The sequence below is a fragment of the Arvicola amphibius genome, chromosome 9, assembly GCF_903992535.2.
Source record: "Arvicola amphibius chromosome 9, mArvAmp1.2, whole genome shotgun sequence".
Classification (NCBI taxonomy): Eukaryota; Metazoa; Chordata; class Mammalia; order Rodentia; family Cricetidae; genus Arvicola; species Arvicola amphibius.
In genome coordinates this window covers 92716876-92861054 of record NC_052055.2, presented here as the reverse complement: position 1 = coordinate 92861054, position 144179 = coordinate 92716876, and the positions used below count along the sequence as shown (strand labels likewise).

General features: G+C 45.9%; 3 protein-coding genes across 15 annotated transcripts in view; 1 reads left to right on the top strand and 2 right to left on the bottom strand.

Annotated features, from left to right (window-relative positions):
• Unc50 (unc-50 inner nuclear membrane RNA binding protein) overlaps positions 1-9250 on the bottom strand; it is a 9464-nt gene extending 214 nt beyond the window's left edge. The window contains exons 1-6 of one of the 2 annotated variants that reach the window (XM_038342656.1): positions 9039-9250; positions 7823-8106; positions 6557-6677; positions 2109-2248; positions 1933-2034; positions 1-589 (exon numbers count right to left, since the gene is read on the bottom strand). The exon at positions 1-589 is cut by the window's left edge and continues 214 nt beyond it. In XM_038342656.1, coding sequence (XP_038198584.1) covers positions 453-589; positions 1933-2034; positions 2109-2248; positions 6557-6677; positions 7823-8102 — 780 coding nt within the window. In that variant the 5' untranslated portion in view covers positions 8103-8106; positions 9039-9250 and the 3' untranslated portion in view covers positions 1-452. The remainder of the gene's footprint in view (positions 590-1932; positions 2035-2108; positions 2249-6556; positions 6678-7822; positions 8107-9038) is intronic. The other variant, XM_038342657.1, reaches the window with a different exon arrangement.
• A 124-nt stretch (positions 9251-9374) lies between these two features.
• On the top strand, positions 9375-15737 carry LOC119823949 (cytochrome c oxidase assembly factor 5). Its single transcript, XM_038344089.1, has 3 exons — positions 9375-9547; positions 11070-11153; positions 15361-15737. The coding sequence occupies exons 1-3, from the start codon at positions 9449-9451 to the stop codon at positions 15400-15402; spliced, it is 225 nt and encodes a 74-aa protein (XP_038200017.1). The 5' UTR covers positions 9375-9448; the 3' UTR covers positions 15403-15737.
• Positions 15738-23983: 8246 nt separating this feature from the next.
• Inpp4a (inositol polyphosphate-4-phosphatase type I A) lies at positions 23984-139449 on the bottom strand. 12 transcript variants are annotated; one of them, XM_038344283.1, is made up of 26 exons: positions 139233-139449; positions 79185-79246; positions 77891-78100; positions 77396-77440; positions 69091-69209; positions 66923-67039; positions 66579-66658; positions 66261-66372; positions 65415-65505; positions 64831-64978; positions 63339-63469; positions 61376-61480; positions 60670-60778; positions 58766-58783; positions 55572-55755; positions 54192-54410; positions 53074-53329; positions 49548-49580; positions 45375-45547; positions 44401-44524; positions 42138-42264; positions 41684-41824; positions 39694-39791; positions 37250-37362; positions 35925-36079; positions 23984-26409 (listed from the first exon to the last, which is right to left on the bottom strand). In XM_038344283.1, exons 3-26 carry the CDS (start codon positions 77994-77996, stop codon positions 26277-26279), a joined length of 2937 nt encoding a protein of 978 aa, XP_038200211.1. In that variant the 5' UTR covers positions 77997-78100; positions 79185-79246; positions 139233-139449; the 3' UTR covers positions 23984-26276. The 12 variants fall into 12 exon arrangements, with proteins under 12 accessions (XP_038200211.1, XP_038200217.1, XP_038200212.1 ...); XM_038344289.2 differs by having other exon boundaries at positions 53191-53329; XM_038344284.2 differs by having other exon boundaries at positions 58766-58780.
• Positions 139450-144179: the final 4730 nt, after the last annotated feature.

Below are 144179 nucleotides of genomic sequence, written 5' to 3'. Positions count from 1 at the left end.
CTATGGTGTTTATTTAACCTATTTTTCAACTAGTTGCTGGTTCCTCTTGAATCTTTAAAAGACAAACATGCCATCCTGGTAAGACAGTGGCTGTCATCTATACAGGTATTCACTGCTTACACAGACAGTTCTCAAATGACAGGGGCTCCCGTGTGAGCCACACTGCAGGCAGAGCGAGTCTGTACGTTTTGCCAGCAACAAGATAGTGTGTGACATCTACCCCTTACTTATGCCCTTGGTATTTTTATGTATAGCTTCAGGTTAAATAAACAATTACATCCTTTAGTTTAAAAATATTAGAAATGTACATTTAATTAGTTTTCAGGAATGGTCTGGACAATAGTGTTAGTATCACCTCAAATTTGTAAACTTTACATCTTTAAGCTATCTACAGACTGTACAAGAGATCCCTTCTCCAACAGCGGGCAGTTCAGCTACAATGCTGTCACCTTTCATCTCACTCTGTACTTGTAGAAGGAACACAGCATGTGGGTAAAGTTCCACCCCAGTGCCAGCGACAGTCCATACAGTACAACGAGAGGTGCAAATGGATAGAGCAGGATCACTGTCTTTTTCAAAAACGGCAGTGCTGGAAAAGAAACAGGATAGCAGTGGCAAATGAACATGCTCAAAGAAAAGCTCTTCAACACCCGGGGCCAAAGAAGGAGCACACTGCATAGGACCATGATGCTGCTTGCAGAACTACAGATACATCTGAGCAGAGGGGCCTTCCTAATGCTGCAGCCCTTTTAATACAGTTCCTCATGTTGTGGTGACTCCCAACAATAAAATTATTTCATTGCTACTTTACTAATTTTGCTGTTATGAATCATAAGTATCTGATATGGAGGCTATCTGATGAGACTCCCAAAGGGGTCATAACCCATGAGAACTGCTGATCTAGACAGATGCCCTAGGAGTCCAAGTTAGCATGCAAAGTAATGGCTCTCACTATGTCATTTTCATACACAGACTGATAGCACATGGAACAAAACCACTTTTAGGCATTAGAGTATTTCCACTGCAAAAGCAACACACCTCAGATTGAGGTGATCAATGATTCAACCTTTAGGGAAGAAAAAAGGCACTCTACTGTAAACACTAAAGATTTATCTCCTATATACATACAGTATTCTGCCTGCATGCATGCCAGCACCACATCTGTGGTTGCTGGGAATTCAACTCCGTTCCCACGTACACTGACCCAGGCAGTTCTTAGACACTGTATACTCAACAGCTATAAGAAGGTGCTAAGGGACCCAGTGCTTCAGTGCCATGGATTGCAATGCTTTCGAGATAACTGAAAATTCCCTAGAAAAAACCCTAATACCCAAACAAGGCAAGTGGAAGATTAAGTGATCCCCGGGAAACTGGTAATCGGGTAAGGAACAAAGCCGTTTATATTTATACTAAGGTTCCAGTCATCCGAAGAGCAAAGAAGTGAAACAAACCACACTGTGGGGGGTTCTGAGATCAATCTTAAGATTTCGGGGGTTGAACATAGGACTTTGACATAGTAGGTAGGTTTTCTATTGAGCTACACTCATTCCCAGCCTAAGAGTATTCTTCATTCACATTAGGAAAAGTAATGGAGAAGATTTAGCAGGAAGTTTGCAAATACGGTCTGGGATCAGCAGATCCCAGGATCATCCACAGAACTGAAGGTTTGTAACCATGAGCCCATGGTTAATAACATGGAGCCTGAATCCACACCAGGAAAGAAAATGGTCAGGGACTTCCACCTGTAACTTGGAAATGAGGTGGAAGTTGTAACAAATGTTACATGCCACTCTGCTTGTGGACAGTGGGCAAGCCATAAGGTGAGTATACTTGTGAAATTATGAAGATCATATGGAGTCTGACAGGTCCCTGAAAATCCACTGCTAACCTCTATGCTCTTTCCTGTTACATTCTTAAACCACCAAAACTTACCACTGTATCCCAGGAAGGTCACATAGATATAATAGCCAACAGCAATCAACCATAAAGTATTTCCAACTAAGTATCCAATAAATGTATCTGTGAGGATAACATCTGCCAGAAAAAAAATGCATATAGTGAGTCTCTTCACACAGTAAGAACACTGAGAACATTTGAGAAATACTTACGGTTGATGAAAAAGAGCTGGATAAAATGCAAAATGACTAGGAGTGGATAAAATGCATTCAGATGCACATCAAAGGCGTACCCCCACTCCACATCATAGTCTCTGCTCTGCCGCTTCACTAGGTACTTGTTGGAGATGAACCTGAAGAGCAAAATGAGACCTTCTTACACAATGTACTAGTTCTCAGTATCAACCACCTCTGTGTCCCACGTTAGCAAAGTTCTAGAGATGGAGCAAGGAGACAGGCCAATGTCTCTCTCTAGTGGGAGAAGCCTGACGTGGTGCTATGGAGAATGGCAGAGGTGCAAAGCTCTGATGGTGCAGGCACAGCAGAAGACCTGTGTGTGCCTGTAAGAAGGAAGGACTAGAGCAGGTAGCTAGTCGGGGAAACGCAGCTCTTCAGGAGCCCGGGGATACTTTGTGACTTTTCAATCTTTTACTCATGGTAGAAGCCAGGGCCAAGATACAAGACATGTCAAATGTTTTGATAGGGTCTCCTTGGTGGCCAATTGAGAGCAGACTCCACAGATAAGAGGACAATAGCCTGTCACTTGAGTCACCTAACAGTGAAGGTGATGAGGTGTGCCTGAAAGTCACAACAGTCTTGCCCTGATGAGCAAGTAGGAAGATAGCAGCGCTATCAGCCAAGGACGGTTGGTGATGCCAATAGTAGTTCTGAGAATGAAGGGGAGGGCAAGGTTTGTGATTAGCTCTACCACATGTGCTTAATTACCAACATGAGTTAAGATGTATTTAACGCCAGCAGTTCAAAGGAAAGGTCTAAGGTAGTGTGTAGATGATACTGAAAGCCATAGGCCTAAATGACATCACCAGAATCATGACATCCAAAACAACCAACTCAACAAAAAACCCAAGACTCACATCTGCCTTTACCATTAAAAGTGAGGGAAACAGGAGGAGACGGGAAAGGGGCTGACTAGTGGTACATCCAGAGGACGGTATGGATGCACGCTTCTATAGCTGTTCTACAAATTGGCCTACCAAAAAACTATCATGTTCAGATCCTCAATGAAAAGGACTATTCTACAAACATCTGTGAACATGTCTTTTTTTATGTTAATGGGTTTTAAATATGAGTTTTTAATTATAATGTACATTTATTGTTGGGGAATATTTTCAGGTGTGTTTTGTTTATGCTGAATTTGGTTAACTGTGAAGCTGTGATTCTTTGCTTGTCTAAAATACCTGATGGTACTAATAAAGAGATGAACGTCCAATGGCGAGGCAGAAGCATGGATAGGCAGGGCTAGTCGGCAGAGAGTATAAAAGAAGAACAAGGTGCAAAAGAACAGGAGAGGAGGCCATCAGGGGCCAGCCACAGCAAGCCACTGAGAAAAAAGTAAAGAAACATATAAAGAAAGAGAAAGATAAAAGCCCAGAGGCAAAAGGTAGACAGGTTAATAAGAAAAGCTGGCTAGCAATGAGAGAAGCTAAGGTCGGGCATTCATAACTAATAAGCCTCCTGTGTGATTTACTTGGGAGCTGGGTGGCAGCCCCTGCCAAAAGCCAAAAGAATAAAATGTTACACAACATTTTATGGGTGGGGGGAGGAGGTGCCATAGCATGAAGTCCAAGAACAACTTTCTGGAGTTAGTTCTTAATGTGAATCCTGGGGATTAAACTGGGCAAGCGCCTTTAACTGCTGAGTCTATGTCACTGTATTTTAATTCAATTTAATGTCTTTTTTTTTTAATTTATTTATTTATTACATATACAGTGTTCTGCTTGCATGTATACTTGCATGCCAGAAGAGGGCACCAGATCTCATTACAGATGGTTGTGAGCCACCATGTGGTTGCTGAGAATTGAAGTCAGGACCTCTAGAAGAGCAGTCAGTGCTCTTAACCTCTGAGCCATCTCTCCAGCCCCTCAATTTAATGTCTTAATATTGAATACAGACAACAGGGCTGGGTTGTTCCAGCACGCAGGAAATGAAAGCAGAACAATTTTTAGTTTAAAGCCAGCTTGGGATACATGGTAAGTTCTGAGCTAGCCTATAGTGTAAGACCCTAACTTATACAGCGCAACAAGACAAACACACTGAAGCAAGCATGGCAGAATGTGATAAACAGTCTATACTTAGTTTTATCAAAAAGCCAAAAAAAAAATAGTGCTTCACTTGTGCAAACTGTAACTTACCAAACACTGTTTTAGCCAAGAATATGTGCCGTTCAATTTTACAAAATCCGTGAAACAAGCCCGGAAAGTAAAGATTTAAAAAAGAAAAAAAAAACAAAACACCACCTGACTTCAGAGTGACAGGAAATGGAATCACGGATACCAGATGCTAAGAAAGTAGGGGTGATGCTATCAAAATAGAAGCAAGGAGTTCTGAAGCTCACAGCAGTGGGGCTAGACGTTTTATAAGAGAAGACTTAGTTTCCCAACACCAATAAGATGTAAATGGGATGGAAACTCTTAATTACTTTGATTTGATCATTATTCATATACATACATTGTTATCACACGGAACTTGATAAATTCTAAAATTTAAACATAATTATGAATGCTAAAGGAACTTGGGGTAGTGTGTATGCAGTTCATTCCTCGGTTCTTCTGTGTAATCACTACTCTCCTGCTGCACCTCCGCGCACCCCTTAAACAGGACAGACACCCCTGCAGACTGCCGCCTGTAGGTTCCATCTGCCTGTGTCACCACCACCTTCTCCAGCACAGCCCAGCAGCTCCCTGACCCAGCATGGCCACCAGAACACTCCACCGGCATTTACCTCACAGTCCCAAGCCCTGATTCCCTAGCCACCACATCCCGTTACCACAGGAAGCTCTAAATTCTTCTCTCTCCATCCTACCACCACACTGTTCTGGGGTCCCCTGAGCCCCTGCGATTGTACCCGGCATCCTACTTCTCTACTCCTTCCCTGCCTGCTGAAGACATTTTCGACAATGTGAACTCATTTTCTTCATTCTTAGCCTCCTGGCTCTCCACTTCTCTTCTACCCTCCAACCCACACTTGCAGACGTGAACATAAAAGCCTATTTTTTTTTCTGAGTTTCACAAAGGCTATTTTCCAAGTCTCATTTCTTTATAGCTATTTAGTATCACCTGTCCCCAGACCTCCCACAATACTGCACATAACTGTGGCTGGCCACTTGCACGTCCTGGAACCAGGAATCAGCTGTCTCATAGCTCCCCTAAAAATGGCCTTATGTTGGTTCCTATGGCACTTCTGCGATGGTTTTTTTTCTTTTGCGGGGGGAGGTGGGGTGTGTCATTGTTTCTACTTCCAGCTCCTCACAGGTTTATGATACCTGTATTCTCACAAACAACACAGTGAGTCCTTTTCTACTTGATCAAACTATGGGAGACAGAAACCAAAGGTAATCACCTGCAGGCTGCCTTGGTGTTGTGGCCATCCAGAATCACTGCACTCATAGTAGAACACTTGCAATAAACTCTTCTTAGGAGCTTTATATATTTGCCCCATAAGTTGCTTGACAATGAGTATCTGATTTATAGAAGCAGTATTAATCTTGGGCCAGGGTTTAGAAATTAAGATTAATGATACACAATAGTATTAACTATCCAGGACCCATAAAACCAATAGCTATGAAGGAAAATGAAAGGTTGCTCTCCAGTTACAGCCTTGGCATTTTGTTTAAAATAGTAATAGCTACCATATACTAAACAAATCTAGGTTCCAAGGGCCTATTACCCCACACCCCTAACCACATCTAGTGAAACAATGAACTCCCATTTATAAAGGACACTAAAAACGACTGACAGCAGGTGGACCTCAGTCTGAGAGTGAAATGGCCCTCCAAGTTTTCTCTGCTTCCTCCTCAATCTTCCCCCTCCATCTAGTCCACTTCTTCCACCTACTACCCGCTGCCCAGGAAGCCAACCACACAGGAGCATTCTCTGTGAGAGAAGTGAGAAGCTGAACACCAAACTACTGTTGCTCAATCAACCCCAGAAAGAGCAGACTGAGGGCCTTTGAAGACCTCTGAATGTGCTTTCTTCTCAGCAGGAAGGAGCCACATTAAAAACAAAACCATTTCAAACACAAATGACTTAATGTCAAAGAGTCAAAGGAAAAGTCCAAGGATAAACCTCCAGATGTGAATGGGTCTCAACACTGCCAAAGCACTCACATGGCTGGAAGTGATCGCCACTGACCAATGCAGAACGCAGCTAAGCAGACACAAGCAGAATCATAAATACTATCTTGAAAAATCAGGATGGAACAGGATGCAACCATTCTGGGATTTGCTATAGTGACAATAAGCACCCATTCAAATATTTCCTGATCTAGCACAGACACAGGAGACCAAGTTACAATAATCTTGACAGTCAATCTAGCCACTTCAGCTACTCTATTTGGACTTAATTTCCATTAGCTACTGCAACTCTAAAGTAAACAAGCAGAGGCCCAACAGAATATAACAAAATCAAATTATGGTACTTACCACATCAAAGTTGATATCAGAAGGCCAACACCTACACAATCTATGAATACAACCCACAGGAGCAGCTTTATTGTCTCAAAAAATCCCATGTCCAGCACAAAGCCAAATCCTACGGTGGACACTGAAATAAAAGTTCCAAGAGTCACTGCTAGGCCCTAGGGCACAAGAAATAGTCCCTGCATCCATATGCCCAAATGTAGTTTGTGGAATATGGGCAATGAAATAAACCCTCAAGATTTATTATATGCAACTCATAGAGGAATAAATACCTACCACCTTTGAGAGCAGGTAAGGGACTGGATTAACGGGCTAGTTTAACACGACACACGATGTATTCAGAACAAAGCCTGCTCAGAAGGCACACAACTTTTTTTTTTTTTTTTTTTTTTTGAGACAGGGTTTCTCTGCAGCTTTAGAGCCTGTCCTGGAGCTAGCTCTTGTAGACCAGGCTGGTCTCGAACTCACAGAGAACCACCTGCCTCTGCCTCCCGAGTGCTGGGATTAAAGGCGTGCGCCACCACCGCCCGGCTCACACAACTTATTTTAAAACCCAGTTAAATGTGAAAAGCACCTACATACTTCAGTACCCTAGAGCTGACTTGATGTACAGGAGAACTTGAAGGTGGTTTTTCAAGTTCAAATCAGTACAGTACCCTTATTCGGAACGCTGGGGTGTAGCTCTGTGGAGAGCACTTGCCTGGTATGTTTAAGTCCCCGGTTTCTGTCCCTAGTCCGACCAACACCCTCTTCTCCCCCTTCCAGAAATAAAATAAAACAACCACTACAATCTCCCAGCCTCACAGCTCTGGCCCATCGTGAAACCTAATTTCCCATCCCAACACTCCTTTGCACACAGTTTGATATAGGCTCACAGTAGTTTTTGTTTGTGTTTTTAAAGTCAGTGAGTGTGGTGGCAGCATATTCCTGTAATCCCAGCACTCGTGGCTGAGTTAAGAGGATCCTGAGTTCAATGCCAGCCTGGCCTTTGTATCTAGACCCTGTCTCAAGAAGGAAACAGCAGCGATATGTAGTAAATCCTCTCCCCCACTTCTCAGTGTCCCAACACAGTAGTTAACTCTGGCTTGTGTCACAGCCTCATCAGGAAGAACATTACTTTCTTTCCTGCCAGCTTTTTAAGGTTTCGGAGGGGGGGAAGCTTCAAATACCCCCAAATTCTAACCCACAATACATCATGACAAAAGATACTCCACATAAAATACCCATTTGTTTCTCAACTGCACTGCTTGGAAATTAACACATACTTACCACAGAGCCAGACACTTAAGAGGACCAAGAAAGCAGGGTCATCTCTGGCCCACTGGTCCTTTGTTTGCTTCCGATAATGGAAGTTCCTATAAACCCTCTGTGGGGATGTGAACAGGTAGAGCATCTGCCATGCGGCAAACTCAAAGTCCATCTGCCGAAATCGGAAAAGTCTTCTGAGGTACTTGTAGCGCTTTGCTCCAGCCGTGTGTCTCGCTGCATCCCTGGAATTCAAGACTCCATTCCCCTGCATCGAAGAACTCACTGAAGTACTTGGTAGCATCTTCCTGGATGGAATAAGAACATGTCTCTTAGATGTAACCGTAAGAACCGTCTGTCCGCTAGCACTCCTCTCCAGAGTTGTGGCATTTTCTCCTGCTTCCTTCAGGAAAGGGGCCAGAAGCAATGGAACTGGCTCGGGGGGCTTCTCTAGGGGCTGGCAAGTGTTAAATGCACTCCCATCAAGGGCAGTACCACGCTCTTCTCCATCACCTGAAACCATTTATCTCGAGTCCGTGGGTTTTCACCCTTCACCTCATTCAAGCCTTTGACAGCTGTATTAGCTAATTATGGAAAGTAAAGTGGAGGACGAGGAAAAAGCAGCACAGGGATGTGAAATGACCTCCTTACGGAGACAGGACAAAGACTGGAACTCTGACTCAAAATTCCATGTTCTTATTGGCCAGGATTTAAAACAAAACAGCAACAACAACAAAAACTTCGTTTAAGCTGAAAGCAATGTTATTGAAGAGGAAAAACAACAGCTTATTCGTACAAGTTCGCCAGAGACAGACAGTAAGCTCCTGGTTATTCAGAATGTGACATTAAAAAAAAAAAAAAAAAAAAGCAAATTTCAACCCTTGGTGCTTTTACTCCCACAATAGCTGGGTAGGATGAATAACAGCATGGAGGGTCCTGTCCAACTATTTCGAAGCTAAATGACGCCGGTCACCGCCCCACCCTCGGCCCAGCCTCCGCCGCCACAGGTGCCAGCACACCTCGGTGCCCCGCCCCGCCAGCAGCTCTCCATTACCCCAAGCCTGCAGGTCCGCAGTCAAATTAAAATACAAACCTCCCTGTGACATTCGAGTAAGAACAAGCAATGTAAAAGTTTCAGGGTACGTGTCTCCTGTGCAAAACTCCAGACCAGCTTAGAATAAAATAAAGAGGGTCTATTTTTGCGATTCCAACGTCAAGGGGCGTCTTTGGTGTTACTCACTGCCAGCCGAAGGCCGCCGAGACGCCGCTGTCCGTGGAAACAGCCGTCAGGACGAATGACACCCCGCTCACACAGAGCAGGCCTCACCTGAAGGCCCGTGCCGCCTGGCCCTGGGCCCAGGACTACCGCCACCTTCGCCCGGCAGCCGAGCCCAGCCACCGCCGGGGCTACTTCCCCTATAGCTACGTAGCCCGCTCTTACGGCGCCCCGTATTGACGTCATGGACACTCACTTCCGCTACGCATGCGCACACCTTCAAGACGCGCTGTTTTTATGGCTGGCCCGCCGGAAGTGGTTGTGGACGTCTCTGACCCTCCCGACCCTGTCCGTGGGCGTGGCTCGCGCCCGTCCGGGCGGCTGCCCGTGGGTGAAGACGGTGCTCCGACATTGTAAGGGCGGCGGGCGCAGCCATGCCTCGGTATTACGAGGACAAAGCGGAGGGCGGCGCGTGCGCGGGCGTGAAGGAGGACCTGGGCGCGTGTCTGCTGCAGTCGGCCTGTGTGCTCCAGGTAGCGCGTCCGGGGAAAGAGCTCCGCGACAACTGGCTGCCTGTCGGCCTGCGGAGCGGACTGGCTGCCCGTCGGCCTGCGGGGGCGGTCGGGTCGTGAGTGGAGGTCGCAGCCTTAGCCGCGGATAGATTAGACTTCGGCCAGATCTCTTGAGCTCTCGGCCCCAGTTCTCGCTGGCGTTTAATGGGAGATCACTGACGCACCTCCCTATCTCAAGTTTTTGCAAACATGCAGCCATCTCAGTTCAAGTGGTTCCCGAGTGCTGGCACTCTGCTCGGGTTTGGACACTCGCCACCAGAGATTCCCATTCCACGGGAAGCAGGCCTGTTCCTGCACTGTATGGCTACTTGATCTGTGATGGAGATTTTTGATTCCGTGGCTTCTAGAGTATGGAAGTGATCTATGACGTGCCGTAGTTTCTCCTTGCCGATCTTTAGCCAGTCTTTAAAAACGTACAGTATTGCATTCTGGGAGGAATTCAGCATAAGCCTGTATTTTATGTGCTGCAGTAGGAGACAGTCGAGGAACTGTAGGGGTTCGAAGAAACTCGGAGTAGTAAGTATGAACTCAGGGTATAAGAATGTAAGTTCCAGTGGGGGCTAGTGAGAAGAGGGTGGGGGTGGGAGAGGGTTCAGAACCAACTTTGAGATAGACTTCTTAAGGTTTTATGACTTCTGGGAGGCCAGAGGGGACTCGCGGGGGAGGGGAGGTTCCGTGTGGCTCCATCAACAGAACACTTACTGATCTTCACCTCAGGAGAGCATAGCCCTCTTGCCCAGACTCATCGCTCTAGCCCCTTCACCTGATTATTTGAGATAAGGTGTGTCGCTGAACCTGACTGGCTAGGCTACCAGATCTGCTCGGTCTCCACCACGCAGCTGTGGGATTATAAACGCCTGCCACCACGCCCAGCTTTTTCTGTGTGTGCTGAGCTGGAGACCTCCTACACAGCAAGCACGTCATTCACTTAGCTATTTCTCCAGCCCCTCATTAGCATTTATGCAGTGTTTAGTACCAACCCTAAAAGGGTCTCATTTTAAGGCATCAATTTGTAGTTCTCATCCGCAGGAAGGCTTATATGAACATTAACGAGGTGTTCTAAAAATCTCAGACTCTGGGGGCCGGAGAGACGGATGACTCAGTGGTTAAGAGCACTTGTTGCTCTTGCAGAGGACCTGCGTGGATATGAGGACCCATATCGTGGTGCATAATCACCTATAACTCCAGTTCCATGGGGCTCTGGTACCCTCTTCTGTCCTCCATGGTATCAGGTCTACACGTGGTACCCATTTGTACATACAGGTGAACACTCATACAGATAAAATAAAATTTAAAAACTGACTCAGAGTACTCAGTTATTTAATTATCTTTACATTTGTTTTTCTTCACCAAGAATATTAAAAAAGGAATTAGGAACTTGCTTAAATTAACTTTGCTAAAAAGAGCCTCTTCAGGAAGAATAGTTGTCTTGTGCGTTGTGGGACAAATTTCCCAGGCATTGACGTTGGTCTCTGTGTCACAGGAAGGGAAGTCTCCACGGCAGTGTTTGAAGGAAGGGCACTGCAGAGCCCTGCAGTATTCGTTTTTTGAGTGTAAAAGATCAATGGTAAGTGATTAACCGTTTTGAAAAGCTCCGGTTAACTGTATAGAATTAAATGTGAATGCTTTAATAGTCATAAATTGGTTGTTGTGATATGGTTTGGATAATAGTTTTGGGGCTCCAGTGATAAAAGTGAGATAGCATTCACACCCCCCCCCCCAACTTTGTTAGCCTCCAGGGCTGCTGACCCTCACGGTTTTCTGAAAGTGTGAGGGTGAAGTCTTAGCAAGTAGAAATGGGAGGAGTCAACAGGCAGAGGCATGAATTCTGGTCTTTTGACCATTACACACAGCAAGGAAGGCTAAGGACTGTCTTAGCACTGTGCCTTATGCGGCCAGGAGAAAGTGTCAATGTTTGTGTTTTGGACATGCATCACTAGTCCCTGGGTCTCTACTTGAAAGATCTAGAGAGATCTTTGGGATGGAAACAGGCTTTTCATGGGAAAAGTATGAAGTCAGAAATGTTAGCTTCCTGGAAAGAAGGCACATGGGTGGGCTTGAGCCTGTGTTTGTTCGCTGGCTTTGGGACTATACTGAGAGCTCTTCCGTTCTGTTCATGAAGAAGCAGAGGGCACAGAGGTTCAACATGCAGGAGACCAAAACCCAGGGGAGGGAGATGGCGCCTGGCCATGCACGCCTCTCAAGTAGCAGTGCCTCACCGTTCTGCCGTTTTTGGCGGCCTCCCTGTGTAGTTTTCCTGCCTCCCTCCTTGAGTAGTTTTGTCAGCTGTGTGAAATGCAAGCCTCTAGGCTTGTGTGGAATTTGAAAGTCTGTTTCAGGCATTGGGAAGGCACAGTGATTAGTAAAAGAGATGCTCCTCTGTACCATCGTATCAGACAACAGCAGATCCTGGAGACTCCTCACCTAATCTTCCTTCTTCCTTCCGTTTCTCTCTCTCTCCCCCTCCTCCTCTCTCCCCTTCCCTCCTTTCCTCCCTCTCCCCCTCCCTCCTTTCCTCCCTCTCCCCCTCCCCCTTTCTCCCCCTTCCTCCTTTCCGTCCTCCCTCCCTCTTTCTCCCATATTAAAGTTAGACATGACAATCCAATAGGAGGAAGAGTCTCAAGAGCAAGCAAGAGTCAGAGAACCATAAAAATACTGAGCTAATGGTGATAATACATACACAGAGGACCTGGTATAGACCCATGTAGCCCTGTGCTTCGTGCCTCAGTCTCTGTGAGCGCATATATGCCTTGCCTAGTTGATTCAGAGGACCTTGTTCTTCTGATGTCCTCCATCCCCTCTGACTTTGACAATCTTTCCTCCTCCTCTTCTGCTGGATTCCCTGGGCTCTGAGGGGAGGGGTTTGATGGAGACCTCCAACTTAGACTCTCCATATCATTTCTGGTCTGCATCTGTTCCCATCTGCTGCTGGTGGAGGCCTCTCTGATGATGACTGGATAAGGCACTGATCTATGAATGCATCAGAACACCATTAGGAGCCGTTTATTGTTTGGTTTTACCCTAGGTTTTTGGGCTATCAGTCTCTGGTACTTGGATACCCAAGCAGTGTACTATATGGGCTCGTTTCTGTGGAATGGGCCTTAAGTCAAATCAGACATCTGTTGGCCACTCCTACAAGTTCTGCCATTCTTACCCTAGCATATTTTGCAGGCAGGACAGATTGTAGGTTAAGGTTTTGTGGCTGGGTTGGTGTCCACATTTCTCTTTTGGTAGTGTGTGCAGTACCTTCCTGTACCAAAAAAACTAGAACACAGGGGTGAAGGTTCCGTGTAGGCACCAGTTTTGACTTCTCCATGTTCAATGAGTTGTGTAAATGTCCTTGGCAATTAGGCCCACTGTGGCTGTCCGTTTGTGGAGAGCAACCCTTTCTCTTGGTATCAGCCTAGGCTGTTTGCAGATTTCCATGGAAAATTTTCTTCAATGGATTTGTTGGAAATATTTTCTGGGCCTCTGAGCTGGGTTTCTTCTCTTTCCTCTGTCCTTTTATTCTTAGGTTTGGTCTTTTCATAATGCCCAGATTTCCTGGATGATTTGTGTCAGGAATTTTTTAGATTTAGCATTTTCTTTGACCAATGTATTCATTTCTTGTATTGTAGCTTCAATGCCAGAGATGCTGTCTTCCATCTCTTATATTCTGTTGGTGAAGCTTGCCTCTGTAGTGCCTGTTCAGAGTCCTAATTTTCCATTTCCAGACTTGCCTCAGTTTGTGTTTTCTATTGCTTCTATTTCCATTTTCAGGTCTTGAGCAGTGTTATTCATTGTCTTCAACTCTCTGTATTTTCTTGATTTTCTTTAAGGGATTTATTTATTCCTTTCCTCCAATTGTTTGTTTGTGTCTTCCTGGATTTCTTTAAGGAGTTTATTCATTTTCTCTTTTAAGGACCTCTGTCATCTTCGTATCGTTGTTTTTCCTTGTGCTTCAGCTGTGCTGGAAACTCAGGACCTGCTGAGGTAGGATAGCTGGGCTCTAGTGGAGACATATTGCCCTGACTGTTTTGATTGTGTTCTTCCACTGTTGGGATGATTGTAGGTCTAGGTGCTGATTTCTGGTTTTGTCTTTGTTGGGTGGGGGTTTTGTTTCTTGCATTCTGTTTCCTCTCTGGATGTTTGGAGAATGTGGTGGCTGTGTTGCCTGTTTTACTGCTGTGCCCAGCTGGCGTTCACAGGGAAGGCCTGCTGGTGTTGGAGGCTGAGATGCAGCGACAAGTGAGGAGGGACGGTCTGTGGGATGCACAGGTGTGGGGGGAGGGGGGCTGCACCTGGTGTCTGTTGTAGCACTAGGGATGAGACTGAGGAATTGGGTCTGGGGGAACAGAGAGAGCTGAGAAGGTCTGTGGGCAGCCTACGGGATTTCTGAAAGGCATGGCCTTTCATATCTTTTTGTTTGTTGTTTTTTATTTTGTGAGGCAGGGTTTCTCTGTGTAACAGTCCTGGAACTTGCTTTGTAGACCAGGCTGACCTCGAACTGAGAGATTTGCCTGCCTCTGCTTCCAAGCACTGGGATTAAAGGTGTGCACCATCATGCCTGGCTATAATTTTGAATTTAAAATGTCTGATTTGCTGGATAACAGTAAGAGGTACTGTCCCTGGAGCAGACAGTGATTCTCATACTGTTCCTCCAAGCCTGTGACTGTGTCTTCAAGAACACATCCTGTCACACTTAGCTGTTGAGTGAGAGAAGCCGGAAACATGCATTTAAGAATCTGGCTAATTCTTCCGTTTCGGAGCATGAGTTCCAGGGTCTACAAGATGGGTTGGTTAAACCATCCCAATGTTTTTCCCATGTTTGCTTTTGAAAAATAGGGCTTTCAGTTAGGCCAAGTGGTACTGGACTATGATACCAGCTATTACAAGAGACTGAGGCAGGAGGACAGTAAGTTTAAGGCCTTCTTGGGCTATGGAGTGAGTTCAAGGTCAGCCTGAACAGCTTAGTAAGACCCTGTCTCAAAAAGTATATAAAAAGAGGACTGGAGATGTAGCTCAGTAGTAGAGTGTTGGCCTAGCCTGTGTAAGGCCTTGAGTTTAATGCAGAGTATATAAAAATGTATAATTTCTATATTACAGAAAGGCTCACGGCTGCTTCATGCTGAGCACAAATAAGTGGCTGTCTGTTCTATTATTGGGCTCACTGATAGGGTCTATCTCCAAAATAATTCCTTTCTGTGGAATTTCTGAACAGTTATATTGACTTCAGAGCCTTTTCTCTGCCTGTGACCCTTAGAAAGTGGCTCCATTGAGAGGCTGAAGTCAAAGAAGTTGGGGTCAGCCTAGGAGGAACTCAAGGATTTTAAATAACATGATCCTGTGTCATTAATGTTTCCAGTTGTTATTTAAAATTTTCAAGTACATTTGAATTTACATAGGTAGGCTTGGTAGGACATTCATTGAGTATACTTAAAACAAAAAGGTAAATGTAATTTCAATTTTACAGGAACAAGTCTTTGTCATCCCTTAGGAAGAACTGTGGTTTCTTTTCTTTGTACTGCGCCATTCATTATTTTTTCTTCCTGACTTTGCACTTGCTCTTTTGTTAGTACAGGGTTCATGGGTAGCCCCAGGAAACCTTGTGCTCAGTTTTTCTGTCTTGGCCACTTGAATGCTGGCTATAGGTATTCCGCATGCTCAGTCAAGTTTTTGACTTTTCTGGAAGCTAGTTTGCTTCTTTCTTAAAGTTACTGACATCCCTTACCAGAACTGTGTTTGATTAAATTATTATTCCAGATGTGATTGAATGTATGTATGCTTGTTTTCAGTTGGATACCAGGTCAAGATTCAGAGGACGAAAAGGATATTGATAACATTATGGTAAAAGCAAGAAAATTACCCTGGATTTTCTCTGCTCCTTAACGGAAAAGAGCCAAAAGGAAGCACAGTATCTGCTGCATCTGCTTGACATCTGGACCAGGTTCTCCCTCCAGAGAGCACTAGAGAAAATGGATAAATGCTGCTTCTGAACGATTCTGTCTTGTGAAGTCACTTATAGAAGATACATTTAATTGAACAATTTGGACTAAGAATTTAATGTGTTTTGGGAATTGCCTAATGGAAAGATTATGTTCAAGGATGACGTCAATCAGATTACACGGTGTGTGCATCCAGGAGGCCATAAGACACAATTAGTGACATAGAATCTGTTGTCTTGGTTTCAATTTAATACAGCCCTCTCCTCATAATAGAATACTATCAGCCAATGTCCGCACCCTTAAGATCTGTGTGGACTATAGGTCACACCCCACTGAAGCACTCTGCTCTTTTCTGGGTTATGCTCCTGCTCCAACCTTTATGATCTTGGCTAGATCCCAGCCTCATGTTCTGTGCCTACTCCACTCACAATCTCATTGGATGAGTTATGGGCCTCATCCCTAAACATTGGCAACAACAGATGTTAACTCTAGATAGCAAATATCAAAGGCATGAAGTGATAACAAAGTTTAGAATATTGGCAATTTATTTTGATCACTTAACACAGCAGAAACCCATCAGGAAGCTAAATTTCCAGTTTGATATTTGGCATTAAACAGTGGGAGTTGTAGCTCTTCGTCACTGAAGAGTTCACAGGGGCTAAAGCAGTCAGGGACTGTGTAGTTGACTTGCTGATCTCAAAGTGTGAAGCTGCGAGGATTCCCCAGAAAATCACTGAGCTCCATGGGAGTAGGGAATGATGCGCCCTTTAGTCCTGCTGCCGTGTACCAAACTTGGCGTGTGTCTGCAGTGTGGAGGATCACGCCTTCTGCATGCTAGGCAAGTGCTCCACCACTGAGCTACACTCCCACAAGTGCTTCAACTTTAGTTGAAAGTAATTCTGATTAGAAACTGTAAAATATGTTTGTATAAAAAGCCTCTTTGTTAGAGATAGCTTTATTTGGAGAAATTCTCGACACAAAGATGTACCTCTGATTATTAGTATATTCATAGAGCAAGCAGCAGTCACCTCTCTAACTCCAGAAGTTCCGTCACTTCTCAGCCCTCAGCCGCCAGTAATGTATTGGTTTCTATGGACTGTCTATTCCATATCTGTTAGTGGAATATTTAGTGTGGTCTCTTCTGACTTGTCACCAAATTTAACAGGTTTATTTTTGCAGCATCACTCTGCAAGTCACTGCTGCTAAAATAGCATTCCATAGTAGACATACGCCATGCTTCTTTTTCCATTGATCAGCTAGCGAGCTGAGCTGTTTCTACTGTGAACATCTGTGGAAAGGTTTGACGTGTTTCATTTAATACTTACCTTAGAGTGGGATTCCAGGGTTGTGTGACAGCCTCCATCTATCATTTTTACAGTGGTTTTCCCACCGTTCCTTACTCTCAGCAGAGCTAGGTTCAAGTACCCACATCACTGCTCATGCTGCTGATTGACAGTCTGCTTGGTGTGAAGAGGCGTCTAAAGAGATCTTGATGTGCATTTCTCTAACGTCTAATCGAGCATGTTCTATGTGTTCATTGGCCATCTGTATGCTGCATTTGCAGTCTCCAGTGTGGTTTTCAGTTGGGTTAACTCTTCATTTTCCTGTAAGATTTTTTTTTGGGGGGGGGGGGGGGGATACTAAAGATAACTTGCAATTTTTTCTCTTGATACTCTTTGAAGCATACTTTGTATTTGTATGTATTTCTGAAACTGGGTCCTAGCCCAGGCTGGCCTGGAACCTGGAGCAAGCAGTTTGACTGCTTCACTTCTCAAAATGCTGAGTTTACAGGCATAAGCCACCATGCTTGGCTGAAGAACAGTTTTAATTTGGGTAAATTACATTTTTTTTTTCTTTCAGTGTACTCTAAAAAGCCATCCTAACCCAAACTTACACTTACTTGTGTCTTCATTGAAGAATTGTATACTTTTACCTCTTGCCTATAAGCCCGTGCTTGCTTTCAAAATTAATTTTTTGTTTTTTTTTTTGTTTGTTTGTTTTTTTTGGCAGGGTTTCTCTGTGTAACAACCCTAGCTGTCCTGGAACTAGCTCTTATAGACCAGGTTGGCCTCGAACTCACAAAGATTCACCTTCTGCCTCCCAAGTACTGGGATTAAAGGTATGCACCACCACCGCCTGGCTTTGCTTTCAAAATAATTTTTTTTTGTTTTTGTTTTTCGAGACAGGGTTTCTCTGTAGCTTTTGGAGCCTGTCCTGGAACTAGCTAGCTCTTGTAGACCAGGCTGGCTTCGAACTCAGAGAGATCCGCCTGCCTCTGCTTCCCAAATGCTGGGATTAAAGGCGTGCACCACCACCGACTGGCCTCAAAATAATTTTATACACCTTTATTTGTAGGCATATTTGAAGTTTTTAGTTAAATATGAATAGCAAAGCTTAGCATCTTAAAGTGTATAGGTTAGTAGTGTTGAGCATTCAGGCTGCAGTCGGTCTGCAGAATTCTTCATCCACCTCACAAAATGTCAAGTAGCCCATGAGTTACCTCCCAGGCGCCGTCAAGTCATCCCTACCTCCCTTGGCAAGCTCTCTCTATAGTAATCTCCATTCTATTTCCTGTTTCCGATTTAAGTACCGTAAGTGCCTGGTTAGATACAATCTTAGCATGTAGGTTTTTTTTTTTTTTCTTTCAGGGATGGGATGGGACTGGTTTATTTCATATAGCAAAATACATCAAGGTTCAGCCATGATGTATTTCTTTCCTTTGTAGGCCAAGTAGTATTCTAGTGCATGTGAGTCCTCTATCCTGTTACCTACTTCCTCAGCAGTGGATGCCTCGGTTGTTTCCACTCTTGAGCTCCTGACTATTGCTGTGAACATGTATATACAAACCTCACTAGGACCCCACAGTTTTAGCATATACCTAGCAGTCTGTGTCGTAGAGTAATTGTTTTTATTTCAAGGCACTGCCATACCTTCCGTAGCTGCCGCGTTGTTTCTATTTCTGTCGGCAGTGCACAGGATCACGACCGCTGTCCCAGCGCCGTGTCAGTTATCCCCTCTCTCTGTAGTGGCCCTCTAAGGTTGTGAAGTATCTCTACCAGTGGCTCTGTTTGGCATTTCCCTGGTTAGTGGTGTCACGTGTTTTATATGCTTGTTGGCCTTTATATATATTATGCTTGGAGAAATCTCCTTAGGTCCTTGGCCCATTAATAGTGGCTTGTTGACTCTGGTTGAGCTTTTGGTAGTCCTAGCCACAAAAGTATCGCCCCACCCAGTAGAGCTAATTATAGCTTGCGTTTGGGAATTTTAGTTTTAGCTCTTAGTTTTACTCTTTGATCCTTTTGAGTTGATCTTTGTGTGTGATGTAAGAGTCTGGCTTTCCATCCATCTCATGTAGATCTCTAGCGTTCCTCATTGTCCCTTGCTGGGAAACCATCCCACCATGCAGGGCAGGGCTGTTTCTAAGCCTCAGCCTCTTTTTGTCTTGTGTCTTCATGCCAACGCCACTGTTTTGATTGCTGGAACATTATAATAAAATTTGAAATCAAAAAGTGAGTCCATCTTTGTGCTTTTTTAAGATTATTATTTTGGTTATGTGGAACCCTTTAAGAGTCTGTATTTCAGGATGGATTTTGTTTTCTATCTCTAAGAAGAGCTGCTGACATGTGAATAGGGAATACAGTTAACCTCCTGAGCACCTGGGTGCACTGACATCTGAACATGATTAACGCCTCCAGTCCACAAGGTACTTTTTCATTTTTTGGTGTCTGATTACATGATGAAACACCATGACCAAAAGGCAAGTTGGGAGGAAAGAGTTTATTTCACTTACACTTCTGCATCCTAGTCCATAATTGAAGGACAGAGCAGGAGCTGATGCAGATGTCATGAATGGGTGCTACTTACTACTTGCTCTCCACGGCTTGCTCAGCCTGCTTTCTTACAGAACCCAGAACTACCAGGCAAGGGATGGTACCACCCAAACTGGGTTGGGCCTTCCTCCGCCAATCACTAATTAAGAACATGTCCTACAGCCGGATCTTTTGGGGCCTTTTTCTCACTTGAGGTTCCCTCCTTTCCGATGACTAGCTTGTGTCAAGATGACATAAGACTAGCCACCACAGTATCTGATGAACATGATGGGGTAGGATGATGGGTACATGATGACTTTATAGTCATTTGATGACAAACCTACCTCCGTTCCTCTATACTGGTTATATTTAATAATGAAAATTAAATTATTTAAAGCCTGTCTCTCAATGAAAAACCTGAAAAGGAAATTTAGAAGACTGAACCAAGGAGAGATACTAACTACGACAGGTGCCCTTTCACTGTACCCGAGAGACCGTGCTCCCGCTGCCACGCTGTGCTCCCAGGTTTCACTGTACCTGAGATACTGTGCTCCCGCTGCCACGCTGTTCTCGCAGGTTTCGCTGTACCTGAGATACCGTGCTCCCGCTGCCACGCTGTGCTCCCAGGTTTCACTGTACCCGACATACTGTGCTCCCGCTGCCACGCTGTTCTCCCAGGTTTCACTGTACCCAGGAGAAACTCACTGTGCTCCCGCTGCCACACTGTGCTCCCAGGTTTCACTGTACCCGACATACTGTGCTCCCGCTGCCACGCTGTTCTCCCAGGTTTCACTGTACCCAGGAGAAACTCACTGTGCTCCCGCTGCCACGCTGTGCTCCCAGGTTTCACTGTACCCAGGAGAAACTGTGCTCCCGCTGCCACACTGCTCCCAGGTTTCACTGTACCCAGGAGAAACCGTGCTCCTGCTGCCACGCTGTGCTCCCAGGTTTCACTGTACCCAGGAAAAACTCACTGTGCTCCCGCTGCCACGCTGTGCTCCCAGGTTTCACTGTACCCAGGAGAAACTGCTCCCGCTGCCACACTGCTCCCAGGTTTCACTGTACCCAGGAGAAACCGTGCTCCCACTGCCACGCTGTGCTCCCAGGTTTCACTGTACCCAGGAGAAACTCACTGTGCTCCTGCTGCCACACTGTGCTCCCGGCTTTGACCTCCTCTGACTTGGTAAATGTGGCCTCTTCTGTTGCATCTAGAATAACTGATGGTTACAAGGAAAGAAAGGCAACATAGTGCGGACATAGGAAGAACCTAATTAAACACTACAGATTCACCATTTATTCTTCACTTATCCAGTGTGTATGTTCATAGGTGAGTGCATGTATGCATGCAGAGACCAGAGGGAGCTCTCCTTTTTTTACCATGTGGATTCCAGGGAGCAAACTCAGAATGCCAGGCTGCATGACACGTGCTTTGGCTGGTGAGCCATCTTGCTGGCCCCTCATCCAGAATTACACTTGCCCTTACAGGTGCTGACCACACAACGATAGAGTTTTTAAAAAGAATGTAAATAACCCTTTTATAAAAATGAGTAAAATACATTAACATTTAGTAAATTATTATTATTTTTTTTTACATTTAGTAAATTATAAAAATGAAAACAAATGATCAACTATTAAAAAATTAAATGATGAAAATTCTTAAAGGATTTTTTTTCTGAAGTGAAGTCACCATAGAGGGCTTGAAGGAAAAGAGGTGAGGAGTTTTTCATATCACAGTGACCTGGGTGTGTGTGGGTGGAAAGTCAAGGAATGGGTGGAAGAATAAAGAGCTTCCTGACTTGAGGGGATGATCTGATGGTTGCTCTTAGTGGCCAAGCTCACCTGATTGAGAGGCCCCTTTGGGATTAGCAGAGCAGCACTTCTGAGTGTGTAGGAAGGACACTTGCAGATGAGCGATGTAGGAGAGGAACTACAAAACCAGGCAAGGAGTGTGGGCAGCACCATCCAGTAGGCTGGGGCCCCAGATGGAATGGGAGTAGAGAAAGAAAGCCAGCCAGTGCTTCAGGCCCTAAGCAAGTCTCTGTTCCTGCTGCTGTTGCCTGTGGAGATCAGACTCAAGATACTTCAGTCTTTCAGCATGGACTCAGACCAGCGACGGTCCAAGGAGCTCCCAGGTCTTCAGCCTCAGACTGTATCATTGGTTCTCTTGTTCTGAGGCTTCTGCTACCAGGCTCTCAGCTTCTCCAGTATATAAGCAGCTACAAGTATAAGTCAATTGTATGATGTGGGATTTTCCTCTATATGCTGTGAATACCTTTGGTTAATAAACTGTCTTGGGCCTGCGCAGAGCAGAATAGAGGTTTCTGGGCTGAGCAGCTGGAAACAAACAAGCGGCCTCCTACAACAATTGTAAAGGAATGGACGGACACACACACACACACACACACACTTCTTTCTGTGGTTCATGCAGCTGAAGTTACGGATGGACACACACCCTTCTTTTTGTGGTCCATATAGCTGAAGTTGTGGACTGAGGGACACACACACCCTTCTTTCTGTGGTCCACAGAGCTGAAGTTATGGACTGAGGGACACACACACACACACCTTTCTGTGGTCCATAGAGCTGAAGTTATGGACTGAGAGACACACACACAAACACACACACACACACCCTTCTTTCTGTGGTCCATAGAGCTGAAGTTATGGACTGAGGGACACACACACACACACACACACACACCCTTCTTTCTGTGGTCCATAGAGCTGAAGTTATGGACTGAGGGACACACACACACCCTTCTTTCTGTGGTCCATAGAGCTGAAGTTATGGACTGAGGGACACACACACACACACACACACACACACACACACACACACCCTTCTTTCTGTGGTCCATAGAGCTGAGTTGCCAAAACAAAGTCCAGTCCTCATCAAGCCTTGGCTGACTTGCGATGCGAGTTTTCCTGCTCACAGGGTATCATTTAAAGTGAGGGTATAGGTTGGCAAAGAATGAGACCCTGCAACTTGGTGGAGAGGAGCTGATGAGGCTGGGGATACTGAACTCTCCAACTGTGGTGGATTTTACACAGAAAGTGTCCTCCCTCCCCTCTTCCTGGGGGAGCTAATCTGCATGGTGTGTAGAAACTGTAATGACCTTCCCCGTGAGAAGGACAGTGTGGCCATCCCACCACACACGTGCTGGGGATCTGAACCCAGGGTCCCACGCTCTCATGACAAGAACTGTACTAATTGAGCCATCTCTCAAGAACCAAAATTAGGGTTGGTTGAGAGAAGGGAGTCACTCAAACCTAGTCAGTTCTTCATACAGCATGGACCTTAATTCCAGAGTAACTCTAGATGAGCTGACCTCCATGTCAGAACCAAGTAAAGGAGCAGTGAGATGGCTTAGTGGGTAAGGTGAGCACAGACTGGGGTCGGCCACATGTAATCCCAGCACAGATGAACGTTTGTGGGCAGGGTGGATAATGAAGTCTCATTATCTGGAACTGGCAAGCTCTGGATTCGGCAAGACCCTGCTTCAAAAACTGAAGAATGAGAGAGGAACATCTGACACAAACGCCTGGCCTCACACCCACTCACAGCCACGCGTGGGCACACAGCCATGAGAAACATACACACACACACACACACACACACACACACACAAACGAAATGCTAAAACAGTGCAAATAAGAACAAGAGGACACTGAGCAACAACAACAACAACAACACACCCTGGAGCAGGAGAGCCACGGCAGAAAGCACCAGCAGTGTTGAACAGCACTGTATGCCATGAAGGAGCTACTGCTACCAGAGTCCAGCCTTCCAACACCAAAGGCACAGTCATCCTCGGTGGAAAAGCCAAAACTTGATTTCAGAACACACACCAAATGGAACAAAACCTTTAATTACAAAAAACACTTAAGACTTCTGTAGCCCTAACATAGATGAAGCCAAAACCCAGCTAACCAACAGCCTTAATAGCTTCCACCTATAACAGGTGTTAACAGAATCCTTATTAATTGTTAGAGACGTCACGAAATCACATGCATCAGTAGAGCAGACTTTTGATATCTGCAGAGGCTCAAAGAAACAGAAACTAAGCGAGGCTCCATTCCTGCGTTGCAAGAAGAGTGGGAAAGCACTGGCTATGGCAACAGGAGATTTCCAGACAGCCAAACACAGTCATGTTGTTTGTGATTCATTTCCACGGCCAGCAATCACCAAGGGAAGTTACTGGACACACAGTCCTTGATGGAGATGCGGACTAACGCCATGATGCTGGTGACACCGCAACTCTGAACAGATGCTTCTGCCCAAGTCACACCATGGCGGCGCCCACAGGCGGGGAGAGGCCGAGTTGTTCAGGGAAAGGAGACAACACACATGAATACATAAGACCAAGGTCCTCACAGCCACCTACTGAGGGACCTACTTCTGTTATCGGTCTTGGAGAGATCCAGCAACTTGCCCCAAGTCACTGACCAGTGAGAAACAGAACCTTGATTGGGGTCTGGTGCTGTCTGCCAATGTCCCTGTTCCTAACCACGCACCCTAATTTGAATTAAGTAAAAACATGCTTAAAAAGATCTTAGCCACTTACAAGCTATGAACCCTGGCAGCCAAGCCCAGTGGTAAAATGCACGGGTCCTGGCTGTGGACTTCCTTCCAGTGTAGGAGAAAGAATCGAGGGAGACCAAGTGTGATGTTCTTGTGAGTTTTATTATTTACCATTCTTAAGACAAGCACATTTACAGCATACATGGCTTTAAATGAGCTAAGAATATATAAAACAGTAACTATATGTTCATATATATTAATACTGTCCCAAACAAATAAATAAAAGTATTTAAATGCACTAAGCTTGGCAAGTACAAGTGTGTGGGGATAAAACAGTATTCTACAATATTTGTACATCTTTAAAGGAAAGCAACGGCAGCAGCTGCAGGAGCTGACAGGATCCACACGGCACTCCCAGCTGTCCTGACACCGCACATTCCTTTTTAAGTGGGGGCAGGCAGTGGACAGAACGTCACTTTGTGGAAGCCAGTAAAACCAGTGAACAATTCAGCCCTGGGGCAGCCAGGAGCTGCCTGTGCCCGCGCTGTGCACGGTGCCCCTTCCTAGCAAGCCTGGGACATGAGTGATGTACTGGAAGCCAGTCATGATGCCTTCAGAGAAAACACTGAAGTCACAGTCCTTTCCGTGATTAACCAGTTCTTAGAGTTTTATGGTGACCCATATTATAAAACAAAAACAGAGAAAGTAATCCCCATGCAAAGCCGCTGACAGGGAGTCAGCTGTTGCTCTGTTCCCTTTGTAAGTGTGGACAGAAAGAAAAGCTGGAGAACACAGAAATATTTGATTTTAAAGTCCAAAGAAATATTTTAAAAAGGCAGTGATGTCAAACGAGAAAAAAAATGAAACTAAAAACTTAGAGTAAATGGACCGAGAAAGAGGTCAAAGGCTTAGCCAACCACACTAAGCCCCAGTGGCCTACGATCAGGGACTGAGGCTTCCTGGGAATCTGATACCAGCAGAGCAGGCCCTGTGTGGAGGGCTGGGTAGTGAGAGCTTCTCTGCCACTCACCTTCCACAGTGCCACGCATGCCCTGAGAGTGGGGCACCAGGAGTCGGGGGCTGTCTGCACACTGGTAGAAGGGATGCCTGCACCCTCCCTGACTCTTGTCGAAGGTCTGGTCCTGTCTGTGCCTCAGTGTCCCAGGTTCAAGTTTGTTACATGTTTCTAAAGGAGCCAAAAGAAACTAGCTAGACTTGTATAAGAATTCCCATGGTGTTCACAAATCGTGAGCATCAGCATCATGGATATACTCCATACAGTTCTTTTTACAGCCTTTTAAATAACATGTAAACAGAATTATGATAAACAATTTATAAAACATAAATTCTAAGGAAAAAAAATCTGCTATGTGCAGATAAGACTCATCATCACCTTGTAAAAGATGACCAGACTAAATCGTCTATGAAATCCCTAATTTTCTCGTCTCACAAACCTCTCTTAGGCTCTCAATGTAGGGGCAGTTTTAACTGTTTCCCAATAGTTGTATAACAGAAGGAGAACAGTAACAATTATTGCAAACCAAAAACTAAGATGGTTTTTTAGACATTCGAACATGATTTGTGGTCTTCTAAAAGATTGTTAGAAAGCTCCCAGAAGAACATTTCTTCTGAAAATATTTAAGTATCTACTGTCTCTGTGGCCCTAAATCTCCGATTGGAGAGGTGTCTCTCAGACACCTCAAAAGCCACATCGAAGGTCCTGATTGCCAGAGAATGGGAGATACGTCCTGTGGGTGTGGACCTGATCATGAGCTTATGGAGAGGCAGGGTCTGGGGACCTCGCAGCTGGTGCGGATCTCCAGCAGACCTTCTATTACTGAAGGGGCGGGAAGCAGCGTGGCCCCAGGGGATGGGCTCCTGGTGTGACTGGTCAAGCTTCCCTTTCACTTTGGATCCACAGAGAGGAGTGTGGCCTTTGAGAGTCACTAGAGCCAGCTTCCCTCATAGCATGAAGGTGTGACTTCTTTTCCCCAAGCTGAGCTAAAGCCTATCCTCTACCTGGGACCTGAAGTTTAATGGGGCAGCTACTTTTTGAGAATAGATCTTAAGTCAATGCTCACTTGTGAGTTACTGAATAGAAAAATAAGTTGGGTGAGCAGTGTGTAAGTGGGTATTTGAAAAAGTCTTCTGGAATTTTAGACAAACCAAGCTGGCTTCTTCTAGGAACTATGACATTAACTGTATAGTTGCAGCTGAAAGCTATGGTTAAGGGCAGCCATCACTATCCACGCTACTGAGCCACACATGACCCCTACAGATTCCAACACAAAATCATGCTCCATAGACTCTTTAGTGAAGTAGTTTTAAAAACACAAAAATAAAAACAAATCCTTCTGGTCTTCTTGAAGAATCATATGTGACACTAAAGGGTACCCACATTGATTACGTAACAGCTAATTAGAGGAAACCGTGTGTTCATGTCTCAACTTTTCCGTAAGTCCCTTCTGGAGGCCTGTAATGCTTGGGGAAGGCCTTCAGCTGCAGGGAGTTAAATGCATATTTGCGACTTCCAACATTCTTCATTGTATTTTCTCTTCGACAACCCTCACTGGGGAAAAAACAAGCACAAGAAATGACAGCAATAAAAAAGGAAAAAATAAAAGACTTAAACTAAGATGAAATGAACTTATTATTTTCATAGCATTAAAAAAAAAGATTAACTCAGATGGTGCTAGACTCCTTTACAACAGATGCACACAGATGGTTCTGGACGAAGCAGAGCAAAGCACAGAGATGGGGACATGCTGGATGCGGCTGGCAGGTCCAGAGCGGCGGTGTGTCCAAGCAAACACAATTATTTTAAAAATACATGATTTTGTGTGTATCTTGGGTTTGCTTATCTGGGGTTCTATCATAACTTGTGGTTCGCAGGTTTTTGTACAGCAAACTGGGTAAATGGGGATATTTTATTCTTACCAGGAACACGGTACCTTTTGTATGGTAGCAAACTCTGTGACACATCAAACCCCAAATGCCGATTTTCCTTGCAGAGTTCAACAGGTAGTAAAAAACATCTGGCAGAGGAGGCTGCTCAGCTATCTGTCTCCACCCAGGGGCAGCTGTGCGAGTGCAAAGTGCCCGCCCATGCAGGCTGCACTGCATGTGCTGGCTGCAGAACACATCCTCACGGCTACCAGGCTGGTGGCTGTGAAGGCACCATTTCTCTCCTGGTGGTCACCAACCACCTTCTCTAAGTGGGCTGCTTTCATTGCGGCCACTTCTTGTACAGGCACTACTGAGCCCAGTGTGGGCCCACAGAGCTCTTCCCTTACAGAATTCACTACTAGTTCGAATCCTAGCCACACTGATGGAGGGATGTCCTTGCAACCCAGGGGCAAGACAAACGGTGCCCAGCAAGGGGATAAAGAGTCAGGGAGGCCTCAGAGCGAACCTCAAGGGATTCTCTAGGCAATGCTCTGGAATGGCATAAAATTAACAGCCAAAAATGATTCTTAATATAAATTCCTTTCCATGACACAGTAAAACTTGCATCTTTATAATGCTTAAAGAGTAACAATAAAATCAAGTAGTTGTCAAGTTCAATAAAAAATCCCCTTTCTGAGATGTAAAACTTGCAGTTACCAAGAAAATAGTGATTTTTAAAAAGTCTTTCAAATTCTATGAAGATCACAGGACATACATTTAAAAAATAGCAGCTCAAGCCTTTCAAAATGAAAATGACAGTCCTCTTATTAAGAACATGTCAAGTAGGTTTTGGTGAGACAGTAATGTTTACTCAAAAGAGATAAGCCCAGGCGGTTTGAAGAAGGATCCGCCCACTTGCTGTTGACAGACACTGCCACTTGTGCAACGAGCCTTAGGCTGGGTGTGTCACCTGAGCCAAACCCCTGGGTCACCCAGAGCAAATGACAGACAGCATCTGCTCAACATTCAGTAATCAGATAAAAATAGAAATCTATTTAAAGCAGAAGCTAAGAAGCTATAGGTTCCTGTGCACAGTGAATCTGCTGTGGTCTTTGGAAGCTCCTTTACCAATAGACTACTTCAGGTACAGCTTCTCCATTTACAGAAGGTCCTCAAACCCACCTAGCCTGTAATGCCAAATGAGAACTTAAAAACGTTGACAGTCCCTGTCTTTACCTGTGAAAGGAACTAATACTGGATTTAGCTGACTGCATACATTGATTATGAATTTACAATTTAATCTGGCTTTAAAATCAAACTGTTTCTTCTACATGTTTCTATCCAGGCCGATGTGCCTGGTCAACATGCTGCTACTGTTGGCACGGTCTGCAGGTGTCTGTGAACTGGCTTGAAGGCTGGGGACAAGATCTGCGGAGGGGGTAAGGGTGTCCTGTTGCAGAGTCCAGCATGATGCCCTGAAGCAGAACACTTCACTGACCACAATACACCAGTGTCTGTCTCTAGGAGGCAGCAGCACATGACGAGGTTTGGGCCGATTTTAACAAGAGAGATTTAGTTATTGTGCAGCTTCTGGTTCTTTTTATTATTATTATTTTAAGCTTTGCTTCATATTAAGGATGTCAACTTTGGAAGTTTGGAAACTCTAAAAGGACAATCCTAAGATCTCTTCCACATTATAATTCATCTGAGGGCCCCTGTCTAGGCCATGCCACAGCAGACATGGGGAGTGGCTTTGTGGAAGGACCATGCCCCTGTTCTAGCACCTCTGTCTGAGGAGGACAGGAGGAAGCAGTGGCATCAGCCTAGCTCGTAGAACGTGCACAGTCATTCTGTAAGGCCACTCAGCAAGAATTCCTGAGAATGGTTCTCTCCTTCAAAAGTGGCTGCTGCAGAGGATGCAGACTGAGCAGTCTCTAGCCACAGCTCAGGATTACTCAGAGGGAACCCAGACACTGCTGCCCAACACTGACAGCGGCCTAGCTCAACTTATCTCCTTTCTCTCTTCTCCTCATTTCTTGCTGACAGGATTCTGAATGCACATTTGGCTTGATTTCATGAGCAAAAGGCTTTAAAGACATTCAAATCCAGTATAAAGGATAAGCATACTGAAGGCTGGTCTCCCCACCTCCCCAATACATTATAAGAAAAAAGCAAATGCAAATCTCAGATCCCCCGTGGGGATGAGGATGACTCCCAGAGCCAGCCTCTTGTGCCTGCAGGTGTACTGCAGTCCACTCAGCCCTGGAAGAGAGAAACAAGGAACCTCATGATGGCTTGCCTTCCTGACCCAACCCACAGCCAAGGCTATATGGGACAGGAGGGAGGCTGCACCACACAGGCCGTAATGTTCCACAGTTCTCCTCCCCGCCTGGGTTTGTGTACAATGGTCCTGAGAAGAGTCTGTGCAAAGAGCTAGGGAGCTAGGGGCATCTTGGGCCATAGGAGACAGAGGGTGCTATCTCTGCAGTTACCTCCAGAGATGCCCCCCATCTGTCTATGAGCTCTGAACCCTGGAAACGGTGCATTCCTGAGTCACCCCCTGTTATCAGGAGGTTATCAACCTAGAGCAAGAAATGGAGGCCGTGAGATGGGGATGGAAGGAGACTATGGACTCTATCCCTCTCAAATGGAGCAAACAAAATGAGCTTAAAGGCTTGAAGCACATGCTTTGAAGGGAAAGGGCACCTAGCAAACATTCCTTTCAAAGAGTCACTGACTGGACAGGTCTGTCTGGCGATTAATGTCGGCTGGCAGTGGCTAAAGCGCTAAACTGGGAGATGCCACAAAACTGTCACCACGTTGACACTAGGAGAGCCAAGTAGACCTGTGTATGTGGAAAGAGTGTGGTGAGGCCTGCACTAGGACGCCTACAGAGCTCACTGCTAACCGCTCTGCAGTGCTCACTGCTAACCGCTCTGCAGAGCTCACTGCTAACCGCTCTGCAGAGCTCACTGCTAACCGCTCTGCAGAGCTCACTGTTAATCGCTCTGCAGAGCTCACTGCTAACCGCTCTGCAGAGCTCACTGCTAACCGCTCTGCAGTGCTCACTGCTAACTGCTCTGCAGCTCCTCTACCTCACTCTCTGAGAGGAAGCCAGAGCAGAGACAGTCCTCTAGGGATGGTCAGGAAGTCTCCCGGAGAAAACAGAGAGGCTAGAGCTATGGTGGGTGGGTTTGTGGGTGTGACAATGTCAAGATACTAGACACTCCAGCTTCTCTAAGTCACTCCGGGTTTTCCACCACACTCGTGAAAAGAAATCCCCTTCATCGAACTGGCAATCAAAAGCAGAAATACACCCTAATAGGAACCAGAAGATGAAGAAGACAGTCACTATTTCTTACACAAGGTGAGTGGAACCTTCCCTAGGTTACTTGGTCCACGTAGGAGTGTCAGGGCGACTAGTCATCCTATTTTACGAGCAGTGCCAATGCTAAAATTAGGAGTGACACACGCAAACCCACAGTTATCTCCCATTTTCACAGCTCTCTCACAACGGCCAAAACTTAAGCTTCATTTTTTAAAAACATCTTCTTTGATTTTTTGTTCATTATTAACCTTATTGTATTAGTAAAAGAAAAAAGATATATAGACTTCATCTAGAATAAAATATACAGTTTTTAAATTAAAAAAAATTATTTCAAGAAAAAGTATGTAACTCTTGCTACTGCGCATATTAAGAGCGACCCTGAAGTCACATGCAAGATGTAAAGTTTGTGTGCTGGACTTGGTGGCATGTGCTCCTGTATCCACAGCTGTGTCGTCACCAAGTGGAAATAACTGGAAGCAAGGAAGTATGACTCTACAAACTGTTTGCTATTGCAATTCCAGGACTACGCTTTGAAAGGAAAGTAGGAAGTCCAATCCTACTAAACAGGGGTATCTAGATAAACCGATAAAGCATCTTTTTCTTGATGATTTCTTCAAAAGGCAAGGAAGGTTAGCAATACACTTGAGGAATAGTATCAAATATACAAACTCTTTTCAGACAGCATCCCTTTCTCTTGGAGCAGGGCACACAAGATGTACAGGTAATAAACAGTTATACATCAGAAGGTCGGATATTTGGTACAAGTAATTCCAGGCCAGCTAAATAATGCAGTCACAGGCACCAGAAGAACATGTTACAAGCACTGAAGACACTACAATCAAAATGAACAAGTCCTCTCGATGAAAGAATTTGGCAGGTATTTACAGTTCAGAAGAACAGAACATCAAACTGTAAGGCATGAGATATTTCTTGGCAGAACTCGCTTTGACACCTTCCTTCTGTCCAGTTTGGTACACGGTGGCTGGACATATTCGGGCACTTTTGTCTGTCTTGTGACTAATTGATTTTCATAATAATATTTATTTGCAGCGTAATTTGGTCACCAGGTATGCTATGCTCAGAAAGAGCCACACAATCAGTAAATTGGGGCTCAGAGCTAATAAAGGAATAGAACAAAGGAGGCTGGGGTCTAGCCTTAAGTCTCGGATGGGCACCAGGCCGCTCAAGTTCTTCTGGGTGACTACCTCCCGTGTTCCAATGCTGTGAAAAGGAAAAAGTTGGGAGAAAGGAAAAGAAAAGGGGGCAGGAAAGAAATAAACAAAACAAAACAAAAAGACAGACACATGCGATGGGTTTTACCCAAAAGTATGGGGAGAAAGGAGAACCAAAAGGTAAGATTGAAAAAAAAAATGGAATGAACCACAACAGAAAGAAAAATAAAATGCAGAGAAGGGTGTGAACGAAAGACCAAAATAAAAGCAGCACAGTTACAGGAAAAAAAGGAGAGAAAGAGAAGTGAAAAATAAGAAAGAAATACTGTAGTCTACCAAAATTAACACATGTAGCTGAAAGATGGTTTTCATGTTCACCCTCTCTCATGGCCACGCACAGCTCCATGCCGCCCGTCATGCCCCACATGCTGCGACGGGCATTTCTGAGAAGCAAGCTGAACATGAAGAACCATGGGGTTTGACCTTCTCACAGATGCCTAGGTGACGGGGAGTACAGCGGTGGGTACGAAGCTGATTCTTGATCAACCACACAGACAAAACTCATTTACCTGGGTGTCAATCCAGGGCAGCGTCCTCCCCGACCTGCCTCAAGTCTCAGTTTGAGTGGTGGAGGGGTGTAGCGATCTTGTCTCCACCTCTGTAAGACACTGTTCTAGATGATTCCTCAAAATGGAGTCAACCAAATTCACATTGGAAATTTTGGATTTTTCTTCCCTTATTTTAATCCTAAAGGAAAAGTATTCTGGAGGCTGAGTGTAGTTCAGTGATAACTATGCTAGAGGACACTAGGTCCTGGGATCAAGACCCAGTACCAAGAACGTGAAGGGCACTCTGACGGTATCCAGAACCACATGACTGAGGACCAACATTCTTCCTAGCTAGGAAACAGCCACACTAACCCGGACTCTGGTCTCAGGGCATGGCAGGCACTCTGAAAGAACAGATGGGTAGGCAGGGGCTCAAGACACCTCTTGCAGCTGTGTTCTGCCTGGCTTTCTGCAAGCCCTAAGCTCAGGATTGGCTCTGTTGAAACGGGCTTTTCTGACAGGGGACACTGTGCAAGCTGGCAAGCACTGACGGACGATTACAGTGTCTGCCAGGGTTGCCCGGTGGGTCACTGTGGCTGTCCAGGAGGACTTCAGTTCCTAACATGGGATAGAAGGCCACCTCTACCTGTGCCATTATCCTCAGCCCCAGCCAGACGGGTGCTGGGCTCAGCCCACATGCCTTACAGGAATTGAGTATGTGAATCTAGACCCAACCTCACGTTCCTATACACTGGGGACTTGAAATGGGTCCTGGTACAAGAATTCATCTTGCACCACTACAGATCAATTATTATTGTTATTATTTCCATGCGCATATGTGCCTGTGTGTGTGCGTATGTGCACACACCTCCAAGAGTCAGCACGTCAGCTCTGTTCCCACCTGTACATTCTACTCTCTCATCTGACAAGACATAGTGAGAAAGCAAGAGAGCCAAATGCACCATCTACCCAATGATACTGCTGGGATCCACCGCTGCCTTCGTTAGGGTTCTCGGTGTGCTGCCGTGCTTGTTGCCACTGTAGCCACAGGGCTTGCAGATAACTAACAGAAGTGTCTTCACCACATGTGTGAATCCAGAAACAGAAGTTGGGTGCAACTGTGTCACCAGAGAACAAAGGCCTGAGGCGAGGACCCAGGGCATTCAGGGTCGGCAGAGGGCAGTGGCGAGCACCGTCTCTATGCTGAGGCTAGTGGGACAGGCAGAGGCTTTGTTTTGTATTAATGGCTGTGGAAAATAATCATTCAACTAAAGTATGCCTGCTGTAGAGATTTCAGATCCTAGGAAATGCTGTGGTCACAGAGAGGGAGTGGGTTGAATGAGGCAGAGAAAGAGAGCAGGGAATAAGCCCATTTCCTAGGAAGAAGGTCATTCCTTGCTCACGGTCATGGGGTCCATAAACAGTACATAAAACAACCCTAAGGGCCTCTGAGCAGACAATGGTGACAGGAATGACACTCCAGGACATTGAGCAAGTGCAACTTACTAACCTGTATTCAAACTGCTAGAGATCTACAAAGACGTGGGACTATTAACCTAAGGAATGACGTGTCAAATGTGATGTTACAGTCTAACTATGACGTGTTCCTCCACCAAAGGGTAATGTATTAAAGGAGGCTTGGGTCCCAGTACAAGCAGTGCTCAAAAGATGGTAATCTATGAAGTGGCTGGCAAGGGCTCGGCCTTCATCAGTAAACTAATAGTCTGGGAGGCGGTAACTGTAGAAGATGGGGCCTGGTTGGAGGGTGTAGGACAGTAGAGTATGTGTCTTTAAAATCTTTTAAATTACATTCATTGTGCATGTGCCAGGCGCATGAGGTGGGGGGCACATATGACTGGCAGGAGTTGGTTCTCACCATGTAGGTCCCAGTGATCAACTCAGGTTCTTTACCCACTGAGCCATCTCAACAGCCCTTACGTTTGCTGAGATAGTTTCATACATTTATATAACCCCCTCCCTCTTCCTGAAGGAACCCCTCTCGACAAGTCTCACCCTTCCTTCCATACCTCCTTTGTGTGTGGCTCACTGAGTTTAGTTAGAGCTTCTGACCAAAACATGGATGGGAGCTTGTTTACTGGAGCAAGGGCAAAGATATGTGTCTTTATAAAAGGTACATCTTGTCCCAGTCTCTGTCACTCTAGGTTCTGCTAACTGTCAAGTGAGCAACCGTGTGCTGCCATGCCCTTCTGCTAGGATACTCTGCCTTACCACAGTGCAGAAACAAACTTGCTAAACCTCTCCAACTATGAGCCAAAGCCTCCTCCCTTCTGCTCCTTTCTCAGGTGTGCTGTCACTGCAATGGGACACTGACCAATACATGTTTGTTACTGGAGAAGTGGGGTACTATGACTATACTGGATCATCAGACTCAGAAGCCTTTGGAACTGGCTTGCAGGAGGAACTCAGAAGAGTCTGGAGAAACAGCCTATAAATGCTTAGGATGCTGTAAGCAGAGTTCAATGGGTAAATCAGAGGTTCAAATGTCCATTATGTCAAACAAAATGGAGACAGTAAAGGCTTTGTTCACGAGGTTTCTTTCAGATGGGAACAGACTCAACTGGAAGCCAGACTAGAGGCCATCCATATTACATTCTGGCAAAGAATTTCTCTATATTTTGTCCTTGTCCCGTAGACGGTATAAATAATCTCTCTATATTTTGTCCTTGTCCCGTGGACGGTATAAATAATCTGTCAGAAGGAGTCACAGCAGCCCATTATTCAAGCTGGTGCATGGGTGTTGCTGGCCAGATTAATGGTAAGAACTGGGAACAAAAAGCAGAGCTAAAAGGTTTGAAAACTTTCAGATTTTCCCAGAATGAGGCACAGATAAAGCTGGCTAAAGAACTTGTGGCTGCTAAACAGATTAGAACTCACCTGATGAAGATATGGGTCCCAAAAGTGGGCCCCACTGAGAGGTAACTGGGACCTGAGGACTCTGCTTTTACCAATAGATTAATCTATTGATAGAGACATAGTTTATTGCATTATTATTGGGATATAGTGGGGGGCACAATTGGAGGTAGCCCCTAGGACACTGGTGCCAACCTTTGCTGTCTGGGTCATCCTCAATTCCTCAGTGGTAGACCTCTGTGGTTCTCTAAATCAGCCTTTCCCCCTACCGCACAATGGGGCACAGAATAGCTGTTCCCCTCAGAACCAGGATCACATTTGGTATAGACGCTAAAAGGGTACGGAGATTCTGGATACAGACCCGTCGTGACTCCAAGACTCCATTGCTTTTCCATTGTTGAAGACAGAGGCATGGAGTGCTAGGAACATTTACAGAGGGTTTTAAATGAACCTGGAGACAAAACAGGAACGGAATGATGCCATTTATGCTGCTATCAAGAGGCATGAGCTTGGGCATCACTCTGTGCATTGTGAGAAGGTCAAATGGCAGAAACATATAGAAAGGATAAGAGAATTGAACACTTTAAAGAATTTGGTGAGAGGACAAATGATACAGAACATTCAGTAGAAGTGACTGTTGGAAACGAGACTTTAACAGCATTGGTGACTACATCAAAGGAGACAGGAAAACCAGGTTTCTTATCCTTTCTTTTGGTATGCGAGGTAGGGAGCTTCCCAGCAGTGCTTGAAACAAGGCATCCATCAACAGAGGACAATCTGAACTCTGGGTTTCATTCTGCCAACACATCTGCCATCTCAGAATCAGGACATCATTAGGGGGAGGTGGCCAGGGAACACAAACAGCTGTCGCCATGAAACATTCACTGGACAGTCGGCTCAAGAGAGCAAACTCGTCCACTACTAGAAAGGTAGCAGAGCAAAACAGTGCAACCTGCAGACACGGTTCCTTCACTGGCGTTGGGGGTATACAACACACACATACACTATGTAAAAGCAGCTGCCTGCTGGGCAAGCATGGCTCCCATCCTTATTGAACTGTCTGATCCCCAGCCTGCCCACCACTCTCTGGGGTCAGTGCAGTTCTCTTCAAAGAGTGCTGGCTGTCCTCCTGGCCTTCTAAGAGAATACTACCTGAGTTTGACAGGCTCAGTAGTTGGAGCAGTGGTCAAACTCAGGGTTACGGGCTCATCTGCAGTTTACACAGCAAAGGGAGCGCAGGTGGCTGGGTAGGTGCAGCCTGACGGGAGCCCTCACTCACCTGCGCATGCACTCCAGGGCTTGCGTGAAGACCTGCGGGGCCATGCCGTGCTCATGCTGCAGGATCAGGCACTGCTCCAGCGTCACTGACATGGCTGTGCGGTCCTTGGCACTCTTGCAGCTGGTGAATCGGACCCCATTAAGGCGGCGACAGACCTGCCAACAGGAAATGGATTCTTCTAAGGAGAGAAAAGCCAGCAGAAAGGCAACACCCTCAAGGGGAGGCGGCACCCCACAGGTCTGGCAGGAGCACTAGCAGTAACTTCAGGCCTAGTTCTAGCCTGACTGCCTGGCTCCCCAACTCTGTCCTGCTGAGTTGGTATCAGAACCTAAGTTAGCTCCAAACGAGTTCTTGGAGGGCCCTGCCACCTGGGGAGCCTGACTTTATCTCTGACCATCTTGCACCCCCATCCTCAGGGGAACTGTCCCTTGTATATGCTCTCAAGGGACATTTCTTCTAGAGACTTTTTTGTTTTGCAACTAACCCTTACCAGCTATCCCTTCTAAGTCATGCCTGTGCCTTCTTGGCACATCTGGTCCAAGGAATGAGGACCCAGGATAATCCAACCAGGGGACACATGCCACTCACAGGTCCTCCTCGGGCCAGGCAGTGAGGTAGAATGTCATGGGTATGGCATTAGTCCCGGATCTTGGGATTGGTCAGGACATACTTCCGTGGTATGAGTGGCGGGAGAGTAGGAAACTGTTCGGATACCCCAGCTTTTAGTGGAGACCTAGAGTTCTGTGACTCAAGTTCTGAGGAAATACCGGCTGCGCAGGTGCTTGGGGCAGTGAGGAGGTCTGAGCGGCAGTGCAGAGTAAGAATTCTATAAGGGCCAGGTGGTGGTGGCGCACGCCTTTAATCCTAGCACTTGGGAGGCAGAGGCAGGCGGATCTCTGTGAGTTGGGGCCAGTCTGGTCTATAAAGTAAGTTCCAGGACAGCCAGGGCAGTTACACAGAGAAACCCTGTACCAAAAAACCAAAACCAAAACCGAAAAAAGGAAGAAAAAAAATTCTATTAGGAGCTTTGAGAGGTAGCCACAGACTCCCTATGAACCTCACAAAGTGACTGTTCAGGCTTCTTAAGAGGACAACACATGAGACCCCATGTCTCTTGTGGAAATGCAGGCAGCCGATCAGAATGAACTCCTGGTCAACGATGCTCAATGTCTTCCAGCATCCCTGAACCTATGCAGAGACTGTTCCTTGTGTCCTGTGGTTGGAGGGATCTGCGCTCTCTTCCCTGGCTGGGGTTTTGACCTGCCTGTCTTTGCTAAGGCAGCTGTTGGAAGGGCACCGGAACTCTTCTGCACCATGACAAGTACCTCAGCAGCTTGCCAAAGGATGTCCACATTCTTATTCTTGCGTGCATGGACGTTCTGTCCTAGAAACCGCAGCAGCTCTGGCAGGCAGGTCTGACTCCGAGATCGAGGTAGACCTGGAAGAGAAGAGGAGTCCATGGCAGAGGGAATCCACTCAAAGATACTTTTGCTGAGGAAGTATTTTCCTGCTTCACAGCAGGTATGGGAGGAAGGTGACTACGGATTTGAATGTGGCTAGCAGGATGCTGATCCTTGAATTTCCTCCACGGCTATTAGTGCCACCATCAAAGGGCAGTGACCTTTATCTTTTGTTGGCTTTCCCAAGAGACAGGAGAACGGGATGCCAAAGGAACTATAATTTTCTAAGCCTCTTGCCCCTCTAAGGGGCAAGGTGAGCAAGAGGTGAGGGTGAGCTGCCTGGTTTCCAAACCCACATCAGGAATGCAGGGTCTTGACTAGGGAGTGGACAGAACCCTTGGGAGAGTCAAGTGCAGCCTCCTATGAGGGACCACAACTCACACTTGAAGGAAGAATTTTTGAACGGACCAGGGATCCCTAACCCCACTAATCCTAACAACAACCTTCTTCCACTATGGAAGTTTCCAGGCCTTTGCAGGACCTCTTGAGCCCCCATGTCATGTTGCTTCACCCAAGAAACCTGGGACAAAAAAAAAAAAAAATCAAAGACAAGGCAACCATTTCTGAAGGTATTATGAAGGGTACTGGAGAATTTTATGTCAACCTGACACCGGCTACAGTTGTTTTGGAAGAGAGAACCGCAATTGAGAAAATGCCTCTGCCAGACTGGCCTGTGGCAAGTCCGTGATGCACTGCCTTACTGATAATTGATGTTGATGTGGGAGACCCACACCATGATTTCACCCCGGCCAGTGGTCCTGAATTCTATAAGAAAGCAGGGTGAGCAAGTCATGGGAACAGTCGGCTCCTCCTCCATGGCCTCTGTGTCACTTCCTGTCTCCAGGTTCCTGCCTCGAGGGCCTATCCTAACTTCCTTTGATGGTGGACTATGATGTGGAAGTGTAAGCTGAAACCCCTTTTTCCAAAGCTGTGTTTTGGTCATATTGTTTTACCACAGCAACAGAACCCCTGACTAAGACACTATGAAAGGATCCACATGCTAAGGCCAATATGCTTAAAGTTCTCTAACTGTTGGCTTCAGGGCTTCAGTAAGAACCTTGCAGTGTGCCTCCTCCCCTGACCATGCCATATGGGTAGGAGGTGAGGGTCACAGAGAAAACAATGTTTCAGGGGACACCCTTGCCTTCCTGGGGCTGCCTGAAGCCTGTGTCCCCTCCTCCAGTCTAACCAGCACACTAGGGAGCCCAAGCAGAGGCAGCTTTTTCCTGTTTCCCAAATGAGCACCACCAAATGAATTCCAATGTCTTCTCCTGGGTCCTTCTTAACTGACTACGAATACAGGTTTCAGGCAACCTTTCCTTTCCCTGGACACACAGACTAACGCTGACGTCTTATGGTTCACAGCAGTGCACATGGGACAGCGTGCAGGGCCCTGGCCTGGCGTCTGGCTCATCAGAGCTGCTGATGCTCTCACACTGCTGTCTCTCATCGCTTCTCAAGTCTAGGATCCCTCTCACCTTCTAACAGAATGTGAGGGAAGCCTGCTTACATCCCCAGTCAATACACCGCTCCTTTTCAGACCCATCCCACACACAAGAGAAACCAAACTTATCTCCAGTCAAGGATGGTGTCTGTATGCTCTGTGTGGTACCCAAAGAGGCAGGGCCTGTCTCACTGGGGATAAACATGGCAAAGGCTCAGTGGGTTTACTGGGATGCTGAGCAGCGCCGGACTTCTTCCTGAGTTCTGTGGCTGCCTGAACCCTCTCTGACATGTCCTCACATGGAGAACAGAGAACCATACATGAGTACATCATGGAATTCCACTGCTCTGGGGGACTAGGACAGGGTCATGCTGCCCATAAACACTCATATGAGGTGTCTTTTCTGCTTCTTGCTTTACATGCCAGGGACAGAAACTCACAGACAGCTCATGCAGAACCCCTGGACTGCCTCCAAGAACCCCCGGTGTGTGCTCCAGCAGATGCACACAGTCTTCTACAGCAAGTACCAGTGAGAAGCAGAACATGGTGGCAGAAAATGCTACACCATACACAGCAGAAGAGTATCAACTGCAGAAGGGGGAAGCAGGGGCTGCAGCCTGGGGAAGCTTTCCTGGTGGGACTCAAGCCAGATGAACGGGACACCATGTACATATGTGAGGGTGGAGAAAGAACAGCTCAAATCTATCCATGTAGGCTCTGTGCACACACATGGACGTCACACTGCTGCAGTAGAATGCACTAGGCAGCATCCACATCAGAGAGCAGAGGGCTGGAGCGCAAGCGTCCAAAATGAAGAAGACAGCACAAGCAATGGAGAACATGGTACGAGTGAAGGGATACTCACAGTCCTCCGGCAAAACCTCCTTGAACTGCTCAAAGTAGGAATTTAACCGCACCAAACTCTCTACGTTGATGACTTCTTGTAAGGATGTGTCTCCAAACCTTGGAGAGAACCAGACATCAGCAGAAGGGCCAAGCCATCTTCCTCTAACAAACTGAAAGCTACAAAAAATCTATGAGGATTGATTCTCCCAAGCAGAAAACCTGCAAGTCCAAACCCCAAGTCTCTCTCTCCTTCCTGAGGATGAAGCCATCCCTACAGCACTGGGGACAGATTTCCCAAGCAGAAGCTACTGTAACTCACTACAGGAACGCCTAAGAGTGATGTGCCTAAGAGGACACTGGTGCAGCGTCCGCGCTTGCTGCAGTGTGGTAAGAAGTCTCCCCAAGCAAGTTCACATGTGGAAGGCTTGGGCTCTGGGCGCCAGTGAGAGGGACTGGATCCCCACGACTCACTGCTGAGTTCCCAGGAAATGCTTCATTAGGAGCTGGGGCCTACTTGGAGGAAGCAGACACTGGGCACGTCTTGGAAGGGTCAGCCTTGTCTTCTGACCCTTCCTGTCTCAGGCACACGGGCTGAGCTACTCCACCCACCATATGAGCTCTACTCCATGATCTCCAGTCTTGCCATGCACAGGCTGAGGAGCAATGGAACCAGCAACCACAGCCTGAGGCTTCTGAAATCATAAGCCAAAATAAATCTTTACTTCTTTAGTTTTAAATCTTTTTAATAGGTATTTTGTCACAGCAACAAAAAGCGGCCAAAAGCATGAGGCTCAGAGACTGGAAGGTCCATTGAGTGTCATAGGCTCTCAGCTTACAGTCCTCATGTCTTTCTGCCTCAAAGGCACCCAAGAAAGGGGACAACAGTGGGCGAGCCAGGAATAAGGAGATTATGCTGGATCTGAAGTCACCCTCTGCTGTGTGAATGCTAACTGCCCCTCTGGGCTGGGCTGCGGCCTTTGCTCATTCCTCATCAAATGGGTTTGACCTATGCCCACTACATGTTGTAAGAATAACTATATCAAATACACGAGGTTAGTAATGGATGCTACCTGCAAGGAAGGTGGTGAATAGTTAAAAGGGGGAGGGGGAAGGGCCCTGCAGTTGTGCAATCTGAGACCTGGGCCCTGAGCGCAGTCCACCACCCCCCTGCTCTATGCCATACCAGCATTAGCCTCAGACAGTTCACCCTGGTGTCTAGTAGGCATCTGCCCCTTGGGGAAGGAGGCATCTTTCCATTCTGTTCAGTCTCCCTTCATCTCAGAAGCAAAACAAACTTACAAATGTGCTGCTGGAGCAAGCAAACAAACCAAGCCAAAGCTGCCCCCCTTCTACTCCACCCAACATGCGCATTCCCCTCCTCTACCCGCTCTTCTCACTGCTCCTAGACTTGTCCCAGTCCTCTCCAGAAACTGCCTAACAGCAGCTGCATGCAGGGAACATCATTCTCTCTCCTGGGACATCTTCAGCTGTAGCTCCCACAAAAGGCCCACTCTCCTCAAACTGTATTATTCCAGCTCTTGGCTTGGGAGAGCTCCGTTTCCTATTCTGGTGCTTCAACCTGGGCCCAGGCACCATCTGCTCGAAACACAGCCTTCCCCAGTGTCCTGCTCAGAGGAGGCACCAACCCACTTGTCTAATCTAGAAGGCTAGGGCCTCAGTCTACTGATTCCCCATGCTTCTTACATCATTCTCCAGCTGGTCCCTTCTCAGAACACTACACCTTGCTCTACCTAGTCAGATCCATGGCATTGCCCTGTGGTCCAGTCTCTTCAGCAACAATCTCATGTTTCACTTGACTCCTTTCTACCCATGGACAGCAATATGACCTAATTAGCATGCACATCTGATCATGCCCTGTTCTACTAAAAGTTGTACAACATCTCCCAGAAACCACTGTGTATTTTTTCCCAAGTTGAGGTGAGCCCACACCCACAGCTCCACGGACACTAAACACCCAGCTGCAAAGGCACCAGGAGAATGGCACACACCTCTCAGCCAGTGTCTGTTGCTCATTGATGCCCACGTTGAAGAGGACTGGCTGCACCCGCAGCAGCATGCCACTCTGGATCTCTCGGGGCAGGGAGTCAAAGAGTGGTCCTGGCAGAGGGATTCGCACATTAAAGCCATCACTAGAAAAGAGAGGAAAAGTAGGGGTGAGGTCAGGACACTGAGAGTAGGGTATAGACCCACAGCATACTCCAGAGCCTTGGGAGAGACTCTGGCCAGTGTGGCTCATGTGCCCACTCACACCCTTAAAGAGAAATTACGAAATTGACATGAGCAGGGGGAAGGCTGTATGTCATGTTTTAAAAGAGTAAAATACAATACAATACAATACAATAAAAGCAAAGCACAAGGCAGACTGTGTCCTGTGTCCTGAGACAAACACAAATGAACAACCACACTGCTGCTGACTGTAGTATTTAAAACATGATTGTTTACCGGTTTCCTGTGATGACTGGCAGCATGTCATTTGATGTATTCGAAGTGGCCTGGGTGACTTTAAAGGTCACATTCCTCAAGTCCATGATTCCAAGGCTCATGTCCTCCAACATGGCCAACTCCTCACCTGAGAAGAGTTGAAAAGAGAGAAGGGTGATGCCAAGGCCTGCTACTCTCCCAGGACAGTTGTTGGCAGAGGGTTAAGGGCATGAATGGGAGGCACTCTCTGAGCCCCGTTCCCCTGACACAGTGCTCTGTGAGAGAATCCGCTACTGACCACCTAACAACATTGCAAACATAGCTGGAGGGCTGGGCTCCATCCTTCTCAAACTTTTTGTGCATGGAACCTCAAAAAGCCATGCCAACTCTTCAAGGATGAGGAGAGAAACTAAAACAGCTTTGTTGTGGCCAATTTGTCCACCACCCATGGCTGGATACCCCATCAAAACCCATAATCTGATGAGACTGAATGTATTCAGGGTGGTATGGCTGTAGAAGAAGAAGAATGCAAATAGATCCATATTCATCACTCTGCACAAAACTCAAGTCCAAGTGGATCACAGACCCCAACATAAAACCAGATACACTGAACCTGGTAGAAGAGAAAATGGGGAATAGTCTTGAATGCAGTGTCACAGGAACAAGGAAGGCTCAAGGGAGGGACACATGGATCTCCCTGAGGAGAAACAGAAGAAATGTCTAAGGTGCTCTAGGGGCAGGTAGGGACAAGAAGAGAAGGGATCAGTTAGGGGAGGATGGAGCGAGAGAGTTCTAGGAGAGACAACTGGAATTGGGAATTTTGCAGACAAGGTAGACACCTAGTGCAGTAGAAACTCCCTGGAATCTGTAAGTGTGACCCTAGCTAAGACTCCAAGATATGGGGGATATGGTGTCTGAAGATGGATATGCCCATCTCCTAAGACCAGGAAAGACTTCCAGTGCAGGGACTGGAGCACCAACCCAGCCACAAAATCTTTGACCGACAAATTTGTCTACAAGATGTACTGGGTGGTGCAGAAATTGTGGGAGTGATCAACCAATGACTGGTCCAGCTTGAGACCCATGCCATAGGAGGAAGCCTATATCTGACACTGTCTGGAAGGCCAGGACCCAGAGGCTGGATGACCCAGAGACCTAGGATAGAACCAAACTCAACTGGAAAAAAAAAACAAAAACACTATGACCAACAACAATAAAATGATTCTTTAATAGATTGATGCCGAGCCCAATTGTCATCAGAGAGGCTTCATACAGCAATTGATGGAAACAGATGCAGAGACCCACAGCCAAACATTAGGTGGAGCTCAGGGAATCCCATGGCAAAGGGGGAGGAGCCAGAGGGGTCAAGGATACCACAAGAACACAGATCACAGAATCAACCAAACAGGGCCCATAGGGGCCCACAGAGACTGAACCAACAACCAGGGAGCCTGTATGGGTCTGCCTAGTTCCTCTGCATTTATGCTATGGTTGTGTAGTTTGGTCTTCTTGTAGAACTCCCAACAGTGGGAGCAGAAGCTATCCCTGACTCTTTTGCCTGTTTTTGGAACCCTTTTCCTCCTACTGAGTTGATCCATCCAGACTAAATATGTGGGGGAGTGGCCTACTCTTACTGCAACCTGATTTGTCATATTTGGTTGATATCCCTGGGAGGCCTGCCCTTTTTTGAAGTGAAATGGAGAAGTGAATTGGGAGGAGAGAGAAGGAAGTGGGAAGGAACCATGAGAAAAGGAAGAAGGGCAAATTTCGGGGTTAATATAAGAAAAAAGAAATAGCAATAATAATAAAAACCCCTATAATCCCAAAATGAAAAAAATACTTTTTTCACATAGTCCATTTTCATCTTCTTGGAAGAAATAAATGGAAAGCATGTCTGGGAGAAGGAGTCTCCCTAAAAGGCAATTTGGAATCAGCTTTTAAATTTCTGTCCACCCCTTCCCCTTGACCCAGCGACTCTTCTCAGCTAGAGAAAGGAGCTCATGGAATTACAAATGTCTTCAGTGTACAGGCATCACTGCACCAGAGAGCAGTGATGGGAGCAATTCAGAAGAAACCCAGATTATCATCCATGCTCACTAGAAAGACCCTCAAGATATTTTTAACATCACCTCTGCAATCCAAGAGGTATATAGAACTGCAGGATTATCACCTGGTTCTTTGTTATCTATCCTGGTGACGTTTGGGCTTATTTAACATTTGGAAAGAAGAGGTAGAGGCACAAATGGAACCACCTTTGTGGCCCTGGGCCAAGCTGGGGCCTCACCATAGGTGCTCAGGAGGCTTTCGAACTGGGCCAGAAGTCCGATGGTATAGAGCTGCCGCAGGAAGCCATCGTCGTGCAGGCAGTTCCTCAGCTTGATGATAAAGCCGCAGATGAGGGCTGTCAGCTGTGGGGAGGCATAGGAATGGTGTGTACAACAGGCATTCTTACCCCAAGCAGAAGCTAGCACATGCCCTGGTCCCTTTGTTTCCGTTGCTCCAGGAACATCAGCAGCATCTCTTACCCCTCAGGGAAGGGCTAGAGGCTGGGACCACAGTAATCAAAGGCTATGGAGAGGGTGCTAAACACCATAATCTTGCAGCACCTGTCAAAGGTGGGCTTGGTTTGGGCTCGGCTTCCAACATGACCTACTTGGGGGTGTTCCTGAACTGAAACTTTCTGGAAGCTTAGAATCAATTCCCCATAGGGAAAGGGCTATCTATTCAGACCCACACGAACCCTGGAAAGAAGAGTGAATGTAGCTGCCTAGTTCAAACAGGCTTCCCAGCATCAGTGGGGGAAGTACAGAGCAACAGCCCCCTACCAAGCTACTGACAGCATTAGTTCCATTACTGGCATCTTTGAACTCGGGAGAGTCATCTCACCTCTTCACTGAATGGTAACTGAAACCTTTAGATGGAGCCCTGTGACAAGCCACAGAACTTGAGTGCCTTCCCTTTCAACTGCACTGACGAGCACCCATGTGGCCCTCGGTCACATCCCTTGGAGAGAAAAAGAAGGCGACAAAGAGGCCTTTGCCATTGCCTCTTGGCGCTGGGCTCTCCTGTCAGAGCTAGCTCTTCAGTAAGTTGTCTCCTTCCTGTGCCGCTCTACTACCTGAACATAAAAGCAACAGGTTGGGGAAAACAAGGCCACCTGTGATTTCCACAAGTAAAGGTGGAAGGGCAGGGGGCCTGAGTCTGTTTTCTCTATGGCAGAAGGTGCCCGTGACCTCCCTTATTTCCTCTGGGGCTTACAGTTTGGCAGAAGACGACGTCACGGCGGTACTGCAGGCTCAGGTACGAGGCAATGGTGGGGGCACTGTCCTGCATGAGCAGGAAGACCATGGCCTTCTTGGCTTTGTCGCTCATCATGGCCACACAGTCTGTGAGGGTGGTCAGCAGGGGGTAAAGGGCCTCACTCCACTCACCTGCGCACGAGTGACGGGCGTGTTAGAATTCAAAAGAAAGGCTTCCAGGAGGTCATGTCAAGTAGCAAGCTCCCTACTCCTACCCATCCTCTCTCGCCCCCTCTCTACCTTCTCAGCCTACCTGCCCCACCACTGCTACTCTGGTGTCATCCACATATGCCAGACACCCCTTCCTCAACAGGCAAGACTATGGTAGTTGAGGAAAACAAGAAAAGAAGCTTCCGCAGGTCATGACATGGCCGCAATCAGATTCTGTGTGCAAGAAGAGCCAATCTCCTTCCACAGCATGGGGTTCTTCTATTCCACAAGGAATGCCCACAGACAGGGGCATGGAATGGCCCTTCTCACAGCCAAGTGCCAACTCTGCTCCTGCCACTCCTCTGTACCCCTGTTCTTCAACCCCCACGTCCCTGCTTGACGTCAACTATTTCCAGCTTAGTTTTCTTTCAGAAATGTAAGGGGACTCTGACCCTGCACCAAAACAGCCTTTTATAAATAGAACCTCGGAGGGGAAGAGCAAGGCTAGCGGCAGTTTTGGGGCTGCCTTTGTTTCCTTCCTTTTTGGAAGACATCAAAAAGACGTGTCGCATCCAAAAACAGGCATCAGCACGTCCCTAGTGGGTGAAGCAGCACTCCAAACCAGCGGTAGCCCCAGTCTTTCACACACACTGGAGAAGGGAGACCTGCCCTGTTCATTCACCATCTGGCTAGCACTTTAACTCCAAGAATGTGTGGAGGAACTTGCCCACACCCAGTGACAGGCCAGTGTGGACTAAGTACACAGAATAGTCCAGGGTTGGAAGTAATCTAAATGGATATGCACACTGCATGTGGACAGGGTTATGTCTGTAATGGAAAAAAAAAGCTTAAATTTAGCAGAAAGGTCTTAGCAAATATGACACAGTGACAAAGAACACTGGACTGAGAAGTGGAAAATATGAGTCCCAGGCCTGGCTGCGGAGCAGTGGGAACACAGGCAAGGCCCTGGACCCCTCAGCCATGTGAATACCTTTTTGGGAAATAAGAGAGAAGCACTACATAGACTCCCAGACCTCATTCTCCCTCTGAACTCCTCACACACCAAGTTCCAGTTTCTGGTTTCTCTGAAGAAGTCTGTCAACAGTCTGTCAAAAATGGCCAATGAAAACCAGGGAGTAGAGCAAGACACTTGAGAACAGTAGTCAGTAAAAATCTTCTTCATAAGCCAGGTATGGTAGGGCATGCCTATAATCCCAGGGCCTGGGAGGCTGAGGCAGGAGGATGACAAGTTCAAGGCTAGCCTAGACTATATACTAATATCCAACCTCAAAAAACAAAACAACAATAAACAAGCTCCCTCTGTCCCCCAAATATTGCTCTTCAGCAAGAATTGAAATGCTTAGATCAAATGCAGTTATTTTTACTTTGCTTTTCCAATTCTTATACATAGACAATTCATAAGATAACCATGGTCATTTTAACCTGAAAATAATCAAAGCATTAAGTTGTTTTAACTAAGCCAAGTTTCCCCATATGAATTTTTCACTTTAATCATTTTTTTTTCAGAAATGAAACTCATATAAGAATGACTGATCTGCTAAACTAGAAAAGGTACAGAAGGAATGGCTAAAGGGCAGTACAATACTTGTCTTGGAAAACGGGTGACATTAAACTGCAAGGGGGTGAGTGTGACATCTTGGCAGATGGTATCCGACAAGCTTGGGTGGCTGAGGTCAGTAAGGCCACCAGCCACCATTTCCAGCGTTTCTGATGGCCTTCTCATCATACCCACACAGAGGCTAAGAACCCTTCTAAGAACAGACACCTGTATGGCCGACTCTCAAGCCATTATCTGCAGCAGCCAGCTCGCTTCTGCCAAGGAGACAGCAGGAGCTAGGGGGTAGTAGGTGTTTTGAGTATGAATAGAAACTCACAATTTAAAAAGATCCCAAGCCAAAATGATTTAAATGGCAGCACATGGTATCTACCCAGCCCTGTCAAATAAAAATGGCTGGGATGTTGAAGTTGGTAAAGAGTTTTCAACATGCTACCTCAAAACTAAAGACAATAGTTTACTACTTATTATTATTATTTCTTTAAAATCAGGTCAAGTAAGCAATGTCCCAAGTGCTGCGGATGTTCTGCTTCTGGGGACGGGGTAAACTCCTTAGCTACCTGCTAACCTGTGACGCATGCTTGCTGCCTCGACAGTCCATGTCCCATACCACTTTGGATAACGTCAAGGGCTCTTCCAATCCACAGTCTGCTTTTGTTTTTTGTTTGTAAATTAACTAACTCATCAGTATGAACAGGGAATGAGAGACAGTGTATGTGTGTCTGTATGTTTGTGACTTTATGTAATGTAGTATATGCATGTGTGTGCTCATATGTAGGTGTGAACCCATAGATGCACGTGTGAAGACTAGATGTTGATGTCTAGTGTGCGCGTCTGTCACTCCCATCTTACTTTTTGAGATAGGGCCTCTCAGTGAACCTGATGCTCACCAACCGGCTAACCTCCTGGCCAGCCAGCCAGCTCTGGCTTGCTGTCTCCACCTCCCTCCCCAGTGCTGGGATTACTGGTATGCTCTGCCGCTCCTGGCTTTTCACTTGGGTGCTGGGGACTCTGAAGTCAGATCCTCATGAGTACACAGCAAGCACTTTCCCCACAAAGCCATCTCTTCAGCCTCTGGATTGTGTGTGTTAAGAGAGACTAAATATACAGTACAGGAGTCCTGGCAGGGAGCCATTTTCATCTACTTAACATCAGCTGTGGAAAAGCCACCAGTGCTTCCCAAGTAGCAGAAGAGTTCTATAAGCCAGACAGACACCAGAGTGGGGAGGAGCCGCTGAGCTCCTGCCATAGGCTCACAGGCCACCCCTTCTGGTCCTCACTGCTGGCCATGGTCCCAGACTTGCAGGCACGTACAGTACAAGGTTAGCTGTGCATCTACTAAGGCTCATGAGCCCAAGGGTTTATCTGATACTGGGATCTAAGACCCACTCAAGGCTAGCGGACGTTTGGGGAGAGAGAACTATAAAAGGAACGGAGAGCAAACTGGGAAGGTGTGACGAGCCCAGCTAGATACTACTTCAGTGAGGCTCTGGGACTGCTGCCAGGTGGCCACAGTAAGTGGACTCACGATGCTGTCAGTGGGCGGAACTGGCTCTATAAATCCTGTGCCCATTGTCTGCTGTGCTCTAGACATAAAGCAGGTGTCTTTCCACCTCACATCTACTCAGAAATAGGAAATCACTGGACAGATCATGCAGATAATTTTTTAGAGTAAAAAATGGTTTGGGCACATGTATATCGTGAGAAAACCACAAGCCAAATACAGGGAGCTCATTAGGAACTAGATCAGGGGTTGGCACACCCTACAATAGAGTCTTTATAGACGGGGAGGGCAACAGAGTCTCTGCTGCACTAACTCAAAACATCAGGTGACAGACAATAAACTATTACAAATGCAGGCTGTGGCCAGGATTTAGTTCAAGACTTTAGTTCACCAACCCGCGCTAGAACCAGGGACATTAGGTTCTCCATAAAAAGGTAGCAGAAAGATTTCATTTTTAGCAGTAATCCTAACCAAAGCCTGGACTGATGTCTGGTGAGAGTTCTAAAGCTGCGTCCAGAAGCTGAGCAGAGGATGCTACGCCACCACATCCCCAGACGATACAAACCATCCAACTGTGCCTTCAGAGCTATGTGCAAAAGCTCAGGTGAATGTACAAGAAATACTCACAAACATGTAGCTTTCTAAACCAGATCACCCACCTCAGGACCCAGTGCACTCAGGGGTAAATCACATGAAAAGGCTTTAGGATGCAGAAGGAAAAACACAATGTGTCTAGCAGCCTGTTTCAGTCCCACTGGTCCCTTACCAAGCCTCATAACAAAGGAAGTCCTAAGGTATTTTCCCAACTATGGGAACACAAAACAATCTTAGATAACTGAGCTACAAGCACTACCTGAATATTTAAAGGACACCAGCAGGAGCCTTGAGCGGAAACCACGTACCTGGACTGGACTCTTCAGGAGGGGGGCTGCAATCTGCACAGAAATGGAGGGTAACAGGGATGATTAAGGAGCAGCACACAGTTCAAACATGAGCAACTCAGTCTCAGAGCTGCTGTATCAGCAGCTTGCAGCAAGGTGGTTAAACATGGAGAAGAGGCCTGGGCTCAGGTGCCTCTTACTCAGTTTCCCAAGGGCATGCCTGCCGCTGTGAGCAGCTGAGCCCTCTCAGTGGTGAACAACGGTGATTCACCAGGGTCAACATCCATGTTGCTAACACTTCAACATACAATGTTCTTCAAGGTGAGTGAACCAACACACACAATGCCACAGATGCCACACTGATGACGGTGCAGTGATGGAGCCCATGTTAGCTTACAACATCAAATGAGACAAACTGACCAAGCAAGTCTGCATGTCAACTCTGGAGCCCACTGCCCTGACTCACTGGGGAATCCAGAGTTCAAGATCTACTGCTGCACTCCAAACTAGTAAGGCCCAATGACAAACCAGTATGCCAAAAAGAACATTATGCCAGTCTTTAAAACCCAATTCAACTAAATGTAAACGTTGTGTGGTTGAAGATGGCTCCAATTAGAAAACTCCTCCACTTAGGCCATCCCTGCGGCTGGGCTGCCCTTCCTCTAGACTGTCCCCCTCCAGCTGGGCTGTCCCTCCATCTGAACTGCCCCTCCATCTGAACTGCCCCTCCATCTGAACTGCCCCTCCATCTGAACCGTCCCTCCAGGTTTTCAAAGAATACCAATTTTGATTCTAATTCTAATTTTGTTGAGTCTTACTGGGATGTACTCATTTCAATTTCACATTTCCCTTCAAAATGGTAAAATTCCTAGTTAAATGGATTTGCCATCTGAGAAAAGAAAGTTTGAAAAGGCATCAAAAGAGTAAAACTGGATTTCATTTTGTGTCTGAACTTCGGTTCAAAAGATGTCTGTGGGAAACCGACATGAGAAGGTTTCAGATCCCCAGAACTAGCCAGGATGAGCTTTAGGGGGTGTTAGGACGGACTGAGTATGGGTCCCTCCTCCGTTGTTGAGAGGGAACAAAAATGTAAGACTTTCTGTAAGTTGAAGAGTTCAGCCTCTTTGGCCAGAACTCATACCCTGAGACCAGCCAGCTAACAGACAGGAACACTCAAGGGTGTAAAAATAATGCGGCCAGAGATTTTTAACCTCTATCTGGCTAATGAGAACATTCCCAAGCCTTGAAAAACTATGTGTTTTTATGTTTGTTTAGTTTTACCACGCCATAACCTCTCCTCCAGGACTGAGTCACGAATGAGGGAGAGAGTCTAGGAGTCTGCTTTATGAATGCCAGTGCTCATCTCAGGTGGGACCACTCTGGCATTTAGTTTACTAGGGGACAATTCCATTTGGTAAACATACCTTCCAGCCCCAGGGGAGAAAGGAGGCTCCTAGCTGGTCTTAGGTCATGGAGTCCTTTGAGATTTGATGACCACGAGGGACTTTCTCCCTATTCACTGGCAAACTTCAGCACGTGCTCTCAGGAGTGCAAGAGTGTATACAGTTCCCAGGCTAACAATTCAGCATGTGATCTTAGGGTTACAAAAGGCTGGGGTGTACACAGCTCCCAGGCTAACAATTCCGCATGTGATCTTAGGGTTACAAGAGGCTGGGGTATACACAGCTCCCAGGCTAACAATTCAGTATGTGATCTTAGGGTTACATGAGGCTAGGGTGTACACAGATCCCGGGTTAACGATTCAATATGTGATCTTAGGGTTATAAAAGGCTGGGGTGTACACAAATCCCAGGTTAACAATTCAGGATGTGATCTTAGGGTTACAAGAGGCTGGGATGTACACAGATCCTGGGTTAACAATTCAGCTGTTGAGAAAATATTTCCACCAGACTGGCCTGTCGACAAGCTCATAAGGTATTTTCTTAATTAGGGACTGATGTGGGAGGGCCCAGTCCACTCTGGGTGGTGCCACTCCTGGGTTGTATAAGAAAGCTGGCTGAGTAAGTCAGCAAGGAGTGTTCCTCCATGGTCTCTGCATGAGTTCCTGCCAAGACTTCCCTGGATGACAGACTAGAAGCTCTAAGCTCAAATAAACCTTTTCTTCCCCAAGTTGCTTTTGGTCATGGTCTTTATTACAGCAATAGAAACCTAACTAGGACAAGAACAGACAAGTGAGACACAAAGACAGACAGCCCGATCACACAACACACTAGCTCCTAGATTTTAAACCATCTAACCATTTTTCTTCTGTATCTGCAGAAATTATTTAAAGTTACAAACAAAATCATATACATTTCTTCTTCAGTCCTGAAGTGGCCTCATTCATACACAGTAGCAGGGGATCTACCACATAACTATATCCCCAGTCCTACAGACAAGTTACGATTAAAGAGAAGTAAGTAATGAACTTTGAGGAAAAAAAAAATAAACAGGAAAATGAGAACAAAACAAACACAAACTAGTTTGATGAATCAGTCCCAGGCTTGGAAAGGTGACAGCTGTAATCCCCTAAGATAGAAAAGTAGATGACGTGGACGCTGCGGAGACAGAGCTTCAAGGAGGACAGTGCCCTAGACACAATGCAGACAGGACGGGAGGCAGAGGACACGCAACGCATGAAGGATGTACGGAGAACTCTGGTAAAAGCGCATGATTCTGCCTTCAATGGCCACTGTCAAGTGAGAATTTCAGAGTCCTCATCACACGAACCCTAGCCCTGCACATCTTGGGTGTCCTTACTGCAGTTTAAAGCTCCCCAAGGAGAGGGAAGAGAAGGCTGAAGCTGGTGTGCAGCCAGGGCTCAGATGACTTGACTCAAGATTTCTTCAGCTCTTACAGAAGAAAAGGTGAGAGGCATGAAAGAGGAGGGACAAGGATCCACTTGTTTGTAGACACATCAGTCCTCAGCCTTCAAGCTTGCCTGAGGGCAGTACTCAATATGCTTTGTGTCCCTTTCTCAAGTGTGCTCTACACTCAAGGTCCCCCTCTAAGAGTGCGGTCAAACAGGTCAGTCTAACTTCCCTGCCATCTGACTGAGTTACAAGACCTTCAGCAACATATTTCTGCTGGATAAGGGTATGCCAGCCAATGAGAAGAGCCTGTGAGGCTGCAAGCACCCCTCATCCACCATCGTTCCTACAAAGCTTACTTTTTTAAAAAAAAAAATCAGTCTATCCATTCCCAACACAACAAAAATAACACCACAGAGACATCTGCATCCAGCCCCCATCAGGTTTTCAGGTTGGCTTATAAACCTGAAAAGACTTTACAGCCATGACACTGTGGCCCAGGAGGGCACAATCTGCCCATGGTGGCGATGCAGATTCAGTGGGCTCCAGCTGCATGGAAAGACAACAGGAACCTCCACCTGCCTATCTGCTGGTGGACTCCCCCTGCACCCTGCATAGCCTGACAGCCTTCCGCTGTAGTCTGCTTGGGGGAGGCGGGCATGGAATCAGAGACACGGACACACAGACGTGATGAGCCACAAGTTGAGGCAGCATGGGAAGCGTGGATGCATACGCACGTGTGCTTGGGTGAGGATGGCATGCAGCAGTGGGCATGGAGGAGGGGCATGTCGAGGAGGGGGCGTCACAGAAGGGGTCCTCCGGTCTGATCCAGTAGGCTTGGCTGTCCCGGTTACCTTTCTTGCTGGCACAGGTGCCTGAACAGGGGAAAACGTCCTCACAGCCCTCCTCATGAAGACGCTCCTTCTGCAGCAGTTTGTCCACCCGCTGGATGATGCACTCCAGGCTCTTGTCCACATTCAGCCACACTTTCTCCTGAAAACCAAGAAGACCGTCTGGGTCAATTTGAGCAACAGAAAAACAAGAACAAAACACAGCCTACCCCCATCTCTCCCCTAGCCCCAGCCTGATGATGTCTAAATCACCATTCAAAACAGATTTGTTTTTCAAAGACAATTTGCCGCCTGTGGTCACTGACTTAAAAGCTTGGCAGACATTGGCTGCCAACTCTACGGAAGACAGACAGCCTTCCAGTCTCGGCCAACAGGCCACAGGCACTAAGAGCTCCTATAGGGCCTCCTTCCACTGCAGGCCGCCTATAATCACCACACACTGAGGTCCCTTTCTGATGGACAGGAGTAGAAACAGCTGGTGGCAGGGGTGGGGGCGTTGGGAGGAGGAGAGGGCAGGCTGAAGTGAGCTGCAGAAACCCACACAGACCACAGGATGCCTGGGCTGGAGGAACACTTTGCTGCTGATTAATAATTCAGTGCTTCACAGGATCCCTCTGAGCAGAAGCCCCAACAATGACAAGTTGTAGCATGAGTCCCCTCCTAAATAGACAAGGAGCCAGTCCTCTGGCCACCTCTGGGACAACAAAGTGACATGTCAGGGGCAGTAGGAGCCTGAGCACCTGAGCGCCTACATCTGGACGTGAAGAGCCCTAACGGGCAAAGGGTGAGCAGAGGGCTGAGGAGAGAGAGGCCCGGCTCCCAGCGCAATCGCAGACAATTTACACCCTCTATGGTCTAGAAATAGTCTACGTCTCAGTATCAAGAGGCCTAGAGCCATCAGGGAAGCAGACCTGGAGCTGGCCTTTTAGACACTACGTGAGGGAAGACACAGCAGCAGTTCTAGAGTTTAGCAGCAGGGCCATAGGCAGGGGCAGCAGACTTACCCACTCCTCCTCATGCCAGTCCACCTGCAGGGAAGATCGGCTGCTCCTCCCTGCCCACCTGGCCATGAGGGTGTCCTGGTCATTCCGAAGCATCACCTGTTCCTCCTCAGTGGAGGTAGGGGAGGCCTTAGAAGCGATGTAGTCAGGCCGTGCTGCATTCAAGCCATGGATGGAGTTGGCCAGCAGCTTACAGTCACAGACAGTGACCAACTGCCGGGTCTGTGGGAACACACAAGCCAGGGTTGCTAAGCATGCTTTCTCTTGGAGAAGAAAACAGGCTAAGGCCAAGGTTTCTGCCACCCATCCTGTTCCACAGAGCTTACCAGGATGGCATTCTCTAGGGTACCTGAATACAAAGGCAGCATGTGACCTGGCAGGGGCAATCTCAGCAAGAATTCCCTGGGAGACTAGAGGACACAGGGGTCTATTTAAGATCTGTTTACCACAGAAGTGGTCAAGGAAGAACAGAAGGGGCTGAGGAATCCTAACTGACATTTTCTGGCTATGTTTGCCTTTTACCCCAGCTCACTAGAGCAAAGGGCTCCAGCCTTGACAACATGGTAGAATGTGTCCCAGCCTTCCAGGGACTAATCCCTAGAAGTCACACATGACTCTGGTACAACTATTAAAGCATTTTTTACTGTTCCAGGCTCTGAGCTATTGGACTCTTGGCATTGCACGTCTGGCCTTGGAGACTGCAATAGGAGCTCTGTCGTCCTAGCTTTACTGCTGACAACTACAGCTTCCTTTCTTAGTGGTCTGTCTTCATACTGTGAAAACTCATGTGGAGAACACAACACAAGAACAAGAACAAGAGCTCCTGCCCAGCAAATCAGGAGTGGGTGGAGAGGTGTAATCAGAATCTGTGTGCGAAGGGAAAGAGACAGAGTAATGGGAAAGAGCACCATCTATCAGAAGTTGATGGTATGCAGTATTCAGCATGCAGATTTTTAATCAGGACTGAGTTATGGTTAAACAGACTCTTTAAAATTAATTATGTGTAAGCCAATAAGATTATATTGTTCATTTCTTATGTCTGAATAATTGCTACATAGGTGCTTACTAGGAAGTCACTAAGGAAGCTAATGTGTGCAATGAGTCCCAAGAAAAGAATGTGAAGATTTACTTGCTAGAAGACACATCAATACACTGGCTTCAAGTCACACCTGAGAATCACAGCCTGGGCTCTGACCATGGGCAGATCCCCAAACTTCCCAGTTACTTTGTGGGTAGTGGACATAAAAGAGAAACCTTCAAGGTCATCACAATGCTACTCTCTTGAGGCCCGCTCTAGACATGCCTGGGTAGCCCTAGGTGGTCTAGTAGTTTCCAGACCAAGGGATCTCTCCACCCCACATGCATTTGGGCAGCCCCTCCTACCTTGTCTGCCAAGATGGCGAGCGTCCTCTCAAGGCCAGTGGCAGACCTATCCTTGGCCGCCCTTGAGAGTCGTTCTGCGTAGTAGCTAACTTGGGTTTTCAGGGTGTTGATCTGGGCAATGATCTCCTTGGCTCGGATGATGTCCTGTGGTATGTAGATTATGGACTGGCAGCTAGATGACGTACTAAAAGGAACAACAGGTCCTAAGGGGCTCTCCAAAGTCATCCACCCCACCCACAACTAACCCTAAAATAAAGGGGTATCTTCCTGCCGAAGTTTAGTCTCTGATGGGTAAAGGTCACTCTTGAAAGATCCTTTTTATCTAAGAAGAAGTATGAAATATACAAATAGAAGACAAAGACTTTTATGTGTACTTGTATCTATATATGTCTGCATATTTACCACAAGCATGTACATGTCTATAAATAGATTGGAATATCACTGTAATAATTACCCAATGCTGGGATATTATCTAGAAATTTCATCTATTAACTTATAAGCAATCTTTCAGTAGAGATCTGGGGTCTGCTTACACCAGAAAGGATCAAATTACCACACTGTAATAGATGTTGGACTATATATTAAAACAAAGCAAAAAGACAAAGAACCAAAAACCATACTCTAATGTTTGCTTCTTCATTGGGCCATCAGGGCCTTTAGACTTCCTGTGTGCAAACCCACATCTTTATCTTGTATATTTATTAACCACAGCAAGTTCTCAATACTGGAACTCCTTTCTCCTGTTACAAGACGTCCTTATGTTGACAACAACATTCCATAAGAGAAAGTAGAGACCTTGCCAACAAAGGCAGGTCCAACACCTCAATACCTCTGAAACCCCAGTCCTTGCTCCTTCCTGGCTCCTCGCCACCAAGCAGCATATGTATATGGGAAGAAGACGGCAAAGTGCAAGGCCAGCTGCTGCCTAGCATAATCGGGAGCCTCTGAGGGGCCAATTCATATGCCCTAGCTTCATGGGTGGGGTCAGCATGTGTGGCCATCCAAGATGGCAACAATAAGCTTATTTCTCTTAGCTCAGGTCTCAATCAAACATTATTAATTTTTTGAGACCATCTGAGGATGCCTAAGAAAATAAGGAAGAGACATAAAAGTCCCCAATGCAGAGGTCTCCTAGGAGTTAAGAACACTGAGCTCTGGACAGAATGTTGTCCCTTTCCTTCTGAAATGAAGGGCTGACCTTGAGTTCCAGGAATGAGGGACAATAGTGACCCGCCCTCACCACATCCTACCCAACTTGTTTGGGGAGAGAGAAGCCTGAGACCTTTCCAGAGAGACCCAGGAGCAAGTCAGAAAGAAACCACCACTGCCCTTTCTGGACTACAGGGCAAACATGCAAACACCACAAACCAAACTGCCCCAGAAAGAAACACCATCACCACAAGCCCACACACCACAACGGACAATGATGGATCTGCCAGAAGCCCATGCAGCAGATGGCGATGAGCCTGTGCAGCACGAGAGTCATTCCACAGCACCGCGAGCATGAGCTACTTCCAATCTGCAATCTCTCCCAAATGAATAGCTGCTGCTTGGGACAATCGGGTCCTGCCAATACATTTCCAAAAAGAATTTAAAAACAGAATCTCTTCTTCCTTGTCCTCAACCTTTAGAGTCTACATGCACTATGTGCTGTGTGTGTAGGTCTATGCTGTGTGTGCCCATGGGCTTGCATACGCTGACAGGTGTGCATCACCCCCGCTCACCCTGTGCTCTAAGAAGGCAAGTTATAGTAGGACTGACACACGAAAGGGCGTGGTGAAGGTACGGATGGGCAAGTTCCAAGAACTGCTCTTGGGGACTTCAAGAACACATAAGTGCAGGTATTTAGTCAGTTCCTAAATCAGGAGCCACACCGAGACAATGGGTGGGGTGCAGCAGCTCTACTGCCTTGTAGCACACAGTCCTCCAGCAGAAGGGCATCTCTGTTCGTCATTTTCTGGGCTCCCACCTCTTGTGGCAACAGGCCCAGGACAATGGCCTCAAGTTAAACCCTACCCCAGATCTGCTGCCCCATACCTCCTCACAGTGGAGGCAATGGGCTAAACGCAGAATGCTATGTACGCGTAAGTGGAGTACCTAACACGCACAGCAGCTCTGTCTATGAAGAGTGAGGCTGTCAATGCACAGTTGACAGTCCTGTGGAACTGCCTCCACCCCCAGATTTGGGTGTCCCCTTGCTCCCAGGCGGGAAGGTCCCCACCTGTCTTAGAAAAAATTGGAATCATGGGAGAAGAGTGTAAAAGCACGGTAGTAACCAAGCCCATCCTGAGATATGGAAGGTCTGGTGTCTTCAGTTAAGATGGAACCTGAAGAACTTTCTAGATCACGGTCACATAAAACACCCGGGTTGGAACTTACCAAGGAACAGTGGGGCCCGTGGCTCTCCATGCTTTACTTTCACTGCTAATACCTCAGGCCCTTGGGAATCTGACTCCTCCTCCTATGGAAAAGAGCGAGCCTCCCTGAACTAGGCATGATGCCACATATCTGTAATCCCAGCTACCGAAGGCTGAGGCAGGAGGATTACAAATTTGAGAAAAACCTTGGCTGCAGGGTGAGTTCAAGGTCATCTTGGGTGGATTTAATGAGTTCTGTCTCAAAATTAAAAAAAAAATTTAAACGGTTGGAATGCAGTGAAGTGTTAATCTAATTAATCTTAATAAAATTAATCAATATCTTATCTGGAGTCAGATAGTGGGGTGAAAATCTGGAAGATCAGAGAACTGAGAGTAGTAGCCAGGAATTAACCTTTGCCTACCGTGTGTTGAACCAAAACAAAAGAAAAAAGAAAAAGGTTCTTAATGGCCTGGATCTACAAGGTGGGTCCCTGGGTAAAGGTATACACTGCCAAATGTACCAGTGGGCTGATGTGCTACTCAATCACCCAGGGCCCTGAATGGGCTCGTGTGCATCCTGGGAGGGGCAAACTGGCTCTGTCTCTACTGAATGCAGGAGGAAACTGCTGTCGGCTTTGAAAGGAAGGCTGCAGACTGCAGACTGGCTATTCATTATCAAAGAACATTGCAGTTGGAAGGAGAGCTCTGCCTACAGGACATGAAACCCAGAGCCACGCAGCAAATGGGATGGAGCCACCCCAGATGAAGAACAGCACAGGCTTTCTCTGCACAAGAGCAAGAATCAACATACACTCTCTCTACAGACAGAAAACTCACCAACACTCCTCAAAACTGCTAAAGAAAAAAAACCAAAAATGAAGCATTAGCGATTGTTAGCAAAATCCTACAGGCAAAACAAAATTTAAAGGCTGACTGATTTTCTTTTTCTCAAAATACTTAGTGGCAATTTGCTGAGGCCATGATTCTGGGCATAAATAAACTTATGAGTCAAATTCTTATTCCCTGGAGCAAGTTTTGGCCTACACTCAAGCCCCCAGGGTCGCCCTTCTGGGGCACAGGACATCCACATTTTAAGGAAAGCTCAGAGAGCACACCCTGCCGGAAGGTGGATTTCCGACAGTAGTACGGTTACATAAAATCTGTATCACCCATCTGAGAGACCACAAGAGGCACTGGGAAAGTAAGTTCTGAGGCTAAAAAGTGAAGTCATCTGGCATCAAAACTGCAACCTTTCAGGGACAAGGGAACGCCAGGTGTCCCCTCCTAGTCTGGGATGAATGGACTTTCTCTCTCAGGGAACTGGTCCGCCTCAGCTCATACACCCACTCTTTCCATACGGCTCAGGCGATGGCGAGACACACACCCTTTGGCCGCCTGCACAGAAAGAACTGCGATGGCCACCGGAAGCTCTGCATTTCCTACTCCTTAGGGCACTGAGGACATGAATGGCCAGGCAAGTCTGGCTCCCCAGTTTGTCTGCTCGGTAGGGAGCAATCAAGACGGACCACCTCACTAGAATGCTGAAAAGGCTTTGCTGAGCCCGGCCTTTCCATGCTTCTCCTCCCCATATCTAGGGCTGGTTGACAACACTGGATTGTCCTTTCTTGCCCTGCTCAGTCGTCACCCACACCAGTGGCACTCTGACCTGGCTTCCTGACTCAGACGGTCCCTGACGGGCCGCTGCTCTGACCTGTCCGGCATCCTGATCCAGCTGTGCAGTACCCTCACGCTGGCCACAGCAGCAGACCCGGGCAGGTGTACACCCTACCTGCGCTAGCACCCTCCTCCACCTACCTCCACCACCACATGGGAGCCTCTGGGGCTCCCTGGATCTTTGTTTCCTGTCTCCCAAACCATCCTCCTCTCAACTCAAGATCACGGTCTGCAGGGGCATTCCAGTAACACCCTGTCTTACTCCCTCCCACCTTAAGAGCTCTCTGCTATCCCTCCTGGGATAACCGGACTAGTCCTGCCTCTCTGGTCTCCTCTCTTCCTCACCTTATATTCATGCGTGCTCCACAGTCGCCCAAACACACTCAGACCGTAACAGTCTCCTGAAACTGAGCTCTTTACGCTACCTCCTCCATCTCAGTCTACCCAAGAACTTCACAAGGCCATCACTCATCGCACGCATCTCACGCCCCTTTGCTCCATTTTGCCAGGTGACACATCGAAAGGGACCCAAGGAATGCTTCATCTGAGAGGCCTTTCCACACCCTGCCTGTCTGGCAACGTTCTGCTCAGGACAGAACTGCACAACCCTCTAGGTCCTTTCAGCAGTGGGAATAGGTGCCACCACCATCCTTTAGGAAAGGACACAGACTGCCAGGGGCTCTACGAACCATAGCAATGATCCCTGAAAGTAGAGTCACGTCAGAGGCTTACAAGTCTAGTGCTCCACCAACTAACCAGAGATTCTGAAGGAAGCCGAGGCAGCAGTAACTGCACACAGGCGGCTGCCTGAAGCCACACTCAGGGCCCACTCTGTGTGCTGCTCACATGGAAAGAACTCAACTATTGGTTAGATGCCCTCGCCACTCACTCACTCAGCCACACGCATACACACACACAGTAGCACGGGGTCCCTACAGCAGCTCCTCCAGCCGCGCAGAAGCAGATCAGATGGCTGCATGTTTTTGCGGTTTTGTTTTGATTCTTTACTTTAACTCCACAAACATCAGACACAGCTGGGCAAGGCACAAATACCCTCCTTTACTTACTGTTTCTTGGTCTCTTCAAACTTGTGCAGCTTTTTTCGAAGACCTCCTGACTTAAAACCTTGGCAATGTGCTGCTGGGGCTCCGATAGTGACAACGTCATAGTTCTGATCTGAGTGACAGAAAGCTTTCCTCCGTTACTCTGGGATCAGGCCTGTAGACAGGCCAGCTACAGCAATATGCACAGCACTCTGGGACCCAACAGCCCACATGCAAACAGCCTATGGCTCCCTGATCCAACATCCAGGGGCTGAAAAGGGGCTTGCTGCACCCAACACTGACTATTCAGTAGGAAAGTTGGTGTCTAAAGGTAAAGCCACCTGGGCTGCTAAATGCTCACTTCTACTCCTCCTGGGAAAGGCTCACTGATGGGTAACTTTCTACCATAAAAACAAAAGGAAGTTGAAGATATATACAGAAGAGGTTTGGGCTCTGTAATTGAAATTCTTCAAAGGTCTGTAGGGGGAGTGTCTGTGTATGCGTATGTAAGTGTGTGCACGCGCGCGTACGTCTGTGCTCCCCCTGCAAGGTGTGTGTGTGTGTGTGTGTGTGTGTGTGTGTGTGTGCCTGTGTACATTTGTTTTCTCTTGCTGCCCAGCAATGGAACATATGAGAAAAAATGAGCCAGATATAGGGCAATTCATGGGCCAAGTATACAGAAAGAAAGGAGTGGAACACAACTCAACAACAGGGTAAAAACATTCAGTACCTGAGCCTCCATCATCTTGAACTCTCATCCGTTGTATGTGCAGGTTTGTGGGAACAAATTCTAACTTTTTATCTGCTTTCAAACTGCTTGCTTTAAATGAAGGACCTAAGAAATGGAACACAGAAAACAGAGCCATCAACATGCATCATGCAAGAGCAGGAAAGCAGTAACCCAGAGCTGCTGATGCATAGAAGCAGGTGTATCTCCACAGGGGCCTAGAAAATTCTGAGTGGCCATTCAAGACAATAAGGAACTGGCTCTGAATGCTATCCAGTGAGCAGACCAGGGATAAGGACTTTAGGTTACAGTAGTGATGAGGCCGTCAGCTCACAGACATGACACACAGATGTCATCTTAGGCAGTGTGATGTCAACACGAGGACCATCTCAGAGACAACCTGCCACCTCTACAGACTGCTCTCATCCAAGAGCCTAGAAACCGGTCTTTCTGGAACAGCACAGCTTGATCTGCAGTGATGAAGAGGTTTGCTCCTCACCTTGGGTCCATCAAGATAAACAGGTTACACAGCACTGAAGCCCGCCTACCTTCTCCAGAACATTCTAGTAAAGTTCCCTCACACATGTGTGTTGCTAGAAGCCAGACAATGTAACCAGTTACCACGATCTTATTTCTAGAATCAGAATCCAGAATCCACAACTAAATGAGGATCAGGTATCTACCAGCCAAAGGGATTACGATGAGAATGACAACGGAAGAGGAAGAAATAAAGACTGCGGCCATAAGAAACACCTGTGGCTCTCCAGCAGACGGCAGCTGTGCGCTCTGCCTTCTGGCACAGGAGTCTGGAAGCCACACAGTGACTCTCAGGCCTGTGGTGTGTCTGTCTCGTGACACCGCAAGAAATAAGACCAAGGCCCATGTTTAACTAAGATTCTCAGACTAGCTTTTGACACTTGAGAAGCTCTAGCCAGTAAACTCAGTTTGCACGGATTTCACGCTTGCTCGGGAACATTATCCAGCATTTATTGGGTAGGTGCCTCAACCCTTCAGGTAGATGCTGCCATCTCTCTAAGCAATTCACTCAGACTTGTTCGAGCTTGGACCTGTGGCACACACCATCTTGTCTGACCTCTGAGCTAAGTTTATGCACAAGCTCTTATATTCTGTATGAAAGTCGCATTAAGGGTTTAAGATTTTCCTTAAACTGACAAAGCATCATATAGAAGGAAAGAAACCAGAGATAAATAATACTTGCAAAGAAGAGAGGAAAGGGAAAGAGAAATGCTGTAATTATATAATAATCTCAAAAATAAAATAAAACTCATCTTTATAAAATAAATGTCATAAGAAAAAGAGAGTACTCTGAAAAATGGAAACAAGAAATGAAAAATTCATCCCATTTGGGATAAAAAGAAAACAGATTAAAAAGAATTCTCATAGCTTGAAAATCAGCTATCATTTTAGAATAAACAGTGGCGGGGTGTTTTCCTGGCAGGCAGGGAGCCCTGGGCTTAACCCCCAGCCTCCAGTCGGGAAGGAAAAAAGCAAGTTAGAAAAAAAAGTTGAAGTGTCTGAACTTTACTTTCTCTTTCGAGTCTTAAAATAGAGAGCTGCACTCTGACAATTTACACATTCAGTAAGAATGACAATGAATATTTAAACTAGAAAACTACTTTGCTTCAGACAAACAGATAACATCCTTTATGGTCCTCAGTGGTGTAAGACCCAGAAGAATCCACATGAACCAAGATAACCTGAGACACTGCCCTGCTTCAACCTATTCTACAGCAGCTGTTTTAAGAAATAACCCCATAGAAAGCCTTCTTGCAATTTACCAATTTATCATTTTAATTAAGATCTGAAAAGCTCAGAGTTGAAATAATTCACACCTACATGAGAATCTATTTTTAGAAACCCACTCAAGATAATCAGTAAGCTTCTGAGCTATCTGGCTGGGGACGTGGGATATGCATGCACCTTGGGAGGACAGGACCACACCCACCTTTGTACTGATGGAGGTCAGTCAGATTTTCCTGGTAGGTGAGGATGATTGTCTGATACTGGGTGACAATTTGCCTCCGGAGGCTCTCCCAGCAAGGGGACAGCTCCCCCAACTCTTCCAGCTCACACACTCTGTAAACAAGACACACACATCAGGCCACAGGGCTGACTCACCTCCCCTGCAGTTGCGACGAGAACACAGAGTGTAGGAGAAGCAGCAGTGCTGTCTGTGGGCCCGGCCAGCAGTTATACTGCCAGTCTAAAGGGCAACCAAGCAGCCAGACACAAGATGCTGGGAGAGATCACTGAGTGCAGGGGAAGCACATGGAGAAGCATTACAGGAACGAGGTAAACGCTGAAGGACAACCGCGGGTGTGGGGAGGGAAAGGAGCAGTTAAGGAGTAACTCTGCCGGGTGCCCTGAAGGTACCATGCAGGCACTGGCAGAGTCCTCTGCAGGATGATGCCATTCTAAGAACAGAAGGGACAGGGGATGTGAGAAATCACTCTAACAACTCCCTTTCCAGGTCAAACACACGCGACAGTCTCACACTTCTGGGAGTGGTCCCATCTCCCTTTCTGAGAGTCCTTGCTGCCCACACCGAGTTTCTGCCAACAACTTAACTGGCTCTAAAGCACCTGCACAATGAAGGGGCTCTTTCAAACAAAGCAGGCAACAATAAAAACAAGTCACAGCATGAGCGTGGGGAGACGGCCGTGGATGAAGGTGCTTGCTGCCGGTTAGACCCCAAGAACCACATGGTAGAAAGAGAGAACTGAGTCCTCTGACCTCCACATGACATCGTGGCACATACGCCTCACCAGAGCGGTGAAAATAAAACATGAAAACTGAAGATGCGCAGGGAAACTGATTATAGCTATATAAATATGCATAAATAACAACTGTAAGTTAAAATTATGATAAATATGCACATAAACAGAATAAAACAGCAGAATACCAGTTGGTAAAATTTAGATAAAAGGTATGTGGTACTCCCTGATTCTTGCTATTTTTCTCATATTTCAATTTTCTTTTCAGGGTAAAAATGAAAACATCTGTATTAGGATACTGGAACTCTGATTACATGGTGTTAATCACTAACACAGATTTAGAAAAAGGTGTGGAGGTCACAGTCTTAGACAGACACAAAAAAGCCTCACTCTTACTTGGAACTGAAAAAAGCATATGCCTCAGGATGAGAGCTTTGCTCCATAGCAGGAGAGTGCCCTGAAGGATCATCTTCCAAACAGGACGAACACGAGGAAAAAGAGACAGACAAAGGGAAGATATTAGCCAAGCCTCTGGGACTTCAAGAACACATCCTTGTGAAATTCTTTCCCAGCAATCTGTGAGACAGAGGAGCAAACTAAGACTCTGGAAGGCTAGGGCTGCTAAGCAAGCATGAGGCAGAGCCTGGGTCTGTGCTGTAGCGTGTCTAAGGCATAGGTGTGCACACGACACAGGGTGCTGAATCTTCACCCATATGACCTCACCTGGCTGCATCTTCCTCCAGCAGCAGCTTCACAAACTGCCGAGGCACGTGCAGGGAGAGGACACTCTCTGCCATCTGCTCCAGGATCCGTAGGTGGTTGCCATCAGTGGTTGGGAACCGGTACATGCGGCAGATGGCACCACCGAACACTGAGGTGAGAACACAAGAAGATAGGCTGTGGGAGAAATGGCTGCAGACCTGCTTGCATGGTTCCCCCTACTCAGGCCCTCAGGGATGTCAAGCCCTGTTTTTCCCAAGAAAGCAAACAGCAACAACAAAAAAACAAAAACCACTTAAACCAAGTCCCGCCAAGTGGCTGTACCTGACACTCATCCCTATGTCAGAAGACAGAAGTAACTCTAAAGTGTGAGGAGCTGGAGCGGTCACACGGTCAGTCACTAAAACCAATGTCAAATGAACGTGAAATAAAGGAGCCCTTCCTTACGAGATCACTGGCTCTACATGCTGCAGAAAACGCTGTACTGAAGAACAGCAGCAGACAGGTGGCATTTGGGGCATGTCTGTGACACTCATGGTGGGTGGACAGTCACAAGAGATGCAAGGGCATCAATAGAAGTTGCTTACCTGATTTCAGCAAGGTGTCTTTTCGCAAAGAAGCATACTTGGACCGGATTCCCAATGCCTCGGTCAAGCTCTCATCCACAGGCAGAACCATCTGATAACAGGCACAGAAAATCACAAGAACACTGAGACGGAGGACTCCAGAGTGCCGGCAGAAAAGGGGCCTCGTGCATCACACAAGAGCTGGCAGCTGAACGCGCAGCGTTAATCTACAGTGGACATGCTGATGATGTCCCTCCCCACACTCCACGCATGCCTACTTCTAAGTCATCTCATCGTGGGTTTCAGGGTTCGGGTACCAAGAATATCCTCAGTGCTAGTGTTCTAAGCATACTTCGGGTGTCTTTGTATTTATAATGCTTCCTTGATAGTGATAGGCTCTTAAGCTGGAATTCTAAATTGGTAATAGTGTCTGGGTGAGAGACTGTGTGGGCCACAAGGAGACAGAGGATAGGAAGGGTGGGTCTGGGAGGATGTGGTGTGAAGGAGGTGACTGTCTGGGAAAGGCAGTGACTACCAGAACGCAATGGAAGGCACAGGTCTGCACCACCTCTTCACTCCCACCTCCTGCTCTGCCCCATCCCCTCCAGCCAAGCTGGTCTGCTCTCGATCCTGTGCCACAGAAGTGGTGAGAGTGGCAAAGGGAGCAGCGGCCAGCTCCAGGTCAGCAGGGCTTTAATGTGAGACCAGGAGCCCTCCCTTTCCACATGGCACCATACCCCAGAAAGACCTGGGGTTCCATGGAAGGCAGTATCAAACAGCAGGTCCTGCCTTTACGAGCACAGATGTGCACAAAGATATTCAATCCTCCTTTTCTTTCCGAGGGAGATGAGAAAGGTACCAACTCACCCTCCCATTGACAGTGTCCAAAGACCGGGTCACAGGGGGCCGCTGGTCTGACTTCTCCTCCATTTGCCAGCCGATCACAGTTATGTTACCTACTCGGTCACTCTCTGCAGACCTGCAACAAACATCATGCCTTGATAAACACTAGTTTTAAGGCAAGGCTCAGCCATCCTGGGGCACCAGGGTCCTGGGGGCAGTAAGACACCGTCCTGACAGGTCTTACCTCTCCTCAGCAGACATCACTGCCTCCCCCTAGACAGTCTCTGCGAGGATGGAGGGGCAAACTTCAGACCCTTTCAAAGGAATAAAGCAAACACCAACCTCAGTGTCAGATGCAATCTGTGATGCCTGTCCTGGAGCAGATCTTTGACAACGAATGTTCCAGAGCCCAGTAAATACATCTGAGGGCAACAGGGAGACACAGTATAAGGATAATTGGTGTCTTTCTGATCTGCGTGCCACAGCCCAGGGAAACTGGGCTCCCTCCCACCCTTACCTCACAAACCCATCACAATGCTCAGAAATGAAATCCAGACACAAGCATGCTTTGATGTAGGTTAGCCCATAAGCCAGCAGTGAACTCAATTTTGTGCTCACACTTTGCTCAGACTGTTACATAACTATAGGTGAACGGAGACTGTTCCGCAAACCGCACGTTACTTAACTGTTCCCTGAGATCTGTCTTTGACATCATACACAGACAGCTTGATTTGTGTCATCTGATTGATAAGGGAGTCTTGGAAGAAGGCAATGCTGCTGAGAAAGATAGGATTGTTGGTTCCCTGGAACAGAAGGCAGAGTTGGATTTTATTTTAAGGCATTGCTTTGGAACTGCCCTCACATTTTCAGAATGAGGAAACTAACACTTTCACAGATTTGCTCAACACAAACGCTAATGACAGCACGAACAACCACAGGAACACACAGCCTGGCAAGATCACCACCAACCCAACATGACCCACAGGCCCACAGCAGAGGACTCACTCCTAAAGCTTTCCCACTCAGGAGCGGACTTTCAAACCCTGAAATGAGTTTGGGTGTGACATCCACATGCATTCCTGGCAGTACAGTTTTGGGTGTGCATATATTTAGCCTATTACTCAGGGCTGCTCCTGTCGGCTGTGTGCACAGGCAGATGAAAGAGGAAATGGATGGTTTCAGTAATTATTTCCAGACTCCTGTGTCTGGAATAATTAAAACCGACCTTTTAAGAGCATCCTCTTTTAGGAGCAGGTTCTAGTTTCTGGACCACAGGTGTCTATTTTCTGGCAATTTTGCCTCAGCGCTCCATCACACCCTTCTCATTGATGCTGAGCACCTCAGCCAAGCAGTTACTGGGCCTCTCTGTACCCGAGCGATGCTTAGTCAGCAGCTTAGATTTAGTCTCTCAGTGCCTGCTGGGCAGCCCCTCCTCCCATCTCCCCTCCATGTGCCCCGGGAAAGCAGGCTAAAGACCTGGGACACAACCTTGGTGCTCCTTGTCTACTGAACAGGCTTGACTGGGAGACCACAAACCTTCCTTCAGGGTCTACTCTGGTGCCTCTTCTCACACACCTGTTCTTCCCACTTCTCCCTTCTGCTAAGGTCACCCTGCACCACTCCCCAGACACCTGTCAGGGTCCCTGCTCAAGTCCTGCAGAGTGACTACTGTGCTGTATCACAAGCACCCTGGCTCAGCCTACAAAGCTTGTTTCTTGCACACACCAAGCAAGATACAGTTATTTCTTATTTAGTTATTTCTTATTATTACAGTTATTTCCCATGATGCTCTGCTATCAGCCTGCCTTCACACAACTATGTACAGTTCTAGACTAGAAGTGCAGGCTTAGCTGTGAGATCTGCAGAGCCAGGGCTCCATCTGGACTTGCTGCAGCAGAATTCCCTGACGTTCTACCTAGAAAGCCTGCCGGAAGTGATGCTGCTCCTGTATCCTCTCTCTGCTACCCCAATGCTCCCCATGCACTCCTGTGCATGGAAGTCACCAAGCAAAATTCAGCCCTCCCCCATGAGAACTCTTGATGCCCTTGTGGGTGTGGTACCAACATTAGTACAGAGCTTGGCGTGAGGCCAGTGCTCAACAAGTGCTTAGACCATCTATGGTCTGACCTGGAGATAGGCTTCTGAGAGACTCAGAAGGCCTGGCTTCTAAAATGGAAAACTTGAGATAAAATTACATTATTGTCCTCTTATATAAAAGTATAGAAATAGAAAAAATAAAAATACAGCTTAATTTGATAATTATTCATATTACAAATAAGACTCTATGGAATTCCATATCAGAATTTCATACCATACCATAACTTCACACTTCATATCATAACTCATATACATAGATGATATATATATATATATATATATATATATATATATATAGCTAAACTATCTAAAAATATTTTGTAAACTTCCCTAGGTAAAGCTATATAAATTATTTTTAAAAGTGCACAGAACATAAAAGAAGGCAAAAACAAAAGTTAGTAAAAACACTGGCACGGCCCAGCCTGACAGGAAACACTCTTCCAAGCACTGATTAATGAGCATCATTCTCTATTGACAGCAGCCAATTGACAGGAAGGGTTGGGTCTCGTCTCTTAAACGTCAACCCATCATAGGGTTACTTCTTTAAAATAGCAAACCAAGAGTTTGTCAAAACTCATGATGGATGTGGCAGACTAAGGGCCACCCAGAGGAGCATGACAAAAGTACACATGAACTGAAAATCATGGGGAATAACTCGCAGAAGTGGAACTGAAGCTGCAGATGCCCAAGAATGAGCAGCCCTTCTGCAGGGCCACAGGCAGCTGTAAGCACGAGGAGAGGAACCAGCAGCACCCACCTCGATGATCTCCGTCTGCGCGTGCTTGGTCCAGAACGCCTGCGGAGGGGTGGTGACGCTCACAGCCACAAAACTATTTGGTTTTCGATCTAGTGAAGGAGTGTGCAGTTCGCTGCAAGCTACAGAATCAAGATGTGGAAAAAGAATTCTTTGGACCAAGTTTAATTAGTTCGTTGCTCTAAACAAACCCAAAGAAAGCTTAAAACAATACTCCCAAGGACAACATGTTCACATTGCCAGCTTCTTTCCCCCTTCTCCCTCCTCACATTACAGTAAGGCAGGAGTGGAGAGGAGCCTGTGCTGAGGGTGGCCTTTTAGGTCCACAGAGAGCAGAATTCAGAGCCAACAAATGAGTTCCCAGGCAGCATGTGCCTGAGAACTACGACTGTTGTGGCTAAGTAGGATAACCCATGAATCCCGGCATATAGATGGATGCTATACTAAAATTAAAATTCTATGGCAAAATAAAGCTCTTTTTAAAAAGGAAAAGCCATATTTATATCCTATATCAAATGTAAGATTTCTTAAATGTTTCTTTTTAGAACCAAACAGAACTTGGACCATTTCAATTAATCTGTCATACTCATGACCTCAAAAATAAATCCTAAGACTGAAGCAAATCTATCACAAAATGACCCAGGGAAGGATTAGTATACTACAATGACTCCCACATGCTCATGATATAAAAATACACTATGAAAGGGGAGAAATAGCTCACCCATTGAACTTTAATATGTCATTGCTAATACATTTTCTTACTTGAAAGATACTAAGGGGCTAGAGAGAGACGGCTCAGCTGCTCTTGCAGGGGACCCAGGCTCAACTCTCAGCATCCACATGGTAATTCACAACTGACTGGAACTCCAGTTCCAGGGAATTCTATGACCTCTTTTATGGGGACCAGGTTGTGTGTGTGTGTGTGTGTGTGTGTGTGTGTGTGTGTGCGCGCGCGCGCGCATTTACAGATACACATGAAATGTCTTTAAAAATAAGAAGGGTATTAAAATTCACTAAGTCTTTCGGCGTTTAAGACAGCGGACGTCCTGGGGTGAGAGGGTAGTAACAGCTGTGCGAACGCATCCAATGCCACAATGTGCACTTACGACAGCTGACGTGGCAGCCGTCAAGTTGTCTGTATTTTCACCACTACTAAACACACACTATCACCTCTAATTCAAAACTACATCCTCACAGTCACAACTGGTAAGACACAAGCAAGAACAAGATGGCAGGGAGACAGTAAGGATGAGAAAAAGCAATGGAAAAAAAAGCCTGAAAGAATCAGGAAAACAGAAAGTAAGGGAGATGTGACGAGGGATTCCCCTCTGTACGCTGTGGATACGGGATGTTCGTCTGTAGCTTAGAGAAGAACAATGTCTTGCTGTGTTCTGAGTAGCTGTAGCTGAGGTGGTGAATCCTTCATGACCACTGTCCCCTGAAGTCTGAAGTACCCTCCATCGTCTCAGACATCTGAACATTTGGCTCCTAATTGGTGACACTCTCTGGGGAGGTTTAGGAAACGTGGCCTTACAGAAGGAGGTACGTCACTACGGGTGGGCTTTGAGCGGTTCAGGCCTCTCCTTACTGGTAGTTGCTCTCTCTGCTTTGTGCCTGAAGCTCACAGTGTGCGGAGCCCTCAGCTTCTGCTGCAGGTAACATGCTGCAGGCAGCTGCCATGCCTCCTCCCGCATCACAGACTCTGCCTCTGGAACCCAAATAACCTTTCCTCTGTAAGCTGCCTTGGTCATAGTGCTTATCACAGCAGATGAAAAATAACTAATATATTGTCCACAGCCAAATCACTTTTTTGGCTCTAATTATACAGTACGTGCCATGGATATTACCATACCAGCTATCGTTCCCTACCATACACATGTTCCATTTTAAAGTCACTATTCACTGAGCTAGAAAAAAGTCCTCCTGGGGGCTGGAAAGATGGCTCAGAGGTTAAGAGCACTGACTGCTCTTCCAGAGGTCCCGAGTTCAATTCCCAGCAACCACATGGTGGCTCAAAGCCATCTAAAATGAGAAATGGTGCCCTCTTCTGGCATGCAAGCATACATGGAAGGAATGTTGTATACATAATAAATAAATAAATAAATCTTTAAAAAAAGAAAAAGAAAAAAGTCCTCCTTTCTACTGTGAATTTCTACTGGAATCATCCGCCTGCCCCGGAGTAGCATTCCATAGCACTGCTGAGATTGCAAGGCTAGGGGCTGACACATCCTTTCAGTTTTGAAAGTTTGAAAATACCTTACCGCACCTGAATGATGGAAGGGTATTCTCTCTAGGTAGTTATTTTCTCTAAGACTTTTAAATAGATTGTCTCAGGAGTTTCTATGTTTTCCTGCTATAAAACCACAAGTCAGTCTAATTATTGCTATGATGTGTGTGTGTGTGTGTGTGTGTGTGTGTGTGTGTGTGTGTGTGTGTGTTGGCTGCTCTTAAAATTTCCCTGAGTTTGATCTCCAATCATTCCACTATGAGGCACCTAGAAATTTTCTTTCTTACTTTATTTGTTTGGGAGAAATGCTCAATTTTAAGTCTTTTATTTTTTTTTTTTATACATCTTTTATTACTTTTTTTTTCCCATGGTTAATTTTTTTTAATATTTAACATGCTAGAATACTACTCAGCGGTAAAAAACAATGACATCTTGAATTTTGCAGGCAAATGGATGGAAATAGAAAACACTATTCTGAGTGAGGTAACCCAGACCCATAAAGATGAACATGGGATGTACTCACTCATATTCGGTTTCTAGCCATAATTAAAGGACATCGAGCCTATAAATTTGGGATCCTTGAGAAGATAATAAGAAGGCGAACTCCCAAAAAAAGATATAGTAATCCTCCTGGATATTGGAAGTAGACACGATCGCCACTTTAAGTCTTTTAAACCCTTGTTTTTTGCTTGAGTACAAGTAGATTAAACACTCTCGTAGTTTTGTGAGAATTATTAGCTTTTTTGAGACAGGATCCTTCTATGTGGCTCTGGCTGGCTGGAACTGACTGTAGAAACTAAGAGGACTTCAGACTCACAGAGACCGGCCTGCCTCTGCTTCCCAAGTGCAGGGTTAAAGTGTGCTCATCATGCCCAGTCTGTCTTCTGACATACATTCTCAGAAAAAAAAAATGTTTTCCTATTGGGTAAACTCTGGCTTAAGCCAAATAAAGCCAAGCCCCATAAGTAATTTATTTTCTTTTCCTTCAGAAAATGGTCAAATAATGATAGTTATCATAAGAATGGAACTATATAAGGTCTCTGATTTTGCTGAATATATAATTTTAGGTAGCTGCCTTTTTAAGAACTTGTAATGTTATTTTTCATCTAGAAGCATGTAGGTTTTTCTCTTTTCCTGGGAAGCTGGAAGTTTCCGGAGACACCTGCTAGTGGACACACTGGTCTCTGGTTGGCTTCCTGCTAGGGAAAGACAGTTCTGCAGCTTTGAGCCTGCTGTTCCTCTTTCTGTCTCTCTCAACTCTGATCTCTGATTTCTTAGCCACCAAAAGTTACAATGCCAGATTGTATCTTATCTCTCACTCAGAACTCTATAATCTATACTTCTTGATACTTTTTTGAGCTGGGGTTGTTTCTTCGTTGATTACAAACTCAGTCTTCAGCAGAGTACCTTCTTCGACTTTTCAGGTCTTCATGAAGATAATTCACCACCCTAAAGTTCTCACAGAGCTGTGTAACCATTACAACCATCTACCCTTTTACTAGAGCCACATTTCAAAGGGAAAACAATCTATACTCACCAGCAACCACTTATCATCCCTCTTCTCCAGCCTCCAGAGACCACCAATCCTTTCTGCATAGCTTTGTCTCCTCCGGACACTTGTATACAGCAGGGTGATGCAGGGTGTGCCCTTTTGTGCCTGTCTTCTTCCACTTGGCAGCTTTCTGAGCCTCACTAAAGCTACAGCATGCACCAGTACTTTGCTCCTTTCTATTAATGAGTAACTCCTGAATGAACACACCACATACTATTCAATTGATGGATATTCTGATTGCTTCTACCACTTGGTTACTACAAATAATTCTGTAAACACTTGTGAACTAGTTTTTGTTGAACATATGTCTTCATCTTTTTGAATGTCTGCTCAATATATAATTCTAGTTGGTTGCCTTTTTAAGAATTTGCAATGGTATCCCTCTGCTCCTGTACTTCATCTTCCTTCTTTTCCTCCTCCTCCTCCCACGCCTCTTCCTCCTGCACCCTCCTCCCTCACCCTGCTCCGCCAGTATTCTTAGACAGGGACTAACTCTGTAGCTCACAGTTGGTTGCTGCTTTTTAAATTCTGTCCTTGGTTTTCAAAAGTGTAGTTAGGATAAATCCAGGTGTAGATTTCTTTGGGGTTTATCTCAGCTCTGATTGCAATTTCAGAACACAGGAAATAAAAATGAAGATCTTAAAATCTCCACAGCTGGGACTGGAGCAATGGCTAGGCAGTTAAGTGAGCTTCTTGCATTGAGGCTCTAACTAGCACCCATGTCTGGCTGCTCTCAAATGCCAGGAACTCCAGCTCCAAGGGATTTGGGTACACATGCACCCATATTCATTCTCTCTCTCTCTCTCTCTCTCTCTCTCTCTCTCTCTCTCTCTCTCTCTCTCTCTCTCTCTCTCTCACACACACACACACACACACACGCCACACCACTACTACTAATTTAAAAAAGAACCTCCAGAAAATGAGAAAGCACTTTTAACTGTATTTTCACGTAGAATCTTCTGACCATGCAAACTCAGTGGAACATAATAGCTGAAGGCAGCATGTTTCAGTTCCGCAAAGTCTCAAACAGCTTTCCAAAGAGCTTCTCTTCCCCCTATATCCATTTTCTGGACGAAGAGTGGGCTTGACCCAAAATGGGGTAACTTGAGGGGGAAAATGACATTGTTTCCAAGAAATAGTTTACACTGGGCAGAAGGTAAAGAAATCCCATGTGACTTTTGATAAATAGTGTTTGCTTAAGTGTAAGTATGTAGAATGTGACTTTAACCAAAACTGCAAATAAAGAGACTGAATACAGAAAAAGGATGAAGAGACACCTAAGACATTTCTATAGCCAGCGAATCAGAAGTAGGAACGAAGTCATGTAATGAGACTTGACCATGGAGGACAGCCTAAGAAGGCAAGGAGAGATTTCAGGGAGTAGATTTCATACTCACACCAACCCTCACTACTTTTCGGAGGGACAGAAGCAAGATGACTACATAGGCAAATACTCTGAAAAAAAACAAAGAAACTGAAAATAAAAAAAAAAAAAAAGAACAATAGCTTGTGGTAAAATCTTTCATTCAGAGAAAACCCTGTTAGGGAGCAGTATCTGCTGGACTCTGGTATGTGTCCTTCCAGTGTTTTTGTTTCTTCGTTTACTCAGCAGAGTGCAACCTTCAGAGTTTTAACAGACTAGTGGTAGAAATGGATTTATTTAGAAACACATTAGTTAATATTCCTAACAGGCTTTTTTCATGCACCAAAGTCACTGGCATCCTTTAATTCTAGTAGGTACGGGCCCTGTCTCATTATTTCAGATGCTACAGAGCACACTGTAGGGTCGTGCTGTTTACTCTGACTAGTCTGCTGGCCAGTCTGTGGTCACCTGCAATAATGATGAAAAGCAGTAGCCTAGATGTCACCAGAATGAACAGGATATGATTGGAGACCTTACTTACATAGGCCCATTCTTAAGGTAACTGTCATTATTTGACCATTTCTGGAAGGAAAAAAAAAAACACTTGTAGGGCTTGGTTTTATTTGGCTTAAGCCAGAGTTTACATAGTAGAAACTATTTGTTTGTTTGCTTGTTTTTCTGAGAATCCCCATCAGAAACAATCAGGCTAAAGTTGTAGCTGGGCTGGAGCTCAGTGGTGGAGCACAGCTATATACACATGAAGCCCAATTCCATCCTTACCACGACTATGGCAGTAGCAACCAAAATCAATAGCCATTTCCTTCAATACTGCAGCTGAAGAGGGCAATACTAACCCCTTCTTGGCAAACAAGGAGCTGATCAGAAAAGCTTAACAGATGATGAATCTTTGAAAGAAAAGCTAGGCAGTGACTGACAGGAGCAGGCCCTCTGCAAAGCTCTGACATTCGTGCAAGCCAGCACATGCAGAGGGCTATGCATAGATCGAGGACATCTGCAAGCTCAGGACAGAACAAGGAGACTATGAGTGATCGCCTTAGACTGCCTACCCTCGGAGGAGCATAGGCAGGAAGTGAGCCCTGAAGATGTGGGCCAGTATGCACACAGACACTTAGCAAAACTCATACCAAAGGTCTCTAGTTCTTTGAGCTTTTAGAAATTTTCTGCCTAGCTAGGCATGCGGTCTCTGTGAGCTTCAGACACCTAGGGCTACATAGTGACACCCTGTCTCCAATAGATACATTATATCCATCCAATTTAACTTGACCACTAAGTGTCCTAGCTGTCACTCTAGGATCCACACGTGACAAGAGGCTACTGCTCAGCAGTCAGCAACAGCAATAACAAAAAAGTGGCAGCAAGGACGACAACAACAGAAAAGACCCTGAGAAAGGGGAGAATCTGATTTCCAAAGTTGCTACATCGCGTTGTTTAAAATGTCTAATCGTTAACATGAAACATGAAAAATGAAAAACAAAACACACAAGAGAAATACTGCTCATATCTAGAAGAATTTAAAAACTAAAAAATAGTCAACAGTACCTGTTCCTGAGGGCGACACAGATGTCTGACTTACTAAGAAACTAGGTAAAGTAGGAGAAAAATATCTTGTTAAATAGAGACTGTCAGCAAAGGAACTGAAATCATAAAATTAGTCATGTAGAAGATATTCAAAGTACGATGACAGGAATGAAAACTCATTAAGAGTGGATCAACAGTGGCAGACAAAGAAAGAGTCGGCATACTTTGGAGATGTCAACTGTGATTATTTCTTCTGAAGAACAAAGAAATAAAAAGAAGAAAAACAGTTTCAGAGAGTCCTGGAAGATCACATTTACCAGCATAGGTTTAATCAGAATTCAAGAAGGAGAGGACAAAGGGGCAAAAGAAAGAACATTTGACAAAATGATGGCCAGGCACTTTCCAGACTTGATGGAAAACAAGGTGCCTTAAGAAGTGTTTTTAGGGCTGGAGAGATGGCTCAGCGGTTAAGAGCACTGGCTGCTCTTCCAGAGGTCCTGAGTTCAATTCCCAGCAACCACATGGTGGCTCACAACCATCTGTAACGAGATCTGGAGCCCTCCTCTGGTGTGCGGGCATACATCGAGGCAGAATGTTGTATACAGAATAAATAAATAAATCTTAAAAAAAAAAAAAAAGAAGTGTTTTTAAACTAGACTCGCATTCTTCAGTTTTAAAGGACTCTTGTGTTATTTCTAAACTTCCTCTTTTTGTTCATTTTTCCATTTTCTCTTTTAAATGATGGGCATCCTGGACTGTCAAGCTTTCTCCTGTGTCCTGTACTGCTTGCTGGGACAGTTTCCTGGTTATCCTCCAGGCTTTACTGGATTTGTAACTTTCACCCGGTGTTTTAGACGTCAAGACGGCCCTGTGTTCCTCAGCTGCCTTTCATAAACAGCGCCTTGTTACTGAACACAGAGAGGCACTTCCTCCTTTCTTAAAGGTATAAGTTACAATTTCTTTGTTTTCTTCTACTTCTGCAATAACTGTTTTATCCAAGTTCTGGTTTTGGTTCATGCTGTAGGCCTACCACGTGGGCCTGGTGGTCTTTGACTTTTCTTTTATTTTCCTCTAAATCACTTTTGAGGTATAAATTTTCTTAGAGCACACACCCATTTTAAATGTACAACTCAATGAGTTTTGACCGTATATCCATGCAGCCACTCCCACCATCCCTATAGGTAAAGAGAACCTGAGTCCAAACTCTTGCAGCTTCTTCCATTCTTTGACCTTGCCCTCATCATACAGGGTCACTCAGCTGATCCTTCCCCTACAGAAAGTAACCACCCACTCCCTCCAGAGACAAGCGACTCCGGTGCCACAGGTCAAATAGTGTGCCCAGCCATGCAGTCACTGCACTGGAGCCCACTTAGCTGCTCTGTACACAAACTCAGCACCGCATAGCCTTCCAAATATTTCAGTCTTAAAGCATGAACTTTTACCCCCACAATAAGATTGGCACCCAAGTATTGACTTTCTTCCTAACAGTCTCTACTGGACACAACTCAGACCTCCATCAGCAGGCAGCTTAGTCAGTGATGCTGCATCTCCCCAGAAACATTGTAGCAGTGGTGATGGCACTCAGAGACAGACTAGCAGTAAAAACAACTGAGAGAGAGGCACCTACCTAAGCTGAATTCTAAAATGGGCTCGTCTGGGTCTTGAATATTTCCTGGTAGAAGAGAAATGACAGCAAAGTCACCCAAAATAAACCTTCCCCAGAATTTAGCTTGCATTTGTTTTACACAAAAATAGAAACAAGAAATACTAATTCCTCTAGCCCACTCCAAAATATTACAGTAGATGATTTATATACTTTGAAACAGTTTCCTTTAGAGATTCTGAAGAAATCTCAGACCTCTTTCCATTCTGCCTACTGGAAGGCAAGCCCAGGATGCCCACCAAAGCTAGAAAAGAAATGCTGAGCAATCCACAAGACCAGTTCCCAGGGCTCTAGCTGTCCCTTCTGAGTCCTACTCCAACCAGGATGATATCACGCCAAGACACCCTCTCCTGATGGCTTAGTCACCGGCTGCCCCCTGGCTCTTCCTACACTGTTACAGCATGGATCCTGACCTTCAAGTTCATAACCAGATGTCTAGTATTGGCCTGTGAAGCTCACCTGCCAGAGAGAGGCCCACCATGTCAGCTGCCACGTCGATGGTGGAAGCCCGCTGCATCGCACGGGCCCTGGCACCATGGCGAGGGCTGTGCTCTCTTGCTGTCATGATGTCATTGGTGAGGATATGCTTCTTGTTCCTGGGTCACACCTCAGCTGATTCCCCAAGGAAGAGCTGTCTCCAGGACCTGGATTCCTAAGATGGCAGAAGCCCTGAGACATGGAAGTAAACATAGTCAAGAGTCAGGAGCGTGGTGATGGAGAAACTGTGTTCCTACGGCTAGCGAACAAGACCTAACCCTGGTAAGATGCTGAAACCAGTGTCTTGGGTCAGGCATGGAACTGGGCTAGAAGGTCTGTCACCTCTACTCTCTTCCTCCTCCCCACTCCTCTCACGGTGGACCTACAGGATCCTCTTCGACCAACATGGACCACATTATGTGAAGGCCTGATTGTAACCAGATGATAAGGCTTGTATGATTCTTTCTGCTCTCCAGCACTCCTCTATTGCAAGTCCCACAGAGTCTTTACAACCGTCTATCGACTCCCACAGCACAACTTCTGCGAGGACAAAGACTACGTGAAGATCTCTGCTGCCTAGCGGCTCTGCCTGCCTTTGAGACAGAACAATGGGAAGAAAGGCAAAGCTTGAAGCTCTAGCCTGACTTTCCCTTCCTTCAGCTACCAAGTTCTGGTGTGCCTTGGTCTCAAGACTTTTCCTCGAGCTGGGCGATAGCTCAGCCTGTTAAGCGCAGCACTTGTGCATGCGAGGTCCCGGGTTTGAACCCCGGGTCCGATTCTGTCACAGAGCGGTTCTGTGTCCCGTGTGTGTGTGTGTGTGTGTGTGTGTGTGTGTGTGTGTGTCTATGTCTGTGTGTGTATGAGATTTCCCTCGCCCTCTTGTGGCGTGGGGAAAAAAAGGCTTTTCCTCAGCGTCAAGTGACAATCTACCTTTAACCAAAGGGGAAGGCTGGGGACGGAAGAGGCTGTGACAATGCCACTGCAGCAGAGTCAGAATGAGGCCTCGCTGGCCCAGCACAGAGCTCCCACTATGCTCACAGAAGCAGGTTAAAACAGCAAGAAAGGGAATTTCAGGTTTGCCCAATCCCATGTACTCCAATCGCTGCTGGTTCTAAAAGGAACCAGCCTTCACAAGTTAGGATAACTAACAGAGCCATTAGCCTTGTGAAGAGCACACTTTCAAAGGTGTCCATATGTCCAACACACAATCTCCTGTCCATGTCTACAGACCCAAAGACCTGGGCTACTGCCCCAGTCAATTCAACAAGTGACTTACCAGACATGTTTGCTTTTGGACCACGTGGCATTGCTTCATAGAAGGGTATTCAAATCCATCATCTAGAAATAGAAAAGAAAAACTTGCTGAGCACACCAAAGATTAAGTCCCTGAGATCATGACACCCAGAAATGTAGGAAGGCAACAGTTATTCACTCAAAAGAATGAGAAAGAAAACGCACATTTCCTTCTAAGGATTCTCCATCAGGGGCATGTGGGTGTGCCCTGGGGATTAGAGGGGAAGTGTGGTTTAGAGAAATGAAGAAAGTTGGGTCATGGTTGCCCACTCACAATGCACAGACCCCAAGAGGAGCTGCAGTATAGCTCTGAGGCTCTGCTCTCTGGTGTGTCAGAGAGCTATAGTGAGAGTAAATGCATATTAGTAGGAGAAGGCTCAGTGCAGTCCACTGGGCTCCAACACTGCCCCCAATGCACGGTGAGCAGGTACCTTCCTGCAGAATGGAAGGCTCAGGCCAGGGCCTGCCATGAGCTGTTATAGCAGGCCTCAGGGCCCAGCGCACAGTCTCCTAAGAGTTAGAAGCAGAGGACAATAGGGCAGTGCATTCGAACCTAGGGCTGACTTCCATGTTCTTTTGCAGGCTGGACTCCTAACTTTCCCAATGGGGTACCCAAAGATCTCTGGCCTATGAGCCTCAGCCAACAGGGCTATGGACTGGCTGGAGAGCCACTCTAGAAATTGTTAAAAGGGAGAAGTTACTCACTGGTCTGCGGTCATCAAATGACACATAAATCAAAATATTTGCAAGGCAAATATTGAAACTTAGAAAGCACCGAAACTATCTCAATACTGATCTTAACTTGCACAACCTAGAATCGCCTGGGGAGAGAGTCTCAGTTGAGGAATTATCAGGTTGGCCTGTGAATAACTCTGTGGGAGACTGTCATGAGGGCTAACTGACCCAGCCCACTGTGGGCAGTGCCATCTTCCCCACTTGCCACTGGATGGGCTCTGAGAAGTAGGAGACTGAAGAAAGGAGCCGATAAAGCAATCACTGGCCTTGGGTGTATCTGTTTTTCTCTGCTCTTGCCTGTTGATGTGATGCAGTCAACATATTGTTGAGCTCCTGCTTTGACTATCAACACCACACCCTATAATGCGATGACGTTTGATCTGTAAACCAAATAAAGCCTTTCTTCTCTAAGCTGCTTTTGTCAATGTGTGTGTTATAGCAACAGAAATGAAACCAGAACAACTGCTAAAACTCAACAATAATGCTGGTAGGAATGAATAAAACTCACTGGCGAGACAGCCATCAAGGGGAGAAATTCATAAAAGAGACGTATGTATGGTATGTGTGGTATGTATGGTATGTACGGTATGTATGGTATGTATGGTGTGTATGGTATGTATGGTGTGTATTTGAGAGTAAACTAATGCTAAATCCACCTATCCCACCTAAATTAATTCTCCAAGGGATGCCCATCTGTTCTTCAAAATACATACTGCTGGCAGGCCTCAAACCTTCTATACTATGGATAACATTTTAGAGTGATATTATAATTTCAGAATTTAATAAAATTTTTATACAAAAAAATTCTTGCTAAGCATCTCAAACATGGAAAAGACTCATTCACAAAACTGCTTACTGTGAACAATGAAGACCAGAAGTTATCTAATCACCCAAAAACAGTATGTTCTGGAACATCTTGAGATACTAAAATTATTCTAATAAATCCAGAAGTCACACATAATATAAACTGAAGCCATGAGGCCTAGAACAATCATTTAAATAGCTCAGTGATAGACAGGCACAGTCAAGAGCTGGCAAGGATGTAGGACAATTGGAACTAGTGTCACGGTAAAGTGTAGGAATGATATAACTAATCTTAACAGCTGGCAGTCCCTACCCAAGCTGTACATATGATTACCTGGTGATCCATCCACAACCTGGGATACAATTTAGGGTACAACTGCTAAAAGAGATGCATGTATGGATGTTTATGTATGCACATACACACACACATACACACACGCGCGCGTGCACACACACACACACACACACACACACACACACACACACACACACACACCCCATGGAGAACATTTAGAACGGTGATAGTCATTAACAGTAGGATCCTAGAGACAATAGAAATGTTCTTCGTCTGTAAATGTCCAGAGCAGAACAGATGAATCATGGAGAAAGCCAAGCATACAGAGCCCAACACAGGCAGTCTACTGGTGTGAAGTGCAAGCAGAGGCCATGGAGTCTATGTTGAGAAGTCAAAAGGAGGATGCCGTGAAGGGGTGGGTGTCAACTACAAAGGTATGAGGGACTCCTAAGGATGTTCTGTTTCTTGGCTGGGATGCAGGTTCTGTGTGGGTCTATGAATGACCCATTGAGCAGTATGTGACTAGGTTTTGTGCCTCAATAAGAAGTATATTTAATGATGGTAACAGGGACAGCAGAAAAAATGCTCTCAGTTTTGCACCACCTGCTCTCTAGTTACAACAACTGAAAGAGACAGGACAGAGAGCCTGGGAAAGCTGTATCAAGACGGCCACCAGGCAGGAGTGGTTATGGGGAACTGTATACTGCCGTCTTCACACGTTTAAAAAGCTGCATTAAATCCTGGCTGTGACTTCATCCATGGAATAAGCTGTTGTCTCTTGACTACCGCCTCAATGTAACCTCCTTATTCCATGTCCTGCTTTGCTGTCTTTCTCTCTGCACAACAGTGAAGGTGTCAAGAAGCCCTCCCTTTGGACAGCAGAGATGTGCCACCTGACAAACAGCCCTATCTAAGTCCTGCTGTCTTCTCCACAGCGGATGAAAACCCACCCTCTCTTCCCTGTGTCTTCCTATCCACTCCCTCTGTCCACCTGTCTCTAAGAGACACCTGTAAGTGCACTGTAAGTTCTCTGAAGAGTGAAGTCCTCATAAAGAAGTATTCACACACTAATTTTATACTAGTTCAGAGGTCAGAGGAACTTTTAGGTCAAAGGACTTAAGCAGCTACTTCTCATCCTATTTGGAGGCATTTAATTATAATTTACAATTTAAATCATCAAGGCCCAGAACGCAAGGCAATTTGTACAGCTGAACTTGATTTCCCTTCGTGGTCTCATTAATTTAAGATAATTCACCAAGGATTCCTAAATTCTCAGAGTCCCCAAGTTTGCTCCCAGTTCTATTTTAAGACTGAGTTCATTAGGAGGAGGAAAAACGACACCTTAATCAAGGAGGACTAAGAATGTGGGAGGGGCTTAAGGAGCTGGAGGAAGAAAGAAGCAAGAGCTGATGAGACAGCTCCTGTTCTCCACTCCACAGAGGATGGGAGCCCTTCTGACAGGAGAACAAAGGTCAAAGAGAGATGCTATACCACCAGTGTCCTGACCCCCAGTAGGGGAGGGGCAGTGACAACTAAAGGTGGAGAAGAGAAGCATGGGGATTCTTACAGGGGATGAATGGAACTTGAGAGATGGGGAGGCATCTCAGAAGCTTCTAAAGAGTCTTGGGAAAGGCCTGCCTGCCCTTCTCCTTTCCAGAACTAAGGAGCCTCAAGCTGATAAGAGGCTCAGGGGTCCTTTATATCTTAGTGACCTCCTGGAGGCTAAGGGCTGGAGCTGAAGCTGAAGGAAGGTGAGAGACTAGAAGTGTTCTGGTCCATCTTAAGATTAGCATTTCTCTAAACATAGGCTCATTAAAAGGCTGAACAAAAGGGGACAGACTACTATAGACAGGGTGCATCTTCTCAAAAATCTCATGCACGTGAACAAAATCTAAAGCAAAAAACAAACAAAAAAGCCCAAATAGAAGTGGGACTCTTCTGCCCAGCCCAGCCCTACTACTGACCCTGCTCTGCAAGTGGGCCCCTAGCCTTCCCCATGTCACCTTCTCCACACAAGCAGTGGGGGAGAAAGTGTGAAAGCCATGAGTCAGAATGAGTCAGCAATCCCAGAGGGAGAGCCTACTTTAGAAGGTGGAAAAAGAGGAATTCTCTCTTAAAACCCCAATCCAAGATAACTAAAATCATACATCACTGTGGCAACACCACTCACTGGCACCAAAAATTACTATGATGATAAACAAAGGAGACAATATCCCAATGCCTTGATGGTGACTCTCCTATGAAATTATTCTTCCTGTCAGTTCTCAACTTCTGAATACTACCTTTCCAGGGACAGCAGTCTGGATAAGAGTGCAGCACCAGAGAGACAGTTGCAGGTGTCAGGAAAACCCTTTCCTTAAGAAAGAGGCAAATAACAACTACTCCCATTCTTATAAGGTCCCAACCAAAGTATAAACCTGACAGAGTTCACCCTTTGGGACCAATGAGTTTATTGGGCTTCTTACAGAGCATGGGCGAAGGCTGCTGGTGGGAGTATAGGAGACCTAAAGCAGCTGCACTAGAAAGTCTCAGCCTAGCATGGATGATGGCTTCCCCACAGCAACAGAGACAGAAGAAACCACTCTCAACCTCCTCCAGTCCATAGACTCTATAACCTCCAGGAACTCCTACCCCAATCCTCCCTACTTTTCTATGCAATTAGGACAGAAGTACATTCAAATGTCTAGGAGTGGCTAGAATCTCAGCTGAAAGGCCAATGACCCTCACCAAACGCCTCCTTCTATGCAGTGATGGTGACTCACAGCAGGAATTACTGCTCTCGTGAAAATGGCACCGTGTTGTCTAGAGGACCAATTTCTGTAAATACAAGGTCTAAAGCTCTGACTGAGACCAGAACAGTTCAGCATGGCTAGTGCTTACAGAGCAGAAGAAGAAAGTGCTTTAGAAAACCGAGCACAGAAAGAACAAAGTACTAGCAATGTGCACCTCTTCTCATCCTCAGGCACAGACAACCGCATACACTTGTTCTCATGGAGTCTTTCAATTGTTTGCCTCCTGCTTCCCATTTCCTGTTTTCTGCTAACGACAATAAATAAATAATGATGGTAATGGCTTAACACTATTTAAGGAACAGGCCTCATAAGTGTAATGAATATGATAACTCATAAAATGTAGTGTCTGAACCCAGGTACAAATGTATACCCCAGATCCCTATACAGGAGGTCAGTCACTTATGGATCACCCAAAAATTATGTATTGAAACTCAAAGGTCAATGGAATAAAACTACTAGGTGGCCCTTTAGAAGACAGGTCCCAACGGCTCCAACCTCATAGATGAAACTGGTGCCTTACAAAAAGGCTGAATGTAATTAATCTTTTACCTTCCTGTACTCTGCTGTGTGAGAGCCTAAGAAGGCCCCACCAGATCCCAAGTGCTGACACCCTGATCATAGAATCCAGAACGTAAGAAATGTTGTTTATGGATTACTAGTCTCAGGTATATGGCTATGCTAATCTCTCTACCTGACATGCCTCAAAAAAAGTCTGGATATTCCTTTAAACAACAGGGCAGAGGAGTTCTCACGGAACAGGACTAGTCTCGAATGATTCACTTTGCTTTCTACACTCCAACCCTCAAGTTTTCCCATGTCAGTCAAAGGCTCTCCCTCCTTCCTCTAGGCACAGAATAGCTCTGTGTAAGCCTTCTCTTCTCTCACCCTTGTTCAATTCATCACAACTTCAACCTGCTCAGCTCCCGAGGCCCCAGGACTTGGACTTCTCATAGCACCCGAGTCTGTCCACAAGAGCGAGCGAATTCTGTGCACCCTCTAAAGGCCTCCTTCACGAGCACTTCGCCTGGGAGAGCTTCTGGCTGAGTCACCCTCTCTGGGACTACAGACCTCCATAGGAAGAAACTGCCACCCAGCTCCTTGTGTCATCTTCAAACCATGAACCTTCAGGAGATTTTCCATGGGATGAAGCCTGAAAATAAGAAGCCCTGAGGCCAGTGCTTTAAATCATTTCTGCTGAGCTAGGGTTGTGGCATGTGCCTGGAATCCCAGCTACTCCAGAGGCTAAAGCAGGAAGATGGAGAGTTTGGGACCAGCTGGGTCTACAGAGTGAGTCTGTGGCCAGTTTGGACAATTGGCAAGACCCTATTTTAAAATAAAAAGAAATAAAGGGCTAGGGATATAGTCTGAAGTTAAGAACACTTGATAGCATGTGCAAGGCTCTGAGTTCAAATCCTTGAATGGAAATAACCAAAGGATGGGAGCAACACAGGGGCCAAGCCCCCAGTCTGGGTGATGAGAGGTGTGCTAATACTGACAGGTGGAATGCTGGAGGCGTGCCAGGGGCAATTGTGGTCAGAGCAGAGTCCTCTAGTCAGCCCTGCTATAAGCAGCTCTTCAACCTCACTCTTCAGCCTCCTTTTAAACACCTACATGTTCTTGCTTCTGTATATCATGTTAATTGTTTTCTAAAAACTGGCTGTCACTGCAACAAAGAGTTGAGGGTCCATATGTGACAAGCCTTGGGAATACAGAGATGAACAAAGAGGCTTCATCAGGAGCTATGTCACAAGAGATGTAAAAACCGAACAAAAACAACAAAAAGCCCAACCCCATGAAAGATGAGTATAATCTGAGGCTAGAATGGTGGGGGACAACATCTTCTGGACCTTCCCCTGTATAAAGGTCCAGTCTTCTCCTTTCCAGGCAGAGCGCCACATTCTTTAGGTGCCAGCACCAGGGATTATGGAGGATGCTTCTTTGGGTCAATTGGCACAGTGTTCTTACACATTCTCCATTCCTTCCCACCCACTAAGCTCCATTTATCATTTATGACAACATGCGTTTTCCAGTCCTGGAAGAAAATGAACACACTGTGTAGAACCTAATGTGCACTGTCAGGACTGCCTGGAGACAGTGCCCACCACTGTGAGTACTTTTCTCGCTCCAAAGTGAAAAGTCTCACTTCTTTCACTATTGTTAGCTCAGCCACTTGAAACTCACACAATTAACTGATGGGTTCCCTGTCCTTTGACTGGTAAAAACTTTAATGTCATAGAACTTTCCAGATATGCATACAAAAACACTGTGGAAACCATCCAATATTAAATTTTACGAACTTTCACACGCCAGTTGTGACATGCAGTTTCTAGACAGCTAAGAGCAAAGGGAAAAGGACAATAGCTTGTCTGTGATCCATGATCAACTATCTCTGAGGGGAGCCCACCAGCCAATGAGTCAGGCACTACACACCCATCCAAGCATCTTCTCAAGCTGGAGTCCAGGAGACACTGCTAAAGGACTGTAAAGCATGAACCTACCCTCTGTGGCCACGCAGGGTGCTCTTAACTCCAATAGCCAACCATGTATGCCCATTCTCTGCCACATTTTCCTCTTCCTTTTCTTCTTTCACAAACCTAGAAGCTAGGAAGCCTGTCTTGGTGACTGCTTTGACCTCTTCCCCACCCAGAGCTGGTCACTAAAAGCTGGACCAGGGTAGCCTCTGTCACAAGCTCTACCTCTCTCCTCCTTCCCCTAGGTGAGGCATGGCCACAGCTGCTCCTGCTTCCTAAGCCAACAGTGCGAGAGATGACATCCTCCTGGGAGCGCCTGCCCCCAGCCACAACATCGTCCCTTGCCTTGTCCTGACAGTTTCCCACGCAGCCCACATCACCCACTCTGTAGAGAACCAGCAATGAAGGTGCCATGATGAGAGCGGACACCTAGGACTTTTGGTCTCTCACCACATACACTGGAGCCCTTTATCTACAATTCAGTTGCTGGGGTTTCAGGTACCCACAGCCAGTAATGGTTTGAAAATAATGTTTGAAATCATATGCCATTGTGTAAAGCATGATAAAAATCTCACACTGTCTCACTCATTATAAGAATCATCTCTTTGTCTCATTTCCTGGTCACCCCGATATATAATACTACCTTCCTGTTCGTCCACTAGTAGCTGTCTCAATGGTGAGACTCACTGCGTGGTACGACAGCATTGTGTTCATGCCATTCTTACCTACTTAATATAGTATTTGTTTATTATAACAGAGCAATTGTTCTGTCTTGTTATTGGGTATTGTTGCTTCTTACTTTGCCTGATCTATAAAAGTTAAATTTTATCACAAACATGTGTCAAGGAAAAACTATGGTTTATAAGATTTGGTACTGTTTATAGTTCCAAGAACCCACAGGAGTCTTACATAGTAAGACTATGCTCCTAAGGATAAAAACCTACTAGTTAACAGCCAGAACCCACAGGAGTCTTACATAGTAAGACTATGCTCCTAAGGATAAAAACCTACTAGTTAACAGCCAGAACCCATGGGAGTCTTACATAGTAAGACTATGCTCCTAAGGATAAAAACCTACTAGTTAACAGCCAGAACCCACAGGAGTCTTACATAGTAAGACTATGCTCCTAAGGATAAAAACCTACTAGTTAACAGCCAGAATGCTGCACTGCAGGATGGAGACCCAACTCGGATGAGCTTAAGTGGAAGGACACATCAGTCGTAAAGCTAGGAGGCTGACTGAGAACACTGGAGCAGGAGCAAGGCTAATGTCACCCATGGACTCTAATGCCAGCAGCTCAGATGACTTTCTCAGTTCCCCTCTGCATATTCCAGCCAGCCACTCTCTCTGCAGATGAGCTACCTACATGGCAGGACATAAGGCAACCCCCAACTTTAAACTCTCCAGTACTAGGCCCCAGAGATGCTGGCTGTATGGATTCTCTCCCAGAACTCTCTAGGAAAGGGAAACCCTTAGCTCAGCTGCAACCAGATGACTCCTGGCTGGAAGACTGGGGTCAAATAGTAACCCCTAGAACTCCCACAGTACCTGAGCTTGGGTTGAGACAAGTTTTTAGGCAAGGGTTGGAAGGCAGCTAGAGAGACTCACTTGTATTCACTGTGACTTTTAGCAGCCAAGTAAGAGTTTCCTTACTACGTGACTTTAAATAAATAACTCCAAGATTAACTTTTTTGTTTTATATTGCTCAAAATAGATAGTATAAAACTTAAATATATAATACCAACATAGAATTAAGTATAAGTTCTTTTTGCAGAAAGGTCTTAAACAACTAGCCCCTTTGAAATCATCCGGCAGCAACTTAGACAAGAAGCAGGAACTAGTTCCCCAAATGGCACGCAGCTGAAAGAGCTATGGTTACACCTCCCCCAGCTATGAATCACCAGTCAAAGAATCCAAAACGGCCTGCACCTGAGCGTAATGTTTGTATTTGTTTTCAGTGTTTGGGTACAAATCAATATGGTCGTGGAACAAAACAAAACTGAGTTGCTATATAAAAGCACAGCCCTGAAAATGCTGGTCACCTTCCTCCACGATATTCTATTTCAGAGGAGTGCTAAGCTGTAGCCACTGGAAGAGACAACCTAAGACATTGCCTATGACTCTTTTTGGTGTGAAGAACAGTTATTACTCCTCACTCCCTCCATTTATAGCCTTATGCTGCTCCCTGCCAATGCATGGAAATGACCAAAGGAAAGGGTTACAGAGCTGGAGACCAGTAAGGGCCAGGCCTGTGGTCCCTTCTGGTGATCTTCTAGTCTCCAAAGAGATAAAGCTTCTCTGGAAATCTCTTGGGGTGGAAATCCTCACCAGGAAGGAAGTGCACTCTCATGGCCCTGTTTTCATCTTACACTGTTCACTGCAACAGTATCTTCTTCCTTCCACCCCTTTTAGGACCAATATTTCAGATTCAAAGCATCAAAACAGCACTGGCCTCCTTGTCCCCACCCAATGTCAGCATTTGGGCATCTGTACTGGCCTGCCCTTGAGGTCCTGACAGGCTACATCCTCAGTAGCAGCCACTAAGCGCACCTTCTGTGCACGTTTGCTATGTTCCCTTTCAGAATGCGGGCTTTGCCCACCTCACCTCACCTCTCCCCTCCCCCTCCTTCTTCTTCTTCTTCCTCCTCTCTCTCTCTCTCTCTCTCTCTCTCTCTCTCTCTCTCTCTCTCTCTCTCTCTCTCTCTCTCTCTCTCTTTCTCTGCCTCTCTTCTCTTCTACTGCTCCTGTCTGGAGGCCAGTCTTCTGGCCTTTTTCTTCTTTTTCGTTCCCTTTCCCCTAATAAAAAACCCTCCACATGAACTCTGCTGCAAGGAGTCTTTCTCTCTCACACTGCTGTTTTTTCTAAATTACGACACCCATCATCCTGACAACCTCTGACCAGGTCTCCAGCTTTCACATCAAGGATACAGATATGCTGTGGAGTAGAATATTTGTTTAATTATGTAAGGATGTGTTATGTTTGTTTATGCTGCATTTGTTTAAGTATGTGAAGATGTGTTGCTATTTCACCTTGCTTGTTGGTCTAATAAATAGCTAAATGGCCAATAGCTAGGCAGAGGAGGGATAGGTAGGGCTGGTGGGCAGAGAGAAAACAGGGCCTAGCCCATCAGGGGCCAGACAGACACAAGGAAGTAGGAAACCAGAACTGACAGTACGTAGATGAGGTAAATGAGCATCAGGGCAACAAATAGATTAACAGAAATGGGTTGATTTACGTTTTTAAAAACGAAGCTAGTTAGAAACAAGCCTAAGCTAAGGTCAAGCATTCATAATTAATAATAAGTCTCTTGTCATGATTTGGGGGCTGGCGGTCCAAGAAAGCCTGCTACACAGATATCAGGAGGTAACAGTTTCGAGAAAAAGCTAAAAGAGGGAGGCAGGAGATTGGGGTAAAGCCTCTGCATCACTTGTGCTTGATTTCCTGTCTGAATATGAGTGGTTTACTTTTTTCTTTTTGTTTTGTTTTTTTTTTTTTCTGGGACACTGAGACAGAGTATCCCAATATAGCCCAGGCTGGTCCTAAACATGAGATCCTCCTGCCTCAGTCTTCCAAGAACTGAGAGTATATGTATGCCCTACTATCACACCCAGCTTGCCAATATTTTTGTTAAAAATATTTCAAGGTTCAGAAACTATATATTATTAAAGAAAAAAAATTTCAAGGTATACTTTAAAAAAGAACAAAAGTGAATTAACAGGATAAACAGACACACCTAGTCATCAATGCCAACAAACCAGACCAAAAGGTCCTGGGTTTCTGTGTGGAGACAGCACTGATCTAAATATTCCATGGAAGTGGGGTGTGTCCGGGAGAAGCTTGAGTGAGTGATGCCACTCCCACCCAACCCCAACTCCAGGCTGCACTGCTGTGGGGACAGGCTGGCGCAGAGCCCCTTTCTTCTCTCTCTTCTGGCACTTGCAATCTCCTTCCCTTTGCTGTTTACAATTAGTTTTATTCATGCGCTGGAGAACATCTTGGTCTGGAAAGTGAAAAATGTGCCAAAGCATCTTAAGAGAAGTCACCTTGTTGTGTTTCAGAGAGTGCCACACACGCCAAAGTTCAAGAATAAGGCGTGTGTTCTGCCTCCTTCCAACACCGTCTGCCTATTTCATGCTGATGAAGGGAAGTTCCACAGGCTTATCTCTGGAGCAGTGGCTGGCCACTGGGGGAAAACACTGGCCTTGGTCAAGGTCAGCTCACTTGTGAGACATAACCCCAGTTTGTCAAACATAAAAGCAAAGCACACTCTTGGCAGCGGCAGGATTGGGAGAATCCAGGATCAACGTCATTCCGTATTTTTCTGAATGGGAATCTTTGCAGCTTATACTAGATCTCTGATACCACAATGCCAGGCTTTTTTAGTGCAATAGTTTCATGTCCAGGCAACTTTCAAAACTCCAAACTAATGGAGCTCCAGGAAAACAAATACCTACTTCGGTGGGTTCAAGTTCACTGCAAGTACTAGCATCTGTCCAGTGCCTTATACCAGACAGATGGAGAGCCCAGCCCAACCTGCTCTCTCCTCTACAATATGGCAGGCAGGATAGTGCCTGAGCCTGAAGAGGCATCTGCACATTCACCTGAAATACATTCACTCTTTCTGGGCTACCACAAAAAGAGCAAACTGGTAATTCCAAAGTTTCTTGTCTTTTAGATGCTGCGCTGTGTAGATGTTTACACCAATTTAACACAACCCAGAGTCGTTTGGAAAGAGAGACCCTTAACTGAGAAAATGCCCCCCATCAGACTGACCTGTGGGCAAGTCTGTGGTGCGTTTCCTCAATTGATGATTGATGTGGGAGGGTCCAGCTTACTGTGGGTGCCACTCCTGGGCGGGTGGTCCCAGGGTGCTTTAAGGAAGTAGGCTGAGCAAGCCATGGTGCAATATTCCTCCATGGCCTCAGCATCAACTCCTGCCTTCAGGTTCATGCCCTGCTAGAGTTCTTGCCCAGACTTCCTTCCCTCAGTGATGAACTATTACTCAGAAGTATAAGATGAAATAAGCCCTTTCTTCTAAAGCTGATTTTGGTCAATGGTATACTGTCACAATAATAGAAACCCTAACTAAGACAGGTATACAGATTTGGAAGGACTTTTTCATTTTTAAAATCTTAGAATGTTTTTGACATTTTAGCTGTTTCACCTACATGTACGTATGTGTGCCACATGCATGCAATGTCTGAGGAGGCCCGAAGAGGGTTTCACACTCCCTGTACCTGAAGTTATAGATGGTTGTTAGCCTCTATGTGTGTGCCAAGCCAAATCTGTGTTGTCTGAAAGGGCAGTCAGTGCTTTTAACCACTGAGCCATCTCTTCATCCCAGAATCTTTAAAATTTTTATTACATTTTATTGTGTGTATGTGCACATCAAGGACAGCTTTGAAAATCAGGAGTTGACTCCTTCCTTCTACCACATGGAGACCAGGGATTGAGCTCAGGTCATCAGCAAGTACCTTGATGAGCCATTGTGTTGGCCTCGGGTTTATTTTTATAATCACTAGGAAAACTTATTTTCTAATTCACAAGTGTCAAAGCTGGTTTCATGAGGAAATATGACATTTCCTGAGTAGCAAGAGAATTCCATAAAGGGCTCTAAATGCGAAGCAACAACCACAGATCAATGAAGTGCCAGGAAGACAAAGTTATTTTTGAAACACGGCAACAAGCCAGGAGACCAGGGATGGTCTGCCCAAGGCCTTCATATGGGCAACACCATCCAATTTCCAGATTCCTCTCTAACAAATCGAAATGGTAGAGATATGTGTTGGCCTCCTAAGTAGCTTGGAGACATGGGAGCCACACCACTTGCATGTGTTAATGTATATAGATCTCTAGCAAAGTGGCATGCTGTCTACTTGCTCCTGCTATAACAATGGAACACTGTTTGAGCAACTCACTACTGTAGAGAGCACTTGGCAGGCACTGACAGGACTTCTTTCCATTTTCTCATTATGGGGCAGTGGGGGGGTGAGGAGGAGATGGAGACAGTGGTCTCGGTTTTTATACAGGACGTCTTTGGAGAGTTCATCTAGAACTTCTGCTAATAGGTTGTTAATATTGTTTTGTGTTTGGTGAAATGGGACCTGTGATAATTAGTAATTATCTACAACATGACTGGATTTGGGATCACCAAGATGACACAACTCTGGGCATGTTTTTGTGGGTGTTTCCAGGGAGATTTAACTAAGGTAAGAAGTCTTACCCTCAATGTGGGTGGTAGCATCTCATGGTCTTTCCCTAAACTGCATAAAGGGAGGGGAAGCCACGTGATTACCAATATGGACCTCTCTTTATTTCCTATTCCTCCCAGATGAGATGAGGTGAGGGCCAGCCACATATTCCTGCTGCTATACAATGGACTACATCCACTTGAAACAAGACCCCAAGTAAATTCCCCTTCCCTTAAGCTATTGTTAGTCACATTAATCACAAGAAAAGCGACTAGAGCAAGGCCCTTCCAAGGCAGCCAGACTACCGCTGCTATTGCAAAGCTGCAAGAAATGACGGAAGCCCAAGAAGAAAAGAAACAATTATAAATACAGCTTTGGAGCCATGACGCAGGACAATGGATTTCTTTGAGGAAACTTGCAAAGCTGACCTTCCAAAGCTGCTGCTAACCAGTCTCAACTAGGTGAGGAGAAGCACCTGCTGGCACTTGTCACTCTTGTGCTAACAGTAACATCTTCCCCACAGGTGACAATCCTTTTTACACTATCGAAGGTCATATCAACAAAAGAGGGCCAGAGGCAGAGGACAGACAGTGGTTCTGGGGTGCTCTATGGTGGTCTTTCTGTCTCCCCCAGTCCACCTGGCTCAGCTATCAAGAATGCTCTCTACGTCCACAGAAATACAAAATCAGGAACCACGGCTATGGAGGGCACATGACTGAGTCAATACTGTAAGAAAGGGACAGGTCATTTAAGTGAGTCCAGAGACAGCCAATCCTGTGCTGTGAAGGAGAGGAGGAAGAAAGCTGACCCTGGTGAAAATGCTGCCAGGAAGCAGGGGATAGAGCTGACTTTTACACAGACGGCATATTAGGGAGATGCACTAATGGAAGGAACAGCGAAGTCCAGCATTCGAAGGGATAGAGAAGGCTGGTATGCAAAAAAGGGGTCAACTCAGAGGCAACAAGGACTCTATTAGGATCTTAATCCTTAAAACAAATCTGCAAAGTCCTGGTACTCTTAGACCTCTCTCCCCAGATGTCTTCACATCTGCCCACTGGGTATGCATTTTGCCTCTAAAAGCCTAGTCCTCCCTAAATCCTAGCCATGGGGACAGAAGACAGTGTTAGGGTGGTAGTCAATACCTGAGCTCTTCTAGACTGCCTGAGTTCTCCAGATGAGAGAACATTTCACCCGGTGGAGACCTGCTCATCCGGCTACACTGCCAGTGTTCTACCTGAGAGTCAGGCTCATGTTAGCTGGTGAGAGGGAGGCTTGAAGGGCTTGAAGGATATACCTGCTACTGGTTTCCAAGTTTTCACTTACTTCCAGCTGGATATGGAACATAGTTATTAAAAGTGAATCTTGATGGTTTATTTCCCCCAATCCCTTTATTATCCAATTGCTATCCATTTTTGAAACCTAGAGGCAGACATAGATATTTTAATTTTAATTAGCTTGCACTGCCACTGCTTTTGGTGATGGCAAATTCCTATGACTTTGTGGGAGCTTTATTCTCTTTGCTCTGGCTCCATCTTGGAGTTCAGCTGCAGACTGTGGAGAAAGGGATTATGGTGCAGAACCTGATACTTTTAGAAACAAATGCATAACCAACCTGGAACAGCTGCAGCAAAAGGGAAGGCTGTGGCAGCCACACTGTGGAGGGGCTCCATGGCCAGATGTGGCTCCCTCCTCCCTAGATCTCACCTCCTTTCCCCAGTGTAGTGGAGGTGACCCAAATGAGAGCTACCTCATTTACTAGGTTTTGTCCTGTGTCCACAACAAAGCTTGCCCACAGTGGGGAAATCAGCACTTCCTCCTTCTGTGAGGAATCAACACTCAGAGAAAAGAGGTGTCTTGTCCCAGTCGTTCTGTGCACAACCAGCAAGGCTAAGGCAGAGGGACTCTGGTGTCCCTGCTGTCATCTCACCCAGGTGACATAGATGCAACTGTACTTCCTGATTTGCAGGCACTCAGGGAAATCACTGCCATGACCTTGAAGAACTGTGTTTCTTTAAATTTTTGAGATTATAGTTACATCTTTTTCCTTCCCTTTCCTCTCCCCAAACTCTCCCATGTACCCCTCACCTTGTTCTCTTTCAAATCCATCTCTTTCTCTTTTTTATCTTTTATTATTCTCTCTCTCTCTCTGTCTCTCTCCTCTCTCTCTCTCTCTCTCTCTCTCTCTCTCTCTCTCTCTCTCTCTCTCTCTCTCTCTCTCTCTCTCCTCCCCCCAGGATACATCTGGTCTGCCTGTCCTCAGCAAGAGCCCTTTCAGGTCTGTTTAGTCAGAATATCCTGACCCCTTGTCTTAGGTTTTCTATTGCTGTGAAGAGACACCAACTCTTATAAAGCAAAACATTTAATTGGGGCTGGCTTACAGTTCAGAGGTTTAGTCCGTTATCGTCACGGTGGAGAGCATGTGGCATGCAGATAGACATGGTGCTGGTGAAGGAGCTGAGAGTCCTACATCTGGATCAGTGGGCAGCAGGAAGAGAGAGTAGGTGAGTCACTTGGCCTGAGAGTGAGCCTCTAAAACTTCAATGTCCACCCCAATGACTCACTGATCACACCTACTCCAACAAGACCACACCTACTAATAGTACCTTGAGCTTATGGGGTCATTTTCATTCAAACTACCACATCCTTGATGTCCTCCCATCTTGATAACTTTTCATCCCCACCTTGTTCTCTATCTATAAATCCCCACTTGTCCATACTGTATTCAGAGTCTCAATCTCTCTCCTGTCCCAAAAGACCCTTTCTCAGCGGTCCCTGGACCTATTGAGAAGGCCCTAAGTCAAGCCTTCCTTGCCATACTTATACCAATGTCCATGAATGCTCTTTCTTTAACGCAGGTGTCCCTCTTAGGAAGACACTGGCCTTGCAGCAGTCACATGGAGTACACCCTGCTATCTTCCTATAGGGCTACGGAAAAGTTTGACCCTAAAGCCATGTAGAGAAGTTATTTCCTTCTTGCACGTTCAAAGAATCTCAGATAAGAAATATGTGTGGAATGGAGAGTTGACTCAGAGTTAAAAGCATTTTTTTTTTTGAGAGACTCAAATTTAACTACAGTTCCAGGATAGCTGACCTCTATGAGTACCAGGCATGGATGTAATATATAAATAATCATACACATAAAATAAAATTAAAAAGTAAAGTATGTGTGAGAATTTCTATGAGAGAGTTACAGGTCGCATGTCACTAATTTACACTAAATGATCCCAGGGCTGACTAAGGGTCTACTCAGTTAAAGCATCCTCACAGACACACCCAGAGGTGTGTGACCCTAAATCTAGTCAAGTAACAATGAGAGCTGGTCCCGCAGTGATAATCGTTTCTGCAGAGCTAGACTAGGACAATCAGACCATTTGCCACTGACCCAACCACACTTACCTGCTCTGTCAAGCAATGCAAACCCCAACCTCCTCCCATGCCTTCCTTTCCTATGGAATCTCCAACTTTCCATCCATCCCCTGTAGACAGACCTGGAGTCCTAAATCTATCTGTTCTTCCCTGGGTTTATTTCCTGCCCTTACCACTACCACAGCTGTTATACTGGGACAGGCGGGATGCCTGGAAACCAGGAATATTGTCCTACAGTTCTGGCATCATCATCATCTGTGGCTTCACCAGGCCCACAGGCACATGCGGTTCTGCCAGGCTAGGTGCTGGGCTACAGAGCTGGTGGTAAGAATGGCTGATACTTACACCCTCTGGACACTTAAGGTTGTCAGCTAACTGAGAAACACACTGTTCCTCTGCAGTTTCCTCTTTCAGCCACAATGCTAGGACCAGATGACTATGCGTGGAGTGGATCAAGGGAGCTTTACTCCCCAGTCAATTGTGGTATGACCTAAAACTGCTTTACAATAAGCTTTATTAACATTGAGTCTGCACAGCGACTCTACCCTCCATGGTCTAGGGAAGGGATTAGGAACTCACAAGAAAGCCTCCAACCATCAGCCTTTTAAGGAATAAATCCTAGAGTTTTGATTCATTAGATAACTTGGAACAATGTTCATGAAAGCCTTAAATTTTCAAATAAAGTCAAACAAATACAGCACTCTGTAGATAATGAACAAATACAGCACTCTGTAGATAATGAACAAGGCAGCACAAGAGGCTCACACCCTGTACCCAAGAGGATCACACAGAGCAAACGTAAAGCTGTTCTAAAAACAGCCTGAGATGCTCCACCACCCCAGCTGGGGGAAAACAGATGAGAATTCACAGCAAACCTGGTATCTCTAGGATAGCTGCTGACATGAAATCCTGTGCCCACATGTCACTGCGCACAGCAGCCAGACCCCAAAGCAGATCGACAGATGGCTCCCGTCATGGGGCTGGTCGGTAAACAGCCACGAGGAGAGCAAGGAGCAGACAATCTCCCAAACGGCCTTGCACTCACAATCACCGTTCAGGCACGTTTCTTCATAAATCTGAGGGGACTGCTCTCCCGGTTCCCTGGAGCATAGACTAGTAATTCAGCTGGGAACCGAGCGACTCCACATTAGACAGGAATTAGTAGGCCTAGGCTGCCACAGTGAAGACTCACAGACCAGGGGCCTTAAACAACAGCCATTTTCTCAGCTCTTCAGGTCACGATAAAGGTGCCATGCTGACTCGGCCTCCAATGGGAACTCTAGGTGGCTAGCAGGTACACTGTGTTCTCTGTGCATTTCTTTGTGTGTGCCTCTTCTTATAAGGACATTAATCCTATGGGATTAGGGTTCTACATTTATGTTCTCACAGAATCTTAGTTCATGGGCTCTACCACTAAGTGTTGTCTCATGGGGTTAGAACTTCACCATGTAAATCTGGGAAAGATCCGTCCATGCACAACCACACACCTTCCATGCTGTGCCTTTACTGTTCATGTGGGCACCACTCTGTTCTTTCCTGGGCTGGTTCCTCGTGAGATGCAGAAACAAGACTCCTACTAGTCCTGGCTCCACCTATCCCCTCTTCATCTGCTATTGCTTCATGCTACATCCAAACATGTTACAAACGCCATCACACATGCTCATAATTACACCACCTTGCATTTTTATGTCTTGGCTGACCCCAAGAGAAGAGAGCAAGTATAAAGTTGCAGTATGTTCTGTTAGTCTGTACCACGAGGGTCTCTTCGTTTTCTTCCTACGGCTGTGAGTCTCCGGGTGGCACCATCTCCACACACTAATACAGCTTCACTCCATCTGCCTCCTCCACACTGCTACCATCAGATATGCCGCACGTCTAAATGTTGTAGGCCCAACAGCATAATTATGTACTTATTATTTGTGAAAATGCTTCCGAAGAACATTAGAAAGAAGGAAGGAATTACGCATTGTAAAGGCTTTTGCAACTGCAGAATTACCTTTTCAGGCAATCTGTTTTCTGACTCTCATCTAATCTGGAATGACTGTCTGGTCATTTGCTTGGAGCCTGAAGAGCTTCCTTTGGTACTTCCCACAGGGCAGCGTGCTAACAGCACACCCTTTGGGTTCCGTTGTTTAGTTTAACTTTGTCTTTGTGCTACCTTGGCCTCTGAAGATAAGCTTGGCTGAGTGTAAGACTCTAGGTTGACTTGTTTTGTTTCAGAACTCTGAATATGTCATCCCATCACCACTACTTCTAGGACGTCAGCTGTTAATTCTCCTGCGATTCTCTCCTACACAACAGGCCCCCTTTCTCTGCCTTTCAACACTTTTACCACGAGCCTTGCCATGGATCTTTTCCATAAGACCTACTTGGAGTTAACTGTATTTCTTCGATGTATACATAAATGCTTTTCACTGAGATTTGGGGAGTTTCTAGCATTTTCTTTAGGAATTTGTGCTTGTACCTTTATCTCTCTCTGCTCCTTACACTTTTATGTGGTTTTGTTTACTTTCTTTTCTCAGTCATCTGGATCATATAATCTCATAATTCTATCTTTAAGTTTGTATGGTCTAAAGGAAACTCCTATAAGCATACCAAAGCACATGCTGGCCTCCAGCCTCCCTCAGTATCACTGGTACCTGTTACATATTTCAGAGTCCATGCTACCATCCTAGCCCTTCTCACCCTCTCCCCTACCCTAAGCTCTCTCCAGCTCACAGGCTTCCCTCCCAGTTACTCATTCTCCTTATAACCCTGCTAGTTCAGCTATGCTCTGTTTTCTTCCTCCCATCTCTGCTCTCCCTGCCCCCACTCTCTGTCTCCTCCCCTCTCTCTCTCTCTCTGCTCTACTCCTGCTTCTACCATGGCCAGGTGCAGCCTGCTGCCCATGTCTGGTCTACTAATTTCTCTCTCTGCTCTGGACTCCTTCAAATGTTGTTCTCTCTCTCTCAAATTTGAGGAAGGAAGGAAGGAAGGAAGGAAGGAAGGAAGGAAGGAAGGAAGGAAGGAAGGAAGGAAGGAAAAAACCCTTCCCCTTACCAATACTCCATCATGGAGTGGTCATGTCATCGGTTTACACCAAGTTCACTGATTCTTCTTCTTTGTCCAGTGGATATCAGATATCTACTACTGTAGCCCTCTGGTGGACCCTGTCCAATAGATATCTACTACTGTAGCCCTCTGGTGGGCCCTCCTTTCAGATAGTGTGCTTTGCAAGTCTTGAGTTTCCAGTTAGGTTTTTTTTTCCTGTTTTGTTGTGTAACTAATTCTATCTTCTTGATGGCACTCTGTATTTGGAAAGACACTGCCGCCATACCTTTCTTTAAGGGTTTGAAGTCTTTATATCTTGTCCCTCTCTCTGGCAACTTCTGTAACCTGCTTCTTTGGATCTTTTATAATTTTTGTGTTGCAGCAATTGTGGACATGGATCCTGGATCCCTTCTGTTACAGGAATCCTTTATCTTCTAGGGATCCCATCCCTTCTCTTTTGTTTGTTTATTCTTCAGTGATGTTGTAGGGATAGTTCAGTGAATTCTACACTCTCTGCATCTCCACTCCAAAGTCCACTCTAATGTTGCTCCTCAGGAAGATAGCCTTGAGAGAACAAAACAGCCCTCTGAGGGACAATGGTTTTATCTAAGCCTAGCATACACTTGCTCTAGACCTCTACCATGTATATGTATGCATGCGTGTATGTGTGTCTGTTGTGTCTGTATGTGCATGTGTATATATGTATGTGTGTGCACACATGTGTGTGGTGTCTGTGTGGACAATAGTGAGTATTGGCCTTCCCAGTACCGTTATCAGGTCATTGGCTTTGGGAAGAGCTCTGGAGCTTTGAGTGTGTGTGTGTGTGTGTGTGTGTGTGTGTGTGTGTGTGTGTGCTATAGCAAGGCTTGGCCTTCCCAGTACTGTCATCAGGTCACTGGCTTGGGGAGAACTCCAGAGCTTTCAGTCTTTACACCCCACCGTGACTACCTGGCAAAACCATGGAGTCACTTCTTTTAAAGTAAAGACAGGGATAGTGGCTACTTCTTTCAAAATGATTCCTCCATGTCATACACAGGATGCTGGGTGAGGCTGTCTTCTTGACTTCCCTTTCCTGAAATGGAGTCTCTGTCCTTTAGGTCACTATGGAAACAAGTGACACACAGCCAGGACTTCATCCTGGAGTAGAGCTTCCATCCTACAAGTGGGGTCTAGACACCCTCTCCTAGGATTCAGTCTTTGCTACCTGGAGCTCAGCAGGAGGAAGGAACGAGCACGACACGGTGCTGAAGCCAGCACTGCTCTTACTGACACTTCAGAGACTTCCACAAACACATTTCTTCTCGTTTGCTGTATGCCTTTAAGACGCTTGCCAGAAAATTGAACTGGGCGCTTTCTTAAAATAATTTTGGAAGCAGGGCAGAAAGGTAGAAGAATTAAAGGACAGGACAAGGAAAAGAGCTCCTTATTCCCTTGGCTCTCTCACTGATTGACAGCTGAGTATTCTGACACAATTGATCAAACCTGCAAGACCTCAGGCACAGACTACACACTCCCTGTTCTGAGAGCTTTCACAAGCAAGAATATTATAGCCGTTAAGGAACTATGATCAAGATCAAAACGCACATCCTGGTCAGGGGTGGTGGCACATGCCTGTGATCCTAGCACTCTGGAAAGTGAAGGCAAAGATGACAAGGATCCTGTCCAGGGCCAACCTCAGCTACATAACAATTCCAGTCAGGTGAGCTTTAATAAGGTCCTGTCCTGGGGAAAGCAACTAAACATCTTAAACCCCTTACCACCAATGTAGCTTAAGAAATCTTTCCTTTTTACTCTTATTTCATTTCTTAGCTCTAAACCCTGTCCAAGTACCTCACAAATTGCCACCTCACAATTTCATTTACAAAAGAAAATCCTTTAAATCAGAGAGATAACTAGCAGGCCAGTCAAGGGCCTGGCTTCAGCTGAGTAGGTATCTCTAAGTAGAGCCAGCAGCAGCCTGTCACATCTCCTGCAGATGGTGACAATCTGAATGATTTTAATTATTCACTGAAGAGTAGATCCATAGCCCTCCTAATACTACCATTCCAGAGTGGATCCCAATTTAAATTACTTACTCTAAATTTCTTAATTGTTAACCTGCAAAATTCCATTCATCCTAACCCTCCATGTGAAAGAAGCTCCCGTGGAGCAACAGAGTATCTCGCACACTGGGAGGAGACTTTCTCCCCCTGCAGAACTGAGCCACACTCTTAAAAGACCATAGTTTTGATTTTTTTTTAAATGGCCACTCAGACACAATTCTACTTTGCACACAATTTGTAAAGCGTGATGGAAAACTTTTCTTGTGTGAAGTGTGCACTCGCAGGGCACCAAGCAGCCGGACAAGCAGACAACTGTGCACAGCACTCACAAGTAAAAACCCTCAAGGAGCTCCTGCTCACTGGGGCTCATTTCAACTGAGGTCACTCCCTGAGGAGGTCAGAAAGGTTCTAATCTACATTTGAAAAAACAAACATACAAACAAACAAACAAACAAGTAGTTTAGGTAGATAGGTCTGCAAGACGCAAGTCACCAGCATTTTCTTAGAAGCTACTAAGTATTATCAGGTCCCCAAGGGCAGTGTCTGGTACTCACATTAAAGAAAGAGCAGGAATGTGGCCCTATCAGTCAAGCACAGGTGCAGGACGGGCAGTTGGGGGGGAAGGAATAGGGGTGCATGAGACCACTGTCCACAGCACAGGACAGATCGGGAACGCTCGGATGCCAACTCTGCCCTGACATGCAGGAAGTGCAGAGCTGGACTGGACCCTGATGCTCCTACAGCCCAAAAAGGTTCATCCATAAAACAGGAATCATCAATATCTTGCAAAGTCGATGCTTAGCAATTATAGCTGCTATTGCTCTACAGAGGCTCTGGTAGGCTGTTTCCATGCATGCCTCCAGATGAGAATGACTAATGCTGGAAGGTCCAAGCTCACACACGGTCTATGTTCCCTGCACAAGCTCCATGAATACCCATTCCCAGGTCAGCTTCTGCCTGTACTTCCCCTGGAACCTGACTGCACCCACTTTCATGATCAGACAAAACCAAGCCATCTTTGAAAAGCCCCAGACTCTCCAGATTCCTGCCTTTGTAACCCTGTGAGGTCTCCTCCCAGCCAGCTGGCAGGATAGACCCCATCAATAAAACAGACGTAAGTGACTAATGTCTGATGTTCTCACTGCCCAAAGAACATCAGTAGAGCTAACTCCTTCAGGTATGAGAGATGTTTACACAGTGAAACATCTGACAGATGCTTCCTGCCAGCTTGATCCAACATGGTTGACACTCTTGGGACTGGGGAGCTGGATCAGTTAGGAAATCACTTGCTGTAGAAGCATAAGGACTTTGGCACATGCCTGTTGGGGAGCAAAGACAAGAGGATCCCTGGATTCACTGGCCAGTCAGTCTAATTGCATTTGCAAATACTAGTTTCAATAAAGAGACACTCTCTCAAAAAATAGGGTGGAGGGCTGAAGAGATGGTGCAGCAGTTAAGAGCACTTACTGCTCTTACAGAGGACCCAGGTTCAGTTTCCAGCACCTACGTGGTGGCTCACAAGCATCTGTAACTCCAGTCCAGAGGATCCATGCCTCTTCTACACATACACTCAGGCATACACACATACACATAAAATAATTTTCAAAACTAATAAGGTGGAGAGCGTGTCCCTCACAGTCTCTTCCCTGGGGGCACTGCTGCCTAGTTACCCATAGGAAAAATGCCTATGGCTCAGGAATATGAGCCTACACAAGGGTCTGTCTCTTAAGATGGGTAGATGTGCTCATTTTTGTATGAGACGCACCTGGCTTGCTGTTCTTTTCCGCTTTTAGACAGGCTCTCTTTCCTCACTAGCTACTGAGTTACCAACTTTTCGTGTTCTTGTCAACAGAAATTTATTGCTGTTCCCTGGTTGTGGGGCAGAGAATCCAAGCCTTACAGGCAGGCATGTGCAAATGCTTTAGTGAGACTAGGGATACAAACAGATCAGGCCATAAGGGTTTACGTCTGGCCCCAGCCCACCCAGCACTAGGTCCCAGTTAGGTGTTCTTGAGGCTCTACTGTTGTGGGTGTCACCTTGCTACCAGGTCGGTGGGCAGCCAGGCAAGAAGCAGACACTCCCAAACTTGAAAGCATCTGCTGCCTGACTATGTGACAACCGGTAATACCAAAACCCTCTAAAGGGCACAGAGCTCATGCCCCAGCCCAGGACCCATTTCCCTTTTGGATATAGAGCTTAGTTTTCATTAATTGGGTCTAGGCTGTAACATTAATTGGGACCTAGTATTCCTACAATCAACCTGTCTGACCCAGTTTGAGTTTTCATTATTTTTTCCATCAAAGAAAAAAAATATAACCTCATTTTATATCCCAATGTGACATTTTAATTTAAGAAGCTATCATTAGAACGCCTATTTCCTTTGGAACATGTTTTGTAAGCACACTATAAAATAGTAAATTTTGAAAACAAACACATCTCCTGACACTCAAAGGATGTGCTAAGCGCTGACTATTACTGGGGCAGACTCAGGCACAGCCCTGTGGCTGCTGACAAGGAAGGCAGCAGCTGTTCTAGATTCCAGGTGCTCAGAGGCCCTTCGGTCACAAGTGAGCGGCAGTTCTAGGGCAAGGAGATGATGTTGAGTCCTAGTTTCAAATAGGACAAGGCAGGAAAAAGTGAACCCCACAAGGATAAGAAAAAGTCAGGACTGACGCGTGGTACCTCATGTATTCATTGTAAGCCTCGCCGCTGTGTAACCACAGAAACACACACATACAGGGCTTGGGGTCTGAACACTACCCCGGCCAGCTTCATCTTCATCTTGCTGTCTTTACCAGAATCACGTGCTATTTGTGGAGCCACCTTCCCCTCTATAGAGATTCCTTTTGATAAGCAGTGGGGTCAGAAAAGAGAAATCAGTAGAGAAATCCGACTCTTGAAGTAGAGCCCTGCTTCCTGGGGTGTGCACAATGTTCCTGTGTCCAGGCTGCTCCATAACTCATCTCCAGCTCAGTAGATGACACCACAGCTTTCCAGGCCAAAAATGTTCTTTCTACGCCAGCTCTAACCAACCCCCAACTTGCAATCCCTCATATAGCCCAGGCTGACCTAGAATTTGCTAGTAGCTGAGGTTATGCTTAACTCCTGGGATCACAGAGGTGTGCCACAAATCAGGAAGGAAAAGGTGGCAAGAGTCTGTGGCACCAAAAAGCAATATAAGACAAATTTCCCCTTGGAATCTGGCTGCAAGTAGAGAGGAGCACCCTAGTCTCCAGCTCAGTGGCCCGGAAGCCCCAGAGTTGAAGAGTCTAAACCACTATCAGCAGTAGAGTTTACAGATGGTATATGGAAGACTGCGCCCATGTGGTGCAGGCCCGAGTTATACATGAGGCACTCACCACTTTGAAGCATCTTCCTTCAAACAGGGAAGATGGAGACCCCCCTGCCAAGCCTGGTCCTTAGTGCACACTTCTACTCTCCACCCTTGCCAATGCTACTTCTGAGGTCACTGTCACGCATATCTGAGGCCCTTACAAGTCACCCTAACGACTCTCCTGAGGCCCAGACCTGCCTGTCCCAGCCACCCAGCTGCCTCCCTGGACTACTGAAGACATGGAAATGCTCCAGCAGTCTCGCCTCTCAGGGCACCAGATTAGAGGATTGGACACAGCAGTTCCACACTCATCATCTTTTGATACTTTCTGCTTCTGTTTCTTTTTGCTGTTTATACTAGTACTCTACATAGAATAAAGCAACAAGCTCCAAAGTGGCCTCCTACTGAGGCTGACCACCCAGTGCGTATGAGCACACCCTTCCCACCAATGTCTGTGTGCGCTCACTCAAAGGCACATGGCTCTTAGGGTGGGGTGTTGGCTTCCACTGAGGCATGTCTAGCATGCCCAGCACCCATGTCCCCAAACAAGCCTGCAGACACCAGCCCCAAAGCCACCTCTTAGTCTTTCTCATGAACTCCACCCTCGGGGAGCCGCTACCATTAAGGAGTCCCAGCTGCTTCTTGTCTGCAGTGCTCAGGCTTCTGGCACTCTTTCCCTTGGGCCTTTTCTTTTCAGGTAGATTTTTCTGTACTTAACCCAGAGCCATAGAGGGCCGAGAGAACAATGAACAGGACTCATTCATTCGAGACCCAAATAATGCAGCCACCCCCTGAAACCAGGGAGAAGGAAATTCAGCGCTACAGAGAGATCTGCAGGTAGAGACTTTAGGGTGAGACGCACCGGGGTCTGCAGCTATGAGAGCGTATACAAGCCAAGAGAGGAGTCTCCAAGTGGCCAGGGTTTCAGATATTTGTTGTTGCTATGGCAACTCAGTTTATATTTGTTGCTCAGTTGAGTTCTCAAAAGTTTGAAACAAAGGTGCTATAACTTTGACTGTCTGACCCCCCACTATACTGTAATACAAGGGGTAAGAATTCTGATAAATAACTGAGACTAAAGCTGAGACAAGAAATGTGCCAGATGATCCTGAAGCCTCCTATAATGTCAAAAAGGAAGGAAAACCCTTAAAAAGAAAGAAAAGCCCACATATACAATGATAGTGGTTCGCATAAGGGCCACTGAACAAGCCCTCAGTGACCTAAGCTCAGTCAGACGTGGGCAGTGAGACAATAACCTAGTACTGGATTAGACTAAAGAATAGGACGGCCACGCATATGCTCTGAAACAAATCACTCCACATGTGCAGTGACGGAGACTTTACAGTGGAGACCCTGACAAAACTGCCCTGTCAGGCGACCAGGATGAACTGTTTTGTTTTGTTTCTTTAATGTGTATGGGTATCTCGCCTGCAAGCAGGCTTGTGCCCCAAGTGTGTGCCTGGTGCCCACAGAGGCCAGAAGAGAGCATCAGATAGCTGGAGCTGGAGTCACAGATGACCATGAGCTATCGTGTAGGGGCTTCCTACGGGAAAACAGCCAACGCTTCCACTGCCGAGCAATCCCTGCAGCCTGACAGTGTGCTCTTGATTAATGCAGTGAGGCTTTCCTCCCCAAACTCACAGTCTCGGTCTCATGATGTTAGATTTGAAGGGCATTGTGCAGATTCCTGAACATGTATCCTCAAAACCTCCAAGGTCATTACAACAAGGGTGCTCTGAGAAATGGCTATAAGTAAACGGTGCCTAAGATGGTGACAGATAATATAAAATGACTTGGATTAGACCCTGGAGTGGAAAAGCTCCATTATATGAAAAGCTAATGAAAGCTAAATCTAAATCAAGTATTTGCTTTAATTAATATTGATTTGGTTTATGACAAATGTAGCATGGTAATTAATTAAGAGGCTAAAAGGGAAATGCAGGGATAAGGAAGGGTGGAAGGGGCTCTGAGAGCTTCTTTTGTGACTCTTCTGTAATCTAAAAATAGTTTAAATTAGGTTTCTCTTTTATTAAGGTGTGTGTGTGTGCATGCGTGCATAGATGCGTGTGCGTGTGTGTGTGTGTGTGTGTGTGTGTGTGTGTGTGTGTGTGCATGCATGCATAGATGCATGCAGTTGCCTGCAGAGGTCAGAAGAGGGTGTTGAATCCCCTAGAGTTGAAGTCACAGGCAGCCATAAGCCACCTGACATGGGTGCTGGGAATTTATGTCCTATGGAAGGGCAGCAAGTGCTCTCAACCACCTAGTGTCTCTTACATTTATTTTAAAATAATCCCAGCTCTAAATCAACTAGCCCCTTTCTTCTTCTTAGGGTGAGGATGGAACCCATGTTTGATCGCACCCACTCCAGTACATCATTATCCTTGATACCAGCGGACCAGCATTTGCTTTCAGACTTGCTCTTGCTGGCCTCTTGCCATTGGCTGATGTTAGTGTTGCAATGTTCTGTCAATAGTGCAGGTCATGGCAGGCAAATTTCCCCAGTCAGCTCCTTTTAGGAGGACGCTAACAGAAGCAAGGTGGTCAGATATCTGAGAAGGGCTGGCGTCTGTGAACCTTCTCCGCCCTGCCTTACACAACCAGCCTTCTAGGAATTCTAGACACATTCTAACATAGCTCACCACAGAAATCCTACATGTGCTGAAGAGCCCTTTGATCTGAAACTGCTTTTCCACTGCAGGGTACAGGTCTTGAGGGAAGCTTCAAGGTGCTTTTGTGCAGCCACATCTGGAAGTCAGCGGTTTCCACACCTTTGTTACTGCCTGGGAGGATAGGTACACAGACCGAGTGACCCCAATCAGGAAATCTGAAATGCTTCAAACTCCAAAACTAACCAGTCAAGTTGTCTACAAAAATAATTCTAAGATGACAGTACAGGATGTGAAATACTTGTGGTTCCAAGCATTTCAGTTAAATTAGTCAGTCTATACACAGACTAATGAGAGAGGCAGAGAAGTATCTTCTAGAAGATCACTAAGAGCAGAGAAAGCAAGTGACAGAGGAAAAGGAGAAGGGGGCTGCAGGGCTCAGCAGTTATGTGAGTGTACACTCCTCCTAGAGGACCCAGGTAGGGTTCCCAGCACCCACACAGAGTGGCTCACAACTGCCTAGAACTCCAACTCCAGGGAATCCAGTGCCCTATTCTGGCCTCTCTGGACACTGAGTCCACATCCCCCCACACCACATACATACTTATACACATAATAAATAAAAAATAAAATAAATCTTTAAAAATGAGAGAGAAAGGGGTATAGAGAACAGACACATACCAGCCTGCAGAAGGAGGAAGATTTTCCTAAACTGTCTGTCTAAGTATGAGAGAACCCCAGAGAGCTCACAGCGCTTCCCGCACTATCACCGGGATGCACATCATTCTCAGGTTGTATTTTAAGACTGTTTACAATGCTCGTCCATTCCCATAACAGTTGGCCTGGTTTATGAATGAGCTTCCAGAAAAGAGCCTCAGTCAGTTGATGCCATCACAACAGTCCAGGAAGACAACCAGGTGGGAGTGGGGGAGTTAGTCATCAGCCTTCCTGTTGGGTGGAATCAGGAAAGAGAAGCCTCCTGCAAACAGTTCATTTCCTATGGTGAGACACTCAAGCAAATTCCCCACTGAAGGCTGGGTTCAGACATCTGACACAGTCCTGCTTCTGTTTTAGCCTTCTCATCTGGAGGCCCCTCCCTTTATTTTACTTAGCATCAAAGAAGAGAACCTAGAAATGACAACGTTTTCAGTCAGAATACAGTTTATGAAAATCTTTAGTTTAGGTGGCTGGTAAGCAGCAAGTCTCGGGGCCTAGGATAGGTGTTCCTACTGAATCGACTGCTGAGCTGCACATTAGCTGAAGAAGAGAGCTCTGTCAACCAACCCCTGGACTGACCAATCGAAGGAACATGAAGCTTTGTAAATTTTTCATTTATTTCTATGTGTATGGGCATTTTATCAGCATGTGTATCTGTGCACCTCTTTTGTGCCTCGTGCTCACGGAAGCCAGAGGAGGATCTGGGATTAAGGTTAGAGATGGTTGTGAGCTGCCATGTGAGTACTGGGAACCAATCTGGGTCCTCTAGAAGAGCAGCAAAGTGCTCTTAATTGCTGAGCTATCTCTCCACCCCTAACATGAAGCATTTAAAAATCAAAATACCTACAAATTATAAAATCCTTATCATTAAAGTCAATAAAATAAAGGAATCTACAATTGGGTTCCTACCACCTGAAGACAATTCGCAGAATCCTAAGTAAGAGCTGGTCCCAAGTGTCAGGTACATTAGACACACCCTAGTCCAATGCTTGGGGCATTCAGAGAATGAGTCCACAGAGTAAAGCAAGGTCAATAAGAGACTTTTTTATTAAATAATCATAACTACCACAGTTCCTTATTCCACATTTGGAAAATGAGAAGCAGATCACACCTCAGGTAAAGTCGGTCCTTTTACACATCCCCTGCATAGCTGAGTGAGCACAGAGATGCAGTGCCCAGCTTTTCACAGGAATCTAAGGTTGTAGGCATACTCATGATGCAACCAGGCCACATGATTACCTTAGCCAACAATTTTAACGTACAGTTTTCCTTACATCAAGGCAGCACTTCTTCAGCAGCCACAGGCAAGGGAAGCACCAAGGGCTGTGTGACAGCACAGTCTCCATTGGCACAAGATGGCCTTCTTAGCAGGATGAGGCCACACTTTAGGCTCCAAGCAAAAACAAAGCAGACATGAGGCAGCTAGAATCTGCTTCAGAAAGGAGAGGGGATGGGAGGACTGAGGGACAACACATGGTAGGTTCTGAGGGTCTGCTGAAAGAGGCCACCTCAGCGAAAGAGAGCACCACTGATTGACATTAGACTGGACCACAGCTGGGGTGACGGTGATGACGCAGCAGCTGAGTGCTTGCAGAGCATGTGTGAGGCCGTGGGCTCACTGCTCAGTATCAATACTATGTATATTTGAAATGGAAACCAGTGAGTTTCTAGGAAATCAACAAGTGAAGAAGTAAGAATCTACAGGTGCTCTGGCCAGTTGTTTTGTTTGGGCGACATCTTCAAAGAGTGCTGAACTTGCAGCACACCCGTGTGAACCACAGCCAATCCCCAGACACTACTTTACTCTCTGAGAAAAGCACAGCTGTTCTGTGGCTGGCTCCCCACACAGCAGCTTGGTTAGCAGGTAAATATGGAGTGCTGGTCATCCCCTTTCCGAACTGTTACAGTCTAAGGGGTGATGTGATCCCTACCCACATGCTTGTCCTTCTCTAGGCCAGGACAAGGGAAGTAGAAATTGGCTGCAAATCAGATTCAAGCATACAAGGACAGCAGACACCAACAAGGCAACCTAGTTTAAGACATACTGTTCTGGAAATGCAAGGAACTGGATACGGGGGACTCTGTGCCAGGCAGAGGCTGCTACCAAGAAAGAAGGACCGAGGAAGTAAATGGACAGGAGCTGATTGGCCACTCCAGTTTTATGGCCCTTTATGCACAGAGGGCCCACTAATGCCTGGGACTGCATGGCGGGGTAGAGACCCAAAGGAGAGCAAAATTTTGGCCCTGCCTAAAGTCTCTAGCACTGAATGCAGGACCAGAGTTAGTGATGATGCTCCTAAGAAGGTAAAATCACCACGGTGCCTTCTACAGCAAAAACACTATACAATGCCACAAGCACATTTAATAGCATTGGATAAACATCAGAGCAACTCTGAATAGGCCTTCCCTCCTCTGTAAAACACAAATGGATACTGATGACCTCATTAGGAAGCCTAGGAGTAATAAACACCTTGACAAATGCCAGGCACAAAGCCCAGCATCTGTACAGGCATGGTGAGCCAATTCTAATATGAAGGAGCCATGCAAGACCATGCATGTGTCTAAGACCATCAGAGGACCAGGACATTCAGACGGCACCACCAGGGGTCATTCAGAAATAGAAGGGAAGGAAAGCCCCAAGTCTCGGCAGAGAATGAGGTAGCTTCAAGGGGGACAGGAGAGAGGATAGTAGAGCAGTAACTGCCAATGAGAAAGTTCCTTAGCTTCAGGTGGCAGACAGTGACATTTGCAGCACCTCCTAAAGACAGCTTCCTTCTCCCCCACTAGGATAGCATCTACAACTCGTAACCATAGCATCCTAGAAAAGGTGTTGGGGGAAGTCACATACTAAGTGTATAGGGGACAGCTTTAGGTGTGGGCAGAGCCCAAGGAAGAGATGCTGAGGAAGGAGCTGGTGCTGGTGCACACATGGCTCCAGAAATTACCACTTGGGAGCTCACTTACCGCATGTTAGCCAACCAAGAACAAGGGAAAAGGATAGCTTGGCTTTCCTCCTAAGTGACTGCCTGATCCAGGAGAGGAACAGACTAGTCACTATTCCTGGTGTCCCAAACGCCATTTGCAAATGTTATTGCTCCAGAGATGCTGATGGATGTCATATAATCAACTAGGGGCCCTTCCTTATGACATGGTTTGTGCCATCCAGCCAACCCATTTGTGCTGCAGATACCTTGGTCTGATGGTGACTGTGAGCCTCCTGACAAGCTGAGGAGATTCTGATGGAGCTCACACTGCTGGCTCATCAACAGCTGGGTCACACTTCTGGTCCTAGAGCTGAGACAAGTGGGGAAATTCTGATGCAGCTCACACTGCTGACTCGTGAACAGCTGGGTCACACTTCTGGTCCTCGAGCTGAGACAAGCTGGTTTAAAACAGCAGTCCTCATGCACAGATGCTGTTGACTGGTCTATGTAATGACAGCTGGCATAGAACAACTGTGACAGAACAAGCTAGCTCTCGGCTTTGGGGACATCTTGTTCAGTTCACAGAGTGAAGGTCCCTTAGTATGTCTCAGGAGGCACACAGAGAAGCCCCTGCACAAGCAAGACCAACTCCCACCATAAGCACTGCTTCTGGCCAGACCTACCAGCCCAGTTGCTGGACTGTGATAAAAACATGCAAATACTTTGATAGGCATGGCACAGGAAGCAGCTCAGGAAGAGTAATCAATGGCTGGCAGTGCCAGCAGTGCCTGAGGTCCTGGGGTGCCCCACCTAGAAGAGCCTCTAAGGCCTTGAGAACTCTTCAGTCTCCAGAATGCAAATGCATACACTACATACACTTCACCTTTTAACTTCAAAGGACTTTTGTCCAGTTGAAATTTTAGGTCATTCAATTGCCTTTTTAAAAAAATTACCACATTTTATTTGTGTGTGTGTGTGTGCGCGCGCGCTACATGTGGAAAACAACTTGTGAGAGTCAGATCTGTGTGTGGGTGCCAGGGGTCAAACTTAGGTCACTGGGTATGGCAGCAAGTATCTTTACCCACTGTGCCATCTCTCTAGCCCAAGTCAATTAATTTCTATAATCTGATCTTCTTACTAAGATATATCCTTTTATCCCCTTCAAGGGCTAGACTTGGAAAATGAAGAACTCCCTAGGTTTGGCCTGGCAATCTCCATGGATCAGCCCTCTGGTGACTGCTATCCACTGAAGTAGGAAAAGCTGTCTGTGGTCCACTGTCTTAGAGATGCCTGAAGTATGATATAATTGCTTCCTACTAAATTTTAACAACCCATCAAAAACATTCCATGCTCCTAAATTGGCAGAACATTATGAAAATTTCTACACTACCAAAATAAATGTACAGAATTAATGCAATCCCTACAAAAATTCCTACATTATATTTCACAGGTTTAGAAAACTATAAGAATTCATATGGACCTACAAAGACCACAGACAACCAAAGCAAGCCTAAGGAGTAAGGACACTGTGGGAAGTATTACAATACCTGGCCTCAACTATACCATAGAGCTATAGTCATGAGGACAGCCTGGTAAGGCATAAAAACAGACAGGAAAGTCAATGGAATCATATAGAGGAACTAGAAATAAAAAAGCAAACTGTGCCTATTTAATTTTTGACAAAGAAGGCAAAGACATAGTAGAAGAAAGTCTACTCAGCAAATGGTGCTGGCAAAACTAGGTTTCCACCTGCAGAAGGTGAAATTAGATTACCTTCCACCTTGTACAAAAATCATTTAAAATGGATCAAAAAAGAGCTTAATTTAATTTAAAACCAGAAGCACTGACATTTCTAGAAAAACACATAGGAGATACTATTCAGGATATTGAGACAGGCAAGGAAGGGCCTTTTCAGTCACCAGCAACACCACAACTAACCCCAAGCATCAACAGGGGGCACTGTATGAAAAGAAAATATTTCTGTACAGTAAAGAAAATGATCTGTGGACAAAATAGAAATCTCCAGAATGGGAGAAAACCCTTACCAGCTACACTCCACACACACCGCTAGCAATCATAATTTACAAACTGCATAAATTAAAAAAAAATTAAGTAGCATGGAAATAAAACTGCCAATCAACAAATGGGCAATTATCAACTGGATAGTTTTCAAAAACAGAAAAAAAGAAACATAAATGGCCAATAAATATTTTTAAATGTTCACTATCACTAGGCCTCAGGGAAACACAAATTAAACTACTTTGAGATACTACCACACTCCAATCAGAATGCTTATCATCAAGAAGCCTGCTGACAAATTTTGAAGAAGATATGGAAAAAGAGAAAAGTTTACTTGTTGGTGGGGATGCAAATTAATACAACCATTATGGAATTTAGTTTGGAGATGTCTCAAAACTTAAAAACAGAACTAGCATATAGCCCCAATATTTCACTCCTGAGCATATATCCAAAGAGCTCCACAATCTCACAGAGGTATTTGTACGCCCATGTTTATTGCTGCTTTATTCACTATAACAAAAAACAAAAAAGCAAATAAACAAACAAAAAATAGAATCAACCTAGTTGCCCACAAGTAGATGAATAGATAATGAAAAGGTAGTATGTATTTACACATAAAATGGAATGTTATTCAACTCTAAAGAAGATGCAATTGGAAAATAATGTATAATATTCAGAGCGATTATATGACATTAGAAAGAAAAATGTTTTCCCTCTTATGTGGAATCTAGCCAATTATGTAAAGAGATATATGTGCAGCTACATTAGAAAAGAGAACAATAAAGTCTATTATTCCATAACTCCATTATGATTTTCTTTTTTATTTTTATGGTGAATAAGTATATAAAATATATTCCACAGTGAAAGCATAAAATCCAGTGTGGATCCCCACATCTTCTTTCCTGGTGACTCCTCTAACTGTACATGGTTCATTGATTTTTATAGTCCTTGGTCGGGTCAATTTCAGTGAGTAATGTTTGCTTACTTGCAACTTTATAACAAAGTTTAGAATAATTTTTTGATGATCTCTTTTTTAAAAAGGGACATTTCTCTTTTTCAAAAAATGGGAAACAGCACCACGACAGAAAGTCACAGACATGGGTGACATTCATGTTCCATGATAATAAAACTGACTAGCAAAAGCTAGCACAGACAGGGACAGGCAGCCACACTCCTCAACCACTACACTCGCCTACTCCATCCCCTGCCTCTTCTCCCCGCCCCAGTGGAAGCCAGTAACCACTTCTTAGCTACTCCATCCCCTGCATCTTCTCCCCTCCCCAATGGAAGCCAGTAACCACTTCTTAGCTACTCCATCCCCTGCCTCTTCTCCCCTCCCCAATGGAAGCCAGTAACCACTTCTTAGCTACTCCATCCCCTGCCTCTTCTCCCCTCCCCAATGGAAGCCAGAAACCACTTCTTAGCTACTCCATCCCCTGCCTCTTCTCCCCTCCCCAATGGAAGCCAGTAACCACTTCTTAGCTACTCCATCCCCTGCCTCTTCTCCCCTCCCCAATGGAAGCCAGTAACCACTTCTTAGCTACTCCATCCCCTGCCTCTTCTCCCCGCCCCAGTGGAAGCCAGTAACCACTTCTTAGCTACACAAGTAACCACTAAAAGGGCCAAGGAGACACAGTTCGCTATAAAATGAAGAAAACTCTGACATCTGCCCTGGTGTTCCTCAGCTGACTGGGAATGGGGATGTGGTCTGCCCCTCCCAGGCAGGTGCTAACTGCAGCACAACTCTGAAGGCTCAGCCTCTCTCTCATCCTATAGATTCCCTCAACGACCCAGACAAATAACCTGGTCCCAGGAAAGCAGACAAGCCATGAGGAACAGAGTATTACCAAAGAGCCCTGATTGGAAACTTGGGGATTCTCAGCCTCCCTTAGGAGTCCTCCTCTCTCTGTGGCCACCTCTCTTGCTCCTGACAACCCTGTCACCAAGTACAATGTGAGCACTACGGCCTGCCTGGGGCTGTCCTCTGAGGTGAAAGGAGCTCACACAGTTTGGCTGAGACAAAAAACGAGAATGGAAACACCACAAATTAAAAAGTACACTCTATTTTAGTTTAAACATGCATCCCTCTAACATGAAGTGTTCAAAATAGCACCTCCGTTTTAGGGAACTCCAAACGGCTCTGAAACTGGCCATTAGGCAGACTCAGGGTTGGAGACCTGGAGCATGTGGTATAGGGACGACAGATGACATGTGTCCCATTCCCGCCCCATTTCAAGGACCAGGTTTTTCAGACCCTGGTCACAAGTCCCTCTGAGTAATACGCTGTACTCTTCCCATCACATACCTCACCTGATATCAGTCAGGAGTACAACAAAGACTGGCTACCTGTGGTTCAATCCTGCTACTGAGATCCAGATAAACTCACTTAGCCTGCTGCTCCTCAATTTCCCACTCTGTGAAATGGGCATCTAGAAGCATCAGTGTCATGAGGTAGGCAGTTGCAGGAACTAGACAGTTTAATCCCTATAAATGTTCTGGGTACATGGAAATGTGGGGTTTCTGTGTGGGTGTTCGCTGTTCTTGTTACTGTTGCATCTGACACTCCCAAGACCCTTGTGGCTTCCTATCCATGAGAAACAAGGCTCTGAAAGCAGCCAGTACCAGAGACAGGAAGTGACTCTTAATGGCCAGAGAACAGGAAAATCCTACAACAGGAAACAGGGCCTACTCCAAGTACTACTATCCTCAGAGGCCAAGAAGGGAGTGGACATATATGCTGAACCTGTACCCTGGTATACCTGGTCCAAAACTGGGAATCACCCAAAACTAAATTAGCAAAATTAAAATTCTAGAGGCTATTGAATCTCGCATATTTTTAATATTTATTTATTTATTTATTTATTTATTTATTTATTTATTATGTATACAATGTTCTGTGTGTATGCCTGAAGGTCAGAAGAGGGCACCAGACCTCATTACATATGGTTGAGCCACCATGTGGTTGCTGGGAATTGAACTCAGGACCTTTGGAAGAGCAGGCAATCCTCTTAACCACTGAGCCATCTCTCCAGCCCTGAATCTCACATCTTAAAGTATCTACAGATGATTCTTTGGTATTTTTTTAAAGTTCAGTTTTCAATTTATTTGTATGTGTGTACTTTGTGTGTTTATGTGTGTATGCATGTAGTTGTGCATGTGCCATGGTGCATGTATAGAGGTCAAAGGACAATTTGAGCCAACCAGTTCTTTCTTTCCATACAAGGGCCCCAGGGACAGAAGTTGAGTCCTCTGGCTTGGTAGCAAAGTCCTTTCCCCCTGAGCCATCTTACTGGTTCTTACATATTTTTTAATCCATGTGGTATTTTTTGTTTTTGTTTTTTGTTTTGTGTGTGTGTGTGTGTTTGTGCATGTTATTTTGTATGTGTGTTCCTTGTTATCTTACTAAATTCTTTTTAAATATTTGAGAATCGCTTTTTTTTTTTTACAGGTGGCAAGTCTGATTCATTTTACTTAGGAGAAAAATATGAGCAAACTCTTGCTACAAAGAAGACTTGATAGGAACAAACCTGTACAGAGTCGATTTAGTAGGTATGGTGGTTTGAAAGAAAATGACTCCCTAAGAGAGTGGCACTATTAGGACCTGTGGCCTTGTTGGAGGAAGTGTGTGTGTCACTGTGGGGGCAGGCTTTGAGACGTCTCTTTTGCTCAAGCTTCCCTCAGTGTGAGTCAGTCAACTTCTTGTTGCCTGCAAGATGCAGGACTCTCAGCTATTTCTCCAGCACCATGTCTGCCTGTATGCCATGCTTCCCTTCATGATGATAATGGACTGAATCTTTCAAACTAAAAGCAAGTCACCCCAATTAAATGTTTTCTTTCTAAGAGCTGCCATGGTCATGGTGTCTCTTCTTAACAATAAAAACTCTAACTAAGACAGTAGGTCTGCCAGCATGTCTGAGTTACCACAAGAGGATTAAACATCTATGGACAGCCTTAGTAAACAAATGGAAAGACAGATCATTTAGGAGGGGATTAAAACTAAATCATCACAACCACCACACTGTTATTTAGAATTAGGGATGACTAAATGGAATATTCAGCGTCCCATAAAGGCTTGTCCTCCCCTTTCAAGAGGGTATTGCTCCCCCTCTCTGTGGTCCCAGGTGAAAGAAGCTGGAGTCAGGGTGGGCTGTTGGGCCCTAATTCCGCCCACACTGCACACAGCCACAGCCTATGAGGGCTACTAGGACCATTTTTCATCTGTTAATAACTAAAGCAGAAAAGCAACATGCACTTGTAAAAAGAAATGCTAAATTTACCTGTCACTTTAACTAGCTTGAATTTAGTCTGACTCCTTTGGCCTGACCCATGATTTTGTCAACCTGAGGCATATGCTCCCTCTACTAATCCCATCTGATGTCCCGGGAAGAAAGGTTACCTAGACACATGAGCTGCAGCACACGGGGTCTTAGACGGTTCTCTTAACTCATAAACCCAGGGCTGACATCCAGACTGAGGTCACCGTGGCTCTCAGCACAAACAGGAGGTGGCACAAAGTGTGCACCAGGATGAACCTTCCATTGCCTGGGATGCTCTGTCGGCTCTTACCTCTTAGACTACTGCTCATGCTTTACAGCCAATCCAAACAACACCCTCTGCTTTTTGTGACACGGCCCGCTGTTCAGTCTTAAGGACAAAACCTCTACCACTCTACACAAATCCTCATCTTCCTAATAAGCCATTGTCTCTATCAGCCCTCGTTACTGAACACAAAGCTAAATTACAAAGAGACCCTCGGCAAGCTTTTTTCAAATTATTACATTTTGTATCCCCAGTGCCTGATACAGATTTGGTGTATGAGGAAAATGATCTTAAATGTACCTATGACCTTAGCTACTCAGAAGGCTGAAGCAGGAGAAAAGTAAGTTCAAGTCCAGCCTGGGGAACTTAGTGAGACTACCTCAAAAAAAAAACCAAAAAACAAAAAAACCCTAGGACTAGAGAGATGGTTCCGTGGTTAAGAGCACTAGTTGTTGTTCTAGGAAGCCCAGGTTTAATTCCCAGCACCCACCACCATCAGTACTCCAATTCCTGGGGATCCAACACACTCTCCTGGTCTCCACTGGCACCAGTCATGCACATGGTGCACAGACATACATGCAGCTAAAAGTGAAGACACATGAAGTAAATCTTTAAAAACTAAGAATAAAACAAAAAACTCAAAACAGCGGGGAGAGCACATGCCCAGCATGCTCAAGTTTCATGGTTCAATGTTAAGTGCTATCAAAAAAAGTTTAATCATTTTGCAATGAAATAGTGTGGCAGCTAATCTGCTGTCAACCTGACTGCCTGGGAAGAGAAATTCTCAATTAAAGAATTGTTCTTATTAGATTTAGCTTGTGGGTGTGCCTATGGGACATTTCTAGGTTGCTAATTAGCTATAGAAGGGCCCAGGCCACTATGGGTAGACCATCCCTGGGTAAGTGGGCCTGACCTATATAAAAAGGAAGCTGAAGATGAGCCTGAAAGCAAAACAATAAGCCACATTCCTCCATAGTTTGTGCCTCGAGCTTCCGCCTTGGCTTCCCTGAAGATGCACTGTAAGATAAAATCCACCTTTCCTCCCCAAGTTGTTTTTGGTAATGGTGTTTATCACATCAACAGAAAGCAAACTAAAACCAATGGTATTTTTTAAGAGCTATAACTATAAATTACTAAAATCAACTTTCCTATACCTTGCTTAGGCTGATGCTATTGGCAACAGAGAGGCCAGGCAGCAAAATATCAGAGACGATGTCCGCTGAGGAAATGGCTCTATAGCTCCTAGGACATCCATGGTACACCAGAGGTCCCGAGCAGGGTCAGATGCCTGTTTAGGTCTTGTCTGTCACTCACCAAGTCAACCTGGGCAGGCCTGGCATTCGACCTGGTGATGCTTGGAGTGACAAATTCATGCGGTACTGGCTAGGGCTCAACTCACCAAGGGGGCTTCAAAACAGGTGAAAATAGATCTCTCAGGAATCTCTAGGAAGTAATACAGTAAAACACAGATAGTAGGCTCCAAAGTCTAACAACTTGGGAGGGCATGCTTTCATATCTGAATTCTGCTTCAAAACAAATAAATTTAATTTAGTTAAAACAAAACAAAACAAAACAAAAAACGTCAGTGGGCTCAGCACTCAGAGGGCTGGGAGCAGCACTGACCTGGTGCACTGTGGACTCTAGAGTCAGCTCTACAGGCACCTACGATGCACCCATCTCCCTGACACATTTCCACACTGCTGTGGCAAACAGGCAGGTCCTTAATGAGAGGGAAACCCTGCACTTAAGAAGCAGCTATGACCCCAGCTAACCTTGGAGACTTAGGCCTCGGTTCCCTCTTCTGAAATGGGAGTAGCTCTGAGTGTTTCTTATCACTTCCCTCTTTCTGCTGAGGGTCTGTGCTGAACATCCATCAATTCGAAGGCCCACCACAGACTATCAAGAGGCCTAGCTGAGGCTGCAGGAGATGCTGCAAATTTGGCTGTGGCATCTCCCTCAAGAAGCCACCATCCTTTCTGGGGAAAGAGCTGTACACAGGAAAGGATACTTCTTCATATGAAGTAGCCAGCACAGACTGGCTTCTTGGACACTCACCACAGGGCACAGCCCTCCACGGTAGGTTGGTTTTCCACAAGCAGTGCAGTTCCAGAAGTTTTCACTGTGTCTCTTTCTCTCACCAGCTACTCAGGGTTGCTACGTCAGGGCCAGGTACAGGAATGGTAGACAGTCTACACCCAGGGTCAGGTCTGCATGTGTTGCTTACACTACTGACCCTTCCATTCCAGACACACTTCATCAAGACTGCTGGGGCATGCTGGGAGGAAGACCAGCTGTGTCTCATGCTCATCACTTCCACAGCCCCCCAGGTCTCTGCCCAAGTAGAAAACACTGCTACTCCAGGGATTACAGAAACAGGCCTCACTGTAGGACAGACCACAAAATGGGAACACAAATGAGATGGAAAAGGGCCCTATCGGTGGCCTGCAGCCTAGACAAAACTCTTGTTCCCTCACCTTCCTTGCGGGGCACTAAACAAGGGCAGGACAGGCAGTCCTCTGACACAGTCCCGGTAACACCGCAGCTACAGGACCTCTCCAGAGCCTTTCCAGGTCACCTGTGCCCATTCCTTCTTAAGTCAGCCCATGCCCTGGCCGGGATGCCCTGGCCGGGATGCCCTGGCAACCTGCCTAACATGGAATACAAGCCCAGGTCTATGGTCCTAGACCTCAGATGCTGTCGATGACATTAGTTTTGTCAGGGCTTCTTGAACAGGGCTGGACTTCAGGAGGGTTAGGGCAGATCCACCAATGAGGCTGACAATATCCAAAGGTCTTCAACACATTAGGGATAGTAAAGAAAGCGGCTGAGGCTTGCCAACCATTAGATTCAGCACTTCAAACCGGCTCAGGTCACTTAGCAAGCAAACATCAAGTTTCTGTGCCCTGTTCCTGGCAATTCAGCCTGACATGGCGGCAACTGAGAAGTCAAAGCTTCTGTTTGACAGCAACTTGCATTCATCCACCAGAGTTTTCAATTCTCCTGAGTCTCAGAAACAGAAGGAGGTACCATAGAAACCATAGGTATGACTTAAAGAAACACACACATACCCTCCCGCCTGTCACATATTTTAATTATATACTTTTATATGACTGAGACTGCCAAATTTAAAAGTTTTTCAAAACTTACACTTTTTTTTAACATTACAGAGTGTTAAAAAAACATTCTTGACATGGAATGGAGGTAAATGATTAAGCAGTACTTATCAGAGAATATGGGTAAAGATGTCATTCACATCAGCCATCCCCAGGGGACCCACGGACACATGAACACACACACACACACACACACACACAGATGAAGTGCCTCTAACACCGCAGTAGAAGTTATTTTAGTGTAACTTCGAATGGAAAACTTGGCCTAAACCATTCCTGTTTCTGAAACTACAGGTCAGCGAGGCTATAGCAAAAATAGAAGCACATTGGTGGAGAAATAACCCTGTAAAGCATGGCAGCCCGGAACCACGTGTCCAGAGGAGGCACCAAGGGAGTGGCCACCCCCTCACCACTCCATTTTTAGGTCTGTTCCTGTTCCTTTGGTATTTAGCCACGAAAAGAAAAGGACCCACCAAGACTCCCTGGGTAGGGCCCAAGTGCAGAGGGCCCCATCTCCTACTAGAGAAGAGGGGAAGGTCACTCTGACATAAAGCGCATGCCCTCCACCTTCTTAGGGTCAGAGTAAGGGGAGCACCTAGTAAGGAAAGTCCCAGGTACAGCTGCTCCTGTGTTGTTCCAGCAACTTCCATAACCAGCTCTCTCTACTGGGCCAGAGCCCAATTCCTTAAGGGTCAAACATACATACTGTGTAACAATTTATTTGCAATTGAAAAATTACTCTGGGAAGTAAACCAGTTAGAAATTTCAGAAAGCAGGAACTTGAAAGGTTCATACAGCCTGTCCCCAAAGCTATATAAAAACTAGCAATTTGCCAGGGAGAGGAGACTCCCTTCTCTCCCAGAGCTACCTGAAAGTTGTACCAAGAGAAATGCAGAGATGCAGCTTTGGGCAGTGTGTCATGCTGTCTTTAGGTCACTAATGCTCCTATGAGTAATTCTTTACCCATACTCTTGTAAGTAGCCCCAGTGAACACACTGTTTCACTGTGCTTGACCCTGGTGGAATCCTCTCTTTGGTCTGTGGTCAGTGCATTATCTGGGGTGAACAGACAGTAATGTCACCTAATGAAAAGTCATACAACAAGAGGCACAGAAAGAGCAGAGGAGAAGAGATGGGTAAATTCCTCCTGGAATCCAGAATCCTATACACTACAGTTAGTCTAATACTGACCAGTCTAAAGCAGTAATATTCTTGCAGCCTTGGCTGTCTCCTTTATACATCTAAGACAAACAGGAGCTAATAAATGATGCTGTTAGGAGGGCTTTGAAGCCAGATATGGTGGCACACACCTTTAATCCCAGCACTCAGGAGGCACAGGCAGATGGATCTCTGTGAGCTGGAAGCCAGCTTGATCTACATAATGATCTCCAGGACAGCTGGGGCTATGTAGAGAGACCCTGTCTCAAAAGACAAAAAAGAGGAAGAGAATGGAGGAGGAGGAGGAGGAGAAGGCTTTGAAGCTATTAATGGAAAGGAAACTAGCTTTTGTTATCAAGAAGTAAGGCTCTGCAAGGTCCCCTTACCTGCCCCACTTCACTGCACAGTTGTGGCTGCACTACTCACCCAAAACAGCTGCGTGGGATTCTTCTTACGCCACTCACAGGCTGTTGGTGGCAAACATGGCCACTGCCCTGCTAAGAGGGATTTGAAAACAGATGCCTGTGTACCAGCATCTGCACCCATGCCATGGCAGCTGAGCAACCATGAGTGCTAGGGGCAGGCTGTAGAGGGTAGGGGACATTTTAGTTAAACCTTTTTGTTTGCTTGATGTTAGTATTTTTAATTTTAACTATAAGAGTGTTTTGCTACAGGTATATAAGTGCATAGTCTGCATACATGGTTACCAGAGAGGCCAGAAGAGGGAGCTGGGTCATTTGGAACTGAAGTTACAGGTGATTGTAAGTCATACTGTGGGTGCTAAAAACCAAACCCAGGTGCCTCTGCAAGAACAACATATGCTCTTTAACTGCTGAGCCGTTTCTCCAGCCTCCATTGTTGTTTTTGAGGCAAAGTCTCGCTATGCAGCCGTGCCTGGCGTGGAACTTACTAGGTTGATCAGGCTGGCCTTTAACTCACAGAAATCCAATTGCCTCTGCCTTCTGAGTGCTGGGATCAAAGGTGTGCACCACCACAGCGGGCGATCTTTATACCATGTTTACTGGGTGTTCAGGTTGGGCTACACTAGGAAGGTGACATCTCGTCAAAGACCTAAAGAAGCTGGGAGCAAGTCTTGTGGGCCTCGGGAGGGAAAGACTTGAGGCTGAAAACTAGTGAGGGCCAACTGCTGGGGCCAGATGAGGAGCAACAAGTTGGAAACTAAAATATGGAAGGCTCTATGGGGTTAGGGTACAGACCAGAAATGTCAGGGGTTTGAGGAGAAAGCAAGAGATCATAGTTTAGGGCCAGCAAAATGGCTCAGTGCTTAAAGGTGCTTGTCACCAAGCCTGGGGACCTGAGTTTGATCACCAGACCCCACACACTGGAAAGAGAGAACTGATTCCCTCAAGTTGTTATCTGGTCTCTACTTGTACGCTGTGACAGGTGCACACACATGTACATGAGCAAGGACATACACAGCCATGCACAAAGTAAATAAGTGCTTTTAAAAAGACAGTTTAGCGAAGGAGTCAGGCAAAGTACAGCTTAAGGGTCAAATCCTAGCATCCACTTGTAAAATAAGGTTTTAGTGGCACACAGTCACACCCAGTTGTTTACGCAACTTCAGTGACACAAGAGAAAAACTATGATAAACAAAATAATCCACAAAGACTGAAAGATTATCTAGCCCTTCAAAGAAAAAGTGAACCACCCCAGTGTGTGCATGCGTGCGTGTGCGTGCATGCGTGCATGCATGCGTGCGTGTGCGTGCATCAGAATTCAGACACCATCCGTCTAGAGCTAAAAGAGAGAGCACGGCTATGCTGACACCTTAGTTGCCTACTGATACAGATTCTGAATATCTGGCCTCTAGGACAATGAGAAACAACATTGCTACTGTTTTCAGTCACATTTGCTTTGGAGCCACCCCAGGAAATGAATACAGGGAACCAGACAGGAAGTGGCTATGAAGCAACCCATATGCTGCTTGGCACATGGTAGGAACTCAAGAAATCCCACCTAGTAAGGAGAGTCCTGCCACACTCCCCAGACCAACGGCTTCTCTCCAAAGAAGGCCTGTGCTATGTAACAGGCTCTGTGCTCTGCAAACAGAAGCTCCTTCATGTGGCTTGTCTAGCTTGATCCTGTCTTTAAAAGGAGTGTCTCAAGGCTGTCCAAAGACTCTCATCTCATTCCATAGGAACATGATTTTACCACAGACATTTGTCTTAATGTCCGCTATGATTAATTCAAATAGTTGGTAGGTAAACTGTGCTCCAATCTTATGGAGCAGACCCTCCTGATCTCGGGTCCTGAAGCTACAAGGGGAAAGCTGGCACCTGCCATCCTGGCAGGAGCAATCACTGGGAGAAAGGCAGGCTGCAGGATGACAAGCCAAAGACAGCATTGACTGGCTTTTGACCCTTAAATTGCTCCTCGATATCTTTCTTGTGAAGAGCTGCTTTCTCCTCTAAAGCCTCTTCTGATTTCTTCAGCCTTTGCTCTAGGCATCCTAACTCTCTATTTTCCTCCTTGAGTGAATCCACTATGTGCACTTCCTACCTTGTTCCAAGTCGACCCCATCAGAGCTTTAAGGTGGAGGAACTCTTGGGCATACACCTGCCCATTATTTGTTTGCTTAGTGGGTAGTTCTAGGGCACAAGGGAAACCACTTGTGCAGTCCTGGAGATGTACCAGAGAGCAGGACAGACAATCATCTGCAAAGAGCCAAAGGTAGTGCCCATGAGAATGCTTTGGCTCTGAAGGTGACCTCACAGAAATCCTCTGCTTCCACGACACTGCTGTGACTACTCTCACAAGCCACTTGTCATAAACTACCATGCTGTCTCAGGCTAGGGACAAACTTACAGAGATCTGCCTGCCTCTGCCTCCAGAGTGCTGGGATTAAAGGACCACCACACCCAGCTAAAATGGCTTCTACCAATTAAAGTAATGAGGATATAAGCAAAACAGAATAAAAACATTAGAAAGTCTAAAGATCCTCCAATGTGTGATTAATAAAGCCTCAACCCTTGCAAACCAGTTAATAAGCCTTAAGCCCTGAGTGACAGTCCCTGCTCTCCACAGCCCTGTGAACACTAGTTTGATAATGTCATCTCTATCTTTTGCTATTTGTTCTTTCATTTGGAAGTCTTACCAGAGGGACACTTGGCACTACCCAGGGCTCTCTCGCTGACTGATTCAAGTGGCTTCCACGGTCGATTTCTGCTGGATGTTTGGAACTCCTGCATGAATGATGTGTTATTATCTACTATCTATCCACCCACACACCCACTTGCTATTTATTCTTTTACTCTGGCTTGCTATATATTTAATAAACTCAGTCATTCAAAACTAAAAGTATGGTTACCATAGACCACTCTCTGGACCATAGAGAACCTCCCCCAAGCCCACTAAAGGAGGCAGCTGCCTTTCCTGGTTCCCTTACCCATCCAGGCTTCTCATCCCTTAGAACAGTGGTTCTCAACCTTCCTAATGTTGTGACCCTTTAATGCAGTTCCTCATATTGTGGTGAACCCTAACCATAAAATTATTTTTGTTGCTACACCATAACTGTAATTTTGATACTGTTGTGAAATGTGGCGTAGATATCTGTGTTTTCCAGAGGTCTTAGGCAATGTCTGTGAAAAGGCCATTTGACCCCAAGGGCTTTTGACCCACAGATTGAAAACCAATGCCTTAGAACTTATATTCATTTGTATATTTATGTGGGGGGTGGGTAGCCTAGGTTGATTAAACTTAAAAAGTAAGATTGCCAGACCCTAAGGAAGGGTACTTTCTGATCCAAGGGTTCAAGGAAACCCTCAGGTAGCCAGCTGGTGAAGGGGCTCATGTGACAAGGACATTAAAAGGACAGGGACAGGCACGATAAAGCAAGGTAACAGCTGATTTCAGCCTGAAAACTCCTGAGACAACAGCTACGTCACAGGTTCTGGTCTCAACTCCCATCCCTCTGCAGAATGAGACCTCCAGAGAACCTCTGGAAAGAGCTGTCTTCAAGGAGGCCAAGACTTTGCTTGATAGTTAACGATGGTGGCCTTGTTCATTGAATACTCAACACTGACTAATTATACACTTATGGCAGGCATTGTGAGACACTAACAACACAAGAAAAACTGAGCTATTGCCTTTTCCCTGTGGGTCACCAAAGTCTTAGGCTACCTTAGATCCATAATGTTCATGGAGCGTGTCCCCAAACAACTCTGGTGATGCTCATTCCTGTGGCTAACACTGTGGGACACCTGTCCTCAACGACACAGGAAGGCAGGCTCTAACACCGGAAGACTTTCACCAGCCCTGAAGAAGTTACTGCAAAGGAAGGAGCAGGTCAGAGGGCTCCCAAGCCTGAGACAAGTCACTCACATTGCCTACTGACTCTGTTCAGAGTGGTCTGGCAAGAATATTTCATTTCACATTTAGCTGCTTGCCAGGTCGCTGCCCTGCACTGACCCCACCCCAGCTTCTCCACACCCTCTGCCAAGTAAGAGTTCACTAAAGCCCGTTAGGAGGAACTGTAGCACACACCCTCTCCACTGAGATGGGGAAGGGTAGCAGAAGGCTTGGGCAGACACGGCAGGGACTGCTGGCCTAGGGGTAAGTACCTGACTGGGTCAGCTCTGTTGTTGGACGCCTTTGCTGGGCTAAACATCATCTGTAATATTGATTCTGCCCACAGGCAGCATGGTTCCCAAATGACAAAGCTCTGTCTAAGCACCCTATAATCCTGACCTAGGACCCCATGGATGCTCAAGTCACATTTGTAGCAAACATAGCAGAGGTTATTAAAAATTAAGAGCTCTGGTGTCTTGAGGCTTGCGCTGGTTGCCATCTTAAACTGAGATGTTTTCCAGGGACCTACTATGTATATCTCTGACAAGCACTGATCACAACCAGTGGTCACACGAAGAATCCATGAGTCACTTTCCCTTGTGGGTCAAGCTTTCAGGTATCTCAGACTCTCCTGCACTTTCCTCTCTCCACACTCCAGCAACAAAGCTTCCTCACTTACAAGTGCAGGAGGAAACGTGGACATCAGATCCACGTCCCTCCTGGCTTTGGCCTCACTTTCTGCACACTATTTCTTGCTTAGGGGTCCCAATAGCCTGTGTTTCTTCTACACAAAAACATACAGCAACCCACTCATCGAAACCAGATCCCTAGCCGGGACACCAGGCAAGTGAAAAGGTGAACTCTGAGTGACACACAGCAGCAACACATGACGGTGAAGGAGGGGAGGGCTTTTCACAAAGTTTGACAGGAAGCTCCTTTAAGCAAAGTATTTTGTTCTTTAAAAGAAGGGGGGGTTCTATTAGGAAAGAACTGGCTAGAATAATAATTCCAATAATTATTACTAGCTTAGGCATCACAGGCACCAAAAAACTGGAAGACTGGAAACGATATATCCATTCACTGCCTGTCAGTACCTGCCCTACCCAGGGTAGAAAAGGGGAGAGGGCTATTTGAGCATTCTGGCCTTTTGTAAAAGTAAAGTTAAAAATAAAGCTTTAAAAGCTAAGGAAAACAGTTACTACAGAATAGCTATTTTTTATTATTAGCTGTGAAATCATTCAGAAAGCTCCTTAACTTCAGAACACTGTGGGTAATATCTTCCATTTCTGTTCTTTCTTAGTAAGATTCAGAACTTGTACCTGGCCCAGGGCCACATGCCTCCCTTGCAGCTATGAATGGGCAGAGAGTCCTTGTCACAGAGATATAAGGCTGATGTACCAAGAAGAGATAAAGCCTACTATTTTAATTTTCTTTCCCTGCAATGCTGTGAATGAAACCCATGACCTCATGCATGCTAGACCAGTGGGTCACATGTTCTACCACTGACCTACATCTCCATCCCTAGCCTAGTGCTTGGAATGCCTAAATGCTAACCTCACCTTAACCACCTCCTGTGCACAAAGTCCTTAGCCTCACCCAGAAGACGGCAAGGCAAAAGCTCTGACTGCCTACGCTACATTCAGTACAGGAAACACAAATACTCTACTAAGTCTCTTTTCTGCTTTTTTCTGTTAGAGACAACCATGTCGAGTCCCAAGAGCCTTACAGTTCCCGCTGTGCACCCAGTGCACAGAATATCAGCACTCTAGACTGCTACGGACTGGGGATAAGAAACGGTACTATTTTAGGTTTCAGCTTGGTGACTGTTCCATGCTTCCACAAAGAGGTCTTTAAATAAAGCATCTTCAAATCTACCCAGGGCTCAGGGCTAGGGTAAGAACATGCCCCTAAGACCTTTCAAGCATAGCAAGATTCACTTTGTTGCTGTCACTTTACAAAACTGTTTCTCCCTAATATAATATAATCCGCAGTTGACAACCCTATAAAAAGCTACCAGCCCTACTTCTGGCAATGTCCCAATAGCAAGTACAAAAAGCTTCATATACCAAATTCTTATTTGCTACCCCAAACGTTTGATAACTTGGCCTGCATATTTAGCGCATCTAAATCAAGGTTCAGGGGTACAAAGATGCCCTGGTTTTAGGCATTACACGTCTTAGTCTACTACATTAGGTTTACAGTCTAAGCCATGACAGGTTGAGAAAAACAATCCCAGACAGTTTCTTAGTCAGCCAGCCCCTGAGTATGTAATACAAGTTAAGTCCCAGAACACCTAGTATAAATGAATGATGCGGCCATAGCTGCCCTAAGACCTTGATTACACCTTAGCAAATCTGTCTGAAATAAGTCCTATGCGCAATGGCTTACAGTTCTCTCTGTTATCAGAGGGGCTCAGTCTACGCCAGCTGTTGTAAGAACAGGCCTGCACACAAGTGTGGCCCAGCACCCCGACAGAATCAGGACACCACAGTCAAATCCCAGTTCAAAAAGTTAGCGTTAGTCACACTGCTGAGAAACTGAGATTAACTAGAAACCCTGGACACACTCACCAGTCAAGTCAGTACCAGAGCCATGTGCAAGCTCTGCTGATAATGATGGCTTTTCTCAGAGCCACGAAGCCTCTGATATCTCTCTCTCTCTCTCTCTCTCTCTCTCTCTCTCTCTCTCTCTCTCTCTCTCTCACACACACACACACACAGACACACACACACAGACACACACACACCAAAAAAGTTAATACCTAGCTTGGCATTTATTTGGCTAATTAAAAATGTCTAAATCATTAATTTGGCTCAAAATAAAAAATCTTCCTCCTTCCAGCAAAATTCTTCAAAAGACTATAAACATCCAAGGCATGGTAATAACAACCTCAGAACACATCTTGGGTGATGGCTGGGTGGACACTGACTAGACTATTAGCTCTTCAGCACTGTCAGCATCTCTGAGTGTGTTCTGAGCACCCATCTAGTTGCTGCTCCTCCCTCTGCTCGGCTTGTGCTTTAGTTGATAACTATCCTTTTGCAACAAGTCAGGAATAGTTCGCAGGAAAGAAGATAGGTCATCAAAGTACCACTGACAGTGTTCACAGACATTGCAAAACCACCATGAGATTCATATGCAACCACAAGGGACCCAAAGAAGAACAAAAATCTTTAACAAAAATAATGAGGTGGGGGCATTAAATACCTGGCTTCAAAACATACCATAAAGTTAGAGTAATCAAAACAATATGGAACTGGCATAAAAACACACACAAATGGAAAAGAACTGAGAAGCAACCCACATATGAGCGGCAGATGTGCTTTCTACTAAAGTAGCAAGATCATAAGGAGAGAAGCCAAGCATCTTCAACAACAGGAGCTGGGGGACTGAACGCCCACATACATAGAGAAGAAACCGGACTCTCTTCTTATCTAAAAATAAAAAATTACTACAAGAAAACAATGAAATGCTTCAGAACATCAGTGCTGGAAATTTTTTATATGATGTTAAAAGCCAAAAAAATGACCAATGGGATTTCATCAAACTCCCTAATTTCAGCAGAATGAAGGACATGGGCAGCCGATAAAAACATCACTAACTCACACTAGACAGGAACTGCTCTACAGAGGAACTCAAAACCAACAACCCAAATAACCTAATTTAAAGATGTGCAAAAGAGGGGCTGCTCAGATGGCTCAGTAAGTAAAGTAATTGTCATGCAACCATGAGGACCTCAGTTCAGATACCCTGCTCATATAAAAGCCAGGTGCAGCAACTTGAACCTGTAATCTCAGTGCTGGGAGGGAGACAGGAGGATCCTGGGAATGGCTGGCCAGTCAAGCTAGCCAAACTGGCAAGATACAGGTTCAGTAAGGGACCCTGCCTTAAAATACAAGGTGAGAAGGAGAGAAAAATACCTGACTTTGACTTCTGGGTGGACACATGCGTGCGAACACACACACACACACACACACACAGGTATATAGACACCACAGACACACACAAATAGTGATCTGAACAAACATTTCTCAAAAGAAGATGAATGACCAACCAGCATGTGAAAAAACGTTTAACATCATTAATCAGGAAAAACATAAATCAAAACCACAATGGAATATCATCTCATCTGAGGTGAGAGGATCAGCTGTGCCTGGGAGGTCAACAAACACATATGCATGTGTGTACACACAGAGAGAGGACTATTATTCAGCCATAAAGAAGGAAAGGGTCCAGTCATTCACAACAGTGTAGTGTAGCTAGAGGACACTATAGTAAATGCCAGGCACGGGAAGGGCAATATCGTGCATTCCCATGTGTGTGCGGAAGCTTAAAGTTGACATCAAAGCAGCAGGCAACATGGAGCTGGGGAAACAGTTCAGAAGTTAAGAGCACTGCCTATCTTGCAGAGGACCCAGGTTCAGTTCCCAGCACCCACACAGCAGCTCATAACCATCTGCAACTCTAGATCCAGGGATGCGACACGCTCTTGGGGCTACAATGGGCACTGCTTTTTTTTTTTTTTTTTGGTGCACAGACATATAGTCATATAAATAAATCTATCTTTTAAAAAAATTGTAAATAGATACTCCAATGATTACTAAAGCCTGGGAAGAGTTTGTGTCGATGGCTAATGGACAAGAATGATAGCTTCTGTTGTTGTACAGCACAGTATGCTGATGATGACTGACAACAATTAACTATGTCAATATATCTAGTAGAGAAGACTTTCAATGTTCTAACACCAAGGTGACAGACATGCCGGTATCCTCATCTGATCGTCATGAATTTGTTTCCGAAATGTTCTACAGCCTGTGGAGCCACATACTTAGTGTCAAGTGAAAATAGTACAATAAAAAGGAATGTCAACTAGGCCAAAATAGGGGCAACAGGTCAAAGAAAGAGGTGGGTAGAGAAGCTGGGGAAGGCCATTCACCCACCAGGAAGGAGACTGACCTTGGCCAGAGGTGATGTGCATAAATTATTAGGGGAATGGGTAGAGCGATCTCATCTATCCATGGGATCTGGACTGCAGCACTGGCCTGTGCGGAGTGGGAAACTATCGCAAGGGCCTCTGAAGGAAGGGTGCAGGGATGAGGGGCATGGGAGGGCAGTCCGTGACTCATGGCAGCGGCCCTCTCCACCACTGCCCTTGCTACTCCAGGTCTTGACGACGCAAGTGCTTTCTCTCCTCTAGAAAGTGACTGCTGGACAAACAGAAAGGAGAAGAGGTGAAACTTTCCCAAACGGGTTGAGCGTGTGAGTGTGTGTACATGTGTACATGTGTGCACGTCCACCGTCAACTAGATCAAGAACAAGCAACGCTTCACCCACACAGCCCTCTGTCACCACATCCCATTTGGTCTCCTAGTACAACTGCTCCAAGTCACAGGCAAGTTGAGGGCAAAACCCAGAAAGTGCAAGCCTGTCCCTCCGTGCTATGAGCACTGTCTCAGTGGGGTGCTTATCCTACCCCAACCCATTCATCCAGCTCCCTCTTCTCTTCCAAACAAGGTACCTTGATAATTCTCTGCATCTAGCCTCATCCTAGTTAAGTTCTGCCAGTCATTCATCCTGCCCTGTTTCATTACCACCCAGTCATGTGACGGGCTACTTCCTCTGACATTTTGTATGTACAACACAAAGCAGTATGTGGGGAATGTGAAAACACCTGACACTTCATGGCACACAATACAGACTTTTACATGCCTTAAACAGAGTTCCTGGAAAATAGCTGGGTCAGCAACCGCTTAACTAAAAGCTGGTGGACCCAGCTTCCCCCACCCCCACGCTTCCTTCTCCCATCACCCACATTTCCCTCCATGGGCTCTGCTGGCTGTCCCCACTTCTCTACACCTCTCTCAACATTTATGTCCTCAGTGGTACCCAGAGATGGAACAGATGCCAGCCCTGTTAGCACTTTTTTTTTTAGACAGTATGTAGCCCTGGCTAGCCTAGAACTCACTAGCAGACTAGGTTCACCTGCCTGCCTCTGCCTCAACCATAACTAGCCCTTGGAGCACATTTTAAAATGGGGCATTGTGGAGAAAATACTTACCAAGACTGTAAAAGTGAGCTTCCATAGCACCATGGTATGTGTGTACACACTCACACACTAAATAAGTAGATTTTTCTAAAACTTCTGCTGGATGAACAAGCTCACAACCACAGAGTCTGCTGCCTCTCCAAGTGTCAGGAGCATCTGGCCTAGGTGGTCAGCTACCACAGACCACAGCTCAAAGCAAGACTAAAAGAGTCAGTGCTTCCCTGCTGCTGCCACCAGCTCACCTGCCCCACAGCCCCACCTTCTCAGCTCTGTGCCTGACCCCAAGGTCAGACGCTCAGGTTCTCATGAAAGTCACAGGCCCTATCCCTAAGGAAGGGCCATGTAAGCGCACGGGCTATATCCCATCTTCATTGCAAATTACTTCCCCCTGCACTCACTCCTAAGATCTGACAACTCTTTACCAAACCCAGCAAGAGATATTCACATTATTACAATACTTAAAATCACATGCAAATAATTAAAGATTTTATTTAAAAATGCTTATCCTTCCTGGAAAAAAAACCACTTGAATTTTTGATATTTCATTTACAAAAAGTTTAAAGCACTGGTTATAACCTCAAGTTGATTTCCACAGGGCCACCATTTGGGACACACTGTGTCTCTTCCTCCAGGCTCTCTGGCCATCTCCTTCCTCAGTATCAGTGCCAATGGCCTGGAGTGTGATATAAGTCTGCTCTTCTCATTGCTTTTATGAACTGAGATGAGACATTAAATTGGAAAGTCAAGAAAACTAGACATACTTCAGCTCCCTAGCTCCAGGGAAAATGTGAAAGGGTGGGGCCATTCTGAGCATAGCTGTACTTGGTGGTAGCTGTTACTTCACCCAAACATAAAGCGGGAGCTGTGTTGGTGAAGAGGGAACACACAGCAGGTCACATTAGGAGAAACCAGAGTGCTACCAACCACCACCGAAAGTCCTCACTGGGCTGACTCCAGGCAGGTTCCCCAAATACTTCTTGAGTTCCTGCTAGCCATACTGCTCTCTTTTTTCTTTTAAACTGCACAAGCAGAAATGTCGTGGAACAGTGTGTCAGAAGAGGGAGCCTAGATCTTCAGGGCCAGCCCAATAGACTTCATCCTTGTTGGTCAAAGACAGAACCTGGGGCTGGGATGTAGTCCACACTGCTTCCTTTAGTATCCAGTCTACAGAGAAGACACAGGATGTGGGCACGACAGTTGGGTGGGCAAGCTGGGGAATTCATAAGGGTCAAGCTCCCATAGTCCTAAAACACTTGTCAGTTCACACCATGAGCTGACCACCCAATGTGACAGTCCCTTCACGCAAAGCCAGTCCCATCTCCATCAGGAGAGTCGGGGTAGTCTTGGTTAAAATCAGGAAGCAGGATATCTGGGTCCCAATCCTGGGCTTCTGAGTTATTAACCAGATGAGGTTGACACACTGCAGTTCCAACAAGCTCTCGGGTGTTGCTGATGCTGCTGGTGTGGGAACACCTAGAGGAATACTGGTCTGAGCCAATCAGCACACAGCACTCTCGTGCTACCCTGGGCCCCTGCAGAGCAGAGCAAAGAGATCTGCACAATGACTGAGGATCTGGCTTGTTTGTTTCCTTCTCTGTCCCTGATGGATAGAAGCAACAAACCACTTAGTCCCACCAACCCTAGCAACCATCTTATAATCATGAGGCAACAGCATCAGTGCCGGCTGTAGATGGAGAAAAGAATTTAGGTCCCTGACAAGACTGCTAAGCTGCTGACGCAGGAACTCTCCTGTGTTTACTTGGCAGCTGAAAGCATCCCAGCCAGATACCCTCCAATCCAGGGCACCCCCCCTTCCCAAAGGGGCGCTCTTCCCAGAGATGTCCACTTGCCTAAACATACTTCCTTCAGACGTCCAGAATTTACATACCTGGCTCATCAGTCTTAAAAACCTGAGTCAGTGAGTTAGAAAACAAATCACTTAAAATGCAAGCAACACAGGAGAGGCAAGAAAGTGGCCCACACCCTATAGAGAATTAACTCAATCAAACGGCTTCTATAACAGCTGATCCCAAATGCTGTGGCTGCAGCCAGAGGTGTAGAGCAGCAAGTGCACAGAGGATTTTCAGGAGACCTCAGCACCTCTCGAATCATGCTCAGGAGGGGTGTGGCGGGAAACTGAGGTCAGAAGGAGTTCCAGGTGTGTGAAGGAGGGAGCAGAGAGGCAAGGGAAGGGGACTGGAAGGGGCAAATATTTTCCTCCACCAGAGTCCTCACCCCTCCTTCAAGAGATCAGAGGACACCTCTGTATTCCTAACTCTGTAACAGGAAGCAGACATCTCATTTGTATTATGAGCCTCTGTGACCCAGCCCCCCATACTTAATTTACTTTCCTATTTCTGAGGCCTCCACCAGGGGATGGTAAATTATATGGGGTGGGAGCGCTGGGTCACTGAGGCTCATAGTAAGAATGATACTATAATAAAAGCCTGAATGCAGTCAGACGGTGGTGGCATATACCTTTAATCCTAGCACTCTTGGAGGCAAAGACAGGCATATCTCTGTGAGTTTGAGGCTACCCTGGTCTACAGAGGGAGTTCCACAACAGGCTCCAAAGCTACAGAGAAACCATGTCTAAAAAAGGCCGAAGGCAGGAGGTCAGGATTTCAGGCTACTTGGGAACTTCTGGAAGTCCAGTTCAAAGCTCGCTGAGTTCTAGGAGCAAATCTTACAGTCCTTGCATGGAAATATAGTGGTTTAAAGGAAACAGTGCCAGAGGCAGAAACACCTGGCTCTGACTCCACCCAGTTTCTGCCAACACCATCTTGCAGCTGCCTGACCACACCTCCCCTAAACATCTCTTCAAGATTGCCTACCACCTGACAAGACCTCTCAGAGGATGCCTGAGGAAAGACGGCCTAGGTCTGGCATGTGGTGTGGTCAGAAAAGGTTGGGTTCCTTTTCCTTGGGGGGAACAATTCCTACTTAAAGTTGCCAGAAACCTTATCGAGTAACATAAGACCAATCTAGTATGAGAAAACACAGACAAAGGACATGAATGGGTAATACAAACTAAAAAGTTCAACATATAAAGGAATTCAATGATTTTGGCTATTTGTGAAACATAATAAAAGCATAACGTCTTTGGGGCCCTGAGATTGGCAAAATTAAGGCACCAAAGCCACAGGGAAACAAACAGCAGAAGGGTGTGAGCTAACGAGACCACTCAGGGGTGAAATTTGACAGAACTTGTTAATTCACAATTACTCCTTGTCCTATTGATGCTAGCAGAGCCCTGCAAGACTGAGAGGTGGCGCTAAAGGGACCTGGTCCATATATAACTGGCTTTTTTTTTTTTTTAACAGCAGAAAATCGGAAAGGACCTACATGCCCACCAATATAAGATGGCTCGATAAACCACAACACACCCCTACTCTGGAATATGGATCCCCACCTCCAAAAAAGGGTAAACTCATTATGTCAGTACACAGACAGACTCCAGAATATAGCACGAAATTGAAAAAGCTAATCAGACAATATGGTATGTAATGCGACCATATTTACATTTACATGAGCAATTTAAACATTCCATTTTCATTTATTTGGAGTCACCAAGATAGGTTGTCAGGCTATGGGGCAAGTGCCTCTATCTGCTGAGCCATCTTGCCAGCTCTGACAAGAACTCCAGTCCCCTGAAAAGGTCTACAGGCAATGGCACAAGGACTGGTGATGGAGCTTGGTGGCAGAAGGTTTCTCTGGCATGCACGAAACCCTGAGTTTGATCTCCTACGTTACAAACACATACATAAATAAAGGCAACGATACCACCTCCACTTGCACAACAGCCACAGGCATTCTGGAGTCTAAAGCCACTCTCCAAGAAGGAAACAGAGCTCTGAAAATGGCTGGTTCTGAGGCTAGGGCAAGGAAAATACAAATTGAGTCTCAAAGATTTTTGTACCAGAATGGAAAAGAAGTCCTTAAGGAACGATCGGAACATGTACAAAGAAAGGGACTCCCTAAAGGATAAATCTGGGACAGAGTCAAACAGAAATAATGACAGCAACAGACTAAAGCCTAATTAATGGATATAGCAAGATTTTCAAGCTCTAGGTATGTAAATCGAGAAGTGTATTTTAGGGAAAATCCTCTTTAGTTTAGTTCAGTTCTCTAACACACATAGAAGGAAACAGGAAATTAGAAAACTCCCATCTGTCAACTCTATAGGATTCAGATAAGAGGCATCAGTGGGTTCTGTCTGTGGCTGGAAAGACTGAGGAGTAGCATGTCCTGCATCCCTATGAGATGCATATTAATCACAAAGGGGGAAAATGTAACTTTTCAACAAGCCCCAAGCCATCCTAATCAAGACATCAAAGCTAACAAGTCTAGCATAGAGTTTAATGAGATAGTGGGCAGTATCTGCCTCGCACTGAGCCCAGCCAACAAGGCTGTAAGCTCTGCTACTCTTGCAAGAAGTAGCTAACCTGAATCCAAATAGTGTGAAACCCAAACTGAGGGGCATTATCTGAGACAGTCAATAGTCTTCAAACATGTCAATGACATTAGATACAAAGAAAGACTAGTTAAGATAGACTGCAGCTTAAAAGAAAAGAAAAAACTATAGGCAACAAATAAGCTAGGGTTTTCTCTTGGGATAAAGGACATTGTTGGAGCCGGGCAGTGGTGGCGCACGCCTTTAATCCCAGCACTTGGGAGGCAGAGGCAGGCGGATCTCTGAGTTCGAGGCCAGCCTGGTCTACAAGAGCTAGTTCCAGGACAGGCTCTAGAAACTACAGGGAAACCCTGTTTCGAAAAACCAAAAAAAAAAAAAGGACATTGTTGGAGCAATTTCTATCTAAATAAGACCTATGCATTAAATAACAGCATCCCTGTCAATGTTCATTTCCTGAGTTTTAAGTGCTAGATGTATAAAATGTTTTTAAGAAATCTACCTGGAAGTATTTAGAGGTACAGGGTATTTGGCATCAAAGTGCGAATAAGTTGTTTGTTTAAAGCATGAAAATGAGAGGAGGGTAACAGAGATGCAGCAAAACCCTAACATTAGGAAAATCTGGACAAAAATTTACATTTACATCACTTACATTTATACTATTCTTATAGTTTTGCTGCAAGTCTGAAAGGACATCAAAGTACAAAAGAAAAATTAGTTAAGAGAGCAAGGAGCACTCTAGGGGTTGCTGAGGATTGGGTCCATGATGGTCTTTTCTTTCAGGCATAGAGGGAAAGGCAAAGTGAAGCAAGCCTGCAAGGGGCTGGTTAATACTGGTCTCCTTAACATACGCTCTACTCGGAGCCTGTGCTCCAGGCCCAGTCTCCTGCTCATCAATCAAAGTCTGCAAAAGAATCACGAACATAATCCAGCTTTCTCTGCCACCGATGTGTGCTGTTTACTTCTTCATGAAAGTCAAAACCTCCCGACACCATTGTGTAGCTGATGATTCTGAGAACTTCTCTGAATATGGAAACTAAGGAGGAGTTCTGCATTAAAAAGTCAAACCAAAATAAAAAATAGGCTTGATGGAAAGTTTCCCCCTCCACTCTGCCTTACTGAGCTCTTGAGAGGCTAAACAGTAGAGTGGGGATGGGGAGTGCTCTCCTAGTCCTTTCTTCCGGCGCATTCCTGGTGGCCAGCTGAGAATTCTCCTAGGTAGGCAGCTGCGTGGGGCCAATAGTTCTTTATCACACACCCCATTTCTCCAGTGTTCTATCATTTTTTGCTTTTGTTTTGTTTTGGAGACAGGATATCTCTGTAGCTTTGGAGCCTGTCCTGGAACTAGCTCTTGTAGACCAGGCTGGCCTCGAACTCACAGAGATCCGCCTGCCTCTGCCTCCCACATGTTCTAATCATTTACGCAAAGTTTCTGTACATATTCCTTAAAGTGATTTTTTTTAAACAACTAATATTCATTTTAACAGTATAACTACAAAGTCCCTAGTTTCCAAAACAACGGAGTAAACTATAATGTGTGCTCTAAACGCTGGGTCTGCTTGAGAGCCTAGGATCACCCAAGCGGATTCTGAGAATGACAACAAATGAAACGTCACTGGATAGGCAGAGTAGCTAAGGAAGAATGGCCAGCGCTCTCACCGATCTCAGCAGACACACAGCCCTCGTTTTTCTCCATTCCTGTAAGCTCTGTCTTTAAGATGACCCTCCTAGTGACTCTGTCTCATTTCTACATCGTGTTGACAAGACACAAGGAACACCGCCTGGCACTGCTGTTCACATGCAGCGCCACCTGAGAAATAGCATTGTGATCTCTCGACACCACCACTTGTACAGACAGAACCAACACTTGGACCTCCTCGGGTGGACACCAGCTCCCTTCAAAGAACTGAATTTTCCAGGAGAAACCTTATGTCAAAGTACTCCCTACACAAGGGCCTCAGACCAGATTCAAAGACAAAGTTTACTGACTTCAATCAAAGACGACATGGCTAAGTAAGTAGGCCAATCTAGAGCTGCTCTCTGCCTGACACTAACATTTAGACTTCAAAACAAACTCAGCAAGTGAGGTTCGGCTTTCACCTTTTGGAGATGAGAACATTGAGAACCTGAGTCGGGAAATGACAGAATCTTCAGAATTCACACCCAGATCGGCTCACTCTGTCCCCAGGCCCCTGTGATGTACCCATTGTCCACACAACCTACTGGGCACAGGAGTAAGTCAAGCTGAATATCACTGCAACATCCCAACCTCGGTGCCACCCCACCCTCCCCCATTCCCTTGGCTCAGATGCCCTAACTGGCAGGTGACAAATCACGTTATACTCTCGGGCAGCCTCTCAACACCAAACACATTCAGAGGCAAAGCGAAAGACAAGAAGATGGGATTGACAACGGCCTATACTTCCTTCTTACCCAGAGAGACATTTTCATGAGCTGTCAACTCCGGGCAGGAGGAACCCACCATTATGTAATGTCAGAGGGCAAGCGACAAGGGGCAAGAGAAGCCAAGGCCCATCAATGCTCCCATCCTTCGCCCACAAAGATATAAATTTGTGTCTGACATTTTGAGTGTTTCAGTGGCCTACACATTCATGACTGGCTTTGCAAATGACGACCACGGATCCCTGGAAACCTCTCAGGCCTCAATTAAGCTTACTAACAAAGCAGACGGATATAAAATACATAAAAAAGCAAAGGTGAGGGAGATCCTATCCGGGACGATGCGCGGACAGGAAACGCTTGGAGAGTTGCAAGGATGCAGGCGGTGTCCTCCACCAAGATGCATGTTTATTTTTACCAGGTGTTTTGACACCTGAGATACCCGCGAGGCCTTCAGAGCTGGAAGCCCGGAACCCAGCAGAGATGCATCCGGCAGGCGCGGTGTATAGCATCCCACAGCTTCCCAAGAGGCCCAAGGCAAGGGGACGGCAAGTCTAGGACCACTCTCCAAAGACGCAACCAGCGAACCGCTGGGCTGTTCCACTGCCATGACAACCGCGGGCGCCGTCCAGTCTGGTCCCCAGTGTCTCCAGCTCCCAGCCGCCAAGCCCCTCAGCTCAGTACCGCACCACCGGACCCAGCTCGGCCCAGCTCGGCCCACCTACCTGGCGCGCCCCGACCCGGGCACTCGCTCAGTTCCAGCCTCCGTTCTCCGGGCCGCGCGCAGCGGTCTCGGCCCCACCGGTCGCTGCCGGGTCCTGAAGACTGGCCGGGACTTAGGTTCCGGACGCCTTGCTCTGGCCGGTGGCGTCCACCCAAGACCCGAACCCCCAGTCTCCGCGCAGCCCGAACCCTGCCACTGCCTTCACTCAGAACACAGCGCACAGCCCCGCCCCGGTTCCGCCCCCTCGCCGCGCATGCGCGTTTCACGCCGACGGGCGCCCTGCCCCCTCCCTTGCTGACTCCGCCCCCAGGAGATCGCACCGCCCATAAGGTCTCGCCCTCTTCTGTGACGTCACCCAGGAGTGGGCAGTTTTGTTCCCTTTCTAGTTTCTGCTAAGAGAACAGGTAACTAGGAGAAAAGCGCTGGAGGTCGGAAGTACAGGTGTAACTAGTCAATCACTCGGTGGGCGTGGTTATCAACCAAGCAGCTATCATTTGAACGGCCTTCCATACTTGGTCTAGTTCACGTGTACAGATACACATTTATATAGACTCCCAAGAGACAACAGTCCTTCCCCTCCTTGTTCAAAATTCTATTTTTCCATGGGAAACTTTCAGGAGATACGAGTTTCTGTCTGAAGAAGGGAAATTTGTCTGAAGAAGGAAAATTACTGGGCTAAACATAAACTTTTCACTTTTTTTACACATCACTTTTTTTGTTGCTTGTTTTGTTTGTTGTTTTTTAAAACAGGGTCTCATGTATCCCAGGTTGGTCACCAACTCACTGTGTTTTGAGGGAGCCACTGCCTCCCAATGCGGATGCAATGCTGAGATCGCAGATATCCACTGCAAAACCCAATTTTATCTTCTGAGAAGTAACTCATTAACAAAACGCTTATCTTTTGTTATTTCTTCGTATGAATGGGAGAAAATATTGGCAGAACCTTAACCCTAAGACCAAAATCTGAGTAAATCAAACATGCTTGCAAAAGTGAAACCTATCTTGCTATTTCATTTTCTAAAGTTCAGGTGACTGGGTTTGCCTGGTGTTTCAAGGCAGTCCCTGTTTACACCTCTCTCCCAGGAAAACTGCTAATAGCAATCCCCCTTCCCTTCACTCTCAAAAGCATCCTATTTAGGTAATAAATGTCATGGCCAGTGTCCCAGTTTGCTTCTCTATTGCTGTGGTAAGCCACCAATGAAAAACAATGTGAGGAGGAAAAGATTTATTTGGCTCTCTACAAGTCCATCAAGAGGGAAGCCGAGGCAGGAATTCAAGGCAAAAACCTGGAGGCACGAACTGACCCAAAAGCCAACCACTTGCCCAGGGGTGACATGGCCCACAGTAGACCTTGGTCTCCCACATCAATCATTAAGAAAAATGCCCCACAAGGAGCAGAAGGTAGGGTGGGGTTGGGTTGGGGGAGAGGGGAGCAGAGGAGAGGAAGGAGGGGGAACTGGGATTGATATGTAATTAATTAAGTAATTAATTTAAATTGAAAATAAAATAAAATGCCCCACAGAGAAGCCTACAAAGCAATCTGATGGAGGTATTTTTCTCAATTGAGATTCCCTCTTCCTAGACAAATCTGTGTCAACAACAACAAACTAGCCAATACAGCCATACTACTTATAATCAGGCTAACAAGAGTTTTCAAATCAATAGCCTTGAATACTTTTTAATTCACAAGTTTATAAATAAATATCAGTCTCATTTCAACAGTCATTCAAGACAATAACAAATATGATCAGAGCTCCAATATTTGCCCCCTGACTCTTGCACACTTCTGAGGAATATTAAAAGACCAGTCGTGTTTTCACTGTGTTGATAGATACCCTCAATCCAGTGTACAAAGAAAATTAGCAAGGAAAGAGGAAGCTGAATTTGTGAACATGTATAGCCATGTGCATTTCTACACATGACACCATGAGAGGAGGTTTAGCCTGGGCACAATGTACCAGTCTTTCAATGTTCTCGACATTGGGGCCCCAAACGCCAGCAATGTAAACATCTCAATAGGAATGGAATTATTCCAAGCAGACAGGAGCACCCCTCCTCTTAACTGCCAAAGTACTGACAATTCTGAAATTGGAATTGACTCAGAAATCTCTCATGCTGGGAGAAAGAAAAGGCTAGGAAAGCTGGTGCCAGCCGGAAGTGGAGGCTGTCTCCCAGAAAGAGATTTCACACATCTCTTGCATCTCGTCAGAGCACTTTGCAGCAGAGAGGAAGTGATGGTGAGCATGAATGACCTGGGTCTTCTTAGCTACACAGAACTCATGTTATATTTAAATGGAATCCTCAGGTTAGGACCTGGGAAGATGGACTGGGGGTTTGGAAGGATGGGAGAGGTTGCCATTGGATCTTTATGCCCTTCTCCCTGATGAGTCACACAGGACAAATGTCCTGTTTCTCACTACTGTTTGTTGAATTGGCCTTTTGTGGACTTATGGCTGAGTCTAGCCTACCAGGTCACCAGAGCTCGGGCTCTGCTCCTAATGACTCTAGAAACAGCTTCAACTTTTCACTCACAACCTTGCTAGGGGTCCAGTGAGACCACTCAGCAGATAGAGGCGCTTGCCACCAAGCCCGAGGACGTGAGTTCAAACCCCAAGTGGCGGAAGGAGGGAAACAAACTTCACAAATTGTCCTCTGAGCTCCACCACCCTCACATGTACACATGTACACATTGTGACATGCACACACACACACCATCTTAAAATTAAAAAAAAAACAAACAAAAACACCAGAAATGTACATTCCCAAGCCCCACCTCAGACGCTGTTCCTAACAAGCCCTAGAGGGGGGGGTGCTGAGGAGCGTACCAACTTAAACTAACAAATAAAACTACAAATAAACAGCTGATTTTAATACAAGAACCAAGGGCTGGGCAGCATTATCAGGACTAGAGCCATCCTACGTGAGGCATTCTCTTAGACCAGGAAGTACGATGCTTATATGTATGAGTAGTTTTGTTAGGAAATATACATAGACTAGAGCACCGTGGGTTCTGAAGCCTTAAGAGCTGTAGGAAGTCGCTCTAACGTCCGCGTCAAGGACCAAAAGGACCTGGGCGCCTCAAAAAGCCCCATTCCCTAAGACTCAGCACTATTTGACTTGTCTGATAACATCCTGGTAGGGCTTGTCTTTAGATAACATGACTAACAATATTCTCATAGAAAATGGAGCTATGGGGGGCTGGAGAGATGGCTCAGAGGTTGAGAGCATTGCCTGCTCTTCCAGAGGTCCTGAGTTCAGTTCCCGGCAACCACATGGTGGCTCACAACCATCTGTAATGGGGTCTGGGGCCTTCTTCTGGCGTGCAGGCATGCATGCAGAATATTGTATACATAATAAATAGATAAATATTTAAAAAAAATAAAAATAAAAAAAAGAAAGAAAATGGAGCTATGTGCCAGGTTAATAAAATAAACAACAACAATAACACTGAAAGCGTTTAGCACTGCAGCTGCTGGAGCTGGTTGGAGCTGAGCAGACAAGGCTAAAACTGAAAAGGAGGAGGTAGTGGTGGTGGAAAGGGCAGTGAAGGAACTGGAGAGGAAGGAAACTGGGGGTGAGATTGATCAAACCGCAGTCCTGCGTTATGAAATTCTGAAAAAGAAATTATAATCATTTTTAAACCTTAAAAGGAGACGACTCAGCAATTAGGAACACGGGCTGCTCTTCCAGAGGATCAGGGTTCAATTCCCAACGCCCACATGACAGTGAACAATCATTTGTAACTCAAATTCCAGGGGAGTCAATGACCTCTTCTGGCCTCCACAGTCACAGGCATGCATGTGGCATGCAGACATGAAGGCAGGCAAAACATCCATACACATAAAAATAATAAAAGTAATGAAAAAAATCTAAAACAAAATACATGGGGAGTGAGATGTCCATGGAGGAAGGAGTTGAAAAGATGAGAAATATTTCTGAAATCTTAAAAAGATTTTTCCATAAACACAACTGAGCGCAGGCCTGGGACAGACTTGAAACAGCTCCCAGTTTTCCACCTTCAGCCAACTTCGAGACTTAGACCAAGCAGGATGTACCACTTAAGGAAGCTGTCGGTGTCTGCCTGAGAATTGAAGACAAGCCCAGCACGCACACATAGCCCCAGCTCTAAACACAGGAAGGACCTGAGGAAGTCTCTAATCACTGGAGAGCCAACAAGCTAATCAAGCAAGGACCCGTGATGGCACGGACGTGACATGGCCCCCAGACACTCACGTAGACTGTCTCTTGTTTTGATTTTGTGGGGTCTTGTTTGCTTGCTTGTTATCGGTTTTGCTTTTATTTTATTACAAGAGGGTGTGGCTATGTAGCTGTTACGAGTGTGCTTTGTTAGAAAGAGGCAAACGTGTTTGCGTTTTTCTACAATGTCAGAATTATTGAATAACAATAAATTCACAAGGGACGGTGTTTTCATTGGCAGCAATTTGCCATCCAGTCCTGTTTTCCTTCCTAGCCCTAGCAGAGGCCAAAGCCTGCTTGTATATTCTGGTCTAAGTACCAATATTAACTCTTGGACCACATATTACGCAGCAACAAATGTATCTAATGTACATACATAGGTACAGGATAACTGTAAGGGTTACAGAAGCTTGAGGGGTCAAACTTGGAAAATGGACAGAAATGCAAAGCATGGGGAGGGTATTTGTCCTACTTGGCTTTCTGTTGCTGTGATAAACACCACGACTGAAAGGAACTTTGAGGGGAAAGGGTTTATTTGGCTTACATAGTCTGATCATGGTTCTTCACTGAGAGAAGTCAGAGCAGGAACTCAAGGCAGGAACCTAGAAGAAGGAACTGGAGCAAAGGCCATGGAAGAATGGTGCGTATTGCCTTGCTCGGTTCATTGTCTTGTACAGCCAAAGACTACCTGCCCAGGCGTGGTACAGCTGCCAATGTTGGACCCTCCTACATTAATCATTAGTTTTTTAAA

Excerpts from the sequence above, each read along its gene's own strand:
- LOC119823949 (XM_038344089.1), top strand. The coding sequence starts at position 9,449 with ATGCCTCGGTATTACGAGGACAAAGCGGAGGGCGGCGCGTGCGCGGGC. Across the intron at positions 9,548-11,069 it reads AGTCGGCCTGTGTGCTCCAG|GAAGGGAAGTCTCCACGGCA; the intron begins GTAGCGCGTCCG and ends TCTGTGTCACAG. Across the intron at positions 11,154-15,360 it reads TTGAGTGTAAAAGATCAATG|TTGGATACCAGGTCAAGATT; the intron begins GTAAGTGATTAA and ends GCTTGTTTTCAG.
- Inpp4a (XM_038344283.1), bottom strand. The coding sequence starts at position 77,996 with ATGACAGCAAGAGAGCACAGCCCTCGCCATGGTGCCAGGGCCCGTGCG. Across the intron at positions 66,659-66,922 it reads AAGACAGATCTCAGGGAACA|ATGTATTTACTGGGCTCTGG; the intron begins GTTAAGTAACGT and ends TGTTGCCCTCAG. Across the intron at positions 45,548-49,547 it reads TCCTGAAGAGTCCAGTCCAG|GTGAGTGGAGTGAGGCCCTT; the intron begins GTACGTGGTTTC and ends ACTCGTGCGCAG.